This window comes from Siniperca chuatsi, linkage group LG8 (genome assembly GCF_020085105.1).
Source record: "Siniperca chuatsi isolate FFG_IHB_CAS linkage group LG8, ASM2008510v1, whole genome shotgun sequence".
Taxonomy (NCBI): Eukaryota; Metazoa; Chordata; class Actinopteri; order Centrarchiformes; family Sinipercidae; genus Siniperca; species Siniperca chuatsi.
The window spans coordinates 5,921,057-6,063,880 of NC_058049.1; the positions used below are offsets into that span (position 1 = coordinate 5,921,057).

At 39.0% G+C, this 142,824-nt stretch overlaps 3 protein-coding genes across 24 annotated transcripts; 1 reads left to right on the forward strand and 2 right to left on the reverse strand.

Annotated features, from left to right (window-relative positions):
- Positions 1-11,554: 11,554 nt before the first annotated feature.
- Positions 11,555-35,327, reverse strand: LOC122879924 (catechol O-methyltransferase-like). 7 transcript variants are annotated; one of them, XM_044204538.1, is made up of 6 exons: positions 34,044-35,327; positions 33,468-33,527; positions 18,213-18,307; positions 16,540-16,803; positions 14,936-15,132; positions 11,555-14,848 (listed from the first exon to the last, which is right to left on the reverse strand). In XM_044204538.1, the coding sequence occupies exons 4-6, from the start codon at positions 16,793-16,795 to the stop codon at positions 14,510-14,512; spliced, it is 792 nt and encodes a 263-aa protein (XP_044060473.1). In that variant the 5' UTR covers positions 16,796-16,803; positions 18,213-18,307; positions 33,468-33,527; positions 34,044-35,327; the 3' UTR covers positions 11,555-14,509. The 7 variants fall into 7 exon arrangements, with proteins under 7 accessions (XP_044060473.1, XP_044060476.1, XP_044060474.1 ...); XM_044204541.1 differs by lacking the exon at positions 33,468-33,527; XM_044204539.1 differs by lacking the exons at positions 33,468-33,527; positions 34,044-35,327 and adding an exon at positions 25,166-25,182.
- On the forward strand, positions 20,246-110,949 carry LOC122879921 (LIM and calponin homology domains-containing protein 1-like). 16 transcript variants are annotated; one of them, XM_044204517.1, is made up of 30 exons: positions 20,246-20,384; positions 21,081-21,377; positions 57,347-57,417; positions 60,713-60,782; positions 66,889-66,995; positions 70,425-70,455; positions 74,178-74,288; positions 75,767-75,965; positions 84,079-84,337; positions 86,087-86,359; positions 88,876-89,256; positions 90,630-90,665; positions 93,188-93,314; positions 94,433-94,590; positions 95,021-95,498; positions 97,081-97,392; positions 98,171-98,276; positions 98,497-98,594; positions 98,696-98,801; positions 99,533-99,607; positions 100,449-100,477; positions 101,431-101,544; positions 103,968-104,060; positions 104,315-104,479; positions 104,643-104,737; positions 105,207-105,368; positions 106,149-106,244; positions 106,939-107,047; positions 107,852-107,954; positions 108,886-110,949. In XM_044204517.1, the coding sequence occupies exons 2-30, from the start codon at positions 21,276-21,278 to the stop codon at positions 108,909-108,911; spliced, it is 4,092 nt and encodes a 1,363-aa protein (XP_044060452.1). In that variant the 5' UTR covers positions 20,246-20,384; positions 21,081-21,275; the 3' UTR covers positions 108,912-110,949. The 16 variants fall into 16 exon arrangements, with proteins under 16 accessions (XP_044060452.1, XP_044060456.1, XP_044060457.1 ...); XM_044204518.1 differs by lacking the exon at positions 20,246-20,384 and adding an exon at positions 20,428-20,545; XM_044204521.1 differs by lacking the exon at positions 106,149-106,244.
- A 1,439-nt stretch (positions 110,950-112,388) lies between these two features.
- On the reverse strand, positions 112,389-116,022 carry phox2bb (paired like homeobox 2Bb). The gene is made up of 3 exons (XM_044204535.1): positions 115,386-116,022; positions 114,554-114,741; positions 112,389-114,107 (listed from the first exon to the last, which is right to left on the reverse strand). Exons 1-3 carry the CDS (start codon positions 115,624-115,626, stop codon positions 113,679-113,681), a joined length of 858 nt encoding a protein of 285 aa, XP_044060470.1. The 5' UTR covers positions 115,627-116,022; the 3' UTR covers positions 112,389-113,678.
- Between the last annotated feature and the right edge of the window lie 26,802 nt (positions 116,023-142,824).

The window sequence follows — 142,824 nt, forward strand, 5'->3', positions numbered from 1 at the left end:
TCTCCTCCCTGTCTTAATGGATGTCTTAAAGGAATAGTTCGTCCATTGAACATGAAGCTAGAGTTAGGACATGTTTAGCTTAGCTTAGCATAAAGAGTGGGAGCAGGGGGAAACAGCTAGCCTGGCTCTGTCCGAAGCTAACACATCTAAAGCTCACTAATTAACACGTTATATCTTGGTTGTTTAATCTGTACAAAAACGTCTTAGAAACTCTGGTGGTTGCCAGGCCAACTCACAGTGACGACAAGAATCCAGGCATTACATTACATTTCTGTTCTATCCCAATTAAGAATTATTTTGTCTTCCTTTGTCCTTCCTTTTAACAAAATACTTAAACTGTATTAAAATATTTCATACATCCATTATTTAAACCTGCTTATCCTTTACAGGGTCATCCAAGTACATCCTGGACAGGTTGCCAGTCTGTTACAGGGCTTATATAAGAATATTAAAATCCCTAAATCAATTTTATATTTGGACAATGTTGCTCATCTACAATGTTGCAAAGTTCACACTATATAAAGAGCATTACATTGAACCCAGTGCCAGATACTGTATACTACTGTACAATCCAATCTTATCGTATAAACAACAGATGTTCAATCCAAGTCCAATATTAAAAGAAATATGCCAATTTCTCCTCTGAATAATCTCCCTCCTGCACATGAGCCTCAACATAATGAGCTTCAGCAGATTAAAAATTGTAATCCATGTGCTAATGGCCATGGAATTTTTGTCTTGCTTCATTATGGAGATTTAATGCAGACAGAGGGGCTTTCAAATCACTTTTTATGACAAGTGAAATGCAATCAAAGCTTGCATTAAGAGGTTCGTTAGGTGACTCTTAAGGCTTTGTGGAATCCAATTTGCATCTTGAATCTAAGAACTAACAGAGCAAAACACACAGTATGCATGCAGATTGGTCTAATTATAGTAGCTTCTGTCTTCCTGAACATCCACAGATTATAATGGTGTCTGCACTTGACAAGAATAGCTACATAACATATGATAATGTGTAGCAATTCGAATAATGTGAAAAACAAGGTTGAGCCTCATATTCTAGCTGTGACGGCAGGATGCAGTGTGATTCCAAATGCTTTGTGAATACTAAACAAGCTGCTATACAATGATCATGTGATTGGATTCATATAGCTGCCCTCTAACACACTTTCACAATTGCCTTTCAGGAGCTAAAAAATGACTATGCATACGGTTTAGCTGAAAGCTTACAAGCCAGTGCAGAAAAACATTGCAGTTACAACGACAACTTGTTATGTTAAAAGGTCAGTTATTTTTTACACGTGGCAGAAAGGCTAAACTCAGAAACAAAGCAGCTGTAACCTGGTTTACGTCGAGATACACTGTAGCTACAGTGGACAGAGTTTTTATGTGAAAATTCAAATGTTTTACCAGCTTAAATTGACAAAGAGGGGCGACAGAGAAAAACTGCATTTTTCTGTTTCTGATTGAGGCAGCTGAATTTGCTCAAATTAACCTTTATTCATCTCTTTGCAGGTGACGAATCACAATTTTAGAGCTAAACACAGATTGAGACAGCTGGAATTTCACGGCTAGATGTTTTGCCTCTCTTGACAGACCTCTTTGGTATTCTAGCTAACATCATCATTACCCAAGAATGTTCCATGATCAGATTACTTAAACTAGCAATAACAGTGTTTTTTTTTGGCCAAAAAGCTGTGAACACAACACTAGTATTATTATCACTGTTTAAGGTAATATGGCCAATGCATTAGCAAACAGTTGCCTATTTACACGTCCAGCAGATACGGAGCAACATGATCATTCGTGTTTGTGTCTACCTGATGAATGTAAGTCGAATATTCACTCACCTTTTGCCCTTTTTTTCCACCAACTCATGAGGGAAATATCTTACTCTTAGCTGCTAAAGATAGCTTCATAAAAAAATGACATGGAACTTGCTGGTTTTGCACATTACCATACCACTACTTTGTATAATATATGTATATAAGTAACTGTACTTATTGTTTTTATTTTTATTCTATTCTAATTTTAATTTATGTTCTGTGTGTATACTGTGAAGGGGACTACAACTTTAATTTCATTGTGCAGCCCTGTGTTGTAAAATGACAAATAAATATACCTTTAATGTACCTTGAACCTTAAATGCTGCCTTATGTTCACCAGCTAGTTGCTAACTTTGTCTGTGTGCCATTTAGTGCTGGGCAAGTAGGGAACAATGGGTTTTAGAATTTTTTTGTTGAAAACAACTGCTTACTGTAGCTGAAAATGATGCTATGAGAGCGGTGATGGTGACAGCTGAAAGATGCTATAAAGCTCCTTGAAGATGAAGGGACCTGCAGTCGGGTGATAATTATCTGTGGCTTCATTACTACAAGTCATGTGATCCATTATTAACATATGTTGATAGAGTCACTTTAAATCAAAGTACAGTATTGCTGGGTGTTGATGTTCATCACGCAGTGTTCCCTCTTGCTGCCTAATGTCCACATTTGTCCCTGCAGCTTTGTTGTTAATGGCGGGCTTACTGGTTAGAATTAGAAAACAAGAGCTCCTGTAGACTTGGCTGGGCACATAAAGTACCTTAAATAAAGATCAGGGGAAATAATGATTTGGCTCATTGTTAAGTTGTCATAAAACAGCTTCACTTGCCCAACACCAAGCATGAACTCACACATCTTAAAATTGCAAGTAACAATTTACACTATTCAGACATGGAGGCCCAAAGTGCTCTGTGCTATTACACAATCAAAAAGCTTTTGTTCAAATTTTGGCAATTTAAATTTAAATAGCATTTAATCTTATAAGAGCGATATATTTTTCCTTAAACCTTGAGTGTGCATGAATAAAAGTGCTATGTGCTGAAAAGTCCTTGAGTCCATGAGTAAATGTTATATTGTTACTGCTGAATTTATTGTTCTATCAGTTGCATTTGTATTGTACGGGGACATTATTTACCGTAGGTAGTAAAAAAGCTACAAAGATCAACTAATAAATAACTCTGGGTACCTTCTAATTCACAATAAATTCAACTGCTGATACTACATTTGAAGTTGTATTATTTGGTCAACAAAAAGAAGTGGTACTTACATGTAGCCTACATGTAACATTTCGCAATAGATGACTTCTGGTTTCTCATTTGACATCTACTAATAACACCACCACCAAAATGGTTTTCAGAGTATAAGTGCTTTGATTCATTAAAACATTTATTTTTATCTGCTTGATTAAAAGGGAACCTGAGATACTGCAGCACGGTGACCCTCTATCTGCCAGGAGCACAGAGGAGAGAGAAAATAGTAGGAAGAAGTATTCTGTTTTAAACTGGCCTTGACAGGTCTGATTTTTCTAAAGGAAGAAAAAACACTTGCCTGATGAAATGCTGCAAGAGAGAAAAGAACAAAGCATGTGGTGCTTCCTTTTATTCAAATGAAGACTCAGCAAGAGAAAAAAGGATTTTTAGACCCCATAAGAAAGCAGATGCTAACATGTCAGCAACTCCCACATTCCCCATATCCTGACAAGATGCAGCCAACAAAATATGATGCGCTCCATTTACAGTTGAAAATGTTTCCCAAGTCGTGTAAGTGCTATCATGGATACTGTATACCTTTGAAGTATAATAGACCCACGGATAGCATTAATGGCGTGAAATGTGCCACAGTGCAGTTACACCCCCAGTGATCTACAGACCTGTCAGGAAAATCACCCAAATCAGGTCAGTTTTGCACTCAAGGCAAACGGACAACTCTGGCCCAGACAGATTTAATCAGTGTCTGATTTACAGCATCTAACCACTTAATGCCCCAGTGCCACATTCACATCATTTACTCATTTGTTTTCCTATCAAAGAACTGCAATAAATCTGTGGGGAAAAGGGAACATTTTGGATTTAAGGGTTTTCTTCTCTGTTCTCAGTTCACTTACAGAGCATTATGGCCATGAAATGGGGGACAGAGAGAGAGCAAAAATAAATCTAATATTATTATACCAAACACTGCAACTGGACACACAGCACAATATTATGGTATTATGGTATATGCACCTGGATTTTGACATCTGATGACCAGCAGTTACTTGTGCTTGGAAAGCCTAAAATAACAGCAGCAGCCGATTTAGCAGGATAAGGATTTTTCCCAATAAACATTGAATTTTGTTTTAAGGCTCTACTTGTTATTGAACACTATGAACCTCAGAGAACAAAATACAAAATTGCACGAACACTCATTTTCAACTACAAATCAGACTACAGAAAATGTGTGAAAGGCCAGAAGGTGCAATTGAAAGCTCTTGAACAGCTACGAAATAGACCATGTAGTGAGATTGTTTTCTCAACTGCTGTTTTCAAGGTCAAGAAAGAACTCTGAACCTCAGCTTTTAAGCCAATGTGGACAGGAAGTATTTAAAATGCTAAGAGAAATTGAAACTATAAACCTGATATGATTGAAAGCTACAAAACAGCTTCTAAATGGATCTTTGAGTGAAATTGTTTTTGCAACAAAATATTTACTTTATGATGTCTACTTGAAGGAATGCTTTGACATTTGGGGAAATATGTTTACTGGGATTTGTTTTCTTGCTGAGAATATGATGAAAGGTTTGATACCACTCTCATGTCTGTAAAGTAAATATTAAGTCAAAGCCACAAATCATACGTGAAGAAATCATACGTGTTGTGTAAGGGATAATGTACAGCCAGCCTGTCATTATTGCAAAATTAACCCCGACAGGGTGATGCAGGTCTAGATTATAATTAGAATCACCCTGTCAGTGTTTATTTCGCAATAATGACCGGCTTGCTGTACATTATCCCTTACATAAAGATAACAAAAAAAATGTTAAACAATATTTACAAGTGATGTCTTCATGACCTTCTATAATAATTAACTGATGGTTAAATTTCATTCTCATACTCACAGGCTCAGATCCAGCCAACATAAGCACACAAGCACTCACACCTGGATTCACATCAGTAAAAAAAAAAAAACAGCTACTAAATGGACCTTTTGGTGAGATTGTTTTTGCAACAAAATATTGACTTTATGATGCTCACCTGAAGGAATACTTAGACATTTTGGGAAATACGGTTATTTGCTTCCTTGCTGAGAGTTTGATGAGAAGGTTGATACCACTCTCATGTCTGTAGAGTAAATAAAAAGTTAAAGCCAGCAGGCAGTTAGCTTAGCTTTGTGCCAGCAGCTCCGTTGTTTGAGATTTGATCAGAAGTGCTGCTGTTGTGACCCAAACCAATTCTGTGTCCTAATGAAAAGTCCGTTTGGATGACAAGCAATGTTGCCTCCTCTTCTCATGTGGGCTTATAAAACAAAAGTCTACACAGGGGGGATTGAGGCACACTTGTCCTCCATTCTCAAATAAGGTGAAAAAGACAATGGTGATGCATCAGATTAGACATTCACAGCAGCCATTAGTGGCTACGTGCAGGGGATCTCAACAGAAATCATATGAAATACCACAGCAAATAGGGAGGACTGTGAAAATATAAGAGAGAGCCCTGAGCATTTATGCCATTAGGGATTCTTAGAGATGGCCTCAACTCAAGTTTGCTGGTCAAAAATGAAAGAACAATACAATTTAAATTTCATATAGCGCTGTGGCACTACCAGCTATTATAAAAAAAACAGTAATGGATCACATGATGCTTATTCTGCTTCAAGGCTTAATATATCTGTGGCTACTTCAGTAATAATAGACTCATGGGAAATAATCTTAGCGGCTTCACAACCATTTCTGCTCCACCCATGGCAGTTGGTTGGAATTACTCTCCATTTTGAAATAAGGTCATTATGGTCTGCTCTTTTGGGGGCAGGATGGCGCATGTGTGGGGTATGTGTGGGTATTGTCTTTGTTTTTTAGATACTTCTTTGAGGGAAATTTGCAACATTCAGAGGAATTAACATTCCTTTAATTTGATAATTTGGTAGCCACTCAATTTGGCTCCATGGTTCTTTTTTTAAAACTGGGAACAGACCAACAGACTAAGATTATTGAAACCTACAAACACTAGACACCTCATTCAAAATGCCTGGGCATGGTTTTAGAGATGGCAATGTTGGTCTGTCCGTCGACCCACCGCTTTGGTCCAGACTGAAATATCTCAATAACTATTACAGGGATTGCCATTTACATTTTGTACACACATGCATGGTCCCCAGAGGAGGAATTGTAATAACTTTGGTGATCCCTTAACCTTTCCTCTAGTGCCATCAGTATGTTTACATGCTGACATGCTAAACTAAAATAGTTAACATGGTAATCATTATACCTGCTAAACACCAGCATGTTACAGTTGTTACGATGAGCATTTCAGCTCAAAGCTATTAGCGTGGCTAAAGACTTGTTTAGTCTTGGCAGACAGAAACTAGTTCATACTAAATGACTGAGTAAATATGAATTAGAGTCACATTGCTAAGCATTTGTGGTCAGTTTTGTTTTTTACCCCATGTGATTCAAGGGTCCCGATTCCAGTTGTAAATATCAATGCTGTATCACTGTCAAATTTTTAACTGTACAGATACAACAGCTTCCTCATGTTTTGTTTAACAGTCAATTTTAGACTGTTGTGTGTCTGTGGAGGGGTAGCAAGAAAACATGAATGTGGTTTTCACTCTTCACATCTATTGCAACTACTGTTTGGTCAATTAAAAGACAGGATGTAGATATGATGGTAATAAATTGATTTCACAGACACTATAAATAAAAGGAAACTGGACAAAGTAAGTTACAAAGTAATTTCAATTCAGCTTCTGTTGTTTTCAGTGAGCCTGGCATTTGTCCCCTTCTCAAGCGACATAATTAGGCTACCATAACAAGCGTTAACTACATCATAAGTAACGTAGGCCCATTTTAGCTAGGTTAAATGTCTACACCGTTGTCTCATGAATTAGTCTCATATTCCAAAACAAATACAAAATCAAATTGTTTAATTACGTCGTGGTTATAACAGTATTAGCCTTTCTTATATTAGCTTAGCATAAAGAAAAAGGAACTATCAGGGGCACTGTTGTAATCGTCGGCAAAATGGTAACGTTAAACGAGTAGTCCCAGAGCCCTAACATCAGTAACGTTATACAAGTGGAATTTGGAATAACAAGTATCTTAGCTAATGTTAGAGTCCATGAAAATAATGTTAACACCTCGGCCCTCTTCAGTCTTTACTCTTCTCAGGTGTATTGCATCTGTCAAGTACAGAAACCAGGAGCTTTTTCTGTTGGCTTTTTTTGACCACTCAGAAGGCATGGTTCTCATTTCATTCCAAAAAATGACCTGTTTTTCACCGAAAAGGTGACAAGTTTGCACCTCTGCTTCACCTATAGTTCTGCTTGTTTATACCTTAGTAATTGCACAGAGATCTCGAAATTAATATAATGATAGTTTTTTACATGTAGCACCTTTGATTTCACTGATCTCCTATTTTCCTTTGGGTAACAATTTCAATTGTTGGGAACAATATACTTCAAACACTTTGTGTTTACAAAAATTAGGGATATAGGTGATGGAGAATATGCACTGTACATTTTTGTCAAATAATCCTCTCCCCTGCTCACCTTTGACTTTTTAGTGGCTATTTGTTTCTTAAATCCCTGGTAACTTATAGATCAATGAATTCACATTTCTCCAACTCACCTTTTTGTGTGTATTTTGTGCTAAATCTATACACCGTTAGTGGGCTTTGAAAGGTTGTTGATGCAGAAACACAATTGATCCATTAATAAAACAGTCGAGTCCAATCCATACTGAATAAGAGAATGAACATTTGGCTACATGCATTCACAGACACACACACACACACACACACACACACACACACACACACACACACACACACGCACGCACACAGTATAAGCACAAAATCTATTTTTCAAATCTGGTGGGCCAAGCAAATGCTTGAATAATACATAGAAGGTCAATGATAATAAGACGCCCTGTCGATGTAAGTTTATTGAAGTAATTGCACTTGTTCCATCTCTTCACCAAGCGTATTCCCCCTCCACCTCCCTTATCGACCCTTTTTTAATGTCCTGTATCTCTGTCTATCTCCTATATGGGTCCAGTCACACCAGAAACTGGCTGAGCAAAATCCCTTTGTCTCTTGTCACAATTGTATGCCATAATAACTGTTCTTAGAGGAAAATTCAAACTAGGGCCAGTTACTTTTTGAAATCTGAAAAGGCATCACAACATAAAGCATGAAACCAACAGTAGAAATTTCCCTTAGTGCAGTAAAAGTGACTCAAACACATCACATAAGAACTCTTCATATCTGTGAGCTGCTCCACTGTTTACCTCTGCAGTTCCCAAGTAGTTATTTATTGCTATAGAAACAAAACACATTTTTAAAAAACCACATAGACTAACTCATAGCTAGACCTACTCTCTACCTGGGTAGAAATTTGGCCTGTCTAATCACATCTTTCCATTAATTTTGTATACAAACGCACTGCCATGTTAAACTCAATAATGACAATAATGTAAAATATTAGATAAGATATGTAATAACTATAAATATGTTTGCGTTTTTTTTTTTAGAGTTTCCGAGTGCGTGCTGTTGATGAAACAAATAAGCTCTAAACAGCACCACAAGATATATTTATATTTCTAATGAAGCCATATTGTCATTATTTCATGAAATGTTTGAGAATGTCTTGTTCATTTTTTTCCCTCAGCACCATGTTAGTGCTCTTAATGAAGTATGAGGTATGAAGTAAAGTATGAGACATGGACAGCATGTCTTGCTTCTCCCCGAAAATAAAATCTCAAGCGTAGGAGGTCTCTTCAACCTGGAGCAGAGAAAGTACATTCTGAGAGGCTTCAGCCCTCTTAAGACTCCGCACGGTGGGAGGTCTATTTTCTCTCAATCTTCTCTCTCTCCACAGGGAGTGTGTGTGTGTGTGTGTGTGTGTGTGTGTGTGTGTGTGTGTGTGTGTGTGTGTGTGTGTGTATGTTGTGTGTGTTGTAGTTTGAAGTCTGGGTCAGAGGTGGGTGGTAGAGTCTCTTCACATTGTCAGATCCCTCCACAGATTAAAAGAGGGAACTTGAGCGTTTTCATTTTTCAATAGCTGACACTCATCAAAACAGACCTCCTGAATTTGATCATGGCGTAGCTGAACCTTCCTTTGTCACGTGCGTGTTTAAGTGAATGTGAAATATGTATAATCTCTGACAGGAAGTATCTCACAGCAATACTATTTGGAAACCATCTTTATGTTATTATTTAATCAATTTAATCTTTAATTAAGCATGTTAGTTCTGCAAAGAATCTCTTGCCAGTAGCATATTAGAACACTTGGTCACCAGAGACTATGTAAACATTTTACCATTAATAATTTGAGACTGTGAAAGTGTGACTGAATGGAGGTGGTAGGGACAGGATATGTGAGGGATCCAATAACGATATTAAATAGCACAATATATCTTATATCGAGTGAAATAATAAATATGGATGCCCCCCACAGATAGTAAGATAGGTACAGATATGTAGACACATACTGTAGATGCATAGTGCAGACACATACATACAGGTAAGAAAACTGTAACAAAGCCCAAGCTTATCAACCTGTTTTATAAACAACTGTAATATCTCAAAAGTACACAGCAGACAGTCTAACTCCTGAAAAGATGACATGTTGGAGAAACAAGATTTTCAAGTGACAGCAGTTAAACATGAGGACACAGGCTATCACAGTGAACCAAATATAGATGTCCCTTGGTCTCTGGAGAGGCCATCAAGAGTCTTCTTTCTCCTTTTGCTCTGCCCACTCCAGTTGATGAACCAGACGCAGAGGGGAATGCTTTTGTTCCTTCACTGCCTGAGAAGAAACATGGTTTGAATTCAAAATGACTTTGCTGTAAACAAGTGTTTATAATGCTATGAGACTAAAATTATTTACTCAACCAACAAATGTTCATGAGAGAAGATTGTTGTGGTGCATTGTTGACTGAGAAAATGCCCCTCAGTTAAGACTAACATGTTGTGACACAGTGGAGCTCCTCACATGCAGCCTTTGTTTCCACTGATCACAAGATAAAATGTTTGTCATGTTCATTTCACACTTTAAGAGCTTCACATTATTTGTCTCTGTGAAATTTGGGTTTCTGTGTTTTGAAGTGACTTTATGTCGCCAGTATCCCCTGGAGATGGTCCTCACAAAATGACAGCTAGTTGGTTGTTCAAATGCCCAAATGGCCTTTGTTTACAATTACCTGACAAGGACCTCTAGTGGCCATTTGCATCATGACTCTTGTCTATCAGGAGCAAAACATAAAAGTAATGTGATGTTACTATGATACAGGAAACTGCTGTTCACATCTCATTTCCCACCAACTGTTGACGTTGGTTTCTTTTAACTATGACTGTGATTGTTTCCTAACCTTAAGGTGGCTAATCAATATTTTTATGTTAGCCATGGATCACATGACTTACTGTATGTGAAAGATGTCATAGTGACAAACCCACAGATAATTATTATCTGATTCTGCAGTTCACCTCAGCTTTATGGAGCTTTTGGTTTTGGTTTTCTGGCCGGCAACTTTACTGCTTTGCTTCACTCTCACCACTCTCATCAGCATCTAGGCACAGCAGGCAGTGAAAAAGCTTTGATAAATACACTGCACACTACCTGCTCAGCACAGACAGGCAGACAGACAAAGTTAGCAACTAGCTTGGGAACACAGTGGAGCATTTAGCAGCTAAAGAGCCAGATATTTCCCTCATGAGTCGGTGGAGACTAAAACAGAGCTAAAAGGAGAGTGAATATTGGATTTACATTTGCCAGGTGGACAGAAACAGGACTTCAAGTGAATGATAATGTTGCTCCTTATCTGCTAAAAATAGGTAGTCTATAATAATATGTCAATGTTGTGATTACAGTTTGTTTCTGCTGCCCCCAAATGGCTACAAAAATATGTTTCTGCAGGTTTAACTAAGCAGGTTCATAAAATTATCTTAAGATTAGACCCGCATACTAGCTTTTTTCCAGAGCCTCACTTTCTTCATCAGTAGATGGCGTTTGCTCCTTTGTCATGGAGATGACTCAACGTAAGTAAACCCAAACCAGGATCTTTTCCTAACCTCGTTCCCAAGCGATAACCAAGCCAAGTCATCAAGTGACGAAACCAAATCAAACCTTAACCATAAGATCATAAAATAGTCATATGAATAAAGTTTGTAAGGGTCAATTGTAGCATTTTGGAAGGAACTGACAGCAATATCATCCTGCAGATAGGGACATTGGATTAGAAAACGCTTATTTAGTTTGTAGACTGCAATGAAAAACAATGTATTATGTCATTCAGTTTGGAGGACTTGTTTCCCCTGTAATCAAGAAGTGTTAGTTACAGTAACAGCGTATTTATTCAGCAGTAAAAAATGTACAATTTTATTTCATGTGTTCTTCTCACAGTGCTGTATTCTATAAATTGATGTACAAGGGACAGAATAGCACAACTAATCTATATGTTTGATGAAATTATGTAAATCAACACAAATACAAATACTATGACAAAAATCCAGCAACACTGCCCATACTGTCAAACCTCTGCTTAAAGTGTATTATATAATCATAGATGGTATAGCAGCCAACATATAATATCATATAAGATGAGCAGAACATTCTCTGCATATCTTTGACACTCACGGCCACTGAAAAGGTTTCTGTTTAAGTTGTGAATGTATACTGGTGAATAGCTGTCCGTAAGTTCTCAGCAGTGCAATGTGGGGTGTTTGAAGGCTGGGCCTTTGTGCAGAGAGCCCAAGGGCAGTAGACTGTGGCTCTTTTAGAGTTTGATTTATAATTGAAAGCTGTGTTTACATCAGTTCTCCAGCCTCCATAGCACAGAGAGCATGTTCATAGTCTGATGAAGGAGGAAACCCAGAAATTGAACCCATTAAAATAGGAATTTTTAGGAAACTTGGAGGAAGGGGCGAAGGTTGGGGTGGTCATAGAGCATGATGTTTACATTTCGTTGTACATCATTGTGTAGACTAGTGGTACTCTGAAAGGAGGACAAGGAAATGTTAAATCACATCTGACAGCTGAGAAATTGACCACGTCTTGGCTCTAACAATTGTGTTGTGGGAGACTATCTGGGCTGAGATGATGGTGGAAGCTAATGAGCAATCATTACAGTTGGTCTACTTTGTGTAATTATATTTCACACATTGGCCATTTGGGGACATGCTGTGTACAGCTAAAATGATTGTAATTTTGCCAGTGTGTTTCTAAAATGCCTGCTAGTATCAAAGAGTCATTATCTCTTAGTACAGTCTGTTGGAGCCAAATACTTCCAAATATGTAAACATCAACATGAAAAACAGCATGACAGGTTCACAGAAATACAAAATACATTTGTAGATTTGCATTAAGTCTACTAACGTAACTAGTAGGGAATACATGGGCTGGGGATGAGTGTAAATCCTGCAACCAAAAAATATTCCTGCTTTTCTTTTCACTTGTGCAAATCTGATTTGGGGTACAATAAGGACAGTTGAGTCAAATTACTGTGTTATTTATACCATGTTGGCTTTTCTTTATTAAATGGGAATATCAGTTCATATGTCAAAAACTGGTTTACATTTGCTGGTTCAGAAACTTGCAGTAAATATTTACAAAGACAACAAACTCTGCTAGAAAACAGAATCCAAAGACTTGAATCGTTGTTGTCATCAAGACACAAGTTCTTTCATTCCAAAACACAAATTGCAAAGTCCTTTTAATGGAATGAAAAACATCCTCACAGATGATTACACCCACCCTGACTGTTGCTATTTTCTAAGTGAAATGCTCCAGATTGCTAATTAGCAATAATAATATTCAGTACTTTGACTTTCATGCAGGCAATCACTTCCTCAGAGTGGGCGTCACCTTTTTCCAAATGGTACACGTCTTAATTTGGAATTAAAGTTGTTATATTTTGATGATTATGAGACTAACTTTGTATACTAATCAGTTGGTTGTTTATGCTTCTGCAGTTCTCAGTAACAGACGTAGTATTATCAGTTGGGGAGCAGACAATAACCCACATGCCTGTAGTCTACTTTCCTATGTTATTTCCTGTGTTCAGCAAATGCAAGATCCACTTCCCCTGCAGTGCAAATAATGATCCATGCATGAGATTATAAAGTATTCATGCAGCTCTTCAAATTTTGCCAGCTCTTTAACCTGTTCTGCTCTGTGGAGACATTCACAGTGAACAGTTAAACTGGATGGATTTACAAAGTTCTCATCCCTGACCATGTATTACCTAACCTCTGTGACTAATTTATAGTAGTTGACAGTTTACACCACTTCCCCTGACTCTCTTTTTCTATCTGTCTCTCTTTAACTGCAGTAAGCTCGCTAAGTTTGTATAAAATTAGTTATTACAACATTCATCTCGCTGTTGCACAATTGTGAACCCCGGAAATATTGCATTTAATTAAATCGTGTTTTTGCACAATTATTATTTATTTAAAATCTGCTGTAAATTGTCTGTAAACCATATAATAGCTTTCCAGCTGCTTTGAAAGCCTCAGCAGTGCCATTATTGGCAAATTCTGAAACAATTCAGACAACACTGATTATCCTCATTTAAGATGCAGAGCTTGCTGGGACACTAAATCTTAGACATTATGACCAGTTAGGGCAAGAAATGAAAAAAAAAAAGGGGGGTGACGACTGGTCAAAACAAGACTGCCGTGGATCATCCATCCACCTCGTCATGAATAAATCAGGAAACATAAAATAACATGTAAAACCCAGGTCAATGCCTGAGTTTCTATTCTTTTAAAAAGCAGAGAACGCCACCAAGTGGTTACTCTGTGTTCTACATCTAGTCATTTTTTCCTTAGAGGTGATTATGTAAGCAGCTTTGTGACTTTGCTAATATTACAAACAAAATTAAGTAGTATTTTGCACCTCTTCTACCTGTGTGTTATTGTAATTATTGTGTGTAATTGTTTGGGGATAAGGCTGCAGAAACTATCATACTTTCCTTTTCTGCTGTAAATTATTTCCAGCAATATCATCTGATATTTAAAATTATTGAGAGTAATTTATAGCATGAATACTGTTTTACATACCAATATTGTAATACATATCACTTGTTTCATTACTAATAATCATATTATATCCTATTCTGGTGTACATTTATGGTGTTATTTAATAATTTTCTCTATTTATCTGTACTTGTTTCTGTTCTTGTGCTGCTGCAACACCTGAATTTTCCCTATGAGGATCAATAAAGGCTTATCTTATCTTAATAATAATAACTTTGAATCAAACTTTCTGGCAGACAAAGATAAAAACTATTTTATTTTGTTTCTTCCTAAAGTCATCCAAGGAAACAAAGTAGTTTTTCAATAACAGTTTGACAAACTGTAGAAAACCATTTATTCAGCACATATTTTTTTATCCTCCAATTCTTTGATCAACAAGTAATACTAGAGAGGATGAAGTATTTAACACTATTGGTTGATATAGTCCAAACAAACTGAAAGCACAAACCCACATCTTTAGATTTTGCCATCTACCCTCACGCTTTCCTTTTGGTAGAAGATCTCCGTCATAAACTGAAGCTCTGACTTGATGTGGTAGCAGTCAGACCTCGTTCTGATGTGATCCAGGATTTCTCTGAAATCTTCAGCTCTTTGGTTCCTGTAGATCAGAAGAACAGAGCAGCCGGAGGGGCTGAGGAGCTCCTCTCTCTCCAGAGCCAGCAGGTCTGGAAGGTACTGCTGGGGGTCATGGTCCATCAGCACCAGATTGAGCCCCTCACTGGTCCCTTGATCAGCCTCAAGAAAAGGATGCAATGTTGGGATGGCCTCAGCTGAGCTAGATGTCAACACCTGGAACTGCAAAGAATCAGAATAGGAAAATGGGTTAGAATCCCTCACTTAAATTATGGTTTCCTGTTATGAGTGTTAAGTTCCCTGGGCTACCTGGGAGTGTTTGAAGCCAGCTACAAGTATGATTTCCTCCCCTAGCTCGGCTGTGAGTGGGTCCAGCTCCACTGTGATCAGTCTGCCAGCAGGGGGCAGCAGACGCAGCAGGCGGACAGAACTGTAGCCACAGTGCATCCCCAGCTCCAACACCCAGGAGGGACGGACGTGCCTCACCACTTCATCCAGTGCCTCACCTAGAAGAGGAACAGGGATGACTGATTTGTCCATTGGCTTTGACCAGAAGATTATAGGTTGTTGATGCTGTTGTGTCGTGAATGCATAAATTCAAATCCTACACAATTTTAATTTAAATGTAGAGCATTTGTTACACTGGACATGAATTTCCAAACAGAAAGCACTAGTTTTCCAAAACTAATGTTTTTTGATCAAATCACCTGTGGCAAAATACAGTAATGGTAAAAATGTGACTGGTGTATTATTAATATAATGTAAGGAACGTATGGCTGAAAGATATGCAGATAAGTAAAAGTCCTGCATTCAAAACTTGACTTAAGTAAAAATATTAGCATCAAAATATATTTAAAGTACAAAAAGTAAAAGTACTCATTATACAGAATGGCCTATTTCAGAATAATGTATATTATATTATTGGATTATAATTATTGATACTCAAGTAAAGTACAAGCACCTCATATTTACTTAAGTACAGTACTTGAGTAAATGTACTTAGTTACTTTCCACCACTGGAGATTTTAATAGAAATAGTGTCAATTTTGTTTTACATTTCATATTTATTTGCAAAAACATTGTTCGTCATAGTTGCGCAACAGCCAAAGTATAGAGCGCCATCTTCAGAAACTCAGTTAACATCAAAAACAACAGAAAATCTAAAGCAGATATCACAGTATGACCCACACTAACTGACTGACAGGTGAAGTGCAGTGCAGAAACACCACACTGATGAGTTTGTAGCAACAACAAAAAAAACCCATTATAGATTATACACTACAACTTAGAGATATGCATATTACAGAAGCAGAAAAGGGTCCAAAGAAATCACCAAAATCATCTCTCAGTAGCTTTACCAAAATAATATAAAATATGGCCTAAACTCATATTAGTCAAACCTTCATCTCAGCTGTGTTGTTCATGTCCCTGCACCAGAGATAAACACTTGAGTTGCTGACTCTGAATATGAGTCATATTCAAGTAAATAAATCAACTTCAAACTTATATTGCAACTCTTTTTTATTGATTCCAGATTAGGACTCCCAAATGTTCCACTGTATCACAGTGTGCTCCTGCCCACCACATGTGTGTAACATTGAATCAAAACACAATAAACTCTGCTGGTCTCAGTAGCTTCTCACTGGATCTCTAAGCCTAGCCTTTGGATATAGGGACTTCAAATGACCTGTAATGTAGCTAAAAAAGACCGTGACTACATTTAACTTTAGCTACGTGTTCCTGGAAACACATCCAGGCAGGCAAATGTTCTCAGCGGTTTGTGCTAGTCTTGAGCTAGTGTCAATTTTCCAGATTCAACTGCAGTGAAGTTTCTAATGCTGTTGTGTTTGAACCAACCTTTGTCTTGTAACTTAATGCACTTGGTAAATAAAGTAATTCTAATGCATACTGACCAGTCTGTGGGCTGATGCAGAGGGAGGGATGTGAGTCAGCGTAAAGGTCAAAGGTCTCCAGGACACTGTCAACTTTGCCATGGGTGCATTTGGAGAACACAAAGGCATGGGTGCTCCTTACACACACTCTCCCTCGCACCAGCCTCAGTGCCCAGGCCAGAGCTCGATGGCACAGCGCGGCAACTTTGACACGATAACGAGTGGATACCATGATGATGGCAGGAAGTGGCAGGACGGAAGCGACCATGAGCCACATTTCAAAAGCTGTGAGGAAGACAGAAAGAACCGTCAAAACCTGTAGATGAAAGGAAGAGAAAGTGAAATCACTGAGAAAAGGAACCCATTTGATATCACTTCGATTTTAGTTATTATAATTCGGATTTTTCATCAGTTCCGGTTCTTATGAAATCCCAACTCTGATTCTTGGCTTATTATTTGTGCAAGAAAATAAATCAAGAGTTCAAAGTAAAAAAAACGTTATTTTCAGCAGATTATTCAGGCAGCCATGAACAGCCGTTTCTCATAAATTATGAGGTATTTTCTGATTCTATTTTGGTTAAAAGGTAAGTTAAAGAAAAATATAAATGTTCTGTATGTTAGCATGCAAAAGTTAAATGTGTTCACTGTTTCACACTTGACTTTACTTAAGTTTGAAATGGTAGCTTTTGGGGACATTATGACATTACTGTGTACAGCAGGTGTTTCTCCAGTTATTATGACAAGTTATTATTACTGGGGATGAACAGCTCAAATTGTCAAACTGCCTGTTTGATACTCAATCATACACTTAATCACTTAATAATCAATAGCATTAGGGAGTGCATTAAGCAATATGTGATTTGTTTCATTTGTATTTTTTTTAACTGGCAACCAGTGCAAAAATTTGAAAAACACTGGCCTCTGGCACCCCCTGCAGACACAATATGTTACTTCTGTTGGCATGAGCCTCTAAAATGTTTCAATTGCTAAATCATTACACCTTTTAAATGTAGGAATGTCAAACTGTAAGTCATGAAAGGCAGAGAGTCTGCATATTTTACTTCCAATCAAATAGTACAGCAAGTGCTTTCACTGAGTAAATCTGCTGTTAAACTGGAACAAAAACCTGCAGATTCTCAACCATCAACTCTCTTTTTCCTAGGAATTTTTTCCCCATTGCATTTTAAAACATTATTTTGCGAGCTGAATGTACAATATATCTTTGTGGTCCCATAAATGTACTTAGGCTATAAACAATCACAAGCCTGCATTTTGTGACATACCACACATGACACGATGGAACAAACTTGTTCAAAAATCAAAATAGCACAAAGATAGACCATTTCTGTCGAGATTTAAGGCTACATTTAATTAATACCAAGTTTATTTTTTGCAGAGCCCCTCCAGGTTTTAACTTATTCCTCTTTAATACAGGCTTGATTCATAGGCTACTGCATCTCGTAATAAATAAAAAAGGACTAAATATACAACTTTGTTACAATGTTTATAACAATATTACATTAAAACACATGTGTGGTTAATGGTGTTTTAGTTTTAAATTGGAAGAATTTGGATTCTGGATATTCTAGTAGCTTATTAAAACATCCGTAACAAAGATAATTCAATTTTTAACAAGGACATCAGACCTTGAGACAGAAGTAATAACATATTAGCAGGAGAGATGTAATACTTGCCAAACTGCCGTGTTGCCCGTCCAGGTTAAGAGTGCCTTCTGTCAAACACAGATGGGACTGTCAAGAAGGCAAGCAGCATAATGAAAACAGCCGGCCTGCCGAAAAACAAACCATGATCTCCTCTTAGACACAGATATTGTGGGACTAAGTTGACGTGAAAGAAAACCACACTAAACTGTTTTTGGCATCCAGGAAATAGAAACCTCTTTATTATGCAGTATGATTTTATCTTCTGTGGAACTGCAGGACAGAGTCCTGCGGGGACATTTAAAGTATATCTTATCTTATCTGACACCCTCATTACAAATGAACAAACAGACGCACACAGTATGCCTGCCTGGGAAGCTCCTCCTCCAGCTTTTCAGTACTGCTGCATTATTCCACAAGAGGTCAGCAAACATGTAAGAATATCACCACAACAGTGGATGTGTGCAGGTCCTGGAAAAGTCTTGATTAGTATCATCTAAGCTTGGGAGCTCCTAAGGTGCAGGATACAGTTTGATAAAGGAATAGCTTTGTTTTGTATCGTGCTTAAAAATGTTGAAATGATGTGTGTGTCCTTTCATTTTGAGAAATCTCCCTGATCGTGCTGACTTATTTTATTATTTCATTGACCAAAGTGGGAATGTATTTCACTGTAAATGCTGTTAGAAATGTCTTTCATGGGAGTACAGGGGCAAAACACAGCGGTACATCTGGCTTGGCTGTGCACTCCAGCGAACACAGCTGGCTGTGTTTACAGGTGAGAATATGGTGAGATATCAAATTCAAGATGCAGATTACAGATTACAAAACAATATTTCCTGAGGTGCAAACTTGCTCATGTTTTGTTGCCAGCTAGAGAATTGAGCATTTGTCCGTGTTGAAGCATTAGCATTTCCAAAGCAAAAACTATCACAACACAATTTATTATGTCCCCCAAAATAACAACAAGCCTGACGCAGAGATTTAAGATATATTAGACTGAGGGAATTGAATCTGAATTTACCATTAAGCTATAGAGGGATTTTCTAATTAAACTAAATAAATGGGTCAAAATAGAATGACAAAGCTTCAAAAAGTTTTCCCACTTTAGCCTCTACAGATTTTAACGTCAACCATTTCATTATTAATCTTTTCGTGTAGGCCTGGTGGAGGGAAACCCAGGTGAACTTAGTTTACCCAACGTTTTACAAGCAGAATTGAGTTCATTAATCATTTTTTTTAGACTAACAAATCACAGAAACCATCATTTGGACCAGTATCAAACTGATGAAAGTGACATGAGATTAGCTTAATTAACAAAGATAAAGACATTTCCTAAATAGTATAATTTTGTTAATTGTTAATTGCCTCATAATGATGAATGACTGGAGGTCAGAGTTGACCCTTTGTTTTGGGTGCCTTTGCTCTAAATCAGTGAACTCTCTGCTCTCTCAGTTGCCCCATATGGTGAAAGTGGGTGTAGGATCCCCAGTGTGTTGCTGCCCTCATTGGCTGGTGGTGGAGCGGTGTATTTTTGGCCATTAGAGCGAATCATACTGCGGTGTCCAAGTCCAGTAAATCCAGCTGCATCAAGTTAGCCAGGAACAGCTACATTACAACCGGAAGCAAAGCTGTTTTGCAACCAAAATAAGAGCCTAAACAAATGGCTGGAGGAGGGAAAGCCAATGGGCCTGACTAACACTGACAGCCAGGTAGCATCATTACAAGCTGTAAATAAAGACATTAGCTCTTATGCGTTTTTAAACAAAAAACCTTAAGTAGGCTTGCAAAAGACAAACACAAACAAACTATAAATGGAAATAAATACCATAATGTTTTAATTCACATTCATTCACAACCATTCATGATATTGGACATCAAGTGGTATATTGCCTTCCTGTACAACGCACCTCAGAAATTAAAAGTTTTACTATCACGTTCACTTATCTTCATTAATCTTAATGAGTTCATATTTTCATTAATCATACAAAACGAGCAAATAAATATTCAATTTCCGGTTACCTTTCTGTTGGGTTGTACGCCAAAATAAAGACGCATATTCACTTCCGGCTGCCATTGGTGTTTAGTTTGAGAAACTAAAATAATTGCTTGAAAAACAAAACAAAAAAAAAAACATTTCAGCTGTGCAGCCATTGGAATATTTTTCATTTCAGTTGGATAAAGGAGTCTTTGCGGAATCTGGAAATGGTAGGTTAAGTGTTGTGAAACGACCTACAGGGTTTGGCTAATCTTTGAGTTAAGTTATGTGACTGCAATGTAACGTTACTCATTAGTTAATGCAACATAAAAGGCTCAAATGTAAAAATGATGATTAGCTACAGGAAAGGCACGATGTTGGGCTGTTAAAGGTTTGTACTTTGAACGTTTGATAAGCTAACTAACTTACGTTAGCTAACTAACGCTAACGTATTAGCCTGCAGGTAAATTGGTAACTTTACCTTCTCTTATGCCTCTCCTGACTTTTTCCAATTTTCACCGCCCACCAAAAATGTGCAAGTCCTTAGTAACGTTAACGTTACTCTTCTAAGTTTTTAAGGTGTTTAACTAGTTATTCTTAAATGTCCACATCCCTGTAACTTAACATTAAGCACTAACATTGTCGGCTAACATAAGCTAACTCTAATCAAGAAACTAAGTTAGCTAACAGTCAGTAAGATGGCTTACGTTAAATATTAAGAAAATGCTGAAAGGATCCAAATTACGGGGCATTTAAAGGAAGTGATAGAAATGATTACTGTTATGGCATGTATTGTAATACTGTGTGGAATTTGAAATCCCCCAATTAGGCAGAATGTTCCTCGACATAGGCTTTTGTTTTTATCCGTCACACCGGAAGCCCTATAAGTGACTGTGGCTAACTTGACGCTGGTTGTCTGCCCATAGACCAACAGGAGCGATACCGGAGAGCAGGAACTGGTTCGTTCGCTTCGCCGGTGCTGCTGCAACACCTACAACCGACGGAGGAGAAAGGGCTGACAGACACGGTTCACGACAAATTTTGGTGGAATAACGCGGCACTGAGCTGCTTTAACACATTTTTACAGGCTTTAATAGTTGGAGAGCACAGCCTCTTCGCCAATGGCAAGTCCGGTTGCAGACATAGGACCGTCTCATCAGCATCACTCTGTGACCGAGTCGGCCGCAGACTCCGCGTTTCAGGAGGCGCAGAAATGGATAGAGGTGAGTCAAGCACAAGAGTCCAAATACTGTATCAACTCCTCAGCACTTTTCTCCCCTTTCGCGCAGGTGTATTTTTTTGTCATCGTGTGCCCTCAGTTACTGGTTTGCAGCCTGTATCTGCAGCGCCTTTTCCTTTAAACGGCAGTTTGATTTTATTGCTTCGTCACCTGTTGAAAGGTGACTCAAACTGCAATAATTTGACTCAGATTCCGACGAAAAATCACATTTATGTTTCTGTGGTGAGTTACGGTGTGCCTGTTGCTTAGTAATGCATTTATCGCCAACATGTTGAATTTCTTGGTATTTTAATCTTCTGCAATATAACATTCCTATAATAACTTACCTCTGAGAAACTCAGTACTGAGTTAATAACTACCTTTTTACCCTCAAAATAGAAAGTGACAATTTTAACCTCTAATGATATATCTTAACTACAATAATACCGTAATATCCTAAATATGATGTTGCACTTATTTGTACTAGACCCTCCTAAATGTTGCAGCAGGCTTTCAGTTGTTTTTGGTGAGGGCCATTGTACAGTAGCTGTGGCTGCTGTGGGGCCTGGTGCGTGTTTGGCTGAAAACAATGGCTGCATCATGTGGAATGGATTTTTGCCTCATTGCGAGCCTGGTGAACAATAATCACACAAACGAGGTTTTGTTCTGGGAGAATTTCAATCACGACACTTGCCTGCCCTCATTGCATTTGACTCTGTCATCCTGCAGTGAGCTGTCCTCTTGTCAGCCTTCAAAACACTGTGAACTGTTGCATGTTGGAGGAATGCAGTCACAGCATTGCAGGTTTACATAAAGGCTTAAAAATCTGATTTGCCCACTGTGGCACGACTTGTTTTTAGTGAGTGATTCAATGTAGCATGGGCGTTGGTAAGGATAATGGGGCCTCTGCACAGGAGAGGACTGGGGGCCCCCCCATACTCTTCCCTCATTTACATTTAACTAATTATCGGCACACTGAATGCATGGCCTTTGGGTGCTACCCTTAGAACGCTTTCTTCAGTCATCGCCTATTTACAAAAACAAAAGGTTGACAGTAGAGCTGAAATTATTTAGTTGATTTGTCAATTGACAGAGACAATTATGATATTCAATTAATAATGTTTTCAATTTTTTTTCAACAAAAATGTCCAAAAAGAAAACACTGAACACTATTCTCAACTATGCTCAACAATAAGGATTGCCCAATTGCCGAGGGCAAGTAAAATGCCACGTCAGGCTAGTAAATCTAGCAACTCACTTACCCGGCAAGTGGTAAAAAAGAATGAAACACATAGTTTTTTCTGGAGCTGATGATGGACGTAGCTAAGGAGTGAGCCATCTCGCTTCCCCTATCTCTGTTGAGAGTTGCACATGCACAATACTGATCGGGCACTCGTGAAAAAATGGTGGCGGTTATGGAGATATGCAAGAATGTTTGTTGCTTTGCATCTGATTAATCTACTTAAATAAAGGTACAATGTGTAAGAATTGAGACTACTCTCACCTGTTGAATTCATACAGAAAAAATAGGATATGCATATCACATATCAGGTCATAACTGCTGCTAACTGCCGTTAGCTAGTTAGCTCAGTTAGCTGTGCAGCTAACATAGCAGTCCCAGCACAGGAACTTTGGAATGCCGGGAGGAGGAGGTTTTCAGGCCTGGGGCGGGGGCTACACAGCAGGGAATGCTGGCTGGTGCCGGAATGGGCAGAACAGTTTGACGTCAGGGAATACAGTACCGAGGTGATTTACAGCGTCTCCATCCAGGACTCCAGGGACAACAAAGATGCGGTACGTTCAGGCGGGGACAGGAGGGGTGTCAAGTGGGAGAGCAGCAAGAGGGAGATGGGGCATCAGAGAGGTAGAGACAGAATATTTTTCACATCTCACTCGGTGAATTAAGTATTTATTTCGACCAAACCAGAGTTTGTTGGAACAGTGAAAAGACAAACCAAGACGGTTTTGGTGAGTTTTATTTTGTTTCTGTCGGAGTTTGAATGAGGTGTTTTACAATGGCGGGGCCTGAGCTATACTAAGTGGTGTGCCAAGGCTAGCTCGTTCGTAGATATCTCTGCAACACAATACATAGACGTCTTTAACATAACGTCAAAACATTTTGTTGATAATTAGTGAATTTTTGAATGTTTTAAACTCTGAAATCTTTTAAATTCTTACACATTGCACCTTTAAATATAGATTAAACATGACAATTAACTTTAGTCATTGTTGTTATTTGATAACCGCTAATAAATAAAACAATTTGTATAGGGGCAAGTAAAATTGACTTTGGGTAAGGAGATTTCTGAAAAAAGAACATTAACGTTGAACCCTGCTATTAGTTTTTAAACTGTTGAACTGTTGGGCCCTGGGAAAATGTGATGGTTAATTTTCTCTATTTTCTGATGTTTCATAGACCAAATGATTCATGGAGAAAATAATCAGCAGACTAATCAATAATGAAAATAATTGTTTGTTGCAGTCTAATTTGAAGGTTATTTTTGTGGTCTGCACAGTCCCACTTGCTCCTGTTTTTCTCAGTGAACATGAATCTTATTGTTTTTCTTTTTTGTAGTTTTGTACTAAAACCCATTATAAAACATAAAGGCTTTAAACAAATGTATTTAGTAGAAAATATACAGTATGCTTCAGTGTACCAATATTGCCGTAATGTAATCAGTGTAGCATTTTTAACTGACTGCTGTCTCTAGTTTGATGCAGCCTTGTATTTGTGCTACCTTTTCAGCTGTTATTAACAATGTAGAGTGAATGCTGGACGTGATTTGTAACCCTTAATGACATATTTTCTTAGAAGCATCAATATATTGGAATATTTTCGGTTAAAACATCTGACATCAGCTTTAAAAAAGCAGTATCGTATTGGTCATGTATTATTCTTATGAAACATTAGTAGACAGTAAGATATTTAATAGATCCCATGTGTATCACTTAATTTAAATATCAGATTAACAGCAGAATAAAAATAAAATTAATTACTTGAAACCAGGTATGTCTAATGACTTTTCGCTCTGCAGCACCTGAACTAAGACTCTTAATAATGCCAGTGTCAATAGTGGGTCAGCATGAATAGGGGAAATATTAGATAGTGGTATTGGCTAAGCCATATTGTTGCATCCCTGCGTATTTATTTAATCTGTTATCATCAGCTGCCACACTACATTTGTATTGGTCAGACTGTTCCACCTATCAAATATAGTATACAATGTATTTATATTTAATGCATCAATCAGTCATATTTCTCATTGCTGCTGACTGCCTCTGTATTACCAAGAGGACAATAAAACTAACTTCTATACACTCTAAAGAGTGTGTAAAAACATTATTACATTAACAGTATTTTTTGGATGTTTTCAACTCTGGGTATCTTACTATCAACCTGGTATGTATTCATGTGTAGTTATTACCATACTGTGTTTAAAATAATCCAAGTGTATTGTAACGTGCATGCTGCCTGTTGCCGAAGCTTGCTGTAACAAAAGAGTTTCCCCTCAGGGATCAATAAAGTATTTCTGATTCTGATTGCATCTCAAAGTAATATTGAAAATGACAGATCCTCTTTAAGCGTGTCAGGCTCCATTACAGGCCTATTTAGCAGCACCAAACTCCTTGGAGGCACATATCAAATCTTTAAAAAGCCACTACTGACCTAGAATCTCCAAGGCAGATCAGGGCTAAGAGCTGAAAAGGCAGGAGTGAACTGATACCACTCCCATGTTGTTGTTCCTCTGTTGCTCTTCCCCCGTGGGGACTGATTTCATTACCCATACACACCTGGTGACGGCCCTTCAGTCACCTCGGGGAACCAGAGACAGGTCGCTGGTTCCTGAATGAACAGAACAACACAGAGCCTCAGTCAGCATAACAAAAGCCAGTGTTTGACTGCCTATATTCAACTGCTGTGTCATATATGAGGTCAGGAGGCTAGAGGTTATATAAAAAAGAAAAGTTCCCTGTTTGCACGTTTTGATTTGCCACTGACAATACATAGCAAAGAAACTCCATTCAGCATCCTCATCCTCTTTGCATGTCCTTTGTCCTCCTGTTTGTTTCATTTTAGGTTTGTACTCTTAGCTGTTGAAACTGTTTAGATTTTGTCAAAGACCTTTATGTGCAATATATGAAATTCTTGAATGAAAAGGTCTCAATCTTCTCACCTTCCAAAAGTGTGCCATTTTTAAACAATGGGCGTCTAGTTTACCTATGCAAGAAAACAGATAACATAGACATGTCTTGCAGAAGCATGTTTGATCACTTCCTCGTGCTGTTTTAAGGCCTGTTCACACAAAGTGTGTTTGGGGTGATTTTTAATAACCTGGAGCAGTTACTCTTTAATTTTGATTTGTTTTGGCATTTGAGAATAATTCCAACACTGCATAAACCAAATTTATGCTTCTCTGTCAACATGTTCTGGTGGTCCCGCCATAGTTGCATCCGGAGTAGAAACTGATTCATACTTCAGCGTAGGATTTTACACTGTAGATTGCCATAACAGGGTTTACACTGTAAATGACTTTGGTAGCTAGATCACAAAAGCATGTTTTCTAGCAACTGAAAAGGAGACTATTGCCATGCAATCAGAAAGAAGTAATTATGTTTGTTATTTAATTCACAAGATGGTTTGCATTGAAATGGCTGATAAAATTGTAGATTAATTTAGTGTTGCTGAAAGGGAGAAGATACCTGAATCTTCAACTTGATTCATGTTTTCTTCACTATCAACAGTCTCTACCAGCATTGGAAATATGTAGAATAGCCCTAGCTGACCAATCACAGTTGTAGTGGTTTCCACACAGTATTGCCATCACCCCGACACACGGCTGCATTTTTTAGAAGGTGCGTGTCACAACCAAATATTAAAGTACATTTTCTCACCAAGATTTGGACCAAAGATAATCTTTGATCAGGAGAGATTTGTTCTAACAAAGCAAGTAACCCTTAAGCCGTGTTTCCACCCAAAGTACCTGGAACTTTTATTCCAACTAAAAGGTTCTTTCAGCCCATTGTTGTGTGCGTTTCCACTGCAGTCTAATCTTATCTGTAAACCTTATCTATAACGTGTTGAGAAAAAAAATAAATGTTGTCTCACTGCAGCAACATTAAGAAGATATAATTTGTACCATTGATTTAGCCAACCCTTGCCTTAATGAACACCACAATTCTAGGTTCTTAGTCCCTGGAGAAAGTTCCTGCAGTGGAAATACGGCTTTATTGTACATGTTGAATTACAAATCCTTTCAAATGTGTCTGTAAAACCCAACACCTTGATGAAGCATTCAGACCTGCACTCATTACTTCCTTGCCCACCGCTTCCTCTCACCACCTCATCAGTAACGCTGCCGCTAATGACGGTGTTTAGGCTCATCTGAACTTCAGAAGAGACTGACTGGCCCTTTGATGAGCCTGGAAACCTTCAGTTGGTTAGGTTGATGGATTTGTGTCATAGAGCCACAGGGTGTTTTTGTATGAACGGAAACCCAATGAAATTATCTGACTGGTTCTTTTCCCAGCACACATCTTAGTAGTTTGATGAATTAGCTTTCTTCTGAATGGTGGTTGAGGACTATTTTGCTGTTGGCAAATTCATATCAAAGCACAACTGTGAGAGAATGACTCAGAGTTGCGAAATTTCATCACTCGCCTTGTTTTTGACATTTCTACAGGAAAAACACTGATAAATAGTTTGTATGCATTGGAACAAATGGAAAAAAAGTTTATGTAACCAAAAACTTGCAAAGAAAAGCAAACCCAGTTTGGCATGTGGAGTGTAATAATATATCTTGTCAGTTTTAAACAAAGCCAAGTATGAGAGATTAGTATTTTATGTTGGCTGCTGGCTTTCCTTGGGGATTCAATTGTACTCAGTAAAAGCAGACAGTGTAAAATATTGAATTAAGTCTATATAGACGGGCAGTTATGCCATGTTGCCAGAGAAACTGTCTTGTACAGCTTAGAATACACTAAATGACTTAAAACCTGCTTAAAACCGAGACTTTGACAGCTGAGTCTGCACTGGTGTCTGCACAAAATGGCAGGTCATCTTGGACTGTCTCTGCACATTAACTTGTACTTTGAGTGTAGTGTATTAAAATGTCTTGTCTGCTGTCGTAACATCACAGTTTAAGGCTGCAAACAACGATTATTTTCATTATCGATTAATCTGCAGATAACATTTTCGATTTACTGGATTAATTGTTTGCTCTATGAAATCAAAAAACTGTGCAAAATGCAGACAACAGCTTCCCAGAGCCCAAGGTAACATCCACAAAGGTTTTGTTTTTGTCTGAGCAAAACCCTAAGATATTCAATTTACTGTGATATGACATTTCCATTTCCATTTGCATTAATCAATTATCAAATTAGTTGGCAATTATTTTTCTGTTGATTGACTGATCGGTTAACCGACTAATCATTTCGGCTCTATCACAGTTATGTCAAACAAGCATAATTTACTAATGGAATCTCAACAAATGATATAAGGTGTTCAGTGTGTTCTTCTCTGTGCCTGCATATCAAGTTTTGCGCAGAAAAGGGTCACAGTTTGATCGCAACAAAAATCTGTGTGGTTAGTGTTCTTTGCATACTTTTTGCAATATCTCCATGGTTATTAGTGATATTTCATTTTTATTCTATGTAGCAAATGGCTGTTTACATGGCTGTTTAGTTGTCTGAAGATGGCGCTCAGCCACTTGTTAATGCTTGATATAGCTGCGTTATGTGGCAAAAATGTATAATGTAAATCATTTTTCTTGGCAAGATGTCTTTTTTTTCCCCAGAGTTGTTCAGTGTCAGTATTGTCTGAGTATCTCTCTTTCTCTCTAACCCCAAACCCCCACTTCCTTCTATCCAAGTCATGGCATGTCTAGGGGGCTGTGAATAATACAATGTTACATTGTGATATGCCTGAAAGGGAAAGTGATATCATCCACATGTCAATGGCTAATATCATTCCAGTGATATCATTGCACCCAACAGTCAAATCACCAGACTGATCCATGTTATTAGATTCAGTGTAGATATCACTGTGATTGAAGATTTAATCCTCATTCTGCCTTTCACACAGTATTTTATCTTGGGATTTAAGGTACAAGCGTTTTTGCTATGTGTGCAGTGTTGTAATGTGTGTGTGTGTAGAAGTCAACACGTTAAAAAAAAAAAATTCTACTCAAAACTTCAAAATACAGCTGCAACCGGTATCCAACCCTGTTTTGGTATTTGTTCTTTTAAATCGTAACTGAATCAGAAAAACATTTTGCAGAGGCATAAATCATGTAGTAAGTCCCTTGTTAAGACGGCCATGCAAAGGGGCAATGGAAGACATCCAATAGACTAGACTAGAATAAACTAGATTACACTGCAAAACAGTTTTCAGTCAATCACCATGTAAACATAAGTGAAATACTGACAATAAGGACCAACCTAATCTGATCAGGTTAAAGTACCAAATGGGAGTAGACTTGATGACAGCTCCTGGTGTTTGCTATGGAAACTTTAAATTAAGGAGCCAGAAAACGATTAACCAAGCCAAGAACCCAAGAGTTTTTAACACTGATGATGATCCTCACACATTGTAAGAACAGTATGTCATCTCTCCACACTTCCATATGTCTTGTTTGGTATAAGATGCATTAAAGGAAAAAATACATTCCTCAGTGAGTGCTATATTGACAGAGAAAGCTGAGTTCTCCTCAGTGGCACTGCCAACAGAGTCGTGCTTCTGTATAACAACACAGCTAACAGAGTCTAGCTGCACTTCTACTGTGAATATCACCACAATAACATCTTCTAAACCAAAGACTTCCCCACCACAGGCAGAGACTAGAAATCCAAGCTGAAGTAGCCTGTCATTCTGTTTCAGTTTTCTCTGTCAATATAGCACTCACTGAGGATTTTATTGCTTCAGTTGACTACATTTACCATCAACACTGACTGGACATCCACATAAAAAAATGGCATTTTTTCCCTTTAAGGTTTCTTTGCAAAACAGGTAGTAGTTGTACATTGTGTCAACAATATACCACTTAATCGAGATTTTGTGATTGGGTCAGATTTGAATGAAATTCTGTTTTTGGTGCTGCGTGGAACAAAACAGTCAGAGTGTTGTTATTGCTGAGCAAATTGAGTTTTCAGTGTGCAAGAAATAACTGACATCTATCATGTTTATCTCCTTCATTAAAATGAAAGAGAACGTGAGCCCATGTGGAGAGACGTCAGAGAAAGGGACCCGTTTTCAAAACAGTTCCCTTCGCAGTATAAAATTGTTTTGATGTGTTAGTAATCAGAGCATGTTAAATTTGGGCACCAGTTAATTGACATCCTTGAAACTGTGCCTTGATCTTGATGCTTGTACTTCCCATATTAAAGTAGAGCCGTCTTTTAAAGCTGACACATACTATAGTTCTAATTGGCATTCATCATAAAATGAATTTCCATTGTAGATGCATTTGCAATTGTGATTAGATACTTCATAGTTCTTTTTGAAGTACATTTTGGTTTTTGCTGCACAGACACTGTTGATGTATACTCATGAAACCACCATCATCCCCTTCCTGATTTTCAAAGAGCATCATGATAGCCTGGTATTTAGCGAAACCGGCCCCTGACCGAACGGTCACAAGGTCAATCTTACAAAAACTAATCCACATCCATCAACAGCCATTTGTCTGCCAAAATGTCCTTGAGTGACACACGTTGCTCTGAATTAGAGGATCAGCGTCATACCTGCACTATAAAAATGTTATGTTTTGAATCTGCCCCAAAGGCTCTTTCCCTTGTTGGATGTCATTACAGCAGAAGAAAATGAGAAATGCAGCACACCTCTCTGTTATTGGCCCCAGGCTGTTTTGGAAAGCTTGCGCCAATTCATCCATGATGTCATTCCCCGTTTGGGGGCATTGTCATTCTTTCCTACAGAATTGACTGATGTGTTAAATGAGATTTTTTGTCAGTTTTTCTCAAAGTACATGAGATACACTGCTATGACTACAAGCCATGGAAGAATGTTGTTTTAGAAGGAAGCATCTGTCAGAGAAGGGTTTAGGCTAGATTGAGGATGTCCCCTCCATCACTCACCTTAATGCTCTGATGACCTGGAAATCCATGGTCTACCACAACCCCCGTGCAGCTTGAATGCTGAGCTTAGAGTACACAGTTAAGTGTATTATTCCAGGATGAGAATTAAGTTAAAACATATACATGATTAAAGCAAAAAAAGTCTTTCACTTGGTTCTTCTGCATTCAAAGCTAAATTTACGACATCTGCGGTCAGTGTGTTTATAGTCGTTAAGTACACTCACATTTAAGCAATTTGGACAGAATGGATAATGAGTCTGATTCGTGCTAATTTCATGAGCAGAGTAAATAAAAATAGTGTTTACAAGATAGGGGTTGCAATATATTCAGTTTATTCAGTTGACATGAAAATTCTTATCTTATGGATCCCTCAGGGAATAGTGTGGGTACTTCAATTTAGCCATTTTCATCGGTGCAGGATGCTGCTAATCATGATCTTTAATAGACTCGAACACTACTTTTATCCTTTTTGAAATATGCTCTATTAGCCACAGTAATAGTAGTTTGTCATTTATTTATGTTGCCTCAATTAAAGCATCAAAAGCGCTATTGATTGAACAAGCCACAACATAGCCATCTACGTTCTGCACAGCTGAGCTGTGGCTGATACAAATGCAATACAAAATTGGATGCTGTAGTTTTTACAATTTGATTGAAGCTGCTTCTTTGCCAGTACATAAATCAGCACCACACAGCTTCAAATGTGAAATCCCTGAAAGTAAGATAATAATCACTAATCCTGTGGTTATGATCTTCTTAATCTCAGCAGAAGCCGTCTGTCCTCTCCCAGTGAAGCAGGGAAAAGAGCTGGCGTGTTAACACAGTGGCATTAGTGAAACAACAAGACCAAGGGATTAGATGTTTCAGAGAAGCAGATTGATGGTCCTTAGACTTACAGTATGTCTTCTATTATTTCAGCCACCTAATACAACTATTTTTTTCTCTAATTTGAGCTATACCTTTTCAATAATATGAGTGCTACAGGAGGTGTATTTTGTCAACAGTGTGTTAGATATGGCTAAATGCTTTCTTGTATGTTACAATATTTGGACAGATTGTAAAGAGGACGCAGTAAGACAATAATGCAGTTGTCAGCAAATGCATGCCACTCTGGGTCCAGATGGGTCTTTATGAACACACACACACACGTTTGAGGTGAGAGGTGACCATGTGGTGGATTACCAAAGTAGATGGGAGATTAGCCCCCTCCTTCTCCACTATGTGTGTTTGTTTGTACATTTGTGTTCATGCAGTCACTGAGGCAACAGGCATCCACTCGGTTATTCCACATTCTGCAGTTTCTGGAAACCCACTGTTCTTATGTAATCAGTGAAACATTTTCCAATGATGACCAGGATTGCCTTGTTTCCCCATTTTTTTGTAGCTGATCTTGAAGGCAACATCACTGATCATTAGCCATTCTGGTGTTTTATCTGTGTCCTGCCTGTAACTGATTGATTCGTATAATGCCCTTCATCTCAAGGAGCTTTCAAATAAAGCAGTAGATTCGTTGGCTGCAGTTGACTTCCAATAAGGGCAATGTGGATATTTGAAGGCTATACCTGCCAAAGTAGACACACATAAGAAATGTGCTCTTCTGAAGTGGGGAGGAAAAGAAAAGCCAAATGGCTCAGCTTATCTAGTAAAAACTTTAGGTACTTCATTTCACAACCAAATATATTCAAATAAAGTAGGCCACTGGTCTAGGTGAAAGCAACCTCCAGTTCAGTTGATGACAACTTACGACAAACAGTTTTCTTACAAAATTTATAGTTTTACTCACTGTACCCTTTCATAGTCAGTATGGCTTAATTACGACAACATTTCACACATGTTTAATGGGATACAACGATGAAGTGATGACATTTTTTACCCAAAAGGTCAAAGGTCAACTTGAACTTGGCGTTGTCCTTGAAAAACGCTTTTTTTGGCCATTATTCAACACCATAATTCAGGAACAGAAGGGGAGATTCTGACCATATGTAACAGTTGTTCAGACAGTGAATAGGTGACACTTTTGACTTAAAGGTCATTGTGACCTCAAAATAGGTTTTTAGCCATGATTTAAGAATGAACTGAGTGATTACTGATTTCACACAAATGTTGACTGAGACGACACACTGACTAAACAATAACTAGCACAGTACAGGCTTTCCTCTCTCGTCCATTCTGCCTTTCACTTCCTGCCTCATGCTGTATTTCGAGCGTCATAGATATAGCATAAATCGTGATCTTGGCTGGTCTTTTTAGTCTTTCTTTATTTCACATTGACTCATGGTAGACATATTTTATCTGTCATCTTTTAACCGGTTTTAGACCTACTGACAATGATGTCATGATGTAATTGGCAGATTCTCGTGCCATCCTAAATATTAAATAATTCCATTTTACCCCTGTGATAGACTGACAGCCTGTCCAGGATGTACCCTCGCCGGATGCACACGGAGATAGCCTATAGCCCACCTGGATTCCAAACTGGATAAGCAGTATAGAAAAGTGTTCGATGAATAGAAGGATGGAATTATAAAACATCCACAAAGAACAAAGCACTGAGAATATCAGCTGCTCAGTCTGGATGTCCCTTTGACTTTCTGGCTTTGTATGCTTGTCTGTGTTTGTCTGTTAGCATCTGATGTTGCATGTCTGTCTGTGACAAGGTGAACATATTCATCTTGTTCAACTGTCAGGTCTGTGTGTTTATGCACTGAAAGAGAAAGAGATTTCAAGGAGGAGAGAGAGCAGGGCAGCCTGGCACTCAAACTGCAGTGTGACGCAAACACCACCAGAGTGAAGGAGGTACAGCCGGCTGTGTGCCAGGGCTACACAGCCACTCTCTGCAGGCAAGCTGTTAACAATTGTTGTTACTTACCATGCTAGCCAATGCACCTAATGCTCACTCTGAAAAGAAACATTACTGACAGATGTTACATCCAAAATGGCATACATTATAACTGTAGAATAGGCTTAAATCGATCTGCCTTTTTTGGTAATGTACATGTCTTACTGTGGGTGTGTCCAACAGTAGATTGGGTGTCGGCAAGCATGAGGTCAGACTCTCTGCACCCTGATACAAAACATAAGAAACTTAAATTTAGTCCTAGTATAATGATGATATATTCAAGGGGAAAATAAAAGCTAATGAGCCGGAGAAACTTTCCCTCTGTAGGTCTCTGCACTAACCGCAGCTGCTTCAATTAAGACATTGCCATTAATTTTTTTTTTTTTTTTACAGAAAAACAAAGCCACTCCAAGTCACTCTTGAAGTAGAATTTATTATGCAGTCTTCTTGCAATGTGCTCTGCTACTTCCTCATGAAAGCCACAGCATGTCTGAAAAGCCCTAGAGTTGTTTTTAGTTACTAATATTCCTTTGAATTACCCAGAAAATGAAAGCTTTTTAAGTTTTACTTGAAGTACCTGCTTTCCTTTTCATTAAGCAGCAAACCAAAGATGACATTGAAACAGACACACAAAACTCTTTAGAAGTGTTCTCCATCCTGTCTTCTTTTAAATTAATCACGTTAATCTAGAATATTCAACACTGGCTATGTGGAGTAGATACAGGGAGAAAGCAACCATACCTGAGATCTGTTCTGTACAGTCACCATCACCACCACCGCCGCTCGGTAATTGTTCAAAAGTCTGCAAAATATTTCATTCACTTCCTCCAAACAGATTTTCTCGACCCATTCACGGTCTCAAACTGTTCAGTCACAACCCTCTAATCTTTCCCCATAATTACAGGCCGTACCTCCTCTGTCATGTTATCTGCCATCACTCTATTGATTGCCCTTATTTGCAGGCAATGTGGGTCACTTTGCATGCCTCCCGTTAAACTCAGATTTATTGATTTACTTTGTGGGGTTTTGACTGAAAGATTGCAGATTCAAGTTCTTAGACCAGCCGGGAAACACTTTTTCTCCAGTCCCTCCAGCAAATATCCTTAAGTAAATAGTGTACTGTTTTTATCCCACATCTGCTTGAGCTTATTTAGGAGCAGTTGTAGATTGGGTTATTAATGGGCAGCTTTCTAGTGTATGTGTAAAACATAATTCTGTTGAGCATGAGCAATCTCAATAACATATTACATGTGTTATTCACACCTGCACTATTTGGAGCTGTTCAGGGCATATGGGACTGTTTGATGGATAGGACAGAGACTGATGTCTCTCCACCGTCCAGGGGATGTTTCTAATTGGGTCATGCAAGCTGAGCTGGTTTCCTAGTTTTCTGAGCTGGGGCACTGGGGAGCTGGACTCTTTCTGACTGCCGAGGGAGCAAGTGCAACCTGCGCCGGATGACAGGCTGACTGACAGTCTTATAGCAACAGTGTAACATACTATGGGGGAAAAAAGACCATTTTCTTTTTCTTCCTGGCTCTTAGCTTGCTTTGATCTATTGTACTGATGACTTAATGCTTTATCATATTGTGTCCCTGAATTGGCCCAGGTTTTGACTTGACTCTTCCCAACTTATTCTTTGCCTAAAGTGCAAATTTATTGATTGATCTGTGTTAATTTGGAGCCAAACTGCCTTCTTCAGCCTCTAATCAGCTTGTTTCAGCATTATTTTGAGGATACAAAGTGACAGTATCATGAGTTAGATAGATCTACCTCAGCTCTTGCCTTGTTTCATAAAGATATTTTCTGTTGTTTCAAGCTAAAAGCTGAAATTTTTGGTGATAAAATTACTTTCAGTTTTTTTACACTGCAGAGAACCAGATGACTCAGGTCCACCGTGAATGGGGGCTTTTAGAACTGAGTGGGATGGCTTTCATTGTCTCACACACACACAGTCTCATACACATAATTCTGTTCCCACTCACCCCAACATTCCTGAGCCCCTCAATCCCCATCCCATGCAAACGTATGCGTACACACACACACACACACACACACACACACACAGACAGACTCACTCACAGAGTTACCCAGCTGGTCGCCCCCCTCCCCCCTCCCAACAAGAATGCATGCTGTCACTACACTCTGGAAAGTGACACAATCGTCCCTCAGCTGATTGGCATTTGTCTGGACAGAGCTGCATGATGCAGCATTGCTGTTTAGCTACAGTCTAAAGGATTTATTCCATAATGCTCTAGATTTTATTTGTTTTTAAAATGTTGTATGTCTAAATTCATCCATTATCAAAAATGTTACTGCTTTTCTTCTGAAGCCCTTTCATATTGTAAATGAGTACACAGTTTTATTTGGCTCTTTGGTCAGCCACACTGTTAAGACATAAGAACATAGACATCAACATTTTTTGTGTCATTATAGTGCTAGCTAGTGGAATATCTGTTTGAAGATTGATAACATGTATGTTCCTTACCCCTGTGCTGACTCTTTAGTATTAGTATTCAGCCAAAACCAATTAGCTGTTATTTGCATGAGAATAAACATCTGCTTTCTTTCTTTTTCTCATGTTTTTTCATTCTTGATGTTCTGGTAGATTAGACAGTCATAGTGCGACAATACTGCACCTTTTGCAAGACTTTAGAATGAAAACTACATCACACTATAGAAATATTAGTTAGCTCCTGAGACAGAGAGGAGGGGGCTCCTGGCAGTGAACTCACAACCTATATTGACTCCCTTAACATATTTAGCTTTCAGGACCTGAATATAGATTCTCACCACTCAGTTCGTGTTTTGGAGCACTATGTATAAAATGGGCTATCATTTATTGGATGTTTTTTCTACAAGAGCAAATCTTTAAAACTTTAGGTGGTCTAGCTACCAGTTACATGTTTTGATGATTTCCTATCATCCACCTGCACTTGTCAAAAACATCATTACTGAGCATAAAGTTTAATTGACTGGGTTGGAACCACATCCCCATAAATATAGTTTCAGCAGATGTTAAGCAGTAAACCTGTCTGTTGAATTATTCTGACAGTGTCTACTGCACCTACACTCACTGTATGAGTTCACTCAAAAAATTGACTGTCTTTCCTTTTCTGCCTTTTTATTACTTTTTCTTTTCTTGAACAAGGAAAGATGAAATAGCTTGTTAACTCTATAGCGACTACTGTACCATCTCTAAGTACCACTGATCTGAAATCTGATTTGGTTGAACATCAGAAGATTTAATTATCTGAAATATTTTTCCGTAAAACAATGTTTTACTCTAATGTTGACTGATGCAACACAGCAGTGATCCAACTTATTCCCAGATCATGACAGCATCAACATCTGCTTCTTTGTTGTCCTGTATACCTGGTGTGGGGTAGGTCTTTTATGTGATAAGTCTTTAGGCACAGAAGAAGCTACCAAAGAGAAATTAAATTGTCACATCCCTGTGGTGATTGTCAAACTTCTCTCCTTCACTGTTGCTTGCTTTGCTTTGCATGGCCTATAGTTGAAATGATGACTCGGTTTCTTTATTTTTGGTGCTTAATTGCACTTTTTGGCCCAGACAATCAGATTTGGACCACTATTAATTGTTTGCCCCTGTTGGCATCCACTTTCTCTGTTTAAAAAAAAAAAAAAAACTTTATCCCTCACCCTATGTGTAAAATATTCCTTCTAGGCAGCGGTCACTCTGATTTACTTAATTAGAAGTGTAGAGTTAAAGAGAAGCGATAACCTGTTAGTGTGTACCCACAAGACAGTAGTAGCAGTAGTGAGACAGAATAACCCCAACAAAATGCCAGCAGAAAAACCTCACATTTTATGACTGCAGATATTATCAGGCTCGAGGACACACAGCAGTTTGCCTATTATAATTTTACCCACTAATGTGTTATCTTGCAAATTTGCAATCTAAATTTAATATGCTAATGTTTTTGTTACTTTTTGAGTTATTAGTGATGCTAAGTCACTGAGTAAAATCCATTTAATGTGAATCTTGTGTGTCCGACAGAGAGAGAGAGCAAAGACCAAAAAATAAATGCATTCAATTTCTTCTTTATCACTGTTTTCCTCCAAAAATATCTATATGATTACACAGGACCATCATCGCACCAGTTACAAACTGTTTGAATATAGTAACCATTCTGTCAACTTTGGCAACCAAAAGCTGTTGGCTGGTTACAAGTCTGGCAACCAGTTTTAAACTAACTTCCGGTTGTCAGTTGTTTGTAGTTCTGTTGCGACATCATGGCACTGCCACTGCCAGGGTGAAAGGTTCAGATTTCCACTGGGCCCAACCATGCTGAAAATACAAGCACTCACTGTTGTGAAGGGGATGAAAGCATCCGCTAAATGGCATGTGTTTGACTTGTATAGTAGGAGTCCTGTTCTCTCCGACAGCAGCAGGTCAGCCCCTGCGTAACGACAGCAGCAGGCAGAGGTCTCCTCCGGCTCCTTCAGGCCTGGACCACCGCCAGACCTGCAATTCAGGGAGGCTATTTGTTAAATGTTGGCAACAGTTTAATTGTGACAGGCCATTTAGCAATTCTCAGTGAAGTACAAACTCACTATACACATACTCTGCAAGAACGCACTTTAGATCAGTGATAAGGAGCTGACTGGCCAAAATATGTCCTTATGTGCCGTCTAAAAGAGAGCCTTTGGTTCTTGTTGTTGTTGTTGTTCTAAAAATTCCCTACATTGATTTGAATTACATAGACTAAATAATTACTGGGACCCATTAAAAAATCTCTAATATGTATGTAACTAGACGAGTGAACTTTTTTCTGTAGCTTTGTTGGACAAATTGATGCTGATGATATTCTTTGGTGTGATCTCCACCCTCTGGTTCTGCTCCAACTTTCACCTTTTCATTCTTGAAGTTATTCTGCATTTACTGTTAGCTCAAGGGACATAATGAACAAACTGTATTTAAGAGGAAGATGGAAGCTCAGCTCTTGCAGAAATTTTATGTTGCTGTGATTAAGGTTACCAGCTAAATGCAATCAAAGTGGTGAACAGAAAGATTAAATAAATATTATACCCTAGGCTTTGTTTTTGTTTGATTGATCTAATCAAACTCAAAGTACAGGGGGCTCCAACATAATACTTCCACTGATATTACATTTCCTTGTTGTAAGAAAATTAACAAGTAAGATCATATCTGTTTTTTTTTTACACTATTTCCCACCAGTCTGTAATCAAACACATTCTGAGAAATTTAAACTTAGTATTAATTTTCACATTGTGCACTTGCTCAGCAATATAATCAGTTATTCAAACAACTACTAAGCAACTTATGTAATTTGAGCAAAGCCTAAGCTTCAGTCAATGAACCTTCTCAGATTTTATGCATAACAGCTGTTGTGAAACTATTCAGACTTTGCAAACGAACTAAAGAACTCTTTTCAAAGCTTAATTCCAACATTAATGTTAATCCTACTGCCCAACCTCATCAGTCATCAGTCCATCTCAGATTGTTTTACAGTAGTTGCAAGTGTGCAGACTTGTGTGTAGGCATTATGAGTAATATGAGTAGGTACTACTATGTAAAAGAGGTATAGGCTATTGGTTTACGTACCTACAATGGAAATCGGAGCTTGATCTAATAACTAAATTCCTCTTAAAATCTGATTAAACAGGTATTTAATTTTTATCGCATTTGAACATTTTTAGGGTTTAGCTGACAATCACATAGTTCTTTGGTCACATGATTATTACAGGACATAACCCTTAGTCTCTGTACAATACTGTGGACTCCCCTGTGCAGTGGTTTTGTAATTTAGTGTTATAATGTTAAATATAAAAAAAAGTTTAAATTATAATTTATCATCTTTAATTTCTGTTTCATTGCCATTTTTGCCATTTAGCTGTCTTTCTCCTCCAGAATATCATAGAATGATAGGTAGGCAGTGCTCAGTTTGCTGCTCAGGTACACATGGGTTTTGGTTGACACCCATTAGCTCTTTTGTGGTTCGAACCTGTGACATTGAAATAACAGTTTCACTAATGTTTAGTCCACCTTTCTGCTGGTGCATTGCTCCACTGCACCTCAACAGTAACACGAAGAGAATAGTGCTTTTACCCTATATTAATTTTAAATTATTTTCACTTCAGCACAGGGTTTCATTCATTCAGTCAATCAGCAACCTGGCAGTCACTTGTGTGTGTGTGTCTTCATGCAGCTCACCTCTTTCTCTTAGTGAAAATATTTGTCTCTCTGAAAATGTGTGTAATTTTTGATCAATTACTGGAGGATCTGGTGCATGCACTTACACAAACAACATTTGCTGGTTTTCTTAGTCTTTCTAAATAATAACATGAATATATTTAGGTTTTTGACTGTTGGTCGCACACTACAAAATTATTAGGGGCATTGTGCCCTATTTTCAGACAAATGATTAATGGATGAATTGAGAAATTAGTCAGCAAATTAATCGACATTGACAATAATCATTAGTTGCAGTACTAGTACAATATTGTCTTACAGGTATCGGTTTTTATTGAAACATAAGCTGTAATTAAGGATGGCCATAATGTTGACACAGCCTTGGAAAAAAGTTAGGAGACTTCAAAATTGTCAAACTTGTTTTCCTCCTGAAATAATTCATACAAGTAACATCATCTTCAATTTGGAAGGGCTAAGCATTAAAGGAGCTGTAAGCAACATTCATCACCACTTTCCACTGTTCCAACAATCACCAACTCTGGTTTGGTTGAAATAATTCTCAGAAATATTCTGGCTCTAGCCTCAGCTGGCAGCCGCGAAACGGGCTACAGTGGATGCTGTGGACTAATGTGTCATAATACGTCCACTAACAGGCTCAGATTATTAATCTAAGTGTCTGACGACATCATGGAACGGATCGCTACAGAGCTAGACCATTTTGTTAAACAGTAAGATCCCTTTTGTTTAACCAGAAACAGCCGTTTTATCACTCTTGCTCGCCACCAGACTCCTTTGGGGGGGAGATAATAATTTTACCTTGCAGACCTTCATTAAACACACTTCATTCAAACTTGTATCGCGTGTGGTGGGTCAGCAAATACATGGAGTGGCTGTGATACCCTAAAACGAGGTTTGGGATGTGTTGTCATTCAGAACTACATATATTTTAAACATTTTTGAAAACTGAATTATCTTCACGTGTACCGTATAGACGTTGTTTTCTAATATTACATCAACAGAATTTGCCAATATGGAGCAAAAATTTTACCAAATTGTCCATGCTTTTAGTGCATCAATTTTTAGGGATTGAAAGAATATTAGTGACTTTGTCATCTACACTATCTAATTTCTACTGCAATTTCTAAAGAATTCAGACAGTGAAGTTATTTTGTTGTCTTTGGAAGATACTTAATCTGTCCCGGGACTCTTTCTTAAAATCCCTGAAACCCTGGGGAGAGGCACAATGGCAGGATTTCTGTGCATTTTGGGTAAGGATAGCCTGGCTCCAGTGCTTCCTTTTCCTAATGGGAGCTCAGTGCTAACTTGGACTGACAAACGCCATGTTCCCAGGGACGGAGGGGCTTAGCCATGGGAAACTGTCAGGAAATAGGGATTCCATTACCTTCCACTTACTCATTTAAGAATTTGAGTCCATAATATGGGATACAGGGTCTATTTCCAAGCTTTAAAGTCATTAAAGCTTTGGATAAAATGGCCACTTATCCTGTAGTGTCCTCCAGTGACAGCATCGATTCAAAAGAATCCACTTGCAACTATTCACCTTTATTTGATTTATTGGTTAGGTATTCCTAATACAGTACATGCATGTAAGGATACTGATTTGGACACAGTTCACCTGCACAATTGAAATAAAAATGTCTTAAATCCTCTAATTAATGTCACTCCTGTCTAAAATGCAGTTATATTCAAGTGTAAATCAACAATTTTATAATTTTTGGCTTTTAAAATATGTTGTTAAAATCATTTTTACTTTCACTTTGTCAACTTCTGTAAAAACTGAAATGAATATGAAGCAGAAGAAGCCTTTGTCTTCGGGTGGTCAAGAATAGTTCTTGTTTTATTTTGTATTTCGTATTTCTTACATATTTTTGAACATTGAACCATAGTTAACTTCGCAGTGCATTTCTATTTTGGGAATGCCAGTAGTCTTTAATGTTGAAGGTGTAATGGAAACCAAATTTGAATGGAATCAGTGGATGTTTCAACATGATTACACCACTGGCCAAAGAGTGTCTCAAACATCCAACAGTTGTGAGAGCAGATGCCATTGTAAACATGCTGATTAACCCCTACTGTGCTACGGTGTTGACACAGTATGTCACTGAAGCTCCTGATTAGTTCAACCTTGCTCAGCACAGAGCTTTGTAATGAGAGAGGGGAGATCATGTCTGAACGTGTACACAACGAAGAACAGAATCTTATCACGTTGAAAGGGTTTTTGTTTGTTTTGGCTGGTATACAGGCCTCCCTCTCATAAAATGACAGCATGAAGATGAATCTAATTCTTATCATCCTTGTATTTACTAAAATCCAAGGTCTGTTGCCTGGATACTGTACTGAGCATGGTGCACTTCACAAGCACACTGTGCCAAATCTTATATTGCTCAGTCTCCAAGAAAATAACACTTGAATTACACTTCATTAATTTCAATGAATAAACCAATAAGCAAGAACTCTCAACATGAAGTTTAAGTTTAAGCCCTGTTACCATGGGATTAATATTAGCTAGGGACATCCAGTGATGAAGAATAATTGCAGCAATTGTCAGTGATTCTAATCTGGCACCTGCCATAACTGGGTGAAGACAGCGGCCTCATGATTATACTCGTGATAATACTAATCCCAAATCAAACTCACAGTAACACAAGTTGTAATTTGACCTTGGTGTGACTTCTACACTCAGTAATAAAGCAGGAAGGCAAAGGGGAATAAGCTGAGGAATGTGTCATTCAATTGATTTCATAATTTGTTGGAATTCACTAATTCAATGAGGTAGCCTCATCTTACCAGTCCCATGCAAGTAGGACTTGTGACTTTTCTCTTTAGCACCAGTGTACCCACTGTGTCAACAACCTATGCCACACCAACACATTTCATATTTTGTTGAATAATACAAAAGGAAAAGAAATTCTCAAATATTTTCTGTTGTATGTTGTAGCTATGTTTTTTGAGGTGAAGTTTAAATGGGCCCCCGTCCTCAACAAAAGCACCTTTTAAAACCTGGCTGATCTAAAATTGGCGTCAAGATGTCCATTCCAGCAGGTCAAGGCCGGGGCGTCTGCCTGTCTGTCTGACTGTGGCTCCCAGTGTGGCCGCTGGCTGGATGTTGCCCTCAGCCTCATGGAGACTGTAGCAGGCAGGATATTGGAGACTAGTGGAGGCCCCTGGAAAAGCCCCACAGCTTAGAAAGTTTAGCTCAGAGAGCTAGTGTCGACACCAAGGCTCTTTGTTTCTGATCTTGCGGAGTTGTGGGGGGTTGTCACTAAAATCCTGGTAGGTATGGTGAGGTAAGATACTGCTGTGCACTGCATGGGTTGGTTATTATGTAAAATTGGAAACCACCAGAGTTTGGATGTTTTTCATCTACGTAGACATACCCGGGGGCCATAGTTGATGGAAGGGCTGTCTTGTAACCGTAAGGCCCAATCTTTGATCCATGCAAATGACAGTAGTTGTCCATCATGAGTCCTTGTGTGTTTCAACTGAACCCCTACCTGTTCACCCAGTGAAATACTCACTTACGGAATTTGGAAGAGAAAAATATCTCTTCTATTTCTTTAATCTTTCTGCAGTGGTCTTTCGTGTATTCATTCACGCTTTCATTTCCTGTATCTAATTTCACTAAAATGAAAATGTGTGTGAAGTGAGCTGGGTTAGTAGAATGGGGATTTGTAACTGCACACCCAGGGTAATGGCTAAATTGAAAAAGGGGGCATTTGTACCACTGAGGGGATACCCTGTGTACTGAGTAGAGGGGTTTGAAGGTTCATTCCCCCTCACACGCATGACTTAAAGCCAGTGTGGGGCAACACAATAAAAGCCCTGTGTGTCCCTGTCCCACCCATATGGTCTCCCTGGTCATCTAAAGGGGCATTGTTGGTGAGATCAGAACTGTTTGCGTTACATATTAATCTACTAGGGCATGTGCGCTTACATGTATTTGATTGGCCAACGCTGCACCTTGCTGGATGACATCGCGTTGCGTTGCAGCAAAATTTGAGCCACGTTCAACTTTTCGCCAGAGCCCCCTGCGTTAGCACCCCCACTGTGCTACCGGACTTGCTCCATTCATATGAATGAGAGGGCTGCATGTTTTTAGACAGGGCTACTGTCAGTCAGAACGCAGCCTTAGGAGTGATATATTTCAAACCATGGATATTGCATGAGCAAAGAAATGTCTTTCCAAGACTCATTTCAGATTAGCCAAGCTCTGATCTGGAATGAAATGTTCACACTGTAGCACAAAGCTTTGTCTTAAGTGAGCACATACATTTTTATCTGTAAGGTGCTTTGGAGAAGGGCGACTGCTGAATCACATATACTATTCATAAGTAATTACTGTATGTTGAGTCAGTGTTGGTTATAGTATGATTTCATTTTCAAAAGCTTAACTGTCATGGTGCTAGAAAATTTCATGCCTACTTTATACACATGCAAATCTTTGGATCTATTATTGTATTGGCTTACGAATAAAATTAAGTAACTGCAACTGTTCCAACCTCACTCCTATTCAAACACACCCTCACATGCAAATTTATGAAATGGTAAATGACTTGGCAGGCAATTCACAACTGTCAGCATCACCTTGCAGATAAAACAGGACGAAGTAATTGTCAACCTACCTCTCACCCCACACCTTATTTCACATGTGACCCTTTTCAGCACAGGACCCCTTCCCTTTCCTTTATCCCTAGCTACTGCCAAGCCATCCTCAGGCCAAATACTCCTTCTATCCCCCTCATGTGGGCTCAAGGCCCCGCCAAGCCTGAAAGAGAATTGGGGGGGGAGAAAAACGTGGGAGGGAATGGGGGTGGAAGTGAGTAGCGCCAAGGGGGGCCAGGAGTGGGGTTAATCCACAACCCAAACATTGTTCCATCATCGAATCAGGGTGGAAATGGGATGGACTGGCTGGAATACTAACATTTAGCTTAAGGCTAGGCCATTTTAGTCGCAGGAAATTTGGTTTGTTTAATCATAGGGGCTTATCAAGAGTAGAGGGGAACGGGAGGCATAAAGAAGGGAACCGGGTGTCGGAATTCAGACTGTTTAAGCTCTTAAGAAAACAAGTTTGGAAGCAAGCAGTCTCGTCTGCCTGAATGCCAGGTTTATGGTTTGAATGTAAAGAGCACTGTATGTTACATGGTTATAGTCTAAGGCTGGTGTTTGTTAGCAAAATTAGTAACTACATAATTTTTGAACTTTTAGAGATTAAAAAAATTCTGCACTACTTTGGTGCTTCTGGCAGCCCAACACGTTCTTATTCATAACTGAATGTACAATAGCACTGGGCAAGCCTGAGTAGGAATGGCACTGTCTGGCAGGTGAATGGCTGTAGTGTGGGAGTGTGTGGCACACTTGCTAAGCTGTTTTAGCCTCATTTAGTAATAATCACTGCCACAATGTGATAGACTCAATTGTAAAGTAAACTTCTTATGCTGTGGGTTAAGTTTGAATTTGTTGGAATAATGTCAGCAACATCTTATGAATATAAACTCTTGGTTTATATTCCTCCTGTAGTGGTTGTGTCACTTTTTAAAAGAAATAACATGCTAAATACTTACATTTGGGAGTTTATCCAAATTTCTAAATATAGTTCTTTACATCATATAAGCCAAGAATCACATCTGCAGTATAATTGTCTTATTGGCAATAGAAGAAACCTGTCTGTTAACACACAGGCTGGACCAGAGGATCAACTGGGTCAGAGCTGTTAATCACCACAGAAGGGTGGCAGTGTTTTTCTTGGGAGAGATGAATGTTTCCAATATGTGACAACAGCTAAAAGCATAAAACGCTGGTTAATAAAATGTTATTTAGTCAATCAAGTTTATACCGACCATAAGATTTGTGGTATCTTATGAGAGTAAGACTTCCCTTTTTTCAAGTTTATTTTTATCTCTAAATGAAATTAAGTCAGTTAATTGCTTGATAGTTCTCAACCATATGCACTATCCATATGATACATATCTCTAAACTAAAAATGTAAAGAATCTTTTGGATGGAATGGCAAACAATTAATGGGTGAAAATTAGCAAATTATTTTCTTAATTAGAATCATAGGTTTCTATGTGTCCCTGTGTCTTTTTAAACCTCTGGAAAACTAAATGCATAATATAAAATGTACTGTACATGAACGTTAAATGTGAAATGCAGCATCCCTCATTCATCAAAAAAATATATTACAGACGCACAACTTCTTTTTACCTTGTCAACATCACTATGTATTGATGTCTTTGCTCTCTTGGTGTTGGAAATCTTCTCTCAGCTCAAATGTCTTCTCCATGAACCTTGCAAACAGCACAGTGTTATATAATACATTTTCATACATCTATGGAGCTGTCACTTTTCCACCTGCTTGAAATCCTAGCTCTTGCTTTAGCGTTGAATACTGTATCTGTATTTTCTAGTGAGAAAGAGTGTGTAGCAAAAAATATACAGCTTTACATGAAACAGCTATGCTTTGTTCTGGAGACATTTTAAAGTTGACCTTCTTGTTTAGTTTCGAGCTTACTCAAACGATGAGTTTATGTGAACACTGGCGTAAGGCCATTCAACTTTTCATCTTCCATGTGAAAGGACGCGGAGAACAAAAACTGCTTCCGTAGCCAAACCCAGAAATCTAACAAGGGTCAAACGCTGTTCTGAAATCCACTGAGAACCACTGAAACATAACAAAGAACAAAGGTTTTGTCCTTGCTGGAGCCCCAAAGGAAATCTGGTGCTTAAAAGAACATTTTGCATACGTATTTTATACATTGCTTTACATAATTTATGGGTATTGAAATTAAATAATTTTCAGCAACAGTTCCCTCCTATAAAAAACATCACTCTTCTTTTTTTGATGATTTTGTCCCTTGACATTGCGTCACTTGTCATCATTTCTCTTCAGAATTATTAAATGCATTAATCTGTCAGATTTACTTCTGGTTTTGCAATTGATTTGTAATTGAGTGCAGACTGTCAGCTCTTTGTTTCATAGTCGATGGCGTTCATTTGCAACATTTGTCACTATGGCCTTATACAATCAGAGATATAAAAGGGATAGCTGCCACGGTAGAAACAGAATAGGAAAATCTTTACCGGTTGACAAATCTCCGTCGTCAGGTATATCGCCCCAACCACATATCGTATCATGTACAGCAGAAGACACTGAAAGCTTTTACTTCCTTTGCACCAGAAGACCAGCATTTTACCTGTTTAGCTCTGGTGCCCTAATGAATTGTGAAATGTGGATGTCTGTAGAGGCTGCCAATATTTTTAATACCGACCTCAATTTAACTTTTATGGTGACTGAAGTAATTTGTTAAAATGTTACTCATTGTACTTTTTAAGAATGTAGTTGACTGGTAATGTAGCACAAGTTAGATGTTAAATTTGCATCTTTCCAGGGACTGTGACAGTGAACAAGCAAGCCGTTTGAGAGCAGATCTTTCTGACAGCACTGCTCGCATGGTTCCCAATGGACATCATGTGTTTAACTCTCCTTGGCCTCCACTGTATTTATAGTTTGAGTGATGCTGCAAAGGGCAGGAATACACCTTTATGAGGACCTTTTTTAAAGGTAATTCACAACATACTTGGATAACGTGTCAGTAGCAAATTAGCAGTAGCTTGTTCAGTAGGGTACACTCCCTTATTGAGAAAGAGACAAAGGATCAAAGGAAGCAGAGTTGTAATTTGACCTTTGAACTTGTGTCTCACTGAAGCATTGTTAATATTGATGTGTCACATGGCTTTCTTCTGTCTTGAGAAGTGTTTGATTCTTTGCTCTGTTGAAGTGAGACGCAAAAGCTGAGCCAAGTCTGGAAAACATCTCACACTCCAAGTTCCTCACTTGTCTTTGGGTATAACTGTCACAGAGTGTTTAGTTGAATATGACAGCTTCTGCGTGTGTGTGTGTAACTTTGTGCATGGTGTGCACATTTCCTTTTAATCATGAGCAGGTGGCAGACTATTCTGCTTGCAGGCATGTTTGTCAGCAGGGGTTCATAAGAAGAAGTGGTTGGTATTGAACTGGATATAAAAACTAAATGTTATCTTGATCAGTGTTATGACATCATCAGTATCAATTTCTCAAGAACAGAATATGAATTGTATCAGCAGTGAGGACTAACACTACTACAGACACATGCTAGCCAGCACTCACGTACAGTATACTTAAAAAAAAACAAAAAAACAAAACCTGACTGATACAATATTAAGGCAGCTTTCATCTTTAAGTCTTCATGTGGTGACTTTGAATAAGAGAGTCACTTTCTGTTCACTGAAAAGAAAAATCTTAATGTTCCTGCTTATATACTGTAAATTGGGAAAGAGGCTGGCTTAATTGAGTTTGAAAATGTCCTTGTATACAACACAGGTACATGTCAGAGTTGTGTTTTACATTCTGATATTTCAGTAATGTTCGCTTGAAACTAAATCCTCAAGTTAATTGACTTGGTTAGGTTTAGGTAGATTATTAATTGCAATCCTGCCAAGTCAAACACTGTTTTCCATACATGACTAGCAAATGTTCAGAGGGTTTATTAAGTAAATAACACAAGACTTTAACTTTGAGGTAATGTAATCACAATTACAAACACTGCTACAAAACAGTGCCATATTATGCTGCATGATGGTAAACTGCATCTGCTGCCTTTAAATGAGGTCTGGCAACCAGCACTTTGATATGTAGGTTTCAAAGCAACACGAGACGGAACAGCTCAAAGGGATCACATCATCTGTGCCCAGATACAGGTGTACTGGTGGATATCACTGCAGAATAATTAATGCCATGGGGAAAAGCTTTGAAAATCATGATGACATATCAAATACTAACTTAATTGTCTGAAGTGTAGCCATAGACCCACCTTTAGTACTAGTGTTTGCAGTGTTGTGTTACTTCAAAGTTAGTAAAAAAAATGTAAAAAGTAAAGTATTTTTTCTACCATTATTATTTTGTCTATCCTCTGCCCATATTTACTCTTAATTTTAGTTTGAGCATATTTTGACTCTATTTTTATATCTGCTCTCTGTTTGTGCTAAAATAGTGGCATATTTTTCATCCATTAAAGGAAAAAAAAAGGTTCCAGTTAGAGAATCCAGCCACATGCAGGCCAAACTTCCAGGTGGTCTCCAGATTTACAGTGTGAGCACAAACAGCAGACGGACATTCATTCAGAGATCATCAGTTCATCTTGACAGTGGGCCAGTCTCCAGGGACAAAGGTGTGACATGGAAAATAACTCCGCTTTGGGGGAAAGTGTTCCTTTAGGCTGTTGCAGCTGACAGATCAGTGGTCCCTGGGGTGCTGTTATTTTATTGTTTCTAATTTAGCACGTGACTAACCATGATTTTTAATCATTTCAAATGTTTGTGGCATTACAGTGACTTTGCTGGCTAGTTCTTTGCTGATTGAGGTTGTAAATGTTTATTTGGACCACTTCTGTTTTAAATATTATAGAATATGCATATAACAATGTAAAGGGAAAAGTCTTAAACTTGGCCATATGCCAAAGGATGCTTGTGGCATTTAGAAGTTAGGCTATTTTTTGATGTCTCTTGTGTAGCCTGTAGGATGGTTTAGTTGTTGGTGAAACTGTCCTGTAACCTGAGGGTCATGGGTTTAATCCCCACAACTGTTAATCTATCTGTCACCAACTTGGTGTCATATTGAAATAAAAAAACTGAATTACCTGTCTTTTATAATGATTGAATACAATCTGACAGTCACTGCTTCCAGTGACTGTCAGCTGACAACTGTAAATATAATGATCAGATGAAACCAGTGTGTCTTGCTCAGTAGGAGCAATACATGAGTAATCAGGGGTTGTGTAAGGTTTCCCACGCCAGATGACTCTCACAGGATCCACCATGTGCCTGGGAACATTTGTGGTGTTCTGACTAAAATGAGAAAGCAACAGTAGAAAGTGTGTGTTTGTTTTTGTTGTAGATACATGAAAAACAGTGAGTGCGAGTTTGATAGTGAGCCAAGCTGTAGCCCTCCTCACATTCTTCAGAATGTGTTATAACATAGACTTCAGTATACTGTAAGCTGTTGTAAAACTTGTTTACAGTGTAAACTGTGACAAACAATTTGGTTATCTGGTAGTGTTAACTAATAGACAATGTAAGGTTTCATAGTCCCATGCACTTCTGTTTAACTGATCTGGCTCAGTGATTTTTCTCTACTCTGGAACAACACACTTATTTATGTCTTCCTCTCCCTTTATTGTGCTCTCCATGGCTACAAATCAACATAATTCATTGCTGCTGCCTACAGCGTGTGGTTGGCACATGTGAATGGTAAATTTGTGGTAATCCAGTACAAAGGTCGTGCATAACATTCTGTCCCACGCATACATTTTCTCATGTTGTCTTTCTGTTAGAAATGTATATGATAATTTCGTAGCTGAATGCTTTTTGTATTAATGTTTTGTCCTATTCTGACAGTGGTCATTACTCCTTTTCTTCGGGGTGGTCTTTCAAGATGTTAGCCATTGCAAGTTTTAGTCTGTGAAACATGGTCATCTATCACAACAGATTGAGCCTAAATAGTCTGAAATCAGCCTATAAATATTCCCCTCAGAAGCCGTGGTCCGACTTTGGGATTGGACTGTTGCGGTCCGGTGCTGATTCCACTGTATAATACCATGCCAATTATGCTCTATTAACTGTCATTACCTGTGATGATCCCTGTTTCATAATATTCTCTTGTTCATTGTCTCTGGCCCGGGCAGCGACTCCACTACAGTTCCAGCTTGACTCAACTGATTAAAAACTTCAGCTGCTTCCTCAGAGCAGTCTGTCTCAACTCCCGCCAAAAAGAAAAACTGGGGTGTTTACAGTCATCCTCCTGTAAACACATGCTAACATCAAATGTCTGCTCTGATGTGTTTGTAGGCGCGTGGGTGATTGAAGGAATGCTTTTCGTATGTGTGGCCTAATGACGGTCCATGAATCTTTGTGTTTGTGTCAGTTAATAAAATATCACTAGTCAGAGTTCACTGGAATTTGGCTCTAGTGCGAATGTGCTTGTCTGATCATCCCTGTGGCTCTTACAACAGTATATACTCGTCTGTATCTGCTGGCGTCATTGTCTCTAGATCAGTCTGACGGTTGAACAGCTGGATCTGCAACTGATTGTGGTGATTTAGTGGTGATCTGCCATGCGGGCTTTAGAAGCATGATCCAATATTAGCCCAAATCTTATAAAACCTCTGCCAATTCAGGGAAACCTCATGATGCAGGCTAAAATTAGGCAACAAGGAAAATAAATACAAGCTATTCTGTTTTCCAGGCCCACATTGGCCCCAGATGCCTTAAGCACCTCTGTCTGCTCTCTGAAAGGGAGAGTTTGCAACAGCATGTTGTATCTCACTTTTTTACACTATAAATTGTTGCACATCCCTAATAACATGCTGTATTTAATCATATTTGTATAGCTCATCTTTAATGTAACATGATCTGTGATATTGCATATTATTCTTCCAGATATTGCTGGATTTTATGTTGATCACCAGCAGGTAAAAACCCACCGTGTGGATTGTTTTGCTCAGGGCCACTTCAGCGAGATGGGAAATATATCTTATGTAGGGCTACAACTACACACAACCAACAGGCCAAAACCTAAAGATACTCAATTTACAGAGATATAAATTAGACAAAAGCAGCAAATTCTCACATTTGAGAAGCTGGAACCAGAGACAGTTTGGAATTTTTGCTTGAAAAACAACTTCAGCAATTAATCAAAGAGTTGCCAAATAACTTTCTGTGGATTGACTAATTTATTAATCAACTAATCATTTCAGCTCTAATTTAATGTGCCCATTGGCTTCATTGAAGGGTCCATGGTGTCCCTGCTCCTCATGCCAACTATTGCCTCAATACTAACACTAAATCTTCTATTTTATGGAGAAAACTACTCAATTTAAGAAACAGACTAGTTTAAAATAGCCTCAGATCATCTCCTCTAACTCCCCACCCCCTTCAGTCCATCCACCAACATGCCAACGCACCGAGCATAGAGCAGACAGGCCATAGTCACAATAGGGGATCCCCGCGGTGGTGGCAGCTTGTGAAAAGGTCTGGCTTGACTATAGGATTGACTATAGGCAGATACCACTCCTGACCTTTGGCTGAACTTGTTGAAGCTCCATGAGAACAGTCAGATGTTACCAATTTCAATACTGTTTTTGACATTTTTTTCATCAAATCCTATTTTTCCTGAAGCCAAAGGCAAGATTTTTATCTTTTTTTAATGACGATAAAATCTTGGCGGTTGACTCAGTGTTTCTGTGCCAGAGCACTGTTTTGCTTTGTCCTGAAACAGATGATTTAGGTTCTGCAATACTGAACAAATTGAGTGGTTTTATTGTTCAGTCTCTTGCTTCAAGAAGACACTAGACTACACAAATCATGCATCAGCAGTATTGTTTGTTTCTCTTCCCCCTGCTCAGGTCATAAAGTTTGTATTAGTGAATGGGCAGGTTGCACACTGTTGTTTTTGTGCTGTTAACCAGAAGCATTTACAGATTAAGCTCTCTTGCCAAATTGAATTGACAAGATTATTGGCTAAAGGCCAGAAGACGTATTTAACTGTGTTCTTGAACTTGGACGCATAGTCTTGGATTCAGTCAGGATTATGCAACACACTTAGGACAACATCCTGTAAAGTAGAATGCTTTTGACTACAAAGCAGGTATGTGACTATAAAGCAGGTGTGTGGGTTCAGGAGCACATGTCTCTGTTTATGTTCACCAGCCCTTGAGCTAACAGCTGTCAACTCTTTAACAGGCTAATCGCACTTCACTTCAGGGCCTTGAAGTAAGTAGTGTTTTACTTCCCCAAGTCACGGAAACCAGCCTGTCTCAAACCTTGAATTATTGGTCGTTAATTTGGGACAGGTAGCCGTCCAGTGCAGGGCCTCTGAGATTACTGCCGCACTGCAATAGATCTGTTTTCATTGGATGGCCCTCAGGGTGGAGGGATTGCAGTAAGCTAGTTCAGACAGAGAGATGTGAAACTACTGTTACACAGTCGTGGACTCGATCGCTGTTTGACGGAAAACTCTTGATTTGGCTGTTATGTGGACTGAATGTGCACTACCAATTTTTCACCTGTATCCTGTTCTAAAAATTATATTTTTCTTGGCAGTATTATTTCAGTAAGTTGTCTTTGGTTTGTGGACCACTGCCAAACATGATTTGACTGTAGAGGAGTCTCTTCTCACCACATTGATGTTTTATCTCTGAGAACATGAAAGCGATGTCTCATGGGAGTTTTCATGCTAAAACTTCATTGGGTTTTCTATTTTATAATTCATCAAAGCAAAAAATAGATTCGCACACTACTGCTCCCTCAGGGAAACTGGATTTGGCAAAAGCTAAGTTTGCTTCTGCGAAGTTCATTCATGCATTTCTAAACCAACAGAGACATCCTTTCTTTGTGGATACCAAAGTGATAGTGATGACTGCTTTGGACGTGAATCCATGAGCATGACTTCGGTCTGAACATGAAGCATTTCCAAGGGAAGGAAGTGAAAAGGAGGGGAAAAAAGCCAACCGGCATCGTTTGATTGTTTGTGAAACAATACAGGCAACATTCCAATGAAAACAACAGAGACGACACATTCCTCTTTAATTGAGTCCCCTCATATGACCCTGTGGTGGTTTGAAAACACTGTTCAGACCCAGAAGTTTCCAGCATTTTTAGTATTCATCTTGTTTGACTGAATTTGAAGTTGAGCTGAAATTAAATTGCGTTTATTTGTCTGCTACAGCACACATATCTGCTCTGTAAAACATTTGTCCTGTCTTATCCTTTAAGAAAAAATCCGAAACGAAAAGAGAAATTTTATATATTTTTTGATTTCATGTTGGCAACCCCTAGTTTTGCATTAATTCGATGGAATACCTTTCTGGCATCTGTTTACATAGATGGAGACGGTATTTTGATACAGCCAATCAAATCTTGCATAAAGCAGTAACGTCAGCGTTCTATCATAGCTTAGCTTAAGTCTCCTTCTTATCAAACTTACAAACATGAACACACGTCTTGTCCTGCACCATGTTGCAGCTTTTTGAATGAGTGACCAAACAAACATTCACCGAGGAAAAGTGCACTGCTAACTTCAGTTTGCAGGCTAGATAGTTAATTAGCTGCTCAGTTGTAGCACATTAAACAGCATGTAAATGTACCCGATTATTTGTTTTTGTCACCAGAAAACAGTAATACAGACCCATAGTCTGGGTGGTCTTCTGTGGGTATTATATTGCTTCCTTTACTAGATCTGATGCTGATGGGGTTTCTGTTTAATGGCACTTCAAATGTTTTTCTGTACTTTATTTTTTGTTTTGTTTTTTATTACTTTATAGTAATGTAACTTTAGTTGAAGCTTCCTGCTGCAACTCAGGTGGTGTTTTATTAGTCAGGAAGATAATGCTCTCTACTAAGATGCAAAGCCAATCAGCCTCCTGATGATAAGGTAACAGTGAGTGCTGGAGGGTCTGGTCAAATTGTATTTCATTACAGTCTAGTATGGCCAGAGCATGTTTTACCATTTTATGCAACATTTGTTAATACAAAAACATAATACTCAAACTAAGTGTTCCCTCTGATCAGTCAGGAGTTTCATGTGCACTTCAGTTCAGGATGACACTTATGGGAGTAACAGATGTACATGATTCAATGTCATTAGCAGCTCTGCAGTCACTGCCAAACTGAGCAGCAAGATAATGAGAAAAATGGAATTCCTGCCATTTTCTGCAGTTCAGACCTCATCAGAAGAGAAATATGTAATTTATGTTAATGTACATAAAACCCCAAAGGACAGAATATTAATTGACCTAACTTTTTAAGACACTGGTTTCCACCTGGCGTTTTGGGCCCACCAGAGGCCCATGAAATAATTTTTGGGATTTATTGAATATGGAAAAAATGTTATAAATAAATACACTGATTTTGTGTTCTATCATTTCTTTTTCTTATGAAATTATGACTATGAGCAGTTTCTGTGTGTCCCATTGAAACCTTGTACAATACCACCTGTAGGGAAAATATGATACCACCTGTAGGGAAAATATGATCCAAATTTATCTGCATAATCATATTTTCCAGAAGTTTTTCACTTTAATAATAGTGTCATTTTTGTCTATCCTTTCCCCTTTTCCTTGCTGCACTGTCATCCAACTGTAGACAAATCTTTGTAAAGGTGGTGACACTCTAATCTCCCCTCGTGAAGATGGTGTGACACTGTAATCTCCCCATGCACTCATACTCATTGACAAGGTTAGTAAAGAGCTGACCTAGTTATTAGAGACTGTCCTGTAACTCAAAGCACACAGGTTCAACCCCTGCAAAAACTAGCACATTTCTTTTTTTAAGCAAGAAACTTGACCATATTTACTGTATTGTAAGGGACTCTGAACGCTACAAGTCAAACCAGTAAAAGGTTATCTATCTTTAGCAAGCAGAGTACTAATATTCATGTGACACATTTATTGTGGAGCTCCTAAATCAAGGTCGTCTACTCAGCTGCAGATTTTTTAAGCTGCAGATATAAAAGTATCTAGGCCACTGAATCTTAACTGAGATCAGACCATGAAATGTTACTTGAACAAAACCAGTGATGCTATTCGCTAATGTACTAAACCTGGGATTGCTATACATTGAAGTGAGTCAAGACCTGGGACCTTTATTCCCTCACATACATGACTACAGAATGTTATCGTGTAATGTAAGATCTTGAAATGTAATTTTCATGTGTAAGAAAGACAAAAATATTGACTAGTAGTGGGATCTACAGTCGGCTGTCTTCTAGTTGTACAGTTGCACACAAAAGATTGAACTTTTTGATTCACAAACATTTCTCGGTGGAAGATCTGGAGAAAGAAAGAATTAATCTCATTGATTAAGTTAAACCTCAGTGGGCAGAGCCAAATAAGTTTTTCTGGCCAAGTAACTTTAGCCTGAAGCTCAGTGGAAAGGGCACGAGGTAAGAGAGGGGGAAGATAATTACCATGAATCCTACTGCTCTCACTGTTAACTGATAAAGTGCAGTCTAGCAACATTAGGCTGTCTGTTTTAACTAGTCTGTTTAACTTTCTAAGGTTACACCTACCTATAGATGTTAAAAGAATAGTTTGACATTTTGGGGAATACACTTATTTTCTTTCTTGCCTAGAGTTAGATGAGAAAATTAATACTATTATATCTGCATGGTGTGAAGCTTAGCTTAGCTCACGAAGACAGTAAACCCACAAATTGATGTTGTTACAATTCGTTTTTTGTACAGATTAAACAAATTAGATATAATTGGTGCGCTTTAGAGGTGCTGGTATACAGATTTTGTTATCTTCGCACAGATGTCGAACTATTCCTTTAAAATTGTAGTTAGCTAGCCTGCTGACCTTCAGAGGTCATAAATGCACTGTCAGGAATAAATGGAAAAATGAATAACTAAATGATTAACTGTTTTATTTTTACTTTTAGCAGTCTCCTCTTTGCCATTGAAGTTTGCCACATAGTTGGCTCTGCCCATTGATGTTTAATACAACAAATAATACTGTGTCTTCCTCCAGAGCAGGTCCATAAACTGTAACCATCGAAAATGGCTTTTGCGGATCATGTGTTTGTACTGTGAGGCAGACTTTTAGGCCTCACTCATCACTTTTGTGCTTTCAACACCAGGCACACAATGCCCTGTTCACACGTGCTGCCGCAGTAGGGAATAGTGGCAGTGAATAGCTAAATGTCAGCATACAGGGAATATCTGTGCTACTTTCTTTTCTCTGTTTGTCTATCTTTATTTGCCTCTCTGTCTATCTAACTCCCTAGCACCAAACACGACGCCTCACTGCGACCTCCCCCCCCAGCAGCAGAAACGAGGCCTACTGTCAGCCTACTCGCAGTCCATTTCTTTTGTAACAGGTCCAGGCTCCCTGACAAGCCAAGAAGCTGACAGAAACACACAGCCGGTCCAGACACTCTACATCCATTCTCCACACTTTTTTCCACAGCTGTACAAATAAATGTAAGAGAGTCTCAGGAAATGTAATCTTATAATTGTTTTGGCTTCCAAACCAGCAGTCCAAAGGGGTCCCCCGTTTTTTTATGGCCAAATCCCTGCAAGTGTTTGTGAGAATAAATTGAATTTAAGTAGGCCTGGTCCTAAAAGTCCTGCAACAGCAGATATTCTGGTCCTGTTCACTTGCATAAATAAAGGTGAAAGATCAAAACTTCAGCTGAAGGTTGAACTCTAGGAGTAGAAAACAGCAATTTGGATTAAATTTGTTTCATAAACTTTGCTGCAGCTGACCCTTACACATTTTTGGAATATGTACAGGTTTGCTGCCCCAGGGTTTTGTGCACTTGCAACAAATAAGCATGTCTGTGTTGCATTATTTGTGCAAGAAAAGTACACACACACGATAATGTACTGTAGTCATGCAAATACATGCAAACAGGCAGCTTCTCCTCCTCAGAGGGTCTGAGCAACTATTACCCAATAAATCCCCTGTCACAACATATTAGCCTGCCAGAGCCATTTGGTCAGGATGATTGCGGCTTATGTCAAGCTTGTTAGTGTTTAGCACTGTTAACCAGAGAGGGACTTGATATACGGCCGGCAGCTCTTTGTGTACCTCTCCATACCATTCCCAGGATTTACTGTGAAGTAAAAATGTGAAAGGAGTGTTTATAAAGGTTGTGGGGCTTGTTTCTTGGTTTCCAAGTAGAGCTTCTGTGTATAGAATTCAGATTCAGAGACTGACTTCATTATTTTAGGTCGTGTTTTTTTTTTTTTTTTTGCTCTGAAGCCATCTTTTTGTTATATTTGGCTAACTTACTCCTTTTGTTCTCTCTGTAGGCTGTGACAGGAAGATGCTTTGGTGACAAGGATTTCAGAGGAGGTTTGGAGAATGGGATACTGCTATGCGAGTAAGTTCTGACTACATTTTCATTTTTATGACTGCCCCTGTCTTTAGTAATTAAATTGTCCACTAGCTGTCTATTAGGCTTTTATCTTTGTTGCTCTTATTCTCTTCCTAAAGTAAATGATGCTTCCTTACTGTTGTCTGAGTGACTGTGAAATATTGGTTATTTTAATTTATTTTATTAGAGGCACTGAGATGATATTGTGTTCCATAGTGACTTAAAATGGGTGTAACAGTAAAGAAAGCTCCAGTCCTGAGAGTAGGAATGCAAGGGTCAGAAACATAATGTTCACAAATAGGTCAAGTAAGCACTCACAAAGTTTCTTCTTTATTTTATTACATTTATAGCAATGGTCCATTTGAACACAGAGGTTTTATGCTCTGCCTTCCTCAGAATCTGTTTGTTTTAGAATTATGATGTCCTGACATTTTATAAGGGGAAGAAAAACACCATTATGTCAACTTAGAATAACCACATGTGATTCAGAATTAATATGAAGTGGTCAAACAGGTTTTTGTTTCATTAGTGTACTGATTTGTTAAAACACTGTGGTCGAGTGATCAGAGAGACTGGCGTCCTTGAACTCGTCTGCCCACCCATAATGAGTCAAAGTGCTAAAATGAGACTGAAAACACTCACAGACACTTGCACTTTCTCTCTTCCACATTCCTTTCTGCCAAGCTCAGTTACACAAGGCCAGTGTTTACACCATCATTATTGTGAATACAGACATCACATCCAATTTAACAGTATCCCCACTGGTTTCGGAATTTCTGGAATATCATGTAACATTTAGGTACAGGCTCTGAAAATCAGGACATAATATTGCTTTCTAAATGAGCAATTCACACAATTAGGAAACAATATTAACAGACTTTGTCTTGAGGACGTGAATTTATTTAGATACGAAGAGTCAGGGCCATCATAGTTATAATCACCAGATAGTGGTCAAACGATTAAACATTAAATCGATCAGTCAATCATCAGCAAATATTTCACCAACAATTTTGAGAACTGATAAATCATTTAAGACATTTATCAAGCAAAACATTGCTAAATATTTTCTGGTTCCAGCTTCTTCAATGTGTAGATTTGTTTTTCTGTTTATATATCAGTGTAAATTGTCTTAAAAAAGTCTTAAGGTTAGGAACTTATGATGGATATTTTGCAGTTTTCTGGCATTTTACAGCTAAAAGCTTTTTGTATTAATAATTGAAAAAATAATCAAAAGATTAATCAATAATGAAAGTAATGATTAGTTGCAGCCCTATCACCAACAATAATTAGCATATTAGAAACAAAAAAACCCTCAGAGAGCTCATACCTCTGCCCATTCTGCACTTACTGTAGTTATAGACAATCACAAATAAATTGTCATTCTACTAAGTGCATGAGAAAATGGAGTTGTCAAAATCTTGCAACCTTATGAATTCCTTTGAAAGAATCTTATCACTTGTGCCTTGGCTCACGACCAAACCTTCCACCAAATTTGATAAAAACAAACAAAACTGAAAACATAATTGTATAAAATCACGAACATGCTTACATGGGTTTCACCACACAAACTCCCTGTGGACAGTATATTCTCAGTCAAAGCAATCATCCATGTAAAGCTGTAACATACACCATGGTAACAAACTGTATTCATGACATCACTTAGCTGATGCGCTCATCCAGAGATAGACAGATTAACATGAGTATATGACTACAGATGACTCAGGGACATTTATACAGTATATTTAAAGAGTTCATTGACACACTTTACTGATGTGCTTTAATCATCCTCTTGCATCCATTTGCATCGTCTTGTCCTAACACCACGCAAGCATTTAGTCAAGTAAATGGTATCCAAGCAGCAGAGGAGAGAGCAGATTGGACTTCCTGTTTAAAGCTTGTTTTGAATTTCACTAATTCCACAAGTGAAACACCCTCCAACCTCTTTTTCCTGAGACACAAGGTGTCAGGAAATGTGTTTTTCCATGTACATAATCATAAGATGATGTATGTATGTTGCTTGTACTGTTTGTTTTGATTGTGTCTGTGTTTTTAAAATCCAAGAAAGCACACTCACTCTTGTCATTCCCACTTCCTCTTAATGTTGTGACAAGTTTGAACTGTGACATTCTTCAGTGGACACAAATAGGCCACGTATTCCTGCAGATGACTGGCAAAAAATCAGATTTTATTTTCTAACTATTGCCATCACAGTTACAATGGGATTGTTGGTCTTTTTTTTCCCCCCAAAACAAAGTCATCTTTACCAATGCACAACAATCATACAGGGCGAATCAACTTGATTAACATTTTCTTTTAATTTTGTTGGGGGGAAAGAAAGCAGACTGCAACACTATTCTCATTCCAGGCAATTTATCAAGAGTGGGAATATTGTCTTCACTGTATCCATTGCTCACTCTCCCCTCCTACACATATTGTGTGTAGCACTGAGAACACCCTTCTCTTGGGGTTGTTGAAAGTTATTCTGGGAAACATACAGTACAGCCGGAAATCTCTAACTGAAGTTGAAATAGATGAGGCAGGCTGAGGGATAGAGAGTTCACTAAAAAGGTAAATTATAGCATTTCATTGCAAAATACCTGCTGGAATGCCATCAATATCACAGGACCGCTGATATCTAATACTGTAAGAGTATCCAAGGGTGGATTTTGCCTTTTACAGGGAAGAATCATTACAGTGCTTCCTCTGATGAAAACACACACAAAAGATGAAACTGGAGACAGAGAGAGAGGAAGAGAGGGAGAGGCGGGAACTCTGAAACTGCTTGTTCATAACTGACAAAGCTGTCTGAGGAATGAACTGTAACTTTCAAAAAAAAAAAAAAAACACTTTTGTGTGTGCGATGACAGCAGAAGGACATACCTCTTCACATGTGTAGTTCACTGTAATATGAAGTGTACTGGAACTAGTTAACAGCTCCCAGTGGGTGGAAGGAAAAGCACTGATTCTCAACTCTGATTTAGGATCTGTCTTGTCATAAACCTTCCCGGCGCCACTGTGGGACCTTCAAAAATGTTTCTTTCTCCCTTTTTGTTCCCCCTCTTTTCTCTGAAGACACACACACACACACACACACACACACACACACACACACATTTTCACACACTTGTCTATTTTGCCTGCAGTTATTCCACTCTGCTTGAGCTGGGTTTAAAATTACTTTGTGATGCATTGTATGAAATATTCAGCTCAACTTGCCATGTAGACAAGTTTTAAAGGCATGACTCTGCATTTTGTTTATTGTTAAAATTCAGCTTGTGATGTCCTCTTCCCTGTCTGTTAGGTTGCTGAGCTCTATTAAACCCGGCCTGGTGAAGAAAATTAACAGACTTCCAACACCCATAGCTGGCCTGGTGAGTCCTCTACCCTCACTCATACTTTACAACTAAGTTTACAGCATTTCCACCAAAACTTAAGATCCTCTTGGATCTTTTTATCCATGCTATCTTTTGCTATTCCCTCCTTGTCGCATTATGTCTGCATCTTGTCCTCCCATTTCTGTTTTTTTCCCAGCATCTGTTTCCCTCTCCAGGGATGCTTTAGACATATTCAGTGCTGTATAATGTTAATACCTTGCTGTAACCTGTCGTCATTTCCCGTGAATAAAGTGCAAAACTTTATACATGACATGGCATAGTGGTATAATAGAGATTGTACTGTATGGCAGCCTTGTAACTTGAGATCACGGCTTTGAAACCTGTGCAGCTTTCCAAAGCAGAAAGAGATTATATATGTTTTGGATTGTGAAGTTTGCTAGGTTTTTTTCAGTCTTAGTCAGAGCAGCATCATGTGATGCATTTGCAATTTATTAGTAATAAGTATCCAAGAATGAGTGCCAAGGATATGAGAAAAAAAATTGGTAAGTTTCAAATTGCAGTTAACTTTTCTCTTTTTTTTTTTTTTTTTTTTTGGTGTAGGAAGCAAATTCTGAATACTACTGAACTACAATGTCACCTGAGGCAACAACTGCAGACATACACTGACAATAATCATGTGACATGCAGATTTAGTGGCTTGGACAGACTTCACATTATACAGTAACGGCTGTGTTATCAGGGTTTGATTACACCTACAGACCTGCAGCTGAAAGATCTCAGTTTCAGTCCTCACAGCCAAAGTGTCCATCAGCAGCCGTGTGTGACACTGAGCCCTCAATGGCTCATTTACAGTACAGTAAGACAGATTCGCAGTGACACAGATCATCTGTAGACTCCCTAAAAAAAATAACAATCCTTGATCACAACTGAGCAGGAAGAAAGTTCTTCCAGATCTGAATAAGGTACATTGTTGCCGCTGGTTTTATTTAAGAATCTTATGTTTGCCTCCTGCTTTGAATGAAAGCCTGTTAAATGCAGTAGACCTGACTACTGATACATTTCAATAGAGTACAGTGCAATACAGTGGAGCCCTTTCATGACATCTTAAGACCTTGATCTGGATGATGTGACCTTTCAGGACCAGGACCGACATGTACTTCCATCTCTTTCCTTTCTAACTTGCTCTCATTTGCATTCCTAACTGCTGTGTCACTAATGGCTACCAGTGAGCTTTCTCTGGCTTTTTACAAGTGTCAGATAATTACACAGCCACTGCTAGAATAACAATTGATTATCCTGTTAGAGCTTTTAAAACCAAGAGCTTCTCTGCTCACTCCATCTTGGTAAAGCTTTAAGTATGTGATCTGTGTATCAAAATAAATACTCTAGTTTCTGTTGCACCTTCATTCTGGGTTTTGTTTGATTTTTGAGTTTGTTTCTTCCTTTCTTCATCTGGTTGTACTATCCTGCATTCTTCTTCTATATTCAATAATTTTCCTCTATTTGTGGCCTATTGAACTAATCGATTCATCTGCACTGGTTGACAGTCATGTCTTTTTTGTTGTCATAGATCCATCAGGGCACAGTGCCACTTTTTTATCTAGCAAAAGTATACTGTGAAAAGTATTGACATTCACAAGTTGTTTAATGGAGTGTTTAGTTGTCAAATCTTAATTTTCTTAAGATAAATCAAAACTGCCAAAATCAAATGAGAAAATTAGCAGCTTCCCTTCAAATGCACTTAATAATGTCAACAGCTGGAGGACACAGTAACACCAACACTTGTGTATATTATAAAATGCAATCTATTATACAATGAATGAATGAGGCGTTGATTCAACTTGATGGTCATTTTGGGGCCATATTTTGTTTTTTGTTGTTCTGGGTGATATTTCAAAGATTGTGTGATTGCTAACTTAGTTAGTTTGTGTGGTAGTTTGAATGGTATCTCAAACAACACTCAATGCATATGACACTTAAAAACAACTGCCCTTATTGGCCCAAGGAGTGGCAATGCAATTACATTACATGACCATTACTAATTGCCCCAAAGGGGCGGATGAATCATCCACTGAAGACAACATGTTTACATGAGTAGTTTGAGGACAACATGTAAAAGGGGAAAGAAAAATCCCACCTGCTGGTTTTATTCCAGTCTAAACAATATGACCCTCTATACTTTAGAAGTTTCATAATTCTGTCTCTTAGCTTCCTGTGGGTTGCAGGGATTTTTTTCCTCTTGGCTGTGATTAAAGAGGTGAGAAACACATAAACAAGGGGTCTGCTGTTATCTGGCCCATCGTAATAAAACGCAGGCTACTCCCCCTTCCTGTTTGGGGTCTAATGGGAAAATGAGTCTCTGAGGAGGTTTGGCTGTTTTGTAATTAGAGCAGCTACCTCAGTGCTTTGGCAGCTCGGCCTGTATGGCTCAGTGTTCGTCTGAACAGGTTGGTTGTTGTGTTCCTGTCTCTGAGCTGACTGGTATGCTCATGTTTTACGGTATGTAAACACGCAGTTGAGATCGCCCTGCAACTTGAATGGTAGTAATTCATGTTTAAAAATGTGTTGTTTTTTTGCAGAAATCAAGTTTAGGGCAACAGGCATTTGTGTTACTTTCCATGAAATAAACTAAAAATGTCACGTCAGTCATGCTAAAGACATTTTTTCTTAGTGCCAGAAAAGCATACATCTCCGATATAAAGAGAATTTTACTAGAAAATGACAGCATGATAAAAGAACAAAAAGAAATGAAACAACATGTGTGTACTATAGCCCATCCCGATACTGAATTTTTGATGCTAATATTAGTATCAGTATTTTGGAGTTCAAAAAAAAGTTGCGAAACAAGACATCTGCTGAGAGTGCATTTTTTAAATGAAACAAATTACTTAAACGTTTTTGATAAGGGTCTCTTAAATTTTATTATTTTTTTAAGAATTGTGGCTAGGTCGACATGTACCGTGTTGGACATTTTGCAGTTTAAAGAATTTACATGTCAGCTAATAGTGACATGCTGGTCTACCGCTAGTGAGTATGCTTAGAAATTGATATTACCATTACATTATTTGTCATCTGCTTTGTAATATCAATGTGTATTGGTGAATCTATAAAAGCTGAATTTCACAACAACACATGCAGCACATAGATGTCTTCTGAATACATTAAAACGACTATGATAAATTGTAGTGTGAGTTTATATTCGAGAGTGGAACATTTTAGGCACATTGCAGCAGGGTTTCACGTTGCTCTAGTCTTATTTTCGGGTGTTATCCTTCCAGGGAGAAAAATAATCAAGAACATATCTTACAGACATCCAAGTGGCTTGTTTCCTCATCCTGGGCAGCTTTCCTCTGGATTCTGTCAAGGACCAAAATCAGGGCGTGAACACTGATCACTGATACTCTTCCCTGAGAAACCTTGGTGGACTAATTGTGGTTGTACGGTATTGAATGTTATTTTGATTGTTCTTCTTCTTTGCTCCTTTTGCTGTATTTATTACTTAATTTTACCACTTATTTTTACTAACATTTTACCAATGTTGGTATTTCCACACTGGGGATTGCTCAAATTTATTTTGACTTCATTTTTTTGGAGCAGAGTGGACAGGGGCTTTGTGTCAGAGTCAACCTTCTACCTCCCAATCTTTCTACAAACACATTCAGCTGTCAGTCATTTCTTTGCGGTAGCCACCCAGTTTCCTGTGGCAGTGACCTGCAAATCACCACAAAGTTATGCTCACTTCTTAAGACACACGCACACACACACTCCATGCACCCATTAAATTATCCTGTTTGCCATTACACTACACTACTACATTACATTGCTACTAAATGAGCCTGTTTAATCATCTGTTGGCTTATGGCTTTATGGTTTGTGATTCCAGACTGTGTGAAATACCAGTTAATGTAAAACCGACAAAAATATGGGATGAAATTGTTAGTTGAAGTTGCACTGCGATAGCTGAAACTGTTGTTGTCAACACCACCAGATCCCCTTCTAGCCCCTGGCTGCAACTTTTCAAGCACTCACTTTTTGATATATACTCGTTGGTGGTTCTATATCATACAGCTCCTTAGGGCCCGTCTCTTTACTGTATCTCTTTACAGTGTAGTTGAAGATTACACAACATGTAGGTAGGCCTGAGGTGTTCATAATTATAGCAAACGTGATTATACATATTGTGTTTTGTTCTTTGCTAAATATTATCAAGATTATTAATCACATGTATGCATATTGGTTTTATAGAAGAACTTCTGTGCTTTAGAAGATGCACTGTCTATTATTAAAGATGTGCATTTCTGTGTTCACTCTTACTGTTTAGCTCTGACTGCAGCTTTTGTTTGAAGGATCTTATTATATTTTTTGCTTTGCTATTTATAAACCTGAACATGAATGCAATTAGAGACAATAATGGATTAAATGCTCAAAACCAGCTCTTCTAATAACTTTTACTGTATTTTTGCAGAGAAGGTTAACTGAGCACACATCTGAGAGCTGTCAATCACTTCTGCAGTCTTCTACTGTCAGGCAGCGACTCCAATTTTAGCAAGCATAGATTAAGTATACTTGCTCATGGCCACAGTTATTGAGCAAGTCCAGTTTTCCACGTTAACCTTCCAGATTCTTCCAGCTCTTTAGGATTTAAACACACTGGGTTTACAGTCAGAAAAGTTTTCTAACATGTGTCCAAGTGTTTGCACATGTGTGATCTGGAAATAAGTTAATATCGAGTGGTTCATGCGCAAAGTGAATAAGTATTTATTCACTGTTGATGTATATGATTGCTGAGAGGTTTGCTTATGTACTTTTTGTATGTCTAACAAATAAAAGATCCACCCAGTTGTTAAACTTTACTACAGAATCCCATCCAATGGGGATATTTCGGTCATATTTCTATCTGTTTACTTGGATTCTTGACACAAAAAGTTTGGGAGTCCCTGTTATAGGCCGTCCCCACCCAAAGGGAGTCCCTTATTGTTTCAAGTGATAATTTCTAATATCTAGAAAATGTTCTTAAATAGAGCCCACACTGATATTAATTGGCTGCAACAGGACTGAAAGCCCTTTATTTTGAAGTCAAATATGACCTTCATCAGCTGTGTGTGTGTGTGTGTGTGTGTGTGTGTGTGTGTGAGTGAGAGAGAGAGAGACCCAGTTAATCCCTCTGTAGGTGTGTCCTCCGTGGAATAAAACTGTCAAAAGAGGAGATTGTGTGTGTATGGGCGGGTGGAGTTGCCTCACTGGGAGAGCAGAGATGGCGCTGTCCCAAAAACACAGGAAGCTGTAGGGCGGGTTTGGAGGGGGTGTTACGAATGGGAAAGGATCATGAGAACAAGTGTTCCCAAGTGTGTGTGTTTGTGTTTGTAGCTATGCATGTGTTCTTACACCAGTTAGTGTGTACATATAAATAGGTCTCTTAGTTTTGTGTGTCTGAGCATTTGAAAGGATGTACTTCTGATGTTCCAAACTGCATTTTATCTAAATGTGTGCATATTTCATGTGAATATAAGCTCATTGTATTTGTGTTTTGGGGTGTGTGAGAGAGATAGAGAGTGCTTGGGACAATCAGAGTGGAGAGGAAATGGTGACACCCAGAGAGAGAGGGAAGGGCTTTGGCCCTCTGAAGTATAGAGAGACAGAAACAAAGAGAGAGAGAGAGAGAGAGAGAGAGAGAGAACCTGGGAACAGGAGAGGAGTGCTCAGCTCAGGTTGCGTCCAACAAAGAGTTTGTCTGAGAGCAAAGGGAGAGAGGGAGGAAGACTGAGAAGATGGGGAGAGAGTGAAAGGTGGAGAAGAAGAGAGACAAGGAATGATCAAGGAAAAGCAGGTGAAGGAGCAGAGATAAAAAGGAAGCAGGAGACACTTGAAGGAGACAAAAGGTGAAGAGTGAAAGTTGGAGTAATCCGAGAGAGGAGACGTACGAAAGCCAGCCACAAAACCTGGTGGTGTCACGTTTCTGTCAAGCAGGTATCCTGATTTTCATGGTGCGTGCGTGCGTGTATGTGTGTGGTGTTTTGAGTTAAGACCTTGTGCAGTTAATGGACCTGACCTCGCTTTGCCTTCTGTCTCTGCCAACAGCGTATTTACCCTGATGAAACTGTGTGTGTGTGTGTGTGTGTGTGTGTGTGTGTGTTCTGTGCAGGACAACCTCAGTGTGTTTCTGCGCGGCTGTGAGGAGTTGGGACTGAAAGGCTCCCAGCTGTTTGACCCTGGAGACCTGCAGGACACGTCGACTCGCCCTACTGCCAAGTAAGGCTCAAAGCTTCAGTGTTACCTTGCTGCTCAACGTGTGTGTGTTTGTGTATGTGTGTGTATTTCTTTCTATTTTGTTCCTAAGCCCTTAGCTCTTACTAGGAAAGTCATTGTTTTTGTCAAAAGGGTTTAGCATGTAGCATGGTAACTATATTATTTTGAGATGTATGAACATTACTACAAAGCCAGCAGGTGCCTTTGCAGCTGATTACGTCTGTTGTATTTGTAAGGGACCATGTACAATGTGAAACATAAATATTACAATTTGATTTAAGCTAATTTTCATCTTGGCAGGTCACAATTAAAACATACACACAGTGACAGAACACTAAACAAACTAGATATAAATAATACGTCACAGTAATAAGTCACACACAGCAGTACACACCGCAAACATGTCAGCAAGTGTATGTTAGACAAATTAAAAGCAAGGATTTGGATTGGATTGTGGTAAATATAAAGTTATCAAATCCCAAATCAAAACCAAATATATCTTACCCTTCTTACATACAGTATATGCCCCGAAAAACAATAAACCAATAAAGCCTGTGCTGTCTTGTCAGTTCCCCATGTTCGGATGAAGCTGGGTAAAAAAAAGCTTTCAATACACTAACCTCTCTGCTGACAACACTATACAGAAAGCTATTCAACTGTCTGTCTGAGTTGATTACTGTTGGTAAATTCAAGTCATCTGAAAAGTTCATAGAGTTTAACACTTCATGGCAATATTTTTCTTTCTTTTATATTTAGATGGTTACTTGAGAAATGGATGATCCTTATGTATTTTTTGTGACAGTGTTATTGGCTTTTTTCTTTTCCGTATTGTCTTCGTAGTCATAACAGTGTTTTATGTTGCCTTCTTGTCCAGGTCTCTCTTCACTTGTTTTGTAGACGATCTAAAGTAGACTTTTATCTAGTTAAATGTTTGTGCTTTACTGCACAAGACAGAAAGAGGGTGCTGTTCTTAAAAAGCAAAATGATGTAAAGCTTTTAGAGTTTCTGTTACTAGTAGATGGTAGAATCCTTTTCAGTAGAGTAAAAACAAGAAAATGATGAGGTCTTGACCTTGGAAACAACAGTTGAAAAAATAATCTCACCTCAAGGTCCATTTAGTAGCTGTTCTGGAGCTTTTGTGCATATTTTAGAAATTTTGATAATGAAGGAAGGCTTGTATTTTATTGAGTGGATGGACCAAGTGTTGATGATGAACACTTCAATTGTGTGTTAATAGATAGCTTGTCTGTATCACTGGTTGTGTGATTCTTTAAGTGTCACTCTCTGTCAGTCACCCTGTCTGTCATTCTCTGCACCAGACAATCGCCCAGTTGACTGCTAACATATATAACTAACTGAGAGTCAATTGAAGTTTGTAAAGCCTGTGTCAGTGAAGCAACAATAGTATATCTGTGAGACACAACTGGTCTCTGTCCAAATACAACACACGGGTTTACATCACTCACTGAACAATGACTCCTACTTTGTTGCTTGGTAACAAAGCCAATTGCATGTAGTTTATATATATATATTGTTTGTGTGAATGTGTGTCGGTGTGTTGCATGTGCTGTCCTCATGCTGGCTGTGCATCAACAAGCTTTCATTCACAGAAGGGTTTAGAAAGGTGCTGCTGGAGAGGAGGTTAGAGAGGGAACTCAGGTCACTACTATCATGGAAACCCCTCAGGCTTTGGAAACTAGTTATAAACAGTCACATAATGTATACTATGAATTAAGAAATAAAACTTGAACAAAATGGTCATTATTTTCCGTATTCTATAAATGAGACCCTTACATTGTGCAAAGTTTGTGGCTTTTGTCCGACAAGATTATTCTATCATGTAACTCATTAAAGAATCCTTAACCTCTAAGTTCTGTTCTGTTTTCCATATTGGGCAATATATATTCTGTACAAAGTGATGCAGTACATCATCTTATAAGATATTTTGTATCCATTCAAGATGATCTGTTAACTGAGATTTGTTTGTGTGTTTACTTGGATCCCCAGTAGATATAGCTACAGTGCAGACGTGTACATAGTAAGGACATGTTAAGCTGGAAGAAGGGTGTTATGGGTAACGAAAGGTCACAGAGGACCTGACGTGCACAGCTCCCAAATCTCAACAACGCTGATCCACGCTGATCTTGATAATGAGATATGATTCATAATAAGACGTAATGAGGGAAACGTATTCAAAGCATCATGTTTTCCTGCTGACCAATCCTGCAAAACGCTGCAGCCAGCCTAGCACTTGGTTATATTGCAGAGCATTAAACCCAATGAGCCTGAAAACAGATTTAGAGCTTTTTTGGTCACAATCCAGGCTGAAACCTGAGGGTGACCAGGCTTCTCCATAAGGGTGCGTAGACTCTGACAGGAAGACTTTGGCAGGTCCTTCTTGCCTTCAACTCTGTCTTAAGAACACTTTTTAAGACTTTCAAGTTTTCGTTTGTTTTGGGGAATTTTACTTAGTTATTAGCATTTTTTAAACACAGTATGTATTAAACTTTATTTTGTGAGTTTCTTTGTGTATAACTGTTTTCCAGAGTTATAGAGTTACATATTACATCATTTATTTTGAAAAGTGTGTGTCTGTTGTGTGATTTTTGACCTTTCCTTAGGCTGAACAGATCTTTTGTGGTTAACAGTTACAATTTAAGGAAAGAGAGATGATGATTTTGTTGAGTTAAGACTAATAGAGAAATCCAGTTCTTGTATGTTGTTGTATCTCTTTGTCTGTGTGTCTGTTTCTCTGGTGCTGCTATGTCTCCCTCTCTTAGCCTAGAATTAGTATTTCCACAATATAAGTGTGTACTGGGGTCAGTTTTACAATTGCTTCATTCCCCTTCCCATTTATAGCTTCAAGTGGTGATCCGCAAGATCCACATCTTTTCATTTTGGCAACATCTGTGGCGCTAAGTGACCACCGCTGTGGTGTTTCTGCACTGCACCTCCCAGATCACTTGGCAGTCAAACCATCTGGCCACCATTGTGACATCTGTCTCTTCTGACTTCTGACTTTCTGTTGAAGAAAGCCTTTGTAAATGATGAATGCTGGCGCAAAATGGCAGATCTAGAAAGGCACCCTTGCTCTTTGGTCCAGAGGAACTAACACAAATTTTCCATGATGTAGTTTATATTTTAGATAGCTGTCAAACTGCAGCCATTGAACATAACTGCTTGGAAATATTAAATAGATACATCACCAAACAACAAACTGGATCCAAAGATGCAGTGTAGAGTCTATTAGTTCTCCCTGTGTGGGCTACAGCCACTGCAGATTCCTCTATATATTCAGTAAGTTTTGTTTTTGCTGCATGGTTATGTAGGAGTTGGCTGGTTTAAAATGTCTGCTGTTATTTTTAAGATATTTCATTAAATAATACCAGAAGACAATGTCTCACTGTCTTTCTCTCTTTCTCATTCTCTCAGGGGAAGTGACTGCAGCCGAAAGCTCAAGAATGTAAGTGATACTTCTGGATTACGGTGGGATAATTTGTTTGTGTGCTAAATGTATGTTTGGATGGAAACTGTTATTGTGGTCCAGTGTTTCTGTTTGTGCTGTGGTTGTTACTCTTTTCTTTCAGCTGCTCTTATCATGTCTGTTCCAGCTCTACCAGTTCTGTTCCCTCTACAGTCATCTCTATGTACTGTATTATTCTACTAGAATACTGCCTACTCTAACTATTACTAGACTGGCTTTACTGTTTGAAGCTATTCTAGCTTTACCTTTTCTTACTGTTCTACTTTTATCTATCCTATGTGATTTTCTTCACCAAATCTTTCAATTTTATGTACTCTACCTGCCTTTTTTCCATATATTCTATCTTTTAGCTCTACATATTCAGTTGATTGTCCACTCCATTTGATCTTCCTATTGTCATCTTCTCTATCATTCTATGTTTGTTCTTACTCTACTTACTCCAGCTCTTTTTGCATTGTCAGTCACATACAGTACAGACACCATCTATGGTACTGTTTGTAGGTGCCCTTGTTCTGCCCTTTATAGTTTTATTTTAAAAAAAATGTCTTTCTTTTATTTCTAAACATTTCTATCTAGTTTTTCTTCCTATTCTGCCTATTTTAGTTCTGTTTATTTATTAATTTTCCTAGTCCTAGTGTTGTCTATTTTTGTTCAAATATACTTCAACACCCTCTTCTCTTTTTCTAAGAATGCTGCTTTAAGAAATAGAACACATAATGCTAGCCCTGCCCACTCTGCAGTCAAAGCCCTCTCTCTCTCCCTCTCTATCTCTCTTTCTGTGATGCTGCTGTGCACTGTATAAGTTAATGTGTCGCTCTGCAGAGCTGGCCTGGGCTGCTAGCTCATTTAGCTGACTACACACAGGGACTCTCAACCACACTAGCCAGCATTTGTAGCAATAGCAAACGGCCCACAAAGTCCCTGCAGCCAACGCTTTAATCAGGACATGCTACTACACTATGGATCTGCCCTGCAGACTCAGGCTGAGGACTAGGATTTGATAGCAGCTGACTCTGCAGCACATCACATATTGAGAGGTGAAGGAACTGCACCGAGAAGAATTTGCTGATTTGGTGATGAAGGTGTTGTTTAGCTAACAGATTGGATGTTGAAGTAAAAAGAGGGTGTTGCATGGAGTCATGAGATGATTGTTTAGCAGGTGTCAACAAGAAGAGTTCATTGTGCATGTGTGTATTGTGATGACTAGAATAAGGAATCTGTGTCTATATGTACCACTACAGATCTGCAGATTGCAACGTGCTTAAATGTTTGCATGCATGGGCTTTTGTGTATGTGTTTGTATCGTAGATGCATTTTTGGGGTTATTCATGCCCTTGTGTATGCATCACTAAAGTGTGTGTGCTAATGACAAATATATGGAACAAAGAGATGGTTGTCGTTCTCAGGTGGAACCTCTTTGACAGGTCTTTCCACATCTGCCAGATCAGACAGCTGCTGAAACTGAAAAGGCAAAGCAAGTGTGACGCTGTGCAACACTTTAGGCCCATTGTTTATATTTCTGTCAGTCAAAACTCCACCGACATGTTTTCTTTGAACTACTCAGTGCTTGTGTCCAAGTTTCGGTTTTTGTACGGTTATTTGTTGTAGGTTTAGTGTTGCATGTCTAAGTCATGTAGGCACAGCTGTGGCATGTTTTCCCATTGTGTTTGTGCTGTTGGGATCAATATGGATGCGTTTAAAGCTTACTAGTAAGCAATTGAAACACATTTGGTGCTGACCCACTTCCAGTGGGAGCTGGCATGGATGTTATCATTATACTGGTGACACAGAAGCAATACACTCTGCTGCTCAGGGTGCTAAAGTGTGCAGATAATGAAGCATAACCACAGCAGGTGCAGTATTGCTTTAGCACAGTACTTATATATTCTGTGCATTAGTAAAATGAAACATCATGTGCAGGTAATTTACATGAAGACGAATGCAAAGACTACAAAAGTATAACCAGTAGTTTTCATCTACATTTGAAAAGATATCTGGTTTGATCTCCGGTGATCTGGTGTCCACTCTTTTGAAGTTTCCTTGATCAAAACATTAAATCCCTCCCTGCTGTATAGTTGCAGCTTACTAAGGCTGATCCTCCACTATGGGATAAACGATGAATTTCCCTTCAGGAATTAGCACAGTATCACACAGAAAAGATTTGTGCTTCTTCTGATCAGCACGCCAGTTCCTTTACTCTTCAAGTGTGTTTGAAAGGCAGATGGTGTTTACACTGACAGTATGACTGAAATAAACACATTAAGCCATGCTGAGCTTTCTTATCAAAGCAGTCCCTGTGGAGTGCTGGTTGACATGGACACAGTAAATATAGCTGGGAAAACTTAGCCAACAGTGCTAAAGGTACAGCTCTGTATGATCTCCCTGTGGGTACACCCAATCTGCACATTCTGCATTTTAGGCATTTAGCTGACTCCAAGTTACACTGAATGAAGTAAGCTTCAATTCCTCAGTCATATTCAGTATTATTTCAGGACATTAGGTTACAAGCAAAGGTCAGACGTACGGCCTATTTTGGCTACTGATTTTACACATTGTGTTAGAAGGAGGTGAGATTGACCTGGTAATTTATGCACTCACAGTTAAGCTAGCTAACAGGCAAATATAAATCACTGTGACCCCTGAGGGGATGCTGTGTTTTAGCAGAAGTGCCTGGTTTCAGCGTCAGAACAATGGCTGTCTTGTCGTGTTTGTGCAGGACGCATTAGCTAACATGTAACTTCTTTGGAAGAGGCTAGATTGTAATGGCCAGAAAACTAGCTTGTATTGCTTTATAGGGGGAAAAGTGAAAGGAACAGGAGTGGAGAGTGTTTGCTTCATGCACTTTTACCTTCAATACAACCATGATCTGACAAAATATTATTTGTAGCCCTTTTACAGTATCTATTTAGAAGACTAGTGAAATTACTAGTCAATTACAATACCCTAATGTTATGCAATTGTTCTCATTTTGTGGCAATGATTGGTTTGGACACTAATTGGCTCAGTGTGCCAGTGAATGACATGATTTGTCTTGACAGTCTAATGTACAGTAGGTCTGGATCCAAGGTATCATTATGATATTATGAATACTTTGGACTGCAGTGAGAAACCTTAATTTAAGTTTGCAGTCAGGATCACTGGATGACTGTGTTGCTATTGTTTTAAACAAGCCTCAATAGTTCTTTCTCTCTCTGTGTTTGTGTTTCATGAATTAAACTACTTCTGAAGCCTTAATTGGATGATGACTTAAGTAGTATGGCATGTGTTATCTTTTATTAATTGGGATTTGCTTAATGAATCTGAACAATACACACACACACACACACACACACACACACACACACACACACACACACACACACACACACACACACACACACACGTAAATAAACAAACATGGGTTGCTTTACTACTTACACCCAAGTTGCCTGCCTGTTTAGAAGGTGTAATAAGAGTGAATGTAGTGACTAGCAAATGAAACCTTACTCTGATTGGGGAAAAATGAAACTAATTACATATGTCATTGTTTTCACTTGGCACTGAGATTGGCTTTTGTACTTTGTTTTTAAAATGTTCAAAGATTTAGCAGCAACCTGTCTACAATAATGTTCCATCCTTTGATTTGACTGAAGTTTTCTTTACATACAAAGGGTCATCTCATTTTATCATAATGTCTAACTGTATTCTTTCTTTCCTTTTAGGTTCTAATCACCATATACTGGTTGGGTCGTGCTGCCAACGGCTGTACCTCCTACAGCGGGCCCACGCTGGACCTGAAAGAGTTTGAGGGCCTGCTGTCACAGATGCGAAAGGTTTGCTGAGTCATGTTTAATAATGTCCAGGGCTAAAAATGTAAAGAAAATCTTAATCTAGTAAAGGGTAATACAGTCAGGTGGTAGAGTAAAATATAAGGGGTAGAGAGAGGCTGCCCTTTTCCTATAAGCAGAAAATCACAGATTTGATCCCTGCAGTAACCAAATGTCCTGATGAGATGACTTGACATGTACACAGACTTCTCAGAAATCATCTCAGGCAGCATACACCCCCCACCTGAGGTCCAGGGATGACCTCGGGTCTTGTGTCAGTCATCTTGACCTGATTCCACCCCTTTACTGACCCAAAGGGACAGAGAAAAGTTAGCATTAGCAAGCCCCCAAGAGACACACACACACACACACACACACACACGCTCTATATGACAACCATGATGTCACCCCCATGCGATTTTTTTTTTTCCACAATCTGACGTCCCTTTGCTGTTCTATAAAACTAAGAAATCATTGCCAGCTCAGCAGAATAACTTTCCCAGATGTTCACATGTTGCTGCTGACCAAAACAAAGCCACGTTTCTATGAAACAAAAAAGAGATTAATAATAAAATGAGATTTGAATCTCAAGGAAAGTACATCAGGTGCACATATTCAAAATTAAAGTGGCACTTTCCATTACACTTCTAATGCTTATGAAATGGAAGCTGGACCTTGATGATGATTTGAAATGCAAAAAGCAGGTGAATATGTGGCCCAGCTGGAGTTTTATCTGCTCCCTTATTGTAAGTAGCTCATGATAAATGTATCAGTTAAAGGGTCAGTTCGACCAAATTAGGAAAAAATATACCACCTCACTTACCGCTGGTGGTGGTTTTAGGTTTAGGCAGCAAGAACAATTTGGTTAAAGTTGAGATAAAATTCTGGCAGTGGTCAAATAAAAACTTAAGTTTAAAAAAACTGACCTGAGATTGAAGCTTGATCATTGGATTTTACAGCAAATGTTTACAACCATCCACTTGTCTGACCAACACACCAACACAGAAATTCTGTGGCAGTGCAGCCTAGTTGAAAACATAATATAGTTTGTCAGAGGTTTGGGAGTTGCGTAACACACGGTCCTGGGGTCAGGAACAGGAAGTCTTTTAGTAGACAGGAAAGGCCTTTCCCCACCTTCCATTAGCTGAATATAAATGTTTCAACTGTAGATAGACAAAGGGAGGGGTCACTGAGGTTAAGAGAGAGTGCTAGAGTGGGATTTGAGCAGAAGAAAAGGTGAGAGAAGGCAGAGATGAAAAGGGGTGGGAAAGAAAGAGGGTTAGAGAAAGATGATCTAGGACTTACAGTGAGATGTTTGTAGGGGACAGGACACAGACATATTGTCAGATTAATTTAAGGACACACAAAACAAGTTTACTCAATGTACTTTACACAAAATGTTACGTATCTTTCCTTTTGTATATAATGTTTTACGCTAATATGTGTATTTGATATAGCCGGGGCATGTGTTTATAAATGTTCAGGAGGCGGAGGAGGCAGAGAGCCCTAAACGCAGCATCCGGGACAGTGGCTACATCGACTGCTGGGACTCTGAGCGCAGCGACTCTCTCTCCCCGCCACACCACGGCCGCGAGGACTCGTTCGACAGTCTGGACTCCTTCGGCTCACGCTCACGACAGACCCCGTCGCCAGACGTCCTGGTCGCCCGCGGCAGCAGCGATGGTAGGAAATAGTCTAATCCTTACACACTTTACACTCATATTCACAAAGAACACTACCAATACTAGTTTGAACTGATTGTGAAAGTGTGGTCTTGTGGTTAGAATGGCCGCCCTTTAAATTAAAAGTTGCAGGTTAAATCTGTTCAATAGCCATTGTGTCATTTTAGACACAGCCACATATGTCTTGTGGAAGGGAAGTAATTAAATACTCGCTGTTTTGTTTGGGTCAATTGTGGTGTATAGATATAGTATATAGATAAATGAGATGCATTGTCCTTCTAGCGCTACTGTAGTAAAGCCTCTTGTTCTCCTCCTTGTGTTTTCGCAGGACAACACCCAGTGCTAGTCAAAGGCTATTTGAAAGTGAATGATCTCAGTGCGATGCCTGTTTTGAAGTCAAGCTATGGCCATTGTTTCATTTAAGCTACAGCTATTTGTCTTGTGAAAGGGAAGAAATCCAGTTCAGGTGCTGCTGTTTTTATTCAAATTTAGCATATAGACACAGTGTACATACATATACTGTAAATGAGGTAGTTTGTGCTTCTGGTGCCACTCTAGTAAAGCCTGTTGTTCTGCAATGCCTGTGTATGTTCCAAACTGTTCTACATTTATTGTCTGTAAAAAACAATTTATTGTCGGCAGTTCACTTTAAAATTTTAAAAATATTAATAATTCAGTCTGTTATAATTTTATTAATCCAAGTCCTTTCTGAAAAGCTGCCCATGTTACATCCTTGTGTCTGTATCAGTTCTCGGATCATTCATATCTGATACCAATCTGCAATGTTAAAAAAAAAAAAAAAAAAAAAAAAGAATGCATGACCCTAGCTACAATAATAAATGCTGTCACATCTGTTTTTGTTTCAAACACATACCAGTTATGTAATGTTAACACAGGCTCCACCAACATGACATCCAATGACAGTTGTGTCCGGTGATGTAAAACACAAGACATTTATTTGTCCTCAAGTGGCCAGAATACTACAGGCATAAGGGTTTGATTTGATCTAGAAAAAAAAATGCACTCCAATGTAGTAATTTGCTGTTTACACATCAGATTCCTCTCAGCCCCTTCAGAGGAATAAATTCTGGAGGCTTTGGAGGCCTGTTCAGTCGTAGCTCTGTTTAAGAACATCAGGTAAATGTTAAAAATGAAATAAATTTGTAATGTAAATGTTAGTAGTTGTTATTAGATATACTGATATTAAAATGTTTTTTGACTTTGTGGAGCCAAGATGCCCACCATACCTTCTATTTTTTTCCTTTAATTCAACTGACTAAAAAACACCAACACATTGAAAAGTCAATATTTCTAATTTAGAATGTTTATTTCATAACGTTTCTGTTTTTTTAGACAAACAGTATGAAAAATACATCAATTCTCCTCCTCCAGTCCATATTTTTCTCCTGATTTTCTTCTCAGTTTCTTTATTTCCCCTAAACAATTGCATATTGCAGCAATTCTGTTTTATTCTACAGTAATTGTATCTATTTCTTAATCCGTGTGGGTTTTTCTATTTATACACAGTATGTATGTGAATGAATGGGTGCCTCAGCCATTGTGCTTGTCCAACCTTGCAGTCTCAGTGTTTGTGACACCTTTCAGTGAGGATTTCCAGCTCTGCCACTGACATCAGCACAAAAGTGTCTCTGTGCTGAGTGTTTGAGCTTGTTGCCCTGGGCTACAGTTGTTTGATAACTCTCTTGGAGTGTGAAATGAGATGAGTGACAGCACTAGAGACAAAGGAAGAGATGAAACATCCTCCTGTAGTGAGACAAAGAAGAGAAAGAGGTGTGGTTGTATGAATGAGGGCTTTTAGTGGTTTTTGATCTGACACTTGACTGCTCTGTCAGCGACGACTAAACCTCCAGCTTTCGGTTTAAGAGCAAAGGACACAATTCCATATAATGATACATCCTCATCTCCAAAATAATTAAGCATATAGTTACTACTTGGGAGACTAACTCACCTCATGAAGTTTACGAAATGTGAATTCCTGAGTTAAAATATCTTGGCAGTTAGAAGATGTACAGAAATTAAGAGTTTTCCCAGAACATGTTTTTAAATGTCAAGTACTATACAAAGAAATTCATGTATGATTGATTTTACCTCCCTAAGTTTCCCAAAACAAACAAACTTCAAACAGCTGTGAATTTGTTTGGCTGCATGTAGTTACTTTATAATGCCAAACCAACCATATGCTGTCATTGAAAGCTGTTAATTGCTACACTTTATTTGAATTTGGCCCTTTTAAATTTTAATGACAGCCTATAAAAGGTTACAGCAGTCGTCACAAGTCTCAATGTACGTTTCATCTCTGAACTGCATGTGCGAAAACACAGAGTGAGGCCAAGCATCCTGTCTGACTGTGTTTTTGTTTTGAGGGAAGTGCTAAGGAAACTACCGTCTCCAAAAGCCTGTCACCAACAGTCAAACTAACTAAAAACCTTGGATGTTGAATAAGGGGAAAAATCCACCCTAAATATCTACTGTTAAAAACAAAGTAACCGACCTTGTTAATTGAATTTGAACCTGCAGATAAGTAGTCATAGTTTTTGATAGTAGAAAAAAATACTAGCTCTACATCAGTGGCAAACCTAAGATTTTGATGTCCAAAGCATCCAAAACAAGAGCCACTAAACAGGGACATTTTCGAATGACATTCAACAATCATACAAGGAGAAATCCATTGCAGCAGTTAGACATTTTTTTCTCAATAGCCTCAATAGAAATAAAATAAAGCTGCCACAAGACATTATTTTAAACCCTCTAGCTTTTACTATACAAGCATTACCACAATCAATCTGTCCACCAACACGTGTAACCCACAGCTGATTAGTCACATCATCAAGCTGCTCGTATTCCCATACACCCACCTCCGATCCAAAGTAACATGCTCTGTCATTTTGGAAAAATTAACCAATTGTTAACGCTAAGTAAAAAAAAAAATAAATGAGTGGGCTAACTAAAAAAACTGAATGACAGCATATTTTCATAAAGTGACTCCTGAAATGCTTTGAACATTACAGATTGATGATACATCACAACCTAATCTGGAGTTGTAATTTCCTTTTGTTTTGTTTTTTTAATTTTTTTATTTCTGTGAGCACTTTGTGATTCAGTCATTCAAAAGGAAGAAGCGTTAGTAAGTCAAGGCCAATATCTACATATTTGGTCCAATGGTTATGGTTAGAAATTTGCATGTTGGATAATATTTGTAAGCCCTTGCTATTATTGAAGGTATCATACTATCAGTGTTCAGATCAGACCCAGGAGCCACAAACTAGAGAAGTGATAACAGGATAACAATGCAGTTATCACCCAATCACAGTGAGCTTTGAGTACACCTACAACAAGACCATCCATTTATTAGCCAGGTTTTCCCTGCCTTGAACTTTTAGACAAAGCCCCTTCACTGTTCAGCTCTGTAAACTGACTTCACCCTGACAGTAATTAGGGGACAGGGAGAAGAGTTTAATTCAATATCTGAAAGAGATTCAATATTGGCAATGCTCTTTTGTTTGGGCCAAGTTTTGTAGACGGATACAGTGTTGATAAATGAGACACTTTGTGCTTCTGGTGCTCCAATAGTAAAGCCCGCCCTCCTCTTTTTCTATTTTTGCAGGACAACACCCATTGCTAGTCAAAGGCTGTTTGAAAGAATAAATTGAGTGACGTCATTGAGATGGGTTTTATATAAGAAATTGCCCAGAAGTCCAATAAACAGTTATCTAAAATAACAGTTATCTAGTCTATAAAATGTTCTCATGCCACTGCTCTCACATCAGAAGTCTTCATGCAAAGCTCCAAATTGCTGCTCATATCTGACATGTTTAGATCACATATGTGTTCTGGGACATGACTCACATCCAGTGTCAATATGAATTGACAACATGGTTGAAAATGCACACACACGTAATAATAATGAACACCTTTACATTGTGTTCCTTGAAGTTTAAACAGAAGTTGTTTGGGCTTTCTTTCAGTTTGCCTTGTTGTCCTCTCTGCTACTACTGCCTCAGCCAAGCTGCTGTGTACAACAAATGATGATGAGGTGTCAGTTGACAAAGGTTGGGGTTTGATAACATTTTATCAAATCCGGTATCTACTCTGCATATAGAATCCAGATCCTTTCGAATCCCTTATTGAATCAAATTAGGTTCAGCCAGTGTTGGAAATTAACTTGTTTGTCCACCTGCCACTGTGGCTGGTGGATTCCAAAATCTACTAGCCACTCCATTTTTTTACCGACCACTTTATTAACCGGTGTTCTGTCAATATGTGCTACCTATCGAGATGTGACCCACAATCTCCCTGATATCTTAAATAGTGATATTATACTATAGTATTTCAACATGCTCCCCATATTCTTTCAGTATACATGGAGTCAGTAGTGGTGTAATAATATATAATTATTCTGTAGTGGGAGCATTATTTGATAGGGGATATTAGTCGAAATACGCTACCCCTGAAATCTTAAATAAAGATATTGTATATAGATCGGGCAGGATGTTTACAGATGTAGCAACACCGCCAGTAATAATCAAAGATTTGTGAAAGATATAAGATTTTCTCATGTGAGTTCCGACCACGCTTAGTAGCTTTTCAAAACATCTGGCTATTGACAGTCACAAGTAGGGAAGTGCTCTACTGAAAATATGTCTGTCAACCCTGAAATGTAAATTTGACAATGAAAACCGTCAGTTTAACCCTGCCTGGACAGGCAAGTATTCGTTTATTTTACCGCCATCTCCAAATGCCTGCTATTTTTTTATTATACTCGTTTGCATTTGTTTAAAATTTGTCAGTACCAAAAACTAAAAAAGTTTTTAAATAGGCTGCTGAAAATGTCTGTCCCATTTACATTTCCTGTTTTTAAAATCTGGCCCAGTTGAATTTGTTATTGAATAGCCCTGGGCTAGGCTATGAAAATGTGGTTAAGCAAGCTTTCATTTCCTGCAGGCACTTTGGATACAGCACAAGCTGGCTAAGTTTAACAGGCTGGCTTTGTAATGTTTCTTTGCCAATGCATCACAAATTAATAAACCGTAAGAAGAGTGAATCATGAATGGAAGGATTGCTGCCTTTTCATCTCCATTAGTTAACATTAGCTAGCTACAGACTACTGCTCAAAGGCTTCTGGCATCTATCTGCAACTTTTAAGGTGGAATTTTTATTTTTTTTTTGCATGTTACTCATTGCATGAGTTGACATCGTGAATCAATCAACACACATTAAATCTGAAACCCTGCAATAATGCACCGCGTTGTTTTTCTGTGATTCCTTGTTAAAGTGTCCGAGTGAAACAAGCAGACTCGTGATTCAATCTGCGTTGTGGAATGTCACAAATCTCTCTCTTAGCTATTGTTTATCCGCCACCGTGGCTGGTAGGTATAGCAAATCCACCTGCCACTACACACAATCACCTGCATTTGGCAGATGGCGGGTGCTAATTTCCCCTGGGTTCAGTTTTCAACATTTGCAAGTAATTAAGTTATAAATAACTATAACTCAAAGATCTCTCTAGAAAATGAGGTGCAATGATGCCTATTTACTTTTACACTTTGTTTTTCATGAGCTACTTGCTCTAAGTACTGGACATTTATGATTCAGCACTATTAAGTTGATAAGTTTAAAATATATATATGATATTCATGAAAATTTAAATGGGAGATTCTGCTGAAATTGATTTGACGCAATCAGCTAGATCATATCCCTAAAAAGGAGTAGGCAAACAGTCGCATACGTATAGTGTTGTTACAGAGTAACGTATCACTACTCTCACACTTGCTTGCTGAGAGCACATTAACCAGACAACAGCCAAAAGCTTAATATTAGCGGTTTGAGAATTAACGTTGCTGGTGATTGTCATTTTAACTGGCAAAAGTGACGAGTCAACGCTAGCTAAGCAAGCTTAATAAATCAATCCTAAATGGAACCAGCTATCAGAACCTAACCATACTGTTGACGGGACACTTTTCCTTGTGGTCAATATCAGTATTAAAAATGTGATGCCTTGCAGACTTTTTTTCTTTCTGCCTAGAAAGATCTGTGTCATATAATAGGAAAATTGGAAAAAGTATGAATACTATCCCAGAAAGTGTCATAATTTGTCACTTTAATGCTATTAGAAATGTTGAGGGTATCACTATCACTCTTCATTTGTAATTCTGTTCCTGCTTTTCAGTTACTGTAACGCATTTGGACTGGACTCCGTGGCTTTTACATTTCCTGTAGTATTACTGCATGTTGATGATTATTGATGTAAATAAGTTTCTGTGAAGCTCTGGTACAGTATGGCACTGACCCATGATAAACGTTCCTTCAAGCTTCAGTGTTACCATATGTGCAGAGAGAGCAGATTGCAGCATAAAGACATGTTGTTCCTTAAGGGTGCATAGACTTGGATGGTAGAGTCACTCATGTTTGCAATTGATATGGTTTAAGAGTCATAATTGAACCATTCATTATTGGAAGTGTAGATACCTCGAGGCCTCTTTTGGACCTTGATCTGTCACTCGTTTAGACCACATAAAAGTCTATTGATAGGAGAGGTTTTCACAAGTTCAAAATGTGACGTTTGTTTCCACTGAGAGCTGTGGCTGCATCCACATGTATCTGTTCAGAACTAAGGGAAGATTTTACAGTTTAGATCTGGTTGAAATTGTGGGTTTATACTTGGAAAATATATACATTGAGTCATAAATTCATAGGTCATAGATTGAGTATGCATGCATCCAAAGGGAGGGGAATTCCAGTAGCACATGTGCTGAACATCTTGGAGAGGAATTTTGAGAGACCTTGGGTAAAGCAAGGCTGCAGGTATCTATTATCTGCTATTTCTGAATGTTTAGCATTAGTAAAAAAACAGCTTAATGAAGGTGGAAATTACTGGTATGCTAACAGTGCATCCCGGGAATTGTAAATATGTGATGTCCTCAATCAGCTTTATCCTCATTTCTCTCTTCTGTATGTACTCTGAGGATCGCACATGAACATCTTGCAGAGGAATTTCAGACGGCAAACAAGGAAAGTCCTTAAGCGATGCACTTCTGCAAAGCCAGGTGTTGCAACTGACATTAAAGAGCTAACAATGTGTTTAAAATATGATACAGACAGACACAGTGGCATCCTAAGTGAATTATTCTAAACTGTGGGCTAGAATTCAGTCAGCAGGAGCTGCACAATACAAATTTAGTGATGATTTATGTTACTTGGGGTTGACCTATGTTCAGCCACTGGAATGCACTGCATATAATAGTACTGTACCAGCACTTTAATGAATGTAGGCCTATATGATGTAACGGCTTAGGGAGAAATTCTGTAGATTTTAAGTGATATTTCTATTCAGAGATTAGAAGTCTGGGGTATCTGCAATAAGACTCCTCAATCAACTGTTTATCTGCTCAATTTTTGTTTTGTTTTTTTCTCTCTCTCCCTTCCATTCTCTCTCTGTCTCTCTCTGACGGTGACTTAGCAAGTTGGATGCCTCTTGCTCTCTGGGATACTTAAAGGGGAATCATGATTATTTTTAAAACATAGTATTATAATTGAGATGGTTAATGGAACATATCAGATAAACTGTTTTGTAATCACAATATAGGTTAACAACATTCAAATGGGGAAATTAATGGACTAAAGATTTGCAAATGAATTTACTGATAAATCTCTTAAAAATCTACAATTTGAATCTCTTATTAATCTGAACATTGCTTATAGCACAAGAATATAATGCCACATAATTTTGAGTTATGTTGTTTTCCAGTAATCAAAGCTTGTTCTTCATAGCATTAAAGTAATGGAAATCAGGGTTCAAGCACAAGCAGGTGGCAGTGTCCCTGCTATTATATTGAATTACCTCCTCAATATTTTTAATTTCACATATATTGATGAAGCTTTCAGTCACTGACCTTTTATCAAATGTAAAAATGAAATCTCATTTTAAATGGAATTAGTTTATCCTTCAGCTTCACTACGTCTTTAAATAATGAAAAGAAGCTGTATTTACCTTGATGCTGTCTCCTGAATAATAATATGATCTCTCTGTGATGGACATAAAAGTCCCATGACACTGTAATAACCTCCTTCATGTCCCCATCTCCTCCTCTCAACAGGCCGCGGCAGTGACTCAGAGTCCGACGGTCCCCCCCACAGGAAGATGCCAGATGTTCGTAAGGATGACATGTCGGCCCGGCGGACATCTGTCAGCGAGCCACGAACCGCCATGCCGTTCAACCAGTACCTGCCCAACAAGAGCAACCAGAGTGGATATTTGCCAACGCCACTCCGTAAGAAGAAGAATGATAAAGAGGAGGGAGCACGCAAGAGTTGGAGTACTGCCACTTCCCCTATAGGGGGAGACAGACCATTCAGGTGAGTCTGTCTGTTAGAGTAATTAGAAGGGATTGAATACCATAGAGGAAATGCTAGTATGTCATTTATTTGAGGTAGTTCAGATATTTAAATGCAGTTGAAAACTGATAAAGTAAGTTTTAATGAGAATTAGGGTCTAAATCAGAGAACTGATTTAAAAAGTATAGACAGGATTGTTATTAACCAGAGTGTAAAGCTTCACTAATCTAATGAAATGGTGTCTTGTGCAACTGAACTCAATACTACGATTTCATGACATTGAAGATGTGTGAATGGTTAGAAATTAAAAATACAACATTTAACCACTTTACATGATAAAATGTCTCTGCTATAAGGCAAAATTTTGCATAGGAGGGTTGAATATTCAAGGTTTATTGTTTTTAATTAGATGTGCAGAGCATCTGCGAATATTACATTAAATAGTTCACCTTTAAAATTAAAGGTTGTTATGAATTGGCAGAGAATTTTACAAAATTCTGCTTGTAGCTGAAAATGCAGCTTGATCAGAGAAAGTCCAGCAAAACTATATGATGATCTAGTCTCCTTCTTGCATGTTTTGTGAGTTTAATTTAGCATTAGAAATTCAAGACACATTAATTAAATATGGGTGGAAGTAGACCATAATTTATTTTTTTTTTAAAGTATGACATTTTTGCAGAATTGATAAAACTGACCAGATTGACAGAATGACTGTAGATGTTGGAAAACAAATCACATGGTGTTTATTATTCTCTATTTCTAATACCCACCAACATCCTTTTGGGTTAATTTTGTGTTGTTTAAACATTTTGCAAGAGAAGGTGTCACTCATGTCAAATTGCAGATGTCTACAATTAAATGTTTCAGCTCTTGATTATTTTTCTCTGTCCAGTACTGTACATACGGGAGTGGCTGATGGATGCCAGATGTGCTTTTTTCATTGGCTCTGACTCTGACCAAGCAAAAGTGTGAAATGAACAAAAATGAGGCAGATTAAAGACTGAAGGTCTTATTGGCATTTATTGGTTTGGCATGTCACCACACGAAAGCGCTGGGATCACAAATTTTATTCTGTTAAGGGTTTCATCGTCAGTGGCTGTAAAGGTTTTTCTGCTGGCTGAGTGGATCCATAGTGTGCTTTGATCAGTTGTAGTATCAGTATGTGCAGTGTTAGTGGTGTATGTGTGTTTATGTGTAGTTTGGTTTGACTGAAATTAGTTTTTCAAGGAGGGTAATGTTTTGAGGTTTGGACATATTGTTTAGCTGTATTCACGGAAAGTAGCAGCAAATCAAAGATATTTAATTAAAAGCCAAATAATCAAATTAGTCTTACCCCAGTGTTTTTACATTTCCAAAAAGTGCTGTGAGTGGGTGCATATACAGTAGGGAAGTGCTGTGTGTGTTGTGCCTGTGTGTATCACCCAGTGTGTGTGTGTGTGTGTGTGTGTGTGTGTTGCTAATCTGTCTTTCATTCCCCCTATTGTTAACTTCATCCATCGCGTTATGTGCAACATCAAAACTCATGTATTAATTGATTTTGCATTATTGTTTTTTTTTCCCCCTCCATCTCCTTCCTTTACATCTGTCATGGTGTTTTCCCTTTTGCCTCCTTTTACCTCTTGTGTGTGAACCTGCTTTACCCCTCACAACATCCGTGTGTCCCATGTCTTAATACCATATTATCATCCTTGTGTCACTGTTGCGAATTTTGCTCCAATGTGATTACGTCTTCCTTTTCTGTGTGTGGTGTGTGAATGGGTGGCGTAACAGTCCAAATGAGGTCTCTAGCTTAGACGCCCCACCTGGAGAGTCCCCCAGCCCGTCCCCCACCCCACCCCTCAAACCCCATATACAGATTCAGACGGAGAGCCAGGCTAAAAAGGATGAGGAGGAAGGGGAGCAGACTGACTCCACACCATGCATTGAGATCCATGCAGCTGGCGTGAGGAGGAGCAGTGAGCCTCTGCCTTGTAGCCTCCCCCAGCCCCATGCAGAGCCCCCCATGGAGACTGTAACTCACCTGATGGTCACCTCTGAGCAAAGGTCTTCACCTTGATTTTAATGTTTTTCTCAATACCCCAAATCAGCAGCCCAATGTCCTCTTTATTCACATGGTTCTGACTCATAGTTCCTCTAAATCAACCAAATCTAAAAGATTTGTCTTTATAGAATTAGAAATTATTTGTGTATATTTCTAATGAGAAATTGTTTGTTTTTGATTTTCTTCATGTTGTCCTTAAAGGGGAACTCTAACACCGATTTTACACATTAAAGGCTGTTTACAGGTGTTGGGTTGAGTACTATAGCATATGTGAAAAAAGTTGTGTAAAGCCTCTTGCGGCTCCAGAGGGAGCTGTGAGATGTCTGATAAATTGGTTGGGATTGATCACTACAAGTCTGAAAATTTAAAAAAGCTGGTGGTGTGGAGAAAGAAATGAGCTCATCAGACCTCTGTAGCCGCCTCCTCATCTGTGCCTGAGGCTAAAGGCTCAAGACTACATTAGCCGCTACTAGCATAACATACCTGAATCTCCAACTGAACTGTCAGCGGTCAAGTTGCATTGTGGGTAATTGAGGACCCAGGTTTTGATGTGTGGAATTAAAAAAAAAAACACTTATCTAGTTTTTATGTTTTATAGGAGTGCAATGATAAATCTGTGGAGAATTATTTTAATGTTGGCCATGTATTGAGTTAGCAGTGTAGTTTCTTATTGCAGCTGAACTTTTGTTTTGTTAAAGGGTCATTTCACCCAAATCAGAAAAGAACTGTGCATATTTTGAGATATCTGCCACTGAGGCTCCTGCCTGCACCACCATACAGTATAGGTGAATGGAATTTTATTTGTGCCACCACAAAACACTGAAAAATTACACTTGAAAATCTCAGCAGTAGTACAGCTGTCCAAAATAAATGTCCTAGTTAATCAGGGTAATCCACATACTTCGCTGTGAACAGTTTTCATCAGGAATGTTTCTTTGGTAGGAAATAGTTCAGATTTTCACAGCTGGTGTTTCCATCCAGCCCTTTTCCTCTTTGGCACTGCCATTACCAGATCATCGTTTCCAGTGCCGTTCTTATCCAGAGCAACATAACAGTGAGTCAGCAAGAGGTTCAGTGCTCAATGAAACCAAGTTACATGTAGAACACGCTGTTAAACAGAGTCTTTACCCAGCAGGCCAGCCGGGGTCACACATTTTACACTTGGTGTCAGGTAACAAGGTGAGGATTATGAGCTGTCGAGACACAATGCTGTTGTACATTTCACAGTGCAGGTGTCCACTATGATGCATGATTATAATGTTGCTCTCTTGAAAAATGTCTGTTTAGGTCTCTGTTGTTATTTCACAATCCAGCATTATACAGTGTTATTTCCTAGTCCAGCAGACCTTTCATTCACAGTCCTGTTGGAGAGTTATTAGAGTCACACCTCCAGTTTCCAGCTTTTTCTGGCACAGATGTTATGGTATTGATTGGATTGTCAGCATTTCAAGGGAGTGAAAAGAATCCTCAGTAGAAATCTTGTGTATAGCTGCGTTCCAAGGAAAAGGGGATTTCTAGGATGTTTGTATAAGGCTTTGATATGGGCTTCTTTAGCTGGTAACAGCTTGTATTGTTCCAGAAGAAAACTGAGGCTGGAATTTAGTTCATGCTTTTAAAAACAGTTGTATAACATCAACATATCAGCGTTTGAAGTTGCCTTTCAAAGTTGTGTTGACACATCTTTTTAAGATCACTCTGTTGCTGACACAGTTCTTTCTGTCAGTTTGTTTGGATAGAAGTAGAGCAGAGTTGACATCTAGCCATATGGTGGTGTGTGTTTAGATGTTTACTGTGTTTCTTAGCTTGAGCAGAAATGGCTAAATGAAATGTAACATTTCGAAGGGTGAGTATTATGCATTAGTTCAACCAGGGATTCAGCTGGGAGACAAAAACATCCACAATGATGTATTTTGAATTGATAAAATCAATATCTAGAAATAAAACAAGCATGGTCCAAGAAAATACAATTGAATGTCATCTAGTTTCCATTAATATCGCATTTGACCTTTCCCGTCAAAGTCTAGGAACAAAACTGCACACGGCTTCAGATACAAACCCATACATACAGCTGTTACACACAAATGTACTGTGTATATATCCAAACACAAGCGCACTCGCAGGGAACATGAACATGCGACCCACCCTCAGGATGTAAGGAAATGAGGCTTTCTTCCTTCCCTGACCCTGAGCAGCCTGGAACTGAAGGCTGGCCTTTTCACAGCCTTTCCCTCCCTGCCATGCAAACTGGGAATTTATGGTTTAATAATAAGCCTCCCAGAAAGTAGCTGTTCATCACAGGATGACAAACAACAGAGCGTTCAGTCAGTTTTTCTTTGGCTTTGTGACTCCATTTTGTTTTCACATCCAGTCTGTTCTGAGGGGATTTGTGACCAATCTGTGCTATTTTCTTAGATTTATGTCTTCAAAAACCTCCACTTTAGCTTCTCCAGAGGAATGCTGTCTGATATAGGATAATAACCAGGCAGCAATACGTTTTAGTTTGCTTTGCTTTCTGCAGTACTCCGGCTCGCTCGTGCTCAGAGGAACTCTTCCATCATTCGACGACTCTAGCAGCAAACACTACGGCAACCCCCTTGGTTGCAACAAGCCCCCTCATCTCGTCTAGGAAACATCCACCTGTGACAGAGCAGGAGGAGGCAGCTGTGAGGAAGAGGGTCGCTGGTGTCCTGTTAGTCACAGATGCAGAGCGAGATGAGAAACGGGCCAGCCAAACGTCTCCCAAACACCTCATCACCCAGAGTCCCTCCCGCTTCCTTCCTGTGCCCCCTGCCATGGCAACAGCAACAACCGATACAGGCCGACGGAAGGGAAGGGCACGGAGTGAAAGTGAAGACCCACAAGGAGGGACATCTTGGTTGGACAGCAATCTTCCAGCAACGTGAGCCCTGTCCAGCAACTACACCACATTTTATGAATTTCAACTCCGTTGAACTAGAACTACATAATTCAGCTTTAAAATCAAAGGATCTACTATTCCAGTGATCCCTTTAAATACTCAGTTTCAGCATGTGACCTCGACCTCAGACCGCAATGCTCCTATTTGGATGACTTTACTACCTAAAGATTGCATGATCTTTTTTACATGAATGCAAATTGATATTGTTTTCTAAAAAGCAGTTGTTCTTGTGTTCTTGTACACAGAATGCATGGAAACTCTGAAAAACATGTATTTTTTTCTCTTTTCCTTGCTTTTTTCTGTTAAGAAATTTGGAGAAGAAAAAATGTTTGCAAATAATGTCTTTGATTAAATATGCATGACTTTAGTTGGCAAACTTTGATCTCTTTAGGAGTATGGGATAACCGCAATGGACACGGAATTAAATTTGATCCAATTTGAACCAAAATTATTTGGCAATTCTTGAATGCATGTTTATCTTTGAATGCATAAATTGGTATTATTATTATTAACCAATCTAACATTGACCATTCTATGTATGCCAATAAATTGCTGAAATGACGCTGGCCTTAATGCAGTCCCCACTGTATCACTGGCTGACATATTCCTACAAAACAACATATGGCAAATAGATATTTTACTACAACATATCGGCAAAAAGCCATCTTGTAAAACAATCTATTTGGCCTTAATTTAGTCTCCTTTATCTATTGTGGCAAGAAACCACAGGCCACACTTTCTCTCACACCCCTCCAACATCACAGAGGCAGCTCCATTTAAAAAAAAAAAAAAAAAGGCTGTATGAAGACCTTTTGTGGTTAAGGCCAAACCTACAAGTGGTGGTCACAGACAGAAAGAGAGCCACATCCTTGATGTTGTTCTTGTGCTGTCTAATAAAAGATGCATGTGCTTTTTATTATATTTCAGTGCCAGCTGCATTTGAAGATCATTGCCATATGCATCTATTGTATACTAGCAGTATTTTGGGTTGCAGTGATGCAGTAAACTTGTTGTCTGTTCTGTTCTGGCTGTGTTATGGATAAGACTGCCCCCTTGTGCTTGGTGTGAAGATCATCATTAAACCCACTGACAAATATATCTGTGCATAGACACAAACCACCAGGCACACTTGTTTAAAACACTATAAATCAACCTTAGCTGGTACATATTCTGTGTTTAATCTGTCATGACTAACTAATTGTCAGCTGTGATCACAACACAGTATGTTACCCACTAGCGATCAAATATTCCATCACTGTGTTTAGTATTCACGAGTGAATGATGTGTTTCTCTGTTGAGTGTACTTGTATTCATTTGTGATTGTGCTCTCTCTCCATGCTCTCTGCCTTCCGTAGATTCAGCCGCACACATAGTGTGTCAGATGACCCACAGTAAGTTGTCCTTTTACCACTCAGAGGCTCAGCTCTTTGGCTCAGCGCTGCTCTGCACTACAAAACAAAGCCTACTCAATAATAAGTCATTTAATCATTCATTGAGTTATAGAATTGGATTTTTCTTTATGCAAGTGGAAAATCTGCCAAAGGTTGAAGTAATTCAAAGAACTTTCTTGAAGCTGTCGACAACAACTTCTTGTTCTGACAGTAGTTTTTGGTGGTGTTGTTTTTGATGAGTAGGCGGTCACATGAACAAATATTTTGTACCAGTTTTATTGTCTTTATGTTTGGCCCTCTTGTAATGGTAGAAAAAATACAAGAATGTAGTGTTTTCCACAGAAGTGTACTCTTGCCAGGTTAAAAAATTCTCTAAAATGGCCTCTCAAACCCTTCATGTGATACTGTAACACTCTACTGAAAGTCATTAATTAGTGCTTTAATTTATCCCAGCAGCTCCTGCACAAAGATTTTTTCAGGCAAAAGTTTTAGTTGTATGAGATTAATTCATTTATAAAACCACACTGAAGAGTGGAATGAATGAACCAAAATGTTCTATGTAAAGACGGTAATTTATGTAGTTTTCTGTTTTCATGGAGGTGTAAGTGGGAGTAAGTCCAGTCAGTCAGGGCTGAAGTATCACTACATTTGTTACAAGATGATCTCATGTGATTTAAGACAACTCTTGAAAAAAGTTTTCTTTGCAAGGAAAACAAAAATGTCTCCCGATTAAGCAGATTTCCTAGTTGTATCACTTAAATTAAGATAAGTTGTCACGGTGGACATTTTTGACAGCATGCTTTAATAGTGTCAAACAGGGTCCCTAGCGCTTACGCTTGATCTGAAATATCATGAAAATATATTTTCAATAAATCTAGTGGACATGCTTGCTGCTTGTCTTTTTGGATGGCGTAAATCCATTCCTCTCAGATTTATTCAAAGTTCCTGCAATAGTGGCTGTGGAGAGAACTTACTAAACTGCTGCTCCGACATCACCTCAGTGCTTCTGCCAGATGTACGTTTCATGTAACAGCCATTTCAACCACCCTCTCAACCCTCATCCCTTTACTTTACGAAACAAATAAAAAAAAAATCATCATGGTAAGCTCCTTTGCTGCTAAAAGCTAAAGCAAAAAGTACAGCTTTTCATGAAGCAGGAGAGAGGATTCATAACCATGAGATGACTCAAATGCACTTTAGAGTCCAGAGATTATACGTGTACCTTTATCCGTCCACCTGGCCAAAGCTTTTGAAATAAAATATCATTTCGGACATCTCCTGGGTTGAAAACACTCTCCTGCTACACGTTTCTTTGGTCCATCAGTGACGAGTGAGCTCCATAAAACATTTGACCATGAGTGAGCACAGTAAGAGTCAGAAAATTGTAATGTTTGATGCCACTCCTTTTGTCATTGTAAGCCAAGCAATACATTTGTATGTTGGCAATGCATCAGTTTTCTGAGTGGTAAACCAAAAACGATTATTAGACTCATGACGTGACTTTAATGAGCAAGACAATTATTTAAGCAACAATATACAATTATTTAAGCAAGAATATAATGATCTTACCAATTCTAAGTTTGTGATGAATAACCAATACAGCTGCATGCTCCTAACAATAAGGCTACACTTTACCGTCTTGTCTGTAATCTAAAAATGCTTTAACATTACTGACTGAACAAAGACCAGTGTAAACTTTCTGTAACAAGTCTTTACAGAAAAGACTCTATGAAGACCATTCTGGTCGTTGCATCTCATACACTCACACCACAATGTTACTAAAAGCTTTACAACCTCAAATACCAAGCTGATATTTTCAAAGATCCCATTAATGGCATCTTTACATCCTTAATGTAATGCATTTCCTGTTGAAACAAATATTGGAATGTGACATGAAACAAACAATGTGAGATAAATCAAAAGAACAAGCCAAATGCAAATTACTTTGAAGGAGAAATGCTTTTTGATTTGGTTTGAGGGGCAGATGGGTTGGAATCTTTAAAAAAAAAAAAAAAAAGTGTGAATGTTGTATTGGATCTAAAATCTTTAATGCCTACTGGGTGAGCATTGAAGATGCACAGTTTTCCATTCATGGCGTCTTTAAAAGACATTATTTTGGTGTCTGTACTGAGCCTTTGGTTACAGGATATGTTATGATGGATTGGTTACTAAATCATTTTTGGGGATGTTGTATTTTCTTTGACACTACTGTATAAACAGATTTTTGTGAAGCATCACCTCAGGGGAGAATGATTTTTCAGTGCTTTTTTCACATTGATATTGGGAAAAGGTTAGGGTCACAGTGTGTTACTGTGTTCCACATGACTGAATGACAAAGACTACAACATACAAAAATTTGAATTGTACTTACAGTACAATGCACTGAAAGACATTTATGGAATCACTAGCAGCATTATGAAAAAAAAAAACATGAAAAACTAAGCAATGTCCTATAACATGTCAAACACATGTTTTTCATTATCCATATTCTCTGTGTGTCTCTCACTCCCTCCTCCTCCTAGGAGTGTGAGTATGATCGACATGCGAGGTGAGGAGGAGGCCATCTTGCAGCCCCACAGTCAGGTGCGTCACGAACTGATGCACAACCAGTACAACAAGATGAAGGAAGAGGATGATCACTGGCAGGACGTGAGTGTCTCAGACTTGTCTGACTTTATGTTACTACTAATATATTTTTTCCTGAATTTTTCCTGATTACCTTTTAATTCCCAGTAGAATTTTCTCATTTGCTGAGTTCATATTTCTTATCTCCATTGTGTCAGACATTTATCAGTTATATGCTGTGATTTTTAGTGCCTGCAGGCCGAAGCACAAACTCCAGTTTTTCTGTCCCCCAATTAAACAACTTAAAGTGGTCATAGTATGCTTTTTGCCTTTTTCCCTTTCCTTTATTGTGTTATATATCTTTTTTTGTGCATGTAATAGGTTTGCAATGTGAAAAAGCCCAAAGTCTACCCCAAAGGGAGTTACCCTCTCCCACAGAAAACACTGCTCCTGAACTGCTTGAAAACAGCTCGATTGTAGTCCAGCTATTACTTACGTAACAATATTTAACATGCGTCATAATGCACGAATTGAGCAGTTTCCACAAGTACACCTAAATATGAAATTAAAACGTTAGATACCCTCCAAGCAGTCAATGGGCATACAGTTGTTAATATGATGTAGAGACAGTGCACAGTTGAAATGTTACGCTTTAAAGATAAATTAGTTGCTTACCACTCTGAAACTCTTGCTCCAGTCTCAGTTATGAAGCTGGTTTGGGTTGTTCTACCTGTGTTTCGGTATCAGACTCGGGCTCGAACATGTACAGCTGAACCTAAGCCATAGTTACGGGCTGATGCGGCTTTGTTTTGGATCACACTACCTTGCTCGTCAGGACCCGCCCTACACTGTGTCTGATTGGCTAGTAGTCCTTACCTAGGTACTGTGCATGTGCAACTCCCAACAAAGATCGAATAGAAGTGAGATGCCTCACTTGGTAGCTAAAACGGAGCGTTCAAGACACAGGGAGAAATGAGGTGCTGCAGCAATGTGCAGTGTGAGGAAAAAATATGGTGTTGTTTGAAAATTTAAACCATGTAAACCTATGTAACCGTGTAACCTGAAAATGAGCATAATACGACCACTTTAAAATCAGTTTTCTAGGGCCACAGCAGTGCTTAAGGTCTCACAATGCTGCTGAGCCAAGCCCTTTTGCCTTGTTTCACTTGGAACTGAAACACACATCTGTTTGTGTGTGTCAGGACCTGGCCCGATGGAAAAATCGGAGGAGGAGTATTTCCCAGGACCTAATCAAGAAGGAGGAGGAGAGGAAGATGATGGAGCAGTTGATGTCAGGAGGCACCTGTACCTCTGAGAGGAGGAGAAGCATCAAGACTTACAGAGAGATAGTGGAGGACAAGTAGGTGAAATACACACAAACGGGATGTTTAATTTGAATTAAGCTAAAAAAAAATAAAAAAACAAAGCTGTATGTATAAAACAATACTAGTATAATGGAAAATAGGTCTTTCTCAGAGAAGAAAGTCTAATTTAAAAGAGGAAGAGCAAGTCTGCTCGATTGATAGTGAAGTAGAAGAAATAGGTGTCTTGGTATAATGGGTAAGACTATATAGAGGGAGAGGGAGACTTTGATCAAATCTAGTTCAGATATGGTTTGAAATCCATATACATATCCTTTTTTACAATTGTTAAAGGATAGATTAAGTGGTTGATTTTGATGAGTTTATTAACATTTATTTAATAGAAATCAAACTTTGTCATATCAGTTGCTTCACATTTAACACAGCTGTTTTGCATTTTCCCTTCTGTACCTCCTTCCCTCTTAACAGGGAGCGTCGTGAGGAAGAGCTGCGGGATGCGTACAGGAGAGCCAGAACCCCAGAGGAGGCATCATCCATCCTCCAACGTTACGCCCAGCGTTTCTCCATCAGTGAAACAGTCCTGGAACGCCTACAGCTGCCAAAGCTCCTGGACCGCAGCATATCTGCTGATCCCTCCTTTCCCTGCTCACCCTTCCCTCTTTCCCTGTCCTCCTCCCCAACGACCCCAGATCCCTTTGACATGGATCCCAACGGGCCCATGAGGTATCTGCGCCAGCAGTCCGCCCCAGCTCCGAAGTTCACGTCTACACTGGAGGCGCGAATAGAGGAGTTTCCCAAAGACTTCTCACACCAGCGGCCTCAGATTCGCTCTCGCTCGTCTGAGCCGCCATCCACCCGAGGCCTGTCGCCCAAACCGGTGCCTTTGCTGACGCCCAAGCCTTACTTCCAGTCCCGACCCACAGCGGCTGAACCATGGCCCAGCAAGGTGAGACTGAATCTAAAGCACTTGTCATTATCTCAGCAGATCACTTCCCAACAATAAAAATTAATGCGTTGTTGCTGTAAATATACTTTACAGCATCCTCCAAAGGCCATGTGGGTTGTTTCCTTTCAAATATCTGGTTGCCAAAGTAAAATCTCCCCGCTAGACAACGCCCCACCCACAGTGTTAACTCTATTTAGGTTCCTTATATGGTGATGAATTCTCTTCATACATAATGAAATTATTGAGATTTGGTCAGTGTAACCACAGCAGTTCTGCAGAGGGCATGGTTGAGGTCTTGACCACTTGACTTGTAGTTACTTTTCAGTGTTGGCTGCCCTCCTCACAGGCTGATGGGTAAATTCCCCTCCAGCTCCCTTGGCAGTTACATTAGAATGCCACAGAACCACCATGGTGATGAGCCAGCTGGTTTCTAGGAAAACACAAGACTTTCCCTCCCAGAAGAAGCATGTAATGTTTCAATTTAGCTCAAAGTACTCTCAACAGGATCCATTTCCTTTTATTCTGGAAAAATTGCCAAATGGAAATATTCAAAATGAGATCTTATGTTTTGGTGTGGCGGGGAGGGAGGGGCAGGTTATTACCAGACCTAATGGAGCAGAGTGCTTTTCTGGAATGTCTTGTCAGGAGTCTGAGCAGAGCCCGGCTTTGAATGGAGCCCTCTGTTCCCTATTGACTTAAGAAGTTGACAAGTAGGGCCCTCTCAATGTGAAGTGGGCTCCCAGCGGACAAAGAGGGCCCACACAGGCTGCTAGGAGAGGGATGAGAAGGTGGAGGCTATGGGGGGCAGACTGAGAGACTGCATTCACCCAACTCCACCACTGTGTCTTAAGTTACCGCTCACTAGGAGCTCCTCACACATACATTAGTGCCTCTTTGTCATAGAGGCCAGCATGGTGTTGTGAGCTAGTTGAATAGCTAATGACGAACAGAGATGAGGAGCTGGTAATGACCACGAATGAGGGCACTGGGTTTTTAGGCATGGGGTTTATTTAAATTTTTTTATTTGTCATCAGTTAATTGTGTTTAGTATTGAAAATATTTAGCTAGAACAGCCTGATTGTAGTGGAACTTCAGGCAATGTTTTCTCTAGATGTTTCATACTTATAAACTGATTTTTCACCCACGTAAGTCAAGTTAGGGCTGGAAAGTAACTGAATTTAACGAACTATAGACATTACGAGTCTCAAATTTACTCAATTTTGAATAAATAAATAATCCAGTATCCCTTTAAATTAAACAGAATAGCAACAATATCCATTTAAAGAAAAATTTTAACCAGTCAGCCCACCCTCAAGTCCAAATCTTCAACTCGTCGTATTTTAAGTAATAAAGACAAACATTTCAGAAGTGACACAATACAAGACAGGACTGGTGTATTAAAAATCAAGCCTGAATTCAATTTATCATGATACAGATTTTTGGGCAAATCATTTAACCCTATGGCAAGGTACGTCTGGACACTTCTTAAGTTACCTTTAATGCTTTTAAAGTATCTCCTTAAAATGTACAGTGCGTAATGCGTATATATAGCCAACATTAAACTTGTTGTCTTCCGATTTAGGTGGATGGTTTGCTCCGAGTCAATGGCGACGTAGGAAGTGTTGACGTTCCCACCACGCCTGAGAGTCAAGGAAGGGAATCTCCTCCTCATTTCCAGGCGTCCCCTTCCAAAATCAGCAACAGCACTGTAGATGCTCCCTCGTCAGCAGCCTCACCAACACACAGTCCACACACCTCAACCGGAGGAGAAAGCCCAGTGTCAACAAAGGCCAAGGAGGCACAAGGTGGCACAGAACCGGCTTCTAAGGACGTCAAAGAAGAGAAAGTCATTGAGCATTCGACACCACCCAGCCGGCCCACCTCGCTCCCATCGGTCAGGATTAGGATCTTTTATGGTTGATTACAATAAAACGTGAAAATAAAACCTTGAATCTAATCAAATTATAAAGATCCCAAAATTAATCTGCTTTGCTCTCTTGTCAGCAATCATTTTGTAGGTGTCATTCATTCCTGCACCTTCCTTCTTTTAAAAGTTTAACAGTTCAAGACTAGCATATGTACTGCTACACCCCTACTAAGGTCATTGTTATGGTTAGTTTTCTTACAGAGTAGAGCCTGGTTGAGTCCATTCAGAATATATTTAATATGTAGCTCTCAATGAAAAATCAAAGGGTGATTGGTTGGATCCAGGGTATGTTTAGTAGCACAAACGGGATGTTTTGCTGTTAAATATCTCTAGAAATCGAATCAGTTTTCTAGGCACACAGTGCTTTAAGTCTCTCAACACTGCTGCAGAAAGCCTTGATTAGTTCATTTGAAACTGAAACGCCTCTGTCTGTTGTTGTACATACATGCACGTGTGTGTGTATTTAGTTATTTACTTTACATTCCCTTCCTCCTCTTATAGCAATTAGTTGAAACACTAGAAATCAGAAGAAAATACCTGTGTGACTTGTTTACGTACTGTATTACTGCTGTCTTTGCATGCATTTTACCATCTTGCAAGGCTTTTGGCAAGTTTATTTATTTATTGAAATCAAGACTGGAATCAATCATTTTTTATACATAGATCTCATGCACTACACAGGCCTCTTGATCTCAGGCTCGTTTATTTCACTATTCAACTTGGAAACCATATGTGACTCTTATAGGAGCTGCAGAAGCCTGAAGAAAGCTTTGAAAAGACTGGAACCCAGTCAGTAGCTGCTCCAGTGGAAGAGAAGTCAAATGCTGCAGCTCAACAAACACCACCTGCAGGTCTGAACGGCATGCTGCTATGCTGACCCCTTGTGGTTGCTCATAGACTTGTATCATTACAGGTCATGGACTATTGCAATTTGACCCTAAAACTTTTGGAAAACATGAAGAAGAAAAATACTTTTGAGGGAAAAAAAATGTAAAAGGAAAGTGTCTTTACTTTTCTGTTTTTCATATGATTTTAACAGCAGTGATAAACTTGCGTTGTCTGTTTTTTCAGAAGTCAAACAAGAACAAACTGAACCATCTGGTCAAAACATCTCCAACCTTGTCCAGTCAGTGGTTAGCACACAGCAAAGTCAGCCGGAAACTTTACAGGTGAGGCTGCTAACCAAACTAATGTAAACTTTTGCCACCAAACATATCCAAAGAAACAATCACTCAGCCATCCAACGGATAATCTTTGAATCTCCTTGCAGGCAAGTGTTCCCACTTCCCAGGAGACGTCACAGGAAAAGGAGAATGTACCAAGCTTAGCTGCACCAGGATCATTTGGATCTCACCCATCAAAGGAAACGACAGCAAGTTAGTAAACTTCTCACTTCCAAATAACAAGCCAGCAGCTTCTTTTCCATACATCTCCTTGTTTTCTGAGTTTGATTAGCATTTCATTCTTGCTGGCTTTTTTCCCTATTGCCTTTCAGCCTGTCACTCTTTCTGTTTTATTGTACAGCAAGATGAATCAGCGTTAAAGGGTGCCTCTAATAATGTGTGACTATTATCAACCTGTTTTGGCAACCTGCACAAACTCCTGCTTCACCTTTCTTATCTGCTCAACTGACAATGATCTCTAATTGACTCTCACACTAAAGTCCACTTTTTCCACTTTTCACAATGTAGACGAGTACACAAGCTAATTAGACCTGAGACCCAACAAAAACATGTATAAAATAGGTAAACTGTTATCTTTCCAGGTAGTGTAATAAAAGCAATTGTTTCCTTTTCTGTCTTTATTCTGACTTTTTTTCCATCAAGTTAGGATTGTCTTGAAATTCTAGTGGGGTAGAAAACACCTTGAGTTTTTACTGAGTCTGAATTACAACCTTTTTAAAAACTAAATATTGTTTTTCCAGTTACAATTCATTTAGCCTACAGTATCACTGGAGCAGAACTATAAAAGCCTTCCCCAGTTCTCTCGATGTCCATACCAACTCCTGGTTTTGACATCTGTCTATCCCTTATCGCTCCTCTCCCTCCCTTCCTTCCCTCGTTTCCCTCCTTTCCTTCCACCCACATATTTTTTTATTTCGCTATAGAGTTTGCAAACAGTGTCAGGTCTCCGCTGGCAACCAGCCACCCTAAGTTACGCTGGGACTTCTTCACTTTGCCAGGTAAACCCCTTCATTCATCGGTGGAGCTCATGTTTCCGTCCCTGGATGCTGAATGTACAGGGTTTCCCTGCCGTTTCTTTAAGGGCTAAACAACAGCCGTTCTGTCCCGTCTCTTGTTTTTCACTCATTTCCAGAGTTTTGTGGATGATCAGTGATGTTCTCTCTCTCTCTCTCTCTGTTTTAAATGTGTTTTGAAGTTTCTCATTTGCACTACCAACTATGTACAATGGGGAAAAAATGCAGAGTTGTTCCAGGTCTAAATCATCTGTGTAAATGTCATTGTTAAAGAGTACTTCATTTTGATTCATATTAGTATCATCATATTGATTAGGATGCACGGTCAGAAGGTTCTTTCCAAAATATCCAATGAAGTAGATCTCCTAGGTCAATTTATAAAATTACTACTAATGGGTCACCTACTTAACTCTATAAATGATCAGTTTTATGTTTTGAAACAGTGTGCTTTACATTGCTAGCTTTTCCACCAAAGGTACAACATTAGGTCTCCCTCAACATCTGAATCGCTCCTACGCAGAGTTATTTTAAAAAGGGTTAAATTTATGGTTGAATAAATCAAAACATAAAGACAAAATAAAAGCTGAAGGCAGCTACTTATTATTAACTCCAGATGTAGTATGTTGTTCTTGGTGGACTGATCACTGGTCTCTCTCTTTGCTTTCTTTCATCAGCATCTTTACTCCTTAGGTTGTCAAGCCAACACTTGGGATGTTGTCAATTTCCTAAATATTTGCCCCATCAAAATGCATTTAGTTTGATCCAGTATCCATAATGTTTGTTTAAATTGTATTTTAACTTGTCTCTTCTCACACTTCCTCTACAGAAGAGACGGAGAAGGATTGCCATGGAAACGTGAGTAAAAAGTATCATCTGGCTGCATAATATTTTGTGGTCAGACTCTGAAAAACCCTTTTACTGCTTCTCATCTGGCTTAATATCTCCTGGGTTACAGTAGTTCAGTTTAACATACTGCATGCACACAGAGACAAAACAGAAGTCAAATTCTGAAAGGGTGATAAAATTCAGGAAAAAAGAAAAACAAATTTCGTGAGTCTGGAGGTAGGATTAAGGAAAAATCACCAGGTACCTTTTTATAAAAAGTATTTCATCCAAATAAAAACATAACATAAACCATGAAAAGTATGAAAAAGACTGCCTACATCTGCCTGTTCAAAACTTAATATCCTGCACAGTATACATTTAGAAACATCCACTATTTTAAATATAAGGATGATCGTATCTCACAGTCCCATTAAGTGGTTTGTGAGCAAAATTTAATCAGCATTTTCTGAGATCAGGCACTAGTTTTTTGTGCAGTTTTGTGAACTCACCGTGTCATACTGCAAGGCTCTACTACACCTCATAGGACACACAGAGCTGTTTGTGTAGCATGCCAGATGAGGATGCTGTAGAAAACGGCCAAGACTGCTTTTGTTTTCCTTTGAGCTCATCTGTCTCTTTCTCTGTCTTCTCTCTCCTTAGTAGGCGTCCTTTGGCTAGCATTGGAGTAGTGCTGTTGTGGTAGATCAACTATTTCTGTCTCCTCCCTTCCCTTCTTCTTTTCCTGTGGTGGATGTGTGTGCACATTGGTGTTGAGTGTGTGTGTGTGTGTGTCGGGGCCATATCAATCTGTTGGTCTATCATTGGCTTCATGGTTGAGTGTGTGCGTGTTTGTGTGTGAATGGTGGTTGGTTTGTGGGTGTGACTGTGTGCATGAATATTTGTGTGCCATGTGTGTATTTGTGTGCCGTATGTATTTGTGCATGTTGTGTGTGTGTGTGTGTGTGTGTGTTGGGGTCTATCAGGTGTCAGTCCCGGTGTTGCCCCAGGCCAGGCGGGGTGACCGCTGGTCTTGGGACCCGGATGAGGAGCGAAAGCGTCAGGAAAGGTGGCAGCAAGAGCAGGAGCGCATGCTGCAGGTACACAGTATACCTCAAAGGGTAAAGCATGGCGCATGAGTCCACGAGGTTAGGGGTTCAGTTCCTTATGGAGCTTAGTGGGTAGAGCAAGGCACCAGCACTGTGAGGATCAGCTGCAGAACTTTTAGCTATAAATATTTATTGTGTTTTAGCAACCGAGTGTACAGACAAGTCCTAGAGAAAGAAATTATTGGTTGAGGTAAACCTCAGCCCAGCTGGCTAATTATGAAGCCTCATACACTTGCTACAAACTTGAAGAGATTTTTTAAATTGTTGTCTGTATGTTATTCAAACACATAGCTGACCTACAAGTTCAGCTATGAAGTTTGGCAATCAGCACTTATAGCTTTATTAACCATTTGCACAATAAATGTATGTATAACATGATAATTTGTTATTTATCATATAGCAGCTTGACCTTTCATGAGGCTTTGACAACATAGCTGTGTCAAACTCATCAAAGGTTTTGACTCTAGAAAATAACTCATGTACCTTTCTTAAAGATAAAGACGTTTTCAAATGTTTGCTAGCAAATGCATAAATGGATAATCATATAGTTTAAATAATACATAGGGAAATGTATAGAACAGAGGCTCACTGGGGTTTCTGTTCAAGACTATAATTAAAAATGTACAGTGCATCTCAATGGACACATCATGTCACTAGCACAGCCCACATGATTGAATTTGGGTCAAAGACGCTTTAGATTAAAGAGAATTGCGTATGTTGTATTTACCATGGCAGGCAGATTTTTGGATGAGTTGTTAACAAACAAACAAAACACTATACATGAATCAATGCATAGGCCAGGCGAAAAAGATGTCTAGACTTCTGACTTAAAACTGGGCTGAGTTTGCTTAGAGTAGGTTACATTATAACTGTTGTTTAAACAGCATTTCAGTTACTATATTTCAATGTGAAGCAGGTCCTAACTAGATGTTGACATATAGTAAATTAGATGTTTTAGAATAAGGGGGGAAAGGATATATGTAATCTAAATGTCTAAAAACCTTTCACTTTTCAAACAAATTTAGCCCAGTTTTAACCCAGATGTTTAGCCCTGACCTGGGATACTTAACTGTTCACTAAACCCTGAAAGTGAAGTGAAACAATGTAGTAACACAGTGAGCTGCTGTGTGACAGTCTGTGCTCAGAATCAGATGGATTAACCACATTTCATTGCTACTTGCAAAGCTTGCCTCCATGTTTGTTTTATATTGAGCATATCCTCCCCCAAAGGCACACCCCAACTACTCCTATGCACACTTTGACCACTAGAGGGCGATTTTGTGAAGTGGAAAAACCTCTACTTTGGTTTTATCTGCTCACTGTCTCCATCTCATGCAAATACACAGACAAGGACTTTGTCCAAGGTTGCTGCTGTTGCTGCTGCCCAAATCACCCTCTCTCTCCTCAGCCAATCAGAGGTGCATCTCAGGTCCACATATTTTTAAACATTTAAAGGATTCATTGGTATCCTTGATATACTGTACTCATCTACGGTGTAATCTTGATAAATCAATTTCGAAAACAACAGTGATGAGAACAGATATTTCTGCTTTCCGATTGTTGCAGGACTGTTTGAGATGAGATGTGCTGAAATGGATGAATGTCTGGTGCATCAATGTGCTTTTTACCTACCTTACCTTGTTACTTATCTTATGATTATATGTTGTCTCTGCGTCTCGATCTTGGTCTTACTTAAGTTGCTTTCTCTCTAAATCTTGGATCTTTAAATTTGGCCTTCTTTCAGGGTTCCTACACAAGTAGGAAAAGAGTGAAAATATGGTCTTATAAGGTTTGTGCTTGTCTAGAATAATATTAAGTGTCAGTTCAATATTATCTTTTTTGTGGTTGTTTTGCCCAGTTACTATTATAGTATCATACATCAAGATTAAACTTAATTTAAGGCAGCTTTTGAAATGAAAATTGTGTAGGAACCCTGTGATCCTCAGGGTCTGCATGCTCTTTTGTCCGCAGTGCCTGCTTCTGGTCTCTTTTGTTTGCTTTTTATCCCTAACACGCAAATATCAGATCTGAGCCACTGTTTAGCCATAACAGACAATTAACAAGTTACCTTTGCATCATTTATGTCTCTAAGTCAAGGCTTATATTTAAAGTACACACTGAGGGCATCCCACATGGAAATTGTATATAGTCTACCAATTATTACATCAGGATTTACAGGTCTCAATCCCTTCTAGGATTAAGTTAAGCAGGATGCACTAGGAGAAAATTTTATCATCGACTGATTCAGACTAAGACTGAAGCCTTTTGAAAAGCCTCTCAAAGCCATTTTGATGCCAGATATGTCTGCACATCAGCTCTGTTTTCCTGTCCAAATATCCACCTGCAGGCAGTTTAGTCTTCCTCTTTGTTGAGGCTATGTATTGTATGTCATGTGTCTGTTGCCATGGTAACAGGAGAAATACCGGCGCGAGCAGGAGAAGCTGAAGGAAGAGTGGGAGAAAGCGCAGAGGGAGGTGGCAGAGGAGGAGAAGAAGTACCACGAGGAGGTGTGTGCATGTTTATGCTTGAGGGCACATGTTGCACTGTGATGTGTTTTTGTGTCTTTTGACCCTGTTTTCAGTATAATTAACACTCAGAATATCTGAAATAAGGATAATTTTGGACTCCTGTTGTTCTGGATGAGAACAAACATTAAATGTATAATATGTGTGTATTTTTAAATCTAAAAGAAAAGTGCATTTGCTGACTGATAATCTCAACCCATGATAGTACTTATGTGTTAACTCTCCCATCACAACAGGAGCGTAGGATACTGGAGGAAACTGTGACACCTCTGACTCCCCGTTCCTCAGCCCTGCCCTCCCCCAGCCGAGGGGAACTCTCCTCCACCTCGGAGCCCCAGGACACCATCGTCCGTTCACTGGCCGACTGGGAACGCAAGCAGGAACTGCTGGAGAGGCAGTCGGTGAATGACTGATTATAGATAGTTAGTTAGTTTGTTAGATGCGTGCATTAATTTTGTAGCAATTCTCTGGGTGACAGTTGGTTAGAATTATTATTTATTTATTTTTATTTTTTTTGGTTGGTTCTGCTAACAACTGTTCCCCGTTTGTGATTGGACGGCACAGAGGGGCAGCACAGAGAGTGTGGAATGGAAACGGAGAGAAAATGACAGGACCAGTGACATCAGCACCGCTGATGACAGCATGAAAACAGGCAGAAGGTTAGTGAAATACTGAAAATGGCCTTATGGTTATTACCTATCATGTGATAAGCAGGTTATTACCTATCATGTGATAAGCAGGTGGGCACTGTGTGTAGAAGATTTGAAGGAACTGCCAGAGAAGAAGAAAAAATGAGACCAGTGCGCCCTAACAGCTTAGAAATAGGCTGTTGTTATGTTTTAGTTTAATTGTCACCTGCAGATACACAATGAAATGTTGTTTTTTACTTTACTTTTTTTTTTACTTTGCTGTCTTTTTTTACATGTATTTTGGGAAACTGGAACTTTGCAAATCATTGTCTTGTTCTGATTGTTGTGTATCTGCAACTTTTATCTACAACATAGATCTCAGTGAATTACAGTCAAGTAACAGTAACTCAGTATGAAAAGCAAATATACACAATGTGACATGTGTTAGGTATGATAGCAAACAGAATTGTTCTCAACATGGCTTATTCCTGATCTTCAGCTCGGTGAGTCAGAGCAGCAGTCAGGCAGAAACAGTCGGTCACAGTCTGCTGAACGGCCAAAAACTTCCCCCGATGCCGGCCAAAACCTCAACTCCGGTGAAGAAACAAGAAGAGCCCACAGCAGACAGCAACAAGCCCAGCCGGCCTGCAGGAGACCGGAGGTGTGTGATTGTGTGTTTGAGAAGCCTTCAGTCCAAGTTCTGCCACAATTCCTGGATTTAGTAGTCTTTTTTTTATCCAGAGTTCAGTCCCTTTCAAATTTTACATCCATTTGTCTCATGTATTACAAGTTAAGAGCACACTGTTGCAATCATACTGAAGACAGTGTCCTTTAATGACAGTGTGGGGTAAACGACACAACCAAGCACAGGTTACAGCACCAGTATGTACAGAGAATATCTTCAAGTGACAAGTAACAAGTTACAATATTATTTTAATAATAATAATAATGTAATAATAAGATTTGTTTTACAAGTTTAATTCTAAACATTGTTTTATTTCCTTTCGTTACTTGTTTTGTTGAATCGAATTCCTCAACATGTCAAGGCACCATAACACTGCTCATTTTAAATCCAAATAGATTGCACAGTTCATCCCGGCAGTAAATACACATTTCAGAAGACCAGAATAGTCACCAGCAGGGCTTTTGGTAACATCTTCAGTTAATCTGTTTGACCAGCAGGTGGCATCTTGTACCTGCATATTCCCCCATAGTTGTCCTCCACAAAAGGAAACAATAATAACAATAGTATATAGTAATAGTATAATCATAAACTATAGTAACACGTAATACTGCATTTTAAAGAATAAAGTAAGCCCAAACATTACTGAGTAGATTTCGGTTGCTCTGCTTGTTCTGACTTGGATTGTTTCTCTGGCAGCCAATAGAGTCGCTGTAGCAGTAAGTCATCATTACATTGCATGTTACTGTCCATTTCCAGGAGTGGTCCCATTTATAATAACGTGGGCCGCAGCTCATCAAAAAACCCTGCATCATGTCCACAACCTCCAGACACGCTGCCTCCAGCACCCAACAGGTAGTGCCATCACAAACAGCCCACATGGAGGGGGGGGGGGTAGTGCATTTCTGCACTGTCATTTTCTGCTTTGCTGCCTACATTTCTCTACCCATCTCATAACATGTACCACTGCAGCAAGGACCCTTGAATGCAGTGGGAATTTCAATGAAATACATTAAACAGAGGAAATAGAGGAGTTTTTATTTCATCTGTTTCTTTATTTTACAGTGAAAAGTACATGTTTTTCTTTCACATTTGCAATAACACATGATGGCATCAACTGTGCAGATAACAAGCACACAGGACCTGATGAACATTACTGAACACAAGGACAAAAACAGCAAAGACATACTGTAGATCTATTTTTGTTCACTGTGGTCCACTGCAAGGATAGTGGAAATGCTTGAGCTATCTGACCTTTAGATCAGGATCAGTTATTGTTTACTGTGTAGAGAGTCATTTTAGATGGGATTTAGTTTTTCTGTATTAACAGCATTTCTTTGTTCTTTTTCTTCCTCTCTTTCTCAATTTTTCAGTACAACATTACATTGACAAATGAACAGCTTAATAACTTCTTCTTCTTTCTCTTTGATATTCACTGTCAGATGAGCTTAACTGGTACAACAGAAAAGTAATCAGTACTTTACAAAATTTGCAGTCCCTTCTAGTATCATAGGTTTTCTGTCTTTCTATCTCTTTCGTTCTCCTGTAGGTCTGTCAGTGGGAAGAAGCTGTGCTCCAGCTGTGGGCAGCCGTTAGGGAAGGGGGCGGCCATGATAATAGAGACCCTCAGTCTCTACTTCCACATTCAATGCTTTAAGGTAGGTGACAGAGAGAGCACTTGTCTTTTCAAAAGTGCTTTTTATGTCAAGATTCAGTATCGTTCTGTTTTATTTTGTTTTTTATTCTTTGATTATCCATTAGAAGTATGAATGCTACGGTACCTTTGCAGTGGTGTTGTTCTCTAAATAGGATGAAAGCATAAGGCTTCTTTCCTCTTCCTCTTCCTCCTCCTCCTCCTCCTCCTCCCGAAAAGACAAAAACCAACAATGAACTGATCCAACTAACAAGTATAGTCTGTGTATTCAAAGCCTGTTGTAGCTTATTCGTCTATGACGTAGAGCTCAATTTTTGTACTAAAACTATTAGAAACATATCAGTGAGCCACACTGTTGTACTTGGTGACATGCACCTTTTTGAATCAGTGCCACATACACCACCCTGCTGCCAAAAATACTCATTAGACCACCAAATATGTATTAATCCAAGGATGAAAATAGTCCCCAGCAAATGTACTATTTAGTCCCGTTTGAATAATGTTTTCTAAAATCTGCTGTACCCTGCTGTTTGGGAAATTACTGAGACTTTTGTGAAAATTAAACTAAATATTTATGATATATTTTTAAAGAATTATATCTTCAGTAGGAACCAATGGGCTTGAGTGTCACATGCAGGGAAGTCAGGAAGCATTGAGAGACTAACAGATTGTTGGTTTTGGTCTTTTCATGGGGTTTGTTGACAGAAACAAAACTATAGAATAACAATAGCCTTATCCTTTAAGATTCACCTGTAATAACAAATTAATGAATAATTAATATTAACTATTTATCGCTCTCTCTCTTCAGTGTGGGGTGTGTAAGGGACAGTTAGGTGACACGACCACGGGGACGGACGTCCGGATCAGAAACGGCCTCCTCAACTGCCACCAGTGCTACATCCGCTCCCGCTGTAAGTCCCTCCACCCCTCTCTCCCATGTCTTTCTTCCATCTCTCTCTTTTCTGTCTCACCACCTTTCTCTGTCTTCTGTCTCTAAAACTATGTTTCATTTCATCCAACACAACGAATGTGGTCAGGTTCTGTCAGCAGGTTCCAAGTAAATCAGTCACCATCATGAATATCAAAAAAACAAATATATAACTTTCCTGTTACCCAGTGTTCATAAAGAGAGAGTTTAATCATTCTCTAAAATTATAAAAAGGGTAAGGTGTTGTTGTTCCTTATTGTTTGCTAATGTTGGCCATATATCATATTTCCACTGATGAATAAATGCAGTTTTCAATAAGGTGATGGTGTTGTAGCACCAGCAGTAAATACAGTGCTCATAAAACAGGTTTGTTTGATTTATTGTTTTTTCAAAGTAAACTTGACACTATTTTATGATAAAAATTTAAGGTGTATTTCAAAGGTTTCATTCTTTATTGCAGCCCCACTGTGTGGCTGATAAGATAAGTGTATTTTAATATTAAAAATCCTACCCAGTGCAGCTTTAATAAAGAAGTGTCAGACACAGTGAGGCTTGACTGAATGGAGGAATGGATCTGAGTCTGCATCAAGAGGAAGATGCAGGGAGGAAGAGAAACGGGTGATGAAGCAGCTGGGAGAGGATGACAGTAACTTTCCGTCCTTTTCACCTTGCCTGCACAAGAGCAAAAGTCCATGCTTTCTAAAAGACTCACATTTACATAACCTCTCAGCAGCTGTTATCATTTGGGGATCAGAAAACCACAAAATCAAATCAGGGCCTCAATCAAAAGAACCGTAAGTCATTATCCCAAATTAAGAGGTTTTATTTAATTTGATCCCCATGTCCTTGACCTTAAAGAAACAATTGTGGTGTATAAAATTGTGGGTCTCTTTCTCTTTGTTTCTCCTTTCAAGCGGCCGGACAGCCAACCACGTTGTGACGCTCAACAGAAAAGCACAAGGTTCGTGGAAGAAACCCCGTCCCTGTTTTAACCAGATTATCTGCAAATCATGTCCTTCACAGCGTCGGGATCTTTGCATCCTCTGCAGTTCAATAACCAATGAAGATTCATCATGGGGGCCAAACAGGGATCTGGGGGACAGTCAGACGTTTAAACAAATATATATTCTTCGTGTTTATGTCATCTGATATTTGAGTGAAATCTGGATTTGATTGGTCCACGTACCACCACAGACTCTGTTTCATCATTGGTCCACGTACCACCACAGACTCTGTTTCATCATGCAGCGAGAGAGAGATAGAGACTGTTCTGGGGAGGCGGCCATGTTGAAAAGAAAACACAATAACATTTACAGATGCTTCAAATGCAGGTAGGCTATGTTAACGTCCTATGCTGTCAGAGTAAACACACAGTTAAGTAGAATCATTCTGTTTTCCTGGTTGGAAAAAATACAAATATTTACCCTTAAATTCCATATAATGGAAATACAGTATATCACATAGTTACTGAATCATTATTTATCATTTAAGAAAGATTTTCTTAATTTGGAGTGATAAAATTACAAAAACTGGAGAGATAACTGAATATGCGGTCAGCTCAGATTGGATTTTTTTTTTATTTCTTAACAGGCTGGATCTGAAAAATATGAATTATTTTACACCCCTTCAATGAAGTAATTGATAAAAACAAAAAGATATACAGAAACTTAATTTAGAAAGTGCAATAAAGGTCACTATACACCCACTATTTAGATCCACAAACACAACATACACAATAAATCAAATGTTTTTATCCTTTGGCCCTTACAGTGACCTCCTATGTCTCTTCTTCTGTGCTCCAGAATAAATTTAGCTTCCAATATAAACACATATTATGGATGTAGTTTCATCATTAGGGCAATAACACGACTTGTGAGCCGTTTCTGTGCTTTTGGCTCACAGCAGGTTGCTCCTCGGCCAGCCTGTCCGCTTGGAAAGTCAGGTCTTCAATGTGCCTTAGGAAAAGCAAGGTGATGCAGGAAAAAACCCCACCAGCTATATGGTGTTTTATTTCCCTTTTATTCTTTGTTGGGGGTGTGGGGAGGGATTTTGGCCAAATTTGAACCCTTAAACTGCAGACAGACAGGCTGCAGCCCTCCCTTACATCATGCTTTACTTCAGTTGATAAGTACTGTTTATTTTACATAAACAACACCCTTAATTTCACATTTCCTCTGTGATTTGCAGTGATTTAAAAACCAGAGGAGTACATTAGTTGGGAAAAAATACACAGTATAGCTTATATACTGCAGAGGAAACCATTGATTTTAATTTTGAATGTTTTATTCTAGAGCGAAATAGACTTCTGTATGCTATTAATTGAGGTAATTTTGACAATTGCTCAGTGGTAATAAAAAAAAAATAAAAACACAAAAATCGCCAGTACATGTTACACCTAGTTTAAACAGCAGAGGTAATAATGAACACACATACCAGCAGCAGTTGCATCTGTGCAATATTTGGTTGGATGAAAACGAAAGATCTGTGCCGCCAGCTGGACATTTTAAGTCACTTGCTTCTTCTTCTTTCTTATTTTTTTTTCTTTTTTTAACTTGTATGAGAAGAGCTCGATTATGTATTGTGGATGCAAAAATGCACGTTTAAGCCTAAAACCAAATGATTTGCTGTATGAAAGCTATATAGCAGCCTCCTCCTCCTCCTGACCTGCGTCCTATAGCCAAGCTTCTCCTCCGGGTTCATCTCTCTGATCTACAGTATTTTTAAGCTTCTGTTCCGATTGTGTATTTCTTTTTTTTTATCCTCATTTAGTTCATGAATAAATTTCGGCTGAGTCTCTTATAGCGGGATCTTTGAGACGGAGCTCTTCTTAACAGTTGGGGAATGAAACCTTTACGTCTGTTCTGTATTTATTGTAATATTCACCTGAACATTATGCGAAATATAGATTAATTGATGTTTAAATGCAATGGCATTTATAGCATACTGTATGTTTATAAATAAAATGTTATAAATTTAAACTGGGCTTTTGTCTGTTATTTCTGCAGTAATCCAAAACAGATCATGCACGAGCTAAAAGATTTAAACTAACGGGAGAAACGCGGTAAATAAATACTTTAAAACATTTGATACTGCGGCTATAACCACCTCATAGTGTTTACTGCAGCGCTCCCCTCATGGTTTATATATTGATTTATTTTAGTATTGAACCTTTATTTAACCAGGTAAGTCTCATTGAGGGAGACCTGGCAAAAACGGCACAATAAAAAGTTGCAGACTAATCAGACCACAGATTTAAATAGAAAAATACTATAAACAGACAGTAATTCAGAAATGAGGCTAAAGAACAGCCACAATTTAAGAATAAAGTCCATTAACACAGAGTTTAATGGAGTCTTAAATTCTGCCAGTGATGTGAGATTCATCGTTAGGTTTGAATTTAGGTTCAAGTCAAATTATGGTTAGATTTAGTAGAAATGACTGGTTGGGGTTAAGGCTAGTGTTGGGTTCAGGTTCAGGCACCAGGTGTTACACCGAATTCTATGACCTGATTAGGAATCTGAGCTCTGTTACCATGTTTCCAAAAAGATGCATCCATAATATTTTCACAGGGTCACAAGTTCTGCTAGCTCTTAATCCAAAACTGTGACGCCATAAATCTTTAGATTGGGTCATAAAATGTAGCTGTTACCAAAAAAATGTGATCCCAGAGATACAGATTGTGACACAAATTGTAATGGCTGTGACAGCAACAAAAGAAAATGGTGGCCAGTATTGGCATAGGTCTGTGTGTAGAGCAGTAAGACCTCGCCTCTCAATTTTTGGTCAACCTATCAGTCTTTTTCCTGTGGTTGATCCTCCAGCATCACAGAATCTGACGGGTTACAGATTTTGGTGAAACACCTGCTTCAAGATTTCCACCTAAGAAAGTCAGTCAGTCCAATGTTGAGCTTGGAAACATAATTTTCTTTGAAATGATTTTAAAATGCCTACGTATTGGTGTGACATAATGCTTTGTTTCAAATTCACATCAGGTGGTTTCCATCTTTTCTCCAGACATTTTCTTGGCATCATTTGAGTGTTTTTTCAAATTCGGTCGGATTTAAGAAGACCCACACTTGATTCAGGACATTTGCATTGAAATTGGGTCAATCTAAAGGCAAATATGTTCACCTTTTTTTATTATTTTTTTTAGGAAACCTAAATCCTGAAGACTCAAGGAATTGCACCGCAGCGCTTCGGTGCTGTCCGTGGTGCTGAAATCTCTGGCCTTTTCAAACGACCATGGTCGAAAAACTTATTTCGCATTATATAGCATTTATGACTGAGCAGTCATTAAAAGTCTGTTTTTAGGGTTATATAATTAATGAAAATGTAAGCCTGTGAATGCCAGCAGTGATAATAACTAATAACTGTGCTGGGTTTCCTTATTTATCCAAAGAAAACATGACAAAGCAACTTGGACTATTATTATTTTTTTATCATCAACAACCATTTCAATGGTACACCTGGAAAACTATGTGCACATGTAGAAATATTTCCTTCTTAAATATAAGCATTCATTACCTACATATAAATAACTTTCAGATCCTGGACAAAACAAGTTACATAATGCTCACAAAATGGAAGTGAAATCATTGTAAAATCAGACAAAGAGACAACATGCAAATTATATAGAAATAAATACAATGTTTGCATCCATTCCTTTTTTTTTTACCCAAAATAAATTCTTCCGAGGGAATTTTGTAAAACATCAAAAAGACTTGTATGGTCGATCTACGAGGGAGTATGGCCTATGGTTCAACTATAGGAGACAATAATACGTATTAACACTATACAATTTGAGCCACAAAAACACTGCCGTAGAAAGACACACAAAACATACAGATTTCCTGTCAGAGGTGAACATTGCAGTAGTTTGTGCCTTTTTTTTTCTCGAGGAAATAATTGTGTTTATATCGATAATTTAAAGAAACTAAACTCTCAGCAGCCCTGGATACAGAAACACAGCTGTAAGAGGCTACTTCCAAACAGCAGGTTGTGTCTTATAGAGAACAGAGAAGCAAAATGCGTCAGCGTCTCGTTGGATATTTGTTGTGTGAGAGCATCCTCAGTCATGGATATTAAACGTCTCTCTACCAAACAAAGCAGCTGTTGAACTCTGACATATAATGTGACTTAACGAGGCTCCTTTGCTCACTGATGATGGCACGACGCGTTTCCAGTGCGCAGACGTCTGTGTTTGCTCATAAATTTGGCCCCCAAAAAATGTTCATCTTAACAAGTCACTTCATCCAGTATTCAGTCTTAAATGTGTCTTTTATTTCTTAAAACAAGAGGAACATTTTGCTTTGGGATGAGATATGTCTTCTTGTTCTGTATTAATGCATGAACAATCTCAGAAGTGTCATTTTGTTATTAGTACAGTAATTAGCCTTTTTTTTTTTTTTTGCCAGGATTGCAGTCTTTAGACATGACTGGAAACATTTCCCCCACTTGCACTTGTTTTAAGAAAAACAAACGTTGTTGTTATAAGACAATGTGACTTGTCAAGATGGATATTTTTACAGCAAAAGTGTCCACTGACCACAAGAAACGGCGCAAGGCATTAAAAAATAAAATAACAGAGTTGTCATCTTCTTTTTAACTGCTTTTTATTGTCCTTAAGTCTCTCTCAGGCAATTGCTTTTCAGTCTCCGGAGGATGAGGAAACTCTGCTCTGTGTTTCTTCTCCCGCTGTGAAGCTTCATTAGAACATGCTGGTCTTTACTAATGTAGCTTTGGCTCCGTTCTGTCTTTGCAAAGACGACAGTACGCTGGCGAATGGCCCACCCAATGAGTCCGGGATAGAGGTGATGGTCCCCGGGGCGGTGGCCCAGCCTTGGCTCGGTGCTGTCACCCCCATGCCGGTGGACACGGATGTCTTCACTTGGTCCACCTGTCCGTTCCCGGTGGTGTTGACCTGGCCTCCGGTGGGGCTCGGTCCGCCGCAGTTGGAGGTGGGCACGGGGTTCGGGCCCGGTCCTCCTGTGCTGTCGGGGTCGGTAGATTTGGTCTCTTTGCTTTCTTCATCTCTGGAGTCGGACTTCTTTCCAGAACTGGACTTGGCAGCCGCTGCGGCCGCTGCAGCTGCCCGCTCCTGCTTGCGGAACTTGGCACGCCGGTTTTGGAACCACACCTGGAAAATGGGTGTAAGTGCAAAAGTTAAACCACCATGAATGTTTGGTTTGTGCCAAATAAATCAACCACTGCTCATCTAAAACTATTCGCTCTCAATTTTCAACAAGATGGCATGACCAATAAGGCTCTTTAGCACAGTTGAGGTTGCTTGTAAATGCGTTTTGAGGTTTAAATGTCTTAAAGTGTCCCTAAAGACAAACACCATCTCTTTGTTTTGCGCATCAATTCATAACTGTGTATTAGATGGCGAAAACAGTTGGAGGCCAAAAGTTCATCATGTCAGAGCTGTAAAGTTTTTATTTCACTCATATCTGTTTAAAATGAGTGATTAGACGCAATGTGTTAAAATGTTTATTTGCATCATAAATCCACCCGTGCGTAATTGTGTGTAATCGTGCGTATGGGAGCAGGTTAGCGTCTGTTGGGGAGCCGATGGCTGTGTACCTGCACTCTGGCTTCAGTCAGATCGATTTTGAGTGCCAGCTCCTCTCTGGTGTAGATGTCCGGGTAGTGCGTTTCAGCAAAAACCCGCTCCAGCTCCTTCAGCTGGGCGCTGGTGAACGTGGTCCGGATGCGCCTCTGCTTTCTCTTCTCGTTCAGTCCGCCGTGATCCGTGAAGAGTTTGTAGGGAACTGTAAACGAAATAAAATGTCACCGTTAGACGTGCAGCTGTCTTATCTGTGCAGTAGAAGATATGAGTGTATGTAATTGTGATGTTGTCAAATGGAAGTAAATTTAAATTCGATATTTTGTACAAAATCGGGTTAAGGATGCTGGGCTAAAGCTCTCGATTGTATTATGCCTTTGATTACCTGTGAATTACTTCTGAGTTGATAACGTTGCTGACCTGTGATGCGGTTAATTGTAATGTTAAACTAATTGTTGCTCTTCGGATTGAGGCTCAAGTTTGAAAACTTGTCATAATGTTCCCATCCGCCCCGCTTGTTGCTACTGTAACTCCAATTCGGTGTCAATAATGAGCTTTAGTCTTTGGTTATCTAATTATTTTCGAAGCTTTATGTCTCATCGCAAAGTAAATAAATTATGCCTATCATTTTGGCAGCTTAAGATAATTCTGTTGGCGGTTTTGGGTGTGACTGGGATAGTATAACCCCGTAACCGAATTACCGCTTGCCTGCAATCGCTTCTAACGTGATAAATTCTTTCATTTGTGTAAGCAAATTTCGTTTGGTAAATACTAAACACATTTCCATTTTCAAATGCAATCAAGAGGTCCTATAATACGCCGGGTTGAGGCTCCGGAGCCGCTGCTTACCTGCGGCGTACGGGCTGCTCTGGTGGTCCCGCAGGGTCCCCAGGCTGCAGGACCCCGGCGTGAGGGACGGACAGCCGGAGGTGGCCCCGAAAGTGGTCCTGATGGGATTGTACTGAAACCCACTGGCTTGACTGCACGAACTGAAGTCCGCATAGGCCGATGCCAAGCTCGACGTGTCCATCCCGGCCATACATGACTCGTAGGCAGAGGAATTTAGGTAAGAATACTCCATTTTATACATTTGAGAAGGCTCGGTGGAGTTAGAAAGCTGCACTTCCCGGGAAAAAAAATATCAAAGAAAAACTACCCCCAAAAAAACTGGGTTAGAAAGTAAAAAATAATAAAAACAAAAATGAGGAGGACGCGCGGTCTGAGTTGGGGGGGAAAGATGACTTGTTTGGTTTGAACTGGTTGGAAAGAGGCTGGACGGTGGGTAGATGTTCACTGCTCAGCGCCTGCTCCAAAACTGGCCTCCTTTATAGGAACCTAGCCCTGTTTTATGAAAAGCCCCCTAAGAGCCGCCTAGCCCGAGGTCTCTAGAGCATATAGTCCTCATAATAAACTTGGCTCTTTCCGCTTGGACAATAGCAAAGCGTTTGGTCTTATTGCTAGCGCTTTTTTACATGACAATAACTCATCAGTCTATTGGGCTGGCACTGGGGGCCCGGGCTGTCCAACCTCCCTATCATTGATCCCCTGCATCTCTAATTAGAATTTAATACCACGCCATTACGCACCCCTCCACCACCACCACCACCGCCGCCCCCCTCCACCCAGCTACCCATCCACCCCACTCCTCTCCAACCACCATCTTGCCCTTTAATTCAATCACACCACTTGGAAATAATGAAAGTTGGGTGACGATTCTCCCTGATCCAATTTTCTCCAAGCTTTTAAGCCTTTTAAGCGACCGTATACCTTGGGCAGGATTTCACATAGTATTCCCCCTCTGCCTCTTCTTTCTGCCCGTCTGCTCCAACTGTTTCCACTCTGGGTTTGACTCTGGTCTTCTGCACTGAAGCAGCAAAACATGAACATTTTATCAGGTATAACGACCACTTTTGTGATTTATGTATGACGCCTTTTTTTTGTGTGGTTTAAAATCTCCCTTTTGGACAAATACAAATCTGCAACTTTGGTGAAGTCCCTTGTTTCAGGTGCAACTGTTTTTAATAATGTGTTTGCACGATGTGTGGCCCGCATTATTCTGCTTTATTTCAGGACGCTGCTTGCAAGAAAACTACTGAAACAAGCACATATGCTCTGAAGCAAATGATCTCACCCCACTGACTGATTTCACCTTTTCTTTTCAGAGCAAAATAAAAATGCTCCAGTGAATATGGCGACACAGTATAAAAGGCTTGTTCAGGTGAAAACAGTATATGCACACCAATCACATCCACAACACCAGTGCTAGACTGTAGCGAATACCCCCTTTGTTTTGATTTCTTTTTGTTTTATTTCACCCTACACTGACATTGTTTTTATTGTTGTTTTTAATTAATAATTTGGACTTTTAAATCAGCTCTTTGCCAGTGTAGTAGGTAAAATTGAAGTAGCATAATAAATGAAAGTTAGAAATTGTCTCTATAGATTAAAAACCCAATTGCAATTTACACACAGTAATAAACCTAATAATTTGCCATCTTTTTTGCCAAATAAACACAACGTTTTTGCAAGTCTGTCCCTGCACTGCTGCAGTATAATCTCTGCTAAACTTCCGGGTGTGTTTTTATGATTCAAATGAGTTTGTAATTGTCTTTATTACTTTCATTATTCCGTTTATTTGGCAAATAACATCTTTCTAATGAAAGTAACGAACTGGCGAGGCAGTCATCGGACCTCTTAGGCTCACAATATTGGCTGAGTGGTTAATTTGGTTTGTGTAATAAGGTGAACCGTTTTCTATGGCGCCTACACACTCGGTGTGTTCATTGGACCGAGTTCAAGTCCTCGTTTGAAGCTGCGGATTTTTTTCTCTTCTAAATTATCGAAACACAAAAAGGCGCAACAGGAATTCTGGTGCATCAATTAAATTTAGCAGATGAGTGTTTGAGATTTGAATTTTTTCACCACTGGTCGTGTTGCAGTGATTGATCTGTGAGACATACTGAAAATTATTAGAATATTCCTATAATAATCCTATAGGCGCTGAGTATATCTCTGATGCTGAGTTTAAATCAGTATTTTCATCATGCCTGGCTGTAGTATCATTGTGGACACTGGATATTATAAACTTTTGTCTCACAACCTATTTATTTTATTACAAGATTATTATAGATCTTGGCTTTGACTTTTTTTTTCATTTGTCTTGATTTGATTTTAGCCTTCACAATATTGATCTTATTTTTCATCACAATTAAAGAAGGCTAGAAAAAATATGAAATAAACATTTATTTGTTGAAATCGGGACTACAGGACGATATTAAAAAAAAATAAGAGGACTTCTAAACCACATGCAGGTCAACGTCTGAGGTCACTGGTCTGAGATTGAGTTTTAAACTGTGTTTTTTCGAAAAGCTGAGGTCATTCCAGTGCAAATCATCTTTTCATGTAGGTTTAAGATGTAACATTTCAACTTTTTTTAGATACACGTGTCAGTAACTTCAAACTGTGAGGGACGACCTGCCTTCTGTCGATATTGGCACCACATTTATAAGTAAAAGCTGCCGTTGGATGAAATATTAACTTGTTTTTAGAATTAAAAAAGAAAAAAAGGAGATTTTAAGACTGCATATGCTTTGATACACTGAACATTTAGTCCGTTACGGCTTCAGGTGCAGCTCCCATATTATCTGTTAAAAGAAAGAAGACACGCTCGCATTTGCCATCAATTAATTGTCTCCACAATTGCTGACGTGTCGCAGTGTTTATCTCTGTGTTCTTTTGTGTGTGCATTGTCTTTTAAACGAGAGTTTTAAAAAAAAGTTAATTCTTTCTTGACACAACCCGGTCCCTATTATGTAAATGTTTTCTTTTTTTATTTTCCCTTTTCTACACACGAGCTGGGACCCAAAAGTTGTAACAAATGGTTAATTTGATTATTGAAACCAAAGAGCCAAATGGTTCACCGTCCTCCCTCCACGCGTCTGGCAGCGAGAAAAGAAACCATCTCTGGGAATTAATCTAATAACGCTCAAAGAAACGAGAAGTCTTTTCTGATATTTCGCCGAGGCAAATACAATTATAGCTTTTAGCCATCGGTTTCTTTCACTGAAGCCGCTCTTTATTCTTGCGGTCTATAGTCCCTCCAGCATAGTCCACCAGCTATTGAAACGCCTCCTCTTTTATAGTTTCAACATCTTTTAATTCTTTCAGGTTCGGGAGGGCTGAGAAGCCGCAGTTTGATATTTTGATGTGAGAATATTAAATCCGTCTCTGTTGATTTAATGTTTTGGGTTTTTTTTTTTTTAGTTTTTGCAAGATGCAAAACGTGCAGACAGTTTATGTCCTGCACCGGGGGGGGGGCCTGCAGGTTGCCCTTCATATCGTTTCCAAACAGCAACAGTGCAAACAGTGATTTACAGTAACACAATGATCCTTTAATTCAAGTAAAGCGGTAGTTAATTTGTAATTATGTGGCAAATAAAGGGCTTCAACCATATGCCTTCACTTAAATAAATCAGGAAAATGCGATGTGTGCGAGACCCTAAATTCCCCTGACAAGTGCCGGACAATAGCCGGGATATGGGAGGAACTCCTCTCCATTTAGTGCGCACTATCGTTGCTCAGCAATATAGGAATGCGGGTCGACAGGAGGGACAAAAAGAAGAACAAAATGCCATTGTCTCTGGATGGATTGGATGGATCCACTACCCCGAAAAGGCAAAGAAACAGAGGAGGATAAAGAGAGAGAGCGCGGTGGGAGGGTCCCGCTGTCACATTTCACCTCAATGTCTCACTCCTCCGCCCGAGGAAATCCTAAGCTTATCAAAACGGTTATTAATAAGGCCGCGTGTTGCAGGGGAGGGGCTCGAGAGCCGATAAAAAATTCATTTTGGGGATGCTCTCGTGGCAATTTAGTCTGATGTCTCAATTTAACAAGATGGATAAAGACGAAGGTCGCGCTGTCACCTGCAGAATGCATGAAAACATCTGAGATAAAGCTATCAGTGAAGTTACTGTTCCAGCTCCACAATTATAATTCAGTTATTATCCAAAACGATTATAACAATCTGTAAAAAAAAAAAAAAAAATAAAAAAAAATCACAAGCCGTTCTTATATGTAGTTATTACTCTAAGTTACCTTGATTGAGATCTGAAACCGCACAAAAGAAGTCATGTTAACACAAAAGTGGGGAGGGAAAACATCTGAGTTGAAGGTGTTCCAGGCCGGTGCGTAAAAAGCGCATCGCATTTCCAAGCGCACAGATGGAAAGTGACATCTGGAGAAGAGGCAAAATTAAATTAGAAGCTGGTGTCTTCTCTCGGTGTCATGCGGGAAAAACGTGCAGCACAAAAGGCTTCAGTGTCTCAGTCTGCTGCGTGCAGTCTCATGTTTTCGCTGTTGTTATTAGACGTTTTTTTTTAACTTATTTTCCCCTCATGCGTTTATATTCTGTCTTTGGCAGAAGACAAAGAGCCTTGTGCGTCTTGGTGATGGTGATAGGCAGGGATGTACTGTAGAGGATAAACCTACCCTCATTTATCCAGATTTTTATGCGGGAAACAGACTTAATGCATCTTTATATCTCATAAATTTTAAATACAACACTTGGGGTCAAGCATTACACATATGAAAATAAAGTGGATCAGATTTTATAACCCTTGTCAAACTTGTATTTAGCCCATATGAAAACAAAATGATTAACTTTAACTAAATATTTTATTCTCATGTACTACATGCTCTTCTGTGTGTGATATTTCCCTCTTATCTCCCATTAACTCGTCTCGTTGTTTTCCAGATGCTGCAGCCAGCTCCTGCAGAGCACGGCTCGTCTCTCCTGGCCTCTGCGGCCCCTCTGAGCCCTTCGCTGTGCTTCCCAAGTGACCAAGAGACCAGCCAGTGGATTAACATAAAAATCTTATTCCGGGGGATAAGATTAGGAAACATATTACCCTCAAACGCGGCCTTGGCACGGGCGAGAGCCAGGCAAGGAATCAATTACTAAATTACTCCAACATCTAAGTCGACATTAACGCAGAGAAATGCCATCGACCGGCTCTGAAATAAGATTTCGCAAAGATGTGATCATTAAATCTCTTGCCAGTGTTCAAGAATTTGATTCATAAAATCGTCTGAAATGAGATGGAATTAAATTCTTATCGGAGCTCTTGTCATCGTTTCATCCTGCGCTGTTTAACGTTGGTCAATGGCCTTCATGAGATTTTCTCTGTAAATAAACCTAGTAATTGAATCCGCCTCTCCGCGACACATTGTTTGGTTGTTATTAATTTATTGCAGCCATGCAGGCGGACGGATGGAGCATGCGGGCCTAAGTCTGGCCGGGATGTTGCTGCTGCATATTCTCTCTAAATGTAAATAATCTAGACACCAAACCAACGTTGTGTTTTTAGACGCAGTTGAGCTGCAACATGCTTTTTTTGGGGGCTATCTGAAACATCATCTGTCAATTTTTTTTTTCTTTTTTGGCCTCCTGCATTTCACCCCCAGTGGGGTCAAGGCATATTTTATTTAGCATAGTCTACTGGCATTGCCCCCCTCACATTAGCAATTGACAATTATTAGCCCCAGCCTCATAAATCAGCTGCGTGACCCGTTATTATTGTTGAATTGAATAGCTGTTGGGGAAGTGAGGGTCAGTGTCATTAACTTGCACCCACCCCCCCCCCCTCTCCACACCCACCCCTCCTCTGCCCCACACCACCCTCGGGCCCCCTGAAGGCATTTCGCCCTCTATACAAGGACCTGCTGGCTAATAATGCCGTGTGGTCGGCCTAAAAGCTTAATCACACATGCATTAAGCGGCAGACAGCGGCCTTTTGTGCGCACGTAGGTTTACTGGAATTAAGCGATTAATGGTCATCTGAGCGGCAGGCGACAAGGCGGCGCATCGAGAATGATTGAGCGGTTTTTAATGTCAAAAAAAAAAAAAGGAAAGAGAGAGATTGGCCAGTTGGAGCGGAGGCGTCAGGGTGAAAGGAAGGAAGGAAGGAGGGAGGAGTGGGCAGCAATTACAGTAGGCCGTGTCTCCCAATCCATCATAAAACGTCAAGGTCATTGTGAATTATATTGATTATTATACAACGCATTGTAATGTTTATTACACCCCCCTGCTTCGACATTATAATATGCAAAAAATACCACATGTAAACACCTGCTATCAATTTCTAAAGCTGCTAATTTGTCTCGCCTCGTGCACCAACCCTCTCATCTCATATTCTTTTGATGTGTTATAACTAAACACGTGGCCTCAGTTGTAGGCTACATTATACTCTGTATTTTGCCCCCAGCCGCCATCTGCATAAACCATCAGGCTGCTCATATGAATTATTATTTCCATATAGTCAAAAGAGTCCCGACAAGGACCTCCAATATTCATAACATGCGCACAACAGGATGCTCTGCCCAATATTGTTTCAAATAGACCTGGGGTGTCAAACACAGTCATTAATCAATAATTGAACACATCCTTAATTGAGAGATTGGGGTTTTGTATTTTCATGAATAATTTGATAATATAACAAAACTTGTATAGGTGTAACTAGAGGACAAACATCTCTTAAAAAGACCTTAATCTTCTCTTCAGTCCCCCCACACACACACACTTATGGTCTACCCATACAGGTGTTCTGGCTGAATAGCCTCTGTGTGAGCAGGTACAGGTGTGCTGGATTGACATATCTGTCACTGCTGTGTTACTTTTGTTCCATCACTTCTCAGGAAGTGTTGTCCGCTACAGACTTTCACTTCCTGTTAGTTTGTTGACCCTGTTGGGGTGGGACAACATATACTTTTATCATCCTTGGGGTTTGGTGATATCATGTATATCCCAAATTGTCTTCACCCAACTTCAACCTGAACAGAGGTGACAGGACTCTTCGATAGACCCTAAATTAACTAAATCATTAATGTAAGGATATACTGAGAAGCGTAAGCAACATTTAGGGCCTGCTTTTTTTTTCAACCAAGCACCAGTTTAGGACGTTTTTTTCCTGTACTTATTCCATGAACATTTTAAGAGTGCATTAATGTCTACAATTAAAATGTTCTTCTCAGACTAGTTTGGGTTCTGTGTAATCTGCACACATTTTAGTTTTTTTAATCACATCAAGGCCAAAATAGAAATGTATTCATGAAAAGTAAAAATGATAAGCTGATTTTCAGGCTCATTGCACTGATTTTTGTTGCTTAATATAGAAAAAAGTCACTAAAGTTATGAATAAAGTGTTCCAAAACAGCCAGTAATGTCAATAATAATCAACAGGTTTACGTGAGAGCAGGTGTCTGATTTTTGGTCTGTATATCTCAATACAACAAAGGTCTTGATTTCCTGTTTGTTTATCAGGAGTTTATGGTTAACCACTTCCATCTTTGAGCACTATGATCACAATAACATCATCTCTCTCCTCACTAACAGAAACCTCAGATTAGTAAACTGTGTATTGGCCATGAAGAAGTCAGCTTCCCTGAATTTGATGTACACTTTGTAACTTTTGCTCTTCCTCAGGAAAGCCATCCATGTTGATGGCAGAGGGTGATTTATATTGCCATGACCACCATCCAATGGTGGCGCCTGTTGATCAATCAAACCTAATTTGATTGGATGGAATCCTTAAAGAACAGCCAGATGGGAGCCATCAGAGTCAGTCTGTCCACTGCAGGCTATGATTCACTTCCTGTTCCCAGAAGGCCGCTCTCTGGGCTCTGAAGGATGATGCTGCACCACAGAGCTGGAAGAGATAGATTCGGTATCCCGGCTGAAATCAATATATGAGGATGGTGAGTTGGCTGGTACACAAAATGGGTGTCCTAGAGTGTTTTATAAAGCTGTCCGAAAATACGTGTTAGTCAGCTTAGAGAACCGATATGTTGCTTGTTAGAGGACGTTAACATAAGTTTCAGCAGCAGTGGTGCTGGATTTGCCTTATTTCTGAGTCTCTAGAATAGTGTGGCAAATGAAGCAATGGCAACATCATTAAAGGATAAGTCTGTGATATGCTATATTGTTGTAATTGTCAACAAATCCCTTGCAAACACCAAAACCAACCATGAATTGACCCTAACAAGCATCGTCTGTGTATCCAAAGCCTATATGGCTTATTCCTCTGTGCCATAGAGCTCCATTATTGTCCAAAAATAATTTTAAAAAATACACAGTGTGACATCCTTCATTACAATAAACCTGGGCACTATAGTTTATTTTGAGTTGATCCTACATACACTGTCCTGCTGCAGTAAATACTCTCCAGTGCACCAAATCTGCTTCTAAAAATCGTCCCCAACAAGTGCACTGTTTGAGTTTGCAGTACATACTTTGTTGGTGCATTTATTTGTGCACTCCTGTTTGAGTACCATTTGCTAAAAAACACAATTCCCAGTGATTTTAAGAAATTATTCAGCCTTTTTTTAATTTAAAGCCAAGCAGACAAGCAGTTCGGATGGTGTATGCTGGCGCTTTAGGAGTCTACAGCCATGCTAGCAGCTCTGTGAGGCTGTACTTATATGCACAGCAGTGCTTTGAGTTAAATGCTAACATAAGCATTTTAACATGCTGGACAAATTTTAAATTAGATGGCGATTGATGAAAGTCAGCTATTACAATTAATTGTGAGAGGAACATGAATGTGTTTACCAAATTTCATGACAATCCATCCAATAGATATTTCACTCTGGACCAAAGTGGTGTAACGACCGACATTGCCATCCCTGGAACAAGTCGCTAGCGTGGCTAAAAATCTATGGCAGCCGTCTTAGTTTTGCTCTGGCAGGTGACTGAGCTTCTATTCTATTCGTTCTGTTTCTACGCTGTGTAGCTTTCCTCCTCTGCCTCCCCTGTTGAAGCCTGACATGACAAATAGCTGGATCTGCACTTTTCTGCATCAAAACCAACATGCCCCTAATCATCGCTGGGTGCAAATTTGATCAGAACACACCCAGAATCCCCTGGCTGCATGATGATGAATTGGCATATTAGGAACAATGTTTATGCATCAGGCCAGCACTCTCTCAGCAAATGACAGTAAATTGCTTCTCAGACAAATCTCTGGTCTGGGATTCTTCTGACTGGGGAAGAACAGAACCTTCTTCGTGGACCCCATGGGTTCCAGGAAAACTTGCCAAAGAGAGCAGATGATGACTAGCCCCAAATCAGTTGAGATTTGCAGATACTTTTCTGTGAAAGTTGTCATTTTCAGCTCATTTGACAAATTCAAAGGTGAGGTTAAACAAAACTAAACTGTAAATCAGCTTTTCGAAGTACTGCCATTGGTTGGTTAAATAACAACAGATGTAAGCTCCACTGAAAACCAAGTATTGTGTTCAGATGTTTTTTATGTGATAAAATGAATACGATGCCAAACAAACCTAAACACAGAAGCACTTCAGGAAGAATATATATTTGTCCTTAAATTACTGTTACTGTATATTTACCTTTTTAAATACACTCTGTCAAATGTAATGTCCCATTGATGGAGTGAGCTTGTGAAGTCAGGAGGTGAACTTGGCTGTTCATATAGCTTTTATATGAATTAACGTCAGTGTAAGCTGGCCTAACTCGGCCTGGTCCAGGTCCAGATTAAAGCCACAGAATGAAAACCAATAGCCCAGGGCTGATATAAAGTAGCAGTGAGAAGACGGAGGGAACCGTAAGAGGAGCAATAAAGCTAATGTGATCAAAGAAAATGGGTCTCTGAATAGAGGTGGGATGAAAGCCATACCCCTGAAATCTGGGTCTGCAGGCCCTGGCAGAGGTGACAGCATGATGAAGTTTCTATTGGATTTCCTGAGAGTAGAGGCAAAGTAGCCCTAAACCACTACCACTCATGTGTTGGATATGAAATTGATAGGCAATATCTGTTCATTGTTGGTAGGCCTCTATATAAATAACATCCCAGAGTTGGTCGTAGCATTTGAGGTTGTACTGACATCATAACAGAAGTTCATTAGTTGTAATCGTAGTTTAAGCAAATTAGCTGTGGTATCTAGTATTAGCAGAAGGGATATGAACTACCCCTGTTGTTTCTAATATGTTAAAATATGTACAGATAGTATGTCAACATGCCACTCAGTCAAAACAGCTACAGAAATGTAAACAAACCTGTTGCAAAATGGCTACAAAGCCTCCATAGATTACAGTTACGTTTAAATAAAATCTAGTATTATCCTTAATACAACAGATTTAGATAAATGCTGTAGAAGCTACACACTCTTTGATTGTATCTGCTTTCTTTTGTTAACAAACCATTTTTGCTGTCCTGTGAAAACCATGTATATCAAACATCAACTTTTCATTAGCTAAAAAAAAAAAACAGCCTTGTTTTCAGCTTTGTGACAATGCTTTAGTTAACCCCATGGGGTTTTTAAATGGTTTATTTAGCTTAAGAAGTAGGAGAATTTTCTCAAACCATAACATTTAGCTTCTTAGCATGTCAGCATGCTGTGTTACCGATAACCTCAAACTCTAACTGAGGCTGATGGTATTCAGCCATTAAATGAAAAGGTATTCTGTTATTAATAGATTACTTTGATATTTTGGGGAGCTGAGAAGATCAGTTCTACTCACATGTTTCTGTGTTATGTATGGAGCAGGGAGCCGATTAGCCGGGCTTTCTAAATCAGCCTATCAGCATGAGACTTCCTGGAGTCTTGTCGTCACAGTGAGGTTGCCAGGCAACCAGCAGAGACGAGATTTATTCGGCAAATAAATAAACTGTTGTTCATCAAGCATGCAACTCACTCTAAAACCACAAATGATCATTTTTACATACATTTTAGATACAGTGTGTTAATTGGTGAGATTTAGAACTAGGCTAGCTGTTTCCCCCTGCTTCCAGTCTTTATGCTAAGCTAGGCTAATTGTTTCCTAGCTTCAGCTCAATACCTGCGCTCCCACTCTGAGAGTTGTATCAATCTTCTCAGTATCCCTTTAAATGTGATGTTAAGTGGAAATTTGAACCTGTTGGTGGCGCTAGATGAAAAGTCAGGATATCACCAAGGCAATGGTCATAAATGTTCATGATAATCAATCCAATAGTAGACCAACAGTGTCATACCTAGAGCCATTTACTAGTGTGGCTAAAATTTCATTGCTGGGTCTGTTTACATTAATGTAGAATTTGATGAGAATTTACATTATTTCAAGTGACCAGGTTGAGACCATGTTGTGACTGGATTAGCGTAACTCAGCTAATCTCACGTGGCTGTTTTATTACTGTAACATGGAAACACCTTGTACTTAAGCATTTCACTGTCTGCATAACACAACATTATCGGTTCAATTTGATGACCACAAAATACTTGGCAATAAGCAATACATACAGTATTTTTATTCCTGTTAAGATTGGATTCATCATTATTTCAGACTTTTTGGATATTTCTAAGTTGTCTATGTACATAACTGTGGAATAAAATCACAGATAGCCTAGATATTAATATTCTGTCAAGTGGTTTCATATGGAGGTATGTAAACAGCCTAAACTGAAAAATCACTGAATACACGAGTTACTATCTGCATGAAAACACAGCTTTAACCTCTTGATTCTGGTTTAGATGCTTTACAGTCAAAACAATAAACTGGTAAGGCAACAGTCATCATTATTTTTGATCTACAGGGCATTTATAGTATTTATTGGCCATCGGCAGCATGTAACACCCAAAGGCAACAACCAGGGTGTGTCGAGGTCTTGTTTAGCTTCTATTCAAAAGCAATCACAAAATGCCCACCAGTTTGCAACCAGCATATGTCCGCCCTCTCCTTCCCCTGGCTGTGTTTGCAGGTTTGCATCTGAATCAGGGGGCTGGCGGGGGCCCGAGCGCTCGGCCACGTGGACCAGATTGATGTCATTGTCTCGGCACACTGACCTTTGCTGTAATACCCACGGCAGACATCACAAACTCTCACATCAATTTAGTCCAATTGGATGTGGCATGTCTTGGCTAACTCAATTTGTGGAGAAATGCACCTGTCTCTGCCTTCCCTCCCTATAGATTTACTCGAGGGGAGGGGGGGAGGTGGTATTGCAGGGAAGAGAAAGGGAGAGCGAGGGGAGGGTTTTGGAGTGAAGTTGGCTACTGATCCACTACACGCCCCCCCAAACACTCACCCACATGCATATAAACACCATACACCAACTTCTCCCTCTTTCTCTCAGCTCTTTTCCCTTCGTCCATACTTTGCAGATGTAGCTCTTTTGCAGCAGCACACACCCTGAACACTCTGTGTGTGTGTGTGTGTGTGTGTGTGTTTATTTTCCAAGGTCTGGGCAGAGCTTCTATGAGGAGCAGAAGGAGAGCCATTAGCCCAGCAGTAATCAGATTAGAGTGACGTTAAAGGGGGATGTGAATTTAAACAGCCAGCAGAGAGAAGAAGAGGAAAAGTTGGAGGTGTTATTAAGGTTGTTCATTACTCATATGCTCTCTGTGTAAGTGTGTGTGTGTGTGTGTAAGTTTATGTGTGGCATAAGCTGAAGTATGGTGTGCAAGGTCACTTTTGTATACAGCATATGTGTACTCTGTGTGCCGATACACCACATGGGATTTATGTAGCTGTACAGTATGTATGCATTAATTGACAGCTGTACGTGTGTTCTTGGGTGTGTGTAGAAGATGTGTGTGTGTGTGTGTGTGTGTGTGTGTGTGTGTGTGTGTGTGTGTCTCTGTCTCTGTCTGTCTGTCTGTGTGTGTGTTTGTTTGTTTTATGCAAAGTGGGCAAGCTGTCAGAGATGAATAATACGTATTGGGATCTGAGCATTAGGTAATGAGCAGCATGCTGTGAGGTGAGGCATAAGCCCTCCATCTGCACTGATACTGTTTACTTGAAACCACACACAAACACACACATTTGTTATACTATCCTTGTGAGGACCACCGTTCATTCTTTCATAAACACTAATCTTGACCAAAACCGAGGCCTAATTTAAAGCTGCACTTTTACATTAATAATAAATTGGTAGCACTTTACATTACAGCTCAGTAATAACATAGTAATAGTGGGGTAATAGTTTGAGGTAATAAGTAAGTAATGCCATGTAATTACCAAAGTAATAGCTTGGTATTAACAATGGGTATATCTGCGTAATATTAGACTGTAATGTATTTAACAGGGTAATAAGGGGCCGAAATCAGGGTTTGGTTATTACTTTGTTAAATACATGGTATTATTTAATTATTACCTATTTATTATCAAATTATTACCCCACTATTACCATGTTATTACTGAGCTGTAATGTAAAGTGCTACCATTAAATCAAACTAAGTAAAAGGAGCTGTTTGTAATGAAAAGTCCACAGGAACTCATCACACACATATGTAGCTCTATGGTGCTTTTCAGCCTCCTTTAGCTAAATGTTTTGGTTTTATGGCACATTTACTTTACAGTTCAGTCTTAGTGCTCTCATCAGCCTTGTTTCAAGCAGCAGCAGGCAGCTGTTTTCAGCAGAAAAGATCTGATAAACCTATTGTATACTACCTACCATGCACCAAATGGTGGACATACAAAGTTAGTAGCTAGCTGGAGAACATAGTGGAGCATTTAACAGCTAAAGAGCTGGATATTTCTCTCAGGAGTTGGTGGGGACCAAAACAGCATAAAAGGCACCTAATTACTATTCGTGTGTGGTGATAGAGTTGGTTTGCTAAAACGTTACCCATAACAGCTTTTTAAGACCAAAATATGACGAGGCAGAGTGTCTGTCAGCTTGTTCTGCCTTAGTGTCCAAAAATTGATCATCACAGCTATAACCTAAACTTAAGTCCTAAATATAAACTATAAAGTTGTACCAAAATCTCCTTTTGTTAGGAGACTTTTCACCTTTATTTTCTTTTGAGGGCATTTGGTCTCATACGACATGAAAAAAACACATATTTCATAAAGAAATGTTTCCTACCCATGCAAGGGAAGGTATCCATGTATACAATGTACATTCTAGTAAAATGTTGTGTAAGACCTTTGAAGCCTCACACGCATGAGTGAACACGAATGCCCACCATGTTGAGATAACATTTGCAGGCTTTATGGATTTTCCCTGCTGTGGTATTGACAGGCGAGTCAATAAGCCAGCAGGGTAAAGACAAAGCTAACCTTACTATTCACTTAACATTGACTTGAGTGGAATCTCCTGGACAACACAGTGAAAAGAGCACCGCATGTCAAAATACCAAAATGTCAAAATGTTAGCGATGTTCATGTGATGAGTGTCAAAACATGTAGCATTTCAACATGGCATCATAACAACAAAAAGTATTATCTGCTTTTTGTTTGTTTGTATATTTTTCAAATTTAAATCTTTTTTAATCCAAGGAAACAAACTTTAACGTGTTTGAGCTTTACACAAGCATCAAACCCCGAAACCTGTGTGGGGTGATCTTTGCTGATTCTCTGACTACTTTATACTTTTTAAAGAAACTCACCCAACGTTTTGCCTTGATGATGACCCAACTAAGTGATAACACACAATGAGATGTCCTGATGTATGAAAATAATAAGAGGAAATGGAGTGGCTTTCCTTCTATATCAATTTACTGTATCATAATGTACTATTGTATTATATCATTATTAGTTTCTATGATACAGACGTTAGTTAAGTTTTTCTTCTTTTTTAAATTTAATTTTAGTTTAGTTTTTTATTATTATTATTATTATTATTATTATTATTATTATTATTATTATTATTATTATTATAATCTGGGGAAATCTGTCAAATATGACACACGTGTTTATGTGTATGGGAGACGGGGGCATTAGTTTAAAGGGGTCAGTATGCTTCAGATTGTCAAACAATGTCTAAAACCTCACGTCCATTTGACCCTTTGATTGGCCAGGTATTTTTCACTCAACTGCTACTATCACATTTCGTGTAAACAACAACAAGAGCAACACTATGAATGCCGTTGGGTAAGAGCCTGTCTAGAAGCATGAGCCTTTTGTAAAATGGCAGCCTTTTGAGTATGGCCGTTTGGAACAGGTTTGACCTATTTCGTTTGAGGAATACCGAAACCTTCGCCCGTGGTTAGTTCCTTTTCACTAGTGACTTAAATCACACCCTATTTACTATCAGAATCAGAATCAGAAATACTTTATTGATCCCCGTAGGGAAACTCTTTGTTACAGTAGCTTGCCTTTACGTCAGTGCACACAGGAGAAAGTACTAGCACTAGTTCTAGTGTGCTATATTTACTTTCCCCATTTTATCTAAGCGTCTGAAATTTCAGCACCTCAGTGGAACAAAAAATATAATGTCCTAGCATCCAGACTGCTTTTTTGCTTTAAAAAAATCCCATAATGCAATGCTTCCCCTTTGATAGATTACAGTTACAATACTAAATGATGATAATTCATAAGTGTCTGAAATCTCACTTTACTTCCCACTATAGGGTGAACTACTAAGTGTTTATACTGTGGGGAGTAATGTATGACTGAATGAGGGAGAGATTGTGAACACAGCTGCAGTGCTGCCTGTTGCTATGGTAACTTGTAGTTTGATACTGTACCTGAAGCACAGATTTGAAATGGTGGTTACCCAGAGCTATGTTTGAAGTGCTGTGTTTTACAGTTTTAATAGACACCTTCCAGCCAATCAGAATCAAGTTTTTTTTTTGAGGCCGTGAAATAATGCCCAAAAATTAAAATTAAAAACTCCATACAATGCATAACAGCAGTATATTTCACTTGGATAACAGATGTTTTACTTCTTTATTTCAACTGGAAATCCTAAATCATCACTCCCTAATGATGGCCACTTTGGGTCCCTGTAATCACCAGGTAATATTATAATATGAATCATATGTCATACTTTTAAAGAGGCTATTGTGCCTGTTTGTAATCTCTGTGGAGACTTTCATTGGCGACATTGGAAGTTCATGTTGAAGGGTAGATACTCCTCAGGGTAGCATGTGTGGCAGAAGATTGACCTTGATACTGATTTGGCATGTGTTTAGTTTGAAGGACAGTTATACTGCAGAATAAAGTATCAAAATGTACATTAGAAACGTCTTAAACCACTCGCTGAACTTCTGTCGTCTGCTGTTTCCTTCCTCAGAGAAACTCCAGCAGAAGTAAGATAATTAGCCATATTTTGGCAATTTGACATAATTGGAATCCACTCTAACTAAATTTAACAAAAGCTGCTTATTATATCAGTGAGTAAACGAAACTGTTTACAGACATGTTTCAAGCCTACAGAGGGGTTTAATACTTGAAATCACCAATCAAATCAAAACAATCAAATGTAGGGAATCACCAACTGATGCAGAATTAGGCGAAGAGCTGTGGAAACACTTCAATACTAAAATGTGACAGAGAATTATTTATGAAACACCTGAACAGGTGACATACACACACACAGTCACATAATCACATATAGATGTTTTTTTCCTTCTTGTTCCCAGCTAAAGGTCCGGTCAGTGACCTATTACAGCCAGGCTGCATAGAGTGACCCCCACTGCCCCCTCACACCACCACCACCACCACCCGTCCCTTTGCCCTGCTCCCCACCAGAGTGTTGAAGCATCACTGCTCCTGAGCACACAGTCCTGTAGCACCCCCTGACCCTGCGCTGTCCCCCATTATAGAGCAGTCAGAAAGCTTTTAGGGGCTCCGGTAACGCTGAAAGATTGATGGCGCAAAATGGGGTGGAGGAGGGGGGAAGAGCAGGTGGTTAAGAAGAGAATGTCCTGCTTAATGGGTTGCCAGGAATGTAATTCAATAATTATGAAAAGTGACTCAGGAGAGCTGGTTGGCTGGAGCAGAGAGGCTGCCGGCCCTCTGCACATGCCTGAGCATCCTCAGCCTCCTGGCCGGGCAGAAACAGGTGAACAGATTTCTCTTTCAATCATTCAGTCGTTCAGCTTTGATTTGAAAGAAACACAAATAGCTAGGATTTTAGACAAATTAGAATTTACCAAAATTCACCAGCGTAACCCCACCCTCCCTACAAAATGGTTGAATGAAACCAAATAGAGATGCAAAGTGGGAGGAGCTATTTTTGGCACCCATTTATTTTTTGTTTGAATGCTTAGCTAACATACTTGGAGAAGCACCTCTAACAGAGGTTAGATTTATGCTTTGTTGGTCATTTTTTCAAACAGTATCTTTCAGTTTTAATGTTAGAAGAGAAAAGTCTTTTAGGATGAGGACTAACCGATGCGTTTGGCAAAAGAACCGCTCAGGTAACAAATTTGGCTTGAGTTTAAACTTCCCCAAATCCAATAAAGAGCAGGACAGAGCTGCTAACATTAGCCTAAACTGATATAGTAGCATCCAGGACCTTCGCACATGTGCATGGATGTGCTAATCGTGAATGGTGCTTTTTTAAATGTAAACACCTCATCAGGTTGTTAAAATCCCCAAATTCCCTGAAACTATATTGAGGAGATGACCTCAGCGTCCTCAATGCTAGCTACGAACACACGGGGGGAAAAGTGGTCCAAATAAAATAAAACAAATAGACACATTATCTGAGGTTCTTTAATCAATCTCAAAAATATAGATAATTCAGACTATTAAACTGGTGTCACTTTCTTAAACAAGGACTAAAATTACCCATAATCTTCTTATTAAGAACTATAATTTAGTTTCATCTCAGTAAGTCTCATGCTTTGGTTTATTATTATTTTTAATTTAGGTGTCTTCAGGGGAAACAGACACCCTAAGAGCCAGTCAAACTGCACTACTTTCACACAAGAAAAGAAATCAAAGTTTTGAGCAATGAAGTTTGATCAGCCAGTCACACATGATTAAAAACAAAGTACCTACAAGCAGTGCAGTTGCTTGTGTAATTGTAGATATGTTTATGTATATTTCTACTGTTATTTTTCATTTGTAAATGTCTTAATGCCAAACACAAAATCCCTGGCTGCATTGCTGTTTTTTTTTAACCACATTTCAAGATGGATTTCTTTAGCTGTCTGTTTACTGTCTCTGTTTACTGATTTTATTAAAGGTATTGGTTTGCCTCAAACTCTGTGTCATCACTATTTCGCAGACCAGTTGCAAAACATTGCATGCTGCATTGCTTCAAAGTCTCTAAGTATAATTTTACTTTTTTTTTGTTGATGTCACAATCATTTACACAACGAAAGAAAACTGTGTTCAAAACTGAAGCTTTGTTAGTTATTGTTTTTGCATCGTGTACGGCTGATGTTTTGTTCAGTACAAGAGTGGAAACAGGAGAATATCAACTGCTGCTGATTGCAATATTGTTGTTTTTTGTTCTTGTGTTTAAAAGTTGAGGGTAATTTATCTGATAAACGAGCTTCTAAAGTAACTTCTGTAACTTTCAGATGTTCTCACTGAGAAAATTGGCTTTATTTTCTATGCTCCTAAAAAAAAGTTTTTTATTCTTGGCAACAGTGAAATGGTATTTTTATTTACTGTACACTGCTTCCGTTTCCACATTTCAATATACCTAGTTTACTTACTGGATTTAACAGGCGCACAATAAAGTATCGTCTGTGCAGGAGCAGTATTTTTAAATTTTGATGTGATTTACAAACTGTAGCATATACATCTGACCCCAGTATGTCAATAAATCCCTTTTCCAGTTGGTGAAAGTCTTCCCATCAACTCTTCCTCATCATTCATCTATTTCATCCTCCCTCTCTCTCTACCCAGGGTCTACTTTTGCTCTGTGTCTTCTTACTTTTGCTCTCCAAGATGTATTGATAATTTCCAGCAAAAATACGATTTCAGTTTATTCTACAGAGCAAAAAATCTAATAGCCGAGTCCTCAATTCAATTGTGTTTTACCGGAGTGGAGAACAATAAACAGGGAGGAGGGCTCCGTTCCAGACGTTCACCATGAGATTATTGTTCAAAAGAGATCTGATACGATTACAGGAAGCAATAGATGATAATTACATCAAAACATGACTTTTCCTCAGTGAACACTTATATTCATCTGGGTTATGCATCGTCCCAAAACTGAAATGTGGCAATGCATGAGATGACATGGCCTGCTAGTGCCAGAGACTGTGGGGGTTCAGGCGGTGTTTGCAGTCATCACAGGGTCATGAGGCCAGAGTCCATTTATGATGTTTGGTAGACTTAAAATACTGCACTGTGGAGTCACACCTTGTCTTTTAGAGTTGAATGGAGTAGTTGATTGACAGAATGTAACCTAAATGTTTCTATTAATTTTTCAAGGAAAATTTCACAAACTTAACTGGTTCCAGCATCTCAAATATGAATATTTCTTAGTTTTCTAAGATAGTAAACTGAATATATTTGGCTTTTTGTTTGTTGGACAAAGCAAGCTATCTGAATATTCCAACTTGAGCTCTGGAATTTTTCACCATTTTCAGACAAACAATTAATCAGTTAATCAAAAAAATAAATGATCGGATCAGTTAATAATGAAAATGATTGTTGATTGCAGTTCTGTGTATTTTATTGCATGATGAGTGATGTATGAATCGTGATCTGGAAACTTTTAAGAATGAACTATTTAAAAGTGTTTGTTTTGCTGGTAGTAAGCAGAATTGACATGTAAGCATGTTGTAGCTGGTGGAGGTGGAGCCACTTTTATATTTACTTTATATACCCTCAGGTAGTTGAATCTTTAACAATGCATCATATTTTATAAACTGATCACATTTAATGTATGTAATATCTGAATCTGTAGACCAGCCAGTAAACTATAGCTGTAAAATAAATGTCAAATAGTGTTCTTTTCACTTCACTACAGGTACAAGTACCTCAAAATTGTAATTAAGTACAGTACTTGCCACCACTGCTTGTTTGAAAAAAAGGCTTTATTGTACAACAGTACTATGTTGGTGTAATAATCTGACATTACAACAGTATTGTCTGAGAGAGGGATATAATTGTATTGCAGTCACAAAATGTGCAGACAAAAATGCAATATTAGTATACTGTATTTTTAGCAAAATGATCTGCTTCAGTAAGAAGATCTTGGTTATAATGCACAAAGTTAACATACATTAACATAACATAAGCCCACACATTGAAATTAAAGTGTCACAGTTGCAAGAGAAACCTTTAACAAAGTAGAATATGTTATGAGCATCTACTATATAGAATAGAAGGACAAAAATTAAGAAAAAACTAGGCATTAATTACTTAAATAGTAATTATGACAGTGTGTTGTTAAAACACAAATAATCCCAAATGAAGTGAGAGAATAATCAAGTTGTGATAGATACGAACTTGGAACTGGATGGTGAATAAAGTGCTATTAACAAAGTGCTAAACTATAAGCACTGATCTCTGTTCTGATTCGACCTGTGTGTTGGTGTGGCTCTGGCTCTGTTGAGCCAGTCCCTCAGTGTGTTGGCCACACAATCTCTGAACAAAAGCTGTGGAGAAAAAAGCAAAACAAACAGAAAAACAAGTCACAGTTTGCCAGGGTCGGCTGTTTGGTAAAGAGCGCGTGGTGGTGAGGGCCAGGCGGTGAAAGATGGCCACTTTTACAAGGCAAGACAATGTAAAAGAAAAATAACAAAACTGGCCAACTTTGATGGCCCCTGAATATATTGGGCACTCTGCCTTGGCTGTGTGTGTGTGTGTGTGTTGTGTGTATGTGTGTGTGTGTGCCTGCAGCAGCGGGTGGGGGGCAGAAGGGTTAAGTAGGATAGAAGGCACCCATACTTCAGATTGGCAGCAAGCTGCCGCAAGGATAATCTAATCAGGGGATGCAATTCAATTAGCCAAGGGTCTCTGGGGCCACCGAGCCAGGCAGCCGGTGGCAGCGCTGCTACCGAGGGGGCTGCTGCCTCCACACCCGACACCCCGACGCTAGCCTCCAACGGGGCCCTGGCCGCTCCGCATGAATGCAGATGAAATTTGAAATATGAAAATCTCCAATAATTTATGGAAGTTGTCAGGAACACAGAGCCAAGCTGCTGCTGGCCGAGGGGAGAGAGAGGAGGGGGAGAAGGGTGTTATTTTTTTATGGAGGTAAAATTGTCTTACAGCTGCTGCTGCTGCTGCTGCTGTGTGAATATTGCCATTATAACACATATTACAGTGTGGTTTATCAGTGCTGTAATGAGGAAGAACCTCTATGTTAATGCCATTTTACTGTTTTTCATGTTCACTGTACAATATTAATGTGTTTCTGGAGTTTACAGAGATTAGAATGCCAAAAAACACACAAGTATCATTTAAAGAAGAACCATTTAACTTCTGGTAAAGCTAAAGTTTGTGGAATGTTTTTTTTTGACAACAGGGATGTCTAATATGATGCATGAGAGTGTACAGGGGATCTTGTATTGTTTATTTCTTAACTGAAAAAACAAAAAGTCGCAGGGCTTTTGATAAGGCATCACTGTCATGTTCAAACCTAACCTTTGGCACTTTACTTATACTTTAAACTGCAAAAAACATTGAAATTTTCTAAGTAAGTTTTGTCAATTATTGAAGCCTACATTCAGTTGTCAGTTTATTAGGTACATCTAACTCAAACTAACAGCCCTGCAACAATCATGAAGGTTTATGTTGAAACATTTATTCTTTTGTCCAATCCAGTGTTTTAGACTAAATATTGTGTCAGTATAAAGCAATACAATTCAACAGCGGCACAAATTACAGCCTCCAAAATAAAGTAGAATCAACACCTTTCTAAAACAGTTTCAACAAAAACTGAACATCACAACCTGCATGTAGGTAGGATTTATTGCAGTACTGTTGTATTAGACTGCATTAGTTTGGCTAGGTGTACCTTAGTCGTCGTTTGTACCTTTTGTGTATTAACATTACATTCAAGTCAAAGAGTTCAATTTTCAAAAAAATACTTGCCGATCTTTGGAAAGCCCAGAAGGTCGTTTAACAAAATTTACCACTGTTATGAAGGTATTTCCAGAAGAGTCTTCTAACCATGTAGCTGAAAATATACAAATCTGTTAAAAAAGATTTGTAAACAGGTAACCGGAAATGACATTTGTCTATGCTCTTTTTGTACAACGCAAGCAAACACAAATACAAATATGAACATGTTTTGTATTAAACTATAAAATACACTGTACAAACTGAGTGACAAGAAATGTAATTTCCAGCTGCCATCTTTGTTTGGATTAGTTCAGCAACAGAATATTTTTTATTACATGGTGATAAGACTAATTGAGGATACCTTCAAGTGTTGTTAATGGTGCCCTGTGGAGTTTTCTTGTTCACAAACAAGTTCTGTTTGCCTTCAAATGTTAACACCATAAAGCTTTTTGGTCTAATAAACATGCTGAATGTATTTCCTTCCTCATAAAACATTTGCAAAGCCAAATATTTTATATCCTGTATTAATTACATCTGTGTTAACAAGCTTGCAGTCTTCTTCCTTGCCTTTGTTGGCATATTGCTAAGTTTCGTTGCACCTTACCGCCACCAATTGTCGATCAGTGGCATTAGCGTTAAACTAGCGGCAGGAATGTGTGTTGTGTCGCTCGCACATGCACAATACAAACAAACCATTTGTAAAAACGTTGCTCTGTAGCATTACCTGTGGTCAAAAACTTCACAGGGTACCTTTAAACAACCTTCTGGGTTTTAACCAGGCTTTCATTTTTCAGGAAAATCAGTTGCTTAGCTTGTTGTTTCAAATGTAATGGTAGTACATGAGAGGCACAAACTGAGGGTAGGTGTACCTAATAAACTGGCAGCTGAGTGTAAAAGTCTTGTTGTCTTTAAACAAATGAAAAAATCTGCCTGTGCTTTGAGAAAATTTCGACTTTTTGCCAGTATAATTCAACGTGTTTCAAAATTTATTTAGAAATAGGTGTCAATATCTTAAAACAAGATAGAATAGGGCACATCGCTGCACTAAAAGGAAGAAAAATTACACTTAATTCTAGAAAATTGTTGAAGTAAGTTTAAAAATAACCCTTTGTATTGGAAACAGGTTAAAATGTTCTCACTGCACTGGCAGAAAATACGAGTTTCAAGGGCTTAATAATGGATAAAAATGACTTGATAATATGGACATTTTTGCAGTGTACATTGTATTTCCTGGTGATACACCTTTAAATGTATCACACACCTCTATTGTGCAGACTTTACTCCTCTCTTCCGTATTTGTATCATATAGCTGTGACATGCACCTCCTCGGGAAAAGAGAAGAAGCTGATGAGAGCTGGAGTAGTGGGGAAGGGTGGAAGGTGGTGGAGGGATGAGACAGGATAAGATAGAAGATGGAGGGAGAAACCAAAGCACAGAGAGAGAGAGAAGCTCTTAGACAGATTATTGCTCATTAGAGGCTGCCTTGCACCATACCATTATGTCAGGAGGAATCCTTTTTCATTTGCACAAATTTGCCTGGAATTTTTCTTATTTAGCCTGGCCTCCATTATCAGAGCTGGAAATCAGATTAGCCTATGATTATTCTCTGGCTCGCTTGCCAACATTTCCCCATGCGGCCAACGCCGGTGGCTTGGATTTGTCTTGGCCTTTTGTTAACCTCTGCCCACCAACAATGCACCCAACAACAGCCGCAATATGAAATAACTCAGTGCTGGATAATGGCTCAGCCTCACAGCCCACTCAGGATTAGATTTGTTCACACTGCACTTAAACACATGTTTTCCATGTCAGTCATGAAGGGGACATCACAAATCATATTCCTCTTGGCTGCATAAATCTTGATATAATGTACATGTTATATGAAAAAAGTCTCACTTCCTTTTTAACCTTTTTATTTTTTGAAACAGGGAGGGGTTGTGGTGGAAAGTAACTAAATACTGTATTTATGTACAATTTTAAAGCGGAACTCCACTGATTTTGCACATCAAAGTCTGGATACAGGTCTTGGAGAGTACTACTGCATATGTGAACAAAGTTGTATAAAGCCTTTTGTGGCTCCAGAGGGAGCTGCACAACATCTGATCAATAAAAAAGTCGGTTGGGTCTGAAGACTACAAGTCTGAAAATGCAAAACATCTGTGGATGTGGGGTTAGAAAGAAGTGAGTTTACCAGACCTCTGTAGCCTGCTCCTCATCTCTGCTCAAGGCTAGAGGCTCCAGGCTACATTAGCCGCTACTAGCATAGCACACCCGAATCTCAGGCCGAACTGTCGGCAGTCGTGTTGCATTATGGGTAATGTAGGCGCAAAGTTTAAACAAGGAAGAATGTGTGGAATAAAGAAGACAATATCTCTGGTTCTGCTGCATCGATTTTGATCCTAAATTCAAATATGTGTCCATTAGTGAAAAAATATTTGGAGTATAAATTATTTTTAAATTCCCATTTTGTTTCCCGTCTATTTCACAAAAAAAGCAAATATTAGAGAATATTCGAAAACACATTTGTGCAGCAGACCTGAGCTGCCAGGAACCCAAAATACAAGAAAAATGACACAGGCACATATACTGTATATACCTACTATATACCTATAAAAATGTACAAATCTTTACTGGAAATCATTCAAAATATTATTATAGAACAGCTCTAGGTTGTAAAAAATATTGTTTCCCTATTTATACACAGAAACACAGCAGAAAAATTTAAGAAATAAAACACATTTAAAGTTATGTTACTCTTATTAAAACTTGCTCAGTGTATTCACTGATTATCTTGTGACCCTTTGGAGGGGCATTTTGCTGACAATACCTCTGTACTTTAGTAGGATTTTGAATGCAGGACTTTTACTTGTAATGGAGTATTTTTACATTGTTGTATTTGTACTTTTACTTAAAGCTTCTGAGTACTTCTTCCACCACTGGAGAGGATAACTGTACGTGTCAACATGACTATCATACACTGTTGACGCTTCCAGAAGTACAGAGGAGGAACAGGTGGAATGGTTTCCCATTGCTAAATAATCACTCCAATTAGGCAATTAAAATCCGAGGCAGAATCAAGTTATGGATACCCCACGAATAAGCCCCCCCGCACTAATCACAAATCAATGAAGACACGTTTCACTGTTACGCTTTCATTAACCTATTGCTTTTGAACTGCACACACAGATTTTGTGTGGCTTTAATTGGCCGTAAAGCAATCAGGTGTAATTTGTTGTTAGTTAGGCAGTTTTAGGTTCATTAGTGAATAGTGTAAGTCGTTGATTATGATCATCACAATGTGTTCAACAATCGTTCTCCAACCAAAGAAGCTACGATTGTCATATGTATTGCTTCTACAGTTTTCAAAACATATATTCAGATCTGTAAAATTAAGATTTGGACTTAGGTCAGATTTAAGTCACTAAATCCTGATTTTCACTCACTGCTATGAGTCTTGACTGCCTGAAGACTTGAGTTGACTTGAGCCTTTAAAGCAAAAACCTGATCAGTTTTGAGCTGGTAAAATCCCACAAATAAAAGCTGAGCCTGCAGGTTTATTTTCCGTAAGTGGCCTTGCCGTCATTTACCACGGAAATGTGTGTTGCAGCTAGATTTTGAAAGATTTTGCACTAGTAGCAAATAATGTTAATTGTGTCATTCTGATTAAATCCATGACTTAGGTGGTGTGCTAGTATGTCATTTCTGCTCAGCCCTGTCTTTTGCTATCGGCCATCTCAGAAAGGTTTGAATGTTGGATTGTATATTGAGTAATAAGTAAAATGTGTTCCAAGGTATGAACACTTGTTTTTTCTTTATTTTCCAAAAGTACCATTAAGGGACTGAAATAAAATTGTTCACATCTACTAAAAGTACCTCTAAGTCATAAATGTCAGCATACAGATCTGAAGGACTTGTGTTACAATTTGCTATTTGCTTTGACTTGGAATAAAAAAAGAGACTAAATAAATGGAAGAGCAGAAATTAAAAGACCAAGGAGCAGTTATTTTGTGAACATTTGGTAGATTTATTTTCATTAAGGACATTAAAATGCAAATGAATACGACTGAATTACATTGCTTAGAAAGAACATGTGTAAAGTATTTTTGAGATTACGACATTTTCAAAATGTTTTAAAGCTCATTTTAGTTCTGATAAACGACAACAATTCAGACTTTTAGTGCATTTGGGAATTGATTGATCTCGTTTTAATATTGTCCTAACTTGTCCTAAGTCTGTTTGAATCAGCCCAGTACTTGGACAATCAAACGTAAGTGCAACATATGCAGGGTCTCTAGATGCATAATGATTTCTCATCCTTGATCTCTTTGAACTCTGCAGAGTAAAAACGATCATCAGGCCATCAGTCTCCGACACCTCCGCTCTCTCAGACCTTCATCCTGCCAACTCCAGCCAGGAGGGTCTGCAGGACATCGTGTAGCCATGCTGGAGTCACTAAAAGCTGGCTTGGTAGGAGCAGATTGCTGCCTAATTGTGCTTTTCAGAGCTGCTGTGCGCTGGGGTTTACAACAGGGCTACATGCGGTCTGGGGCCACAGCAGTGGACACTGCACCGATGGAATCCAACCTAGCAGGGTCTCATTGATCTGCCGAAGCAAAGGTCACCATAGTTATGCATCTGTAGGCTGAATGACGGCCACCAGAGTAGCAGCAGAGAGGCTTCAGCCATATCGTTCAGTTTAGGCACTAATCACTTATCTTGTGGTTTTCAACTTTTTTGGCTCATGACAATTTCTAGCCTGTGTGAAAAGCAGCCTGCAGATCTCATCTCCAGTTCTGTTCATCTGCTTCCCTTTTTCCCATTATGCATCATGAGACTGGATGATCCATCTCTACCTCTCTTTCTCTGTCTCTCTCCCCTTCTCTCCATATCCTTCGTCCGTGCCCCCCGGCCTCCCAGCACTCCACCAGTCAACCCCTGCTATTTTCACCCCACACACATCCGTCGCTGCACTTATCCAGCCTCAGACGGCTGCTGGCTCGATAGCTAAATGGATTATCCAACAACAGAGCACCTCTCCTTCTCCCTCTCTTCCTCTCTCTCTCTCTCTCTCTCTCTCTCTCTCTCTCTCTCTCTCTCTCTCCCTCCATGCACTCCTCTAGCCGTGGGTCCTCGGAGGCGGAGGGGCCCTATTGAGCGGGGCCCAGGCTCTCCACTAGCCAGGCTCTTTATTGAGGCGTCTATGGGGCTTTATGCTGCCAGCGCTCGGCCTTGCCCTCACCATCATCAATCATCCTCGGCTCCAGGGCTGCTATCACTGCCCAGACAGGCGGCCAATCACAGCCTTCCAGGAAGCTCTATAGGAGATGGAGAGAGAAGCAGAGGAGAGAAAAACTAGAGAATCACTCTGTTTCTGTTGCTGCCAGTCTCAAGTCTGATTTGACTGACATCTTCTGTACCTTCTGGCTGCATGACAACACTGGTATAACCAAGACTGGCCTGTGTGGAATTTGATTAGATCATGAAGTGAGAGTCTAAGTCATGAAAGCACATATAACCATGTTAAGATCATAATTATAGCAGGCATTTGGCAGCAATAACAGAGCCTTTTATGAAAGATCTATATTAATCCTATA

What these genes read in the sequence shown, in the direction of transcription:
- LOC122879924 (XM_044204541.1), bottom strand. Translation starts at nt 16,795, where the DNA reads ATGTGGCTCATGGTCGCTTCCGTCCTGCCACTTCCTGCCATCATCATG. An exon ending in CTGCATCAGCCCACAGACTG is followed by an intron (nt 15,133 to 16,539) that starts GTCAGTATGCAT and finishes TTCCTCTTCTAG; the next exon opens with GTGAGGCACTGGATGAAGTG. An exon ending in CTGGCTTCAAACACTCCCAG is followed by an intron (nt 14,849 to 14,935) that starts GTAGCCCAGGGA and finishes GATTCTTTGCAG; the next exon opens with TTCCAGGTGTTGACATCTAG.
- LOC122879921 (XM_044204517.1), top strand. Translation starts at nt 21,276, where the DNA reads ATGGCAAGTCCGGTTGCAGACATAGGACCGTCTCATCAGCATCACTCT. An exon ending in CAACACCCATAGCTGGCCTG is followed by an intron (nt 60,783 to 66,888) that starts GTGAGTCCTCTA and finishes TGTTCTGTGCAG; the next exon opens with GACAACCTCAGTGTGTTTCT. An exon ending in GACAGCAATCTTCCAGCAAC is followed by an intron (nt 89,257 to 90,629) that starts GTGAGCCCTGTC and finishes TGCCTTCCGTAG; the next exon opens with ATTCAGCCGCACACATAGTG.
- phox2bb (XM_044204535.1), bottom strand. Translation starts at nt 115,626, where the DNA reads ATGTATAAAATGGAGTATTCTTACCTAAATTCCTCTGCCTACGAGTCA. An exon ending in GAGCAGCCCGTACGCCGCAG is followed by an intron (nt 114,742 to 115,385) that starts GTAAGCAGCGGC and finishes TTTCGTTTACAG; the next exon opens with TTCCCTACAAACTCTTCACG. An exon ending in TGACTGAAGCCAGAGTGCAG is followed by an intron (nt 114,108 to 114,553) that starts GTACACAGCCAT and finishes CCCATTTTCCAG; the next exon opens with GTGTGGTTCCAAAACCGGCG.